General features: G+C 44.2%; 1 protein-coding gene across 1 annotated transcript; it reads right to left on the reverse strand.

Annotated features, from left to right (window-relative positions):
• Positions 1–1,590: 1,590 nt before the first annotated feature.
• NOTCH3 (notch receptor 3) lies at positions 1,591–116,003 on the reverse strand. The gene is made up of 34 exons (XM_040346266.1): positions 115,845–116,003; positions 61,924–62,005; positions 40,213–40,355; positions 39,603–39,938; positions 39,394–39,516; positions 37,573–37,806; positions 35,710–35,865; positions 34,235–34,420; positions 34,041–34,154; positions 32,679–32,792; positions 31,993–32,226; positions 30,166–30,276; positions 23,597–23,789; positions 23,197–23,345; positions 21,466–21,579; positions 19,953–20,072; positions 18,437–18,589; positions 18,081–18,309; positions 16,879–17,080; positions 15,675–15,828; positions 15,404–15,588; positions 14,379–14,511; positions 13,164–13,415; positions 12,642–12,754; positions 12,018–12,559; positions 10,655–10,987; positions 8,232–8,392; positions 7,938–8,145; positions 7,770–7,854; positions 7,167–7,329; positions 6,195–6,493; positions 5,962–6,109; positions 5,750–5,847; positions 1,591–3,004 (listed from the first exon to the last, which is right to left on the reverse strand). Exons 1-34 carry the CDS (start codon positions 115,912–115,914, stop codon positions 1,730–1,732), a joined length of 7,212 nt encoding a protein of 2,403 aa, XP_040202200.1. The 5' UTR covers positions 115,915–116,003; the 3' UTR covers positions 1,591–1,729.
• Positions 116,004–144,179: the final 28,176 nt, after the last annotated feature.

Here is a 144,179-nt window from a genome sequence, read left to right on the forward strand (position 1 = left end):
AATGGCACACGCCCATTTAAATTACGCGGGCTTACGCCAGAGGCCGCCGGCGTAGTTTTCATCGCAAGTGCTTTGTGAATCAGGCACTTGCGATGAAAACTTGTGGCGGTGTAACGTATCTACGATACGTTACGCCGCCGCACTTCTACCTGAATCTGGCCCATTACTCTTGTGCAAGATGAAGCCTGAGTGAACAAAACCCCACAAATTCAAAACAACGTGGCAGATCCAACTACCCTTAACCCTTGCTCCCATGTGTAACCAGAGAGTAGTAAATGCCCCCTCGACTGCCCGCCTCAACACTAACAGTTACTCACAGCTGTACACATTTTGAGTCCGCGACTGCTGCAAAACTTTAATAGCATGTTGCTTTCGGTAGAATGTGCCACCGTTCAATGCAATTCTATGCGGCTGCTCTGAAACTACGCGCAATGCACACGATTGCGGTGCAGAAGTACGACAACTGAATCAGGTGGTGAAGAGGAGACAAATCGCCTCTTCACCGCCTGTCAAACACCTTTGGAAAGTAATCCGAGCATGGATCGCTTTTTAAAAGGAGAGTCCCTGCTGCAGATGTGAGCAAGCCACGAATATATTCTTGCTTCATAAATCGGGGCCTCACAACATTGCGAAGCCACAGAAAACATTGCATCTTCACTAGTATTTTCAAAAATATCTCAGCAATGGCATCCTATATATTTCTTTTATCGTGTTTCCTTTAAAGGCTTTGTACCTTAAATTGTTTGAATCATAGCTGAATGGTCATGTAAAAAAAGTTTAAGTTATCCCTTGAAAACAAAATCCTTCTTTTCAAGTACAGAACAGAAGGACCTACCTTAGTGTTGTGGAACTGAATGGCATGTTAAAAGGAGCAACTGAGGTACACAGAGGAACAGCAGTGCCGTTTAATCCCACCATGAAAACCGCTATCAAGGAATGACCTAAACCTGTTTCAAGACACCATTTAACTATCACACATAAAAGGTCTACTTGTGTAGACAGATATTTTAAAAAGAGCTGCAAAAGGACCAAAATGTTAAATTACAATTTTAAAATACTGCAACAATTTTGTTCCAATAAGACAGGGCAGAAATTCATTTTTACGACCTTTTTTCCTCTACAAAGAAACCTTTCTTGCTAAATTCCGTACCATATTCTATGTGACAGTTCACACGGCAGTTTATGTATAATGGTTTAAAAGAGAAATTGGGGGAAAAATAAAAAATGAATAAACTCTTAACTTTATACACAAGTCCATCTAATGACATACGATTGCCCCAGAATAGGAGCAGTGCAGGGCAGTGAAATTAGCTTAAAAAAAACATATAACAGGGGGACACCCTCTTTAAAATTGTAACATTTCTTTTTTGTTGCAAATAATACGATTATAGCCTGAATTAAAAAAAAAAAAAAAAAAAAAAAAAAGACATCAAGCTGCAGTTTTCCTTCAAAACTAATAAGATCGCGTTAGAAAACGTCTATACAAAAAGTTTTTAAAATTGGTCCCGTTGTAGATAAAAGTTTTTTTTTTTTCTTCATGGTCCCGTCATAAAACATTCTTATAAAATCACTGGAGACTTCATATTCTGCTTTGTAGTGCTCCAAAACACTATACAATTTGAGGGTTAAAAAAAGAGAAAAGTAATGAAAAGGTAAACGAGAGAGTCAAAGAGGGGAAACAGGAAAAATGGGTGAAGGCACTACAAAGTGATGGCAGGTCTTATGTCGGTCAGGCAAACACTTGCATGTTGGTTTGCTCAGATAAGTGGGATGTCTGCCCGTGGGTCCCACCCACTACGACTGGGCTAGGGGTAGTGTCAGACCACTCTGACACAGAGTGAGGAGATGGGCTGGACCACTGCTCTGGAGACTCGGGAGAGGGGGTCAGGTAGGGGTGCTCAGTTGGCATGTGAAGATAGTGTTTTGGGGTTTCCTCTTGAGAAGGTGCGAAGGTTTGCTGAGGAGCGGTCATAGATGGTGGTGTCTGGATGCGGCCCTCGTTGGGTACACTCTGCTGTTTAAAGTAGTTTCCTTCCGAGGGGGTAACTGCTTGAATTGACCTCTCGGCTACATGTGGCATGCTCTGCTGTCGCAAGTGAGCGGTGTTTGGAGCAACTGGGCCCATCTGGCACTGTGGATCCATGTTGATCTTCACTGGACTCTGCATTGCCATCTGGTTCTGCAGCATCATAACTTGCTGGGCATGCAGCTGATGCAAGTTAGGCACTGAACCCGCAGGAGCTCCTGCCATGATGCGTGAGGGATGTGAAGAGGGCACCTGGGTCTGCCACGCAAAGGGAATGTTGCCTGCGCTCAGCATGCCAATATTTAAGCCATTCACCACACAGCTTGGTGCACGCTGCAGTGGCACTCTGCCTTGAAGGGCCATTAAGGCATTTCCTTGGGCTTCCCCGATCTCATTTAGACGAGCCAAAGACACAGCAAAAGGCCCCTCCATAAGGCCGTTCACAAGAGGGGTGGAGGGCACAGACAGGGAGCCAAGGTGATATGTGCCAGGGGCAGCCATTGCTGGGGAGCCAGGATTTCCATTGTAAGCACGCGGTGAATCAAGGGAGTCAACAGGTGAGAGTGTCACCGAGCTCTCCAGCAGACCGCTGCTGCCAGATGGGCAGTCAAGAGACAGCTTCTTGTTTCTGTTTTTCGCTTCCTTAGCTTCTCCACGACTCAGGCTTGCTCCGCCTGCTTTGTTGCTTGCCCGGCGGTTTTTCTTGCCTTGAGGGGTCTGCTTCATATTGCCCATGTAACCATTAGGAGGACAGAGTAGTGGTGACATGGTGTGCCCTCCCATTGTCCCTTGGGAACCCCTGACAGCATTATGTTCTTCTAGGAGCTGAACAATGTCGTGGTGTAGCCTCTCCTGAGCTATGTCTCGAGGAAGGCGGTCCATATGATCAGTAATCTCACGATTTGCATAGTGATCGAGCAGAACCTTTGCTGCTTCATAACTTCCTTCTCGGGCAGCTAGGAACAATGGGGTTTCCTCCTGAAGGGTAGAACAGCAATATAGGTTAGTACATATAGTTACTATTGAAAAACAATTCTCAAATTTACAACAGTGCAAAGATTAAAATTTCACAATCCAGTATAGTTAGGCTACAGAAAGTGGCTTGTGTCCATCAATGGACATACACACCTGACGGTAAGGCCTTCTTCACACATGCTTCAGTTTTTATAAAGCATTTGCAAGCTTTGTTGAAGCTTTTAAAAGTACCCCTCAGCTCTAGTGTGGGAATGTCAACCATAGATCTTAACAGGAGGCAGCCTGTCACTTTAAGCAAGCTGATGGCAGGCTAAGTAAACTTTAGCACTACTTGTTTAAAAGCCTAATGAAGCCTGCTAGCAGAAGATTTAAATTAAGTCAACACTCCCACAAGGATCTCTGTAAAGACATAAAACTAGAACTGAATAGTTCTTTAAAGGCTTCACAAAAGTTGCTTAATCACTTGCACTTTTACCCCCTTCCTGTCACACTGTGAATGATGATTGCGCAGTCATGCAATGCTGTACCTAAACAAAATGTGTATTTATTTTTTATTTTTTTTTAGACGGATAGAGCTTTCGTTTGGTGGTATTTAAATCACCAAGAGTTTTAATTATTGCAAAAAAAAATGAAACAAAAGCCCAAAAAAAAAGTTTCTGTAATAAAATGTAAGCAATTTTTCTCCTTCACCGATGGGCACTGACTGGCATCACTGCTGGGCTGCACCGATAATCAGTGCAGATCTTCCCTGTGAGGAAATGCCGCTGATCGGCTCTCCTTGACCCCTTACATGCCGTCAGTGTGAGGAAAGGAATGCAGATAACCGGCATTTCCTTGCTTATATGCAATCAGCTGTGATTGGACACAGCTGATCACATGGGTAAAGAGCCTCGTCTTCAGCTTTTTGCCAAGATTGGTGATGTGCCGTTTCCCAGGGACATTGTGGCGAGGGTGGGACGACATCACATGATGTTGTCCCAGAACAAGGGAGCTGCTGCCAGCCATTTGATATAACGGCGCACCGGAGGTGGTTAAAGCTTCTCAAATGCTTTGCAAAAGCTTCTTGTATACATAGGGCTTGATTCAGGTAGACTTACGACGGGCGTATCAGCAGATACGCCGTCTTAAGTCCGAATCCGCGCCGTCGTATATTTAAGCGTATGCTCAAATTGAGATACGCTTAAATGTTGCCAAGATATGACCGGCGTAAGTCTCCTACGCCGGTCGCATCTTAGTTGCATAGTTATGCTGGCCGCTAGGGGCGTGTACGTCGATTTACGATGAGAATATGTAAATGACGTAGATACGCCTATTCACGAACGTACGCTCACCCATCGCATGTAAGATACGCCATTTATGTAAGGCGTTTTTAGGCGCAAAGATAAACCACCAATAAGATGGCGCAGCCAATGTTAAGTATGGACGTCGGAACCGCCGTCGAATTTCACGTTGTTTGCGTAAGTCGATTCAGAATAGGGCTGGGCGTAGGTTACGTTCACGTCGAAAGCATTGACTATTTGCAACGTGATTTGGAGCATGCACACTGGGATACGTCCACGGACGGCGCATGCGCCGTTCGTTACGTCATTTACGTGGGGTCACGATTAATTTCCATAAAACACGCCCACCTCTTCCACATTTGAATTAGGCAGGCTTACGCCGGCCAATTTACGCTACGCCCCTGCAACTTACGGAGCAAATGCTTTGTGAATACTGCACTTGCCTCTCTAAATTGCGGCGGCGTAGCGTAAATAACATACGATACGCCCGCATAAAGTTACGTCGCCCTACCTGAATCTAGCCCATAGCTCTTAGACAAGCTGAAGCCTATGAGAACACAGCAATACTGGAACAATACACTGCCGGCTTGAAACAATACAACAGTCAATAACAAACCAGAAACAATTCAAGGTTTATAAAAAAGGTAGGTGGTTTGTAGGACATGGTCACTAAAAATTGCCCATCTTCCCCTGCCTCGGAGTTCCAGCTTATAATCCCCCCCCCCCATAAAATGTATTTTTTTTAAGTAAAATATGCGGTTAGCAATAAAAGTGGCCGTCATTTAGCCAAAAATGGAAGACAACGTTTGTGCAGTGCTGGGTCACGGTATATAGATTAAAGCGAGTTCCAGGCTATTTTTAGTTTATTAAAACAGACACTCACCTGTCCCACGGTCCAGTGATGCGGCCGCACGGAGGCCCGCTCATCGCCACGATGCCATCATTAGAAGTGTGGGCACCTGGCCATGACCGCTTGTGCCTTCACGGCCGGACGCGCGCTGCACTCTTTGAGTGGATAGGCAATCCTCTGGGACCTGTTACGTGTCCCAAAAGATGGCCTAGAGGGAGGGGCCGCCTAGGGGGGAGAGGAGTCGTCGTCTAGGTGGCCCGTAGGAAGTGGGATAGGAAGTCCCCTTCAAAAAACGAAGAATCCACTTCCCCCCCAAAAAATTACAAGGGGGCGGGGAGTACTTAAAGCGGAAGTTTCACTTTTGGGTGGAACTCCGCTTTAATAAGCACTTGAATAGAAAGCAGCCAGTCTAAAAAGTAGTGAGTAAAGGAGGCTTCAATCATTAGATGAGGAGGTGTAATTCAGTTTAAACAGAAGGTGAGGAATCAGTTTGGGGGTGGGGGGGATATCACTGGTTAAGAGTCTGAATTGATCCAGTTAATACTGTTGAACTTATATTGAAAAAAATTATACGACAAACAGCACACGTGATCCCTGTACATTCACCAATACACGCACCTTGCTGTCCTGCATGTCTTTGTTGGCTCCATTCTTCAGCAAAGCCAGAGCGGCTTCAATGTTATTCACAGCCGCAGCCCAATGCAGAGCAGACTTGCCTGGAGAGGAGGAACAAGAGAATATATTCAAACCTTTGTTTAGAATACACCTGCTGGAAAAGTCGGACGCTCTTAACTTTTAAAATAAAGGCAGACGATCAGCTCTATACTAACCGAGTTCATCCACAGCATTGACATCAGCATGGCAGGCAATAAGCTCCTCCACCATCCCCTCCACTGCCAGTCGGGCAGCCAAAATCAGTGCAGTAGAGCCATCACCCATTCGAGCATCCAGATCTGTGGAGCGGTTTCTGATGAGGATCTGTTGGTAGAAGTGTTATTAGAGAACGATGCATACTACTTACAGCTATCACAAAGAAAAAACCCACATCAAGGGAGCAACTTACCTGAAAAACGCCTTGAGCATCAGCAGCCACAGCAGCATGTAATGGGGTACGTCCTGTATTATCCTGAGCATTGGGATCAGCTCCAGCATCCAGAAGTCTCTTGGCTGCGTCTGCTCTGGCATACCTTGCTGCCAGATGTAGAGCCGTCTCACCGGTTCGATCTGTCTGTGCCCCAAGAGATGCCCCTTGGCAGATAAGGTCAGAAATGGCCGATGCTTCCCCTTCTTCCTCATCTTCCTGAGACTCTGGCTCCAACCCACCTCCCAGGAAGGATGCCAACATCAGTGGGGTGAATCCATCTACAAATGGAATCAGAGGAGAGAGATCAGATTTCCATCGCATTCCAGTACTAAATGAGTAAGAGTGAAATGAATAAGAGTGGCAAGAAAATATAAAGAAGCCCATGTGGTGCCCAAAACCGTTCAACAATTCTCCATAAAAATTTCCATTTTGGACAGTGGCCAGTAAAACCTGGACCCTAAAACCAAATTGGCCCAGGAAGTAAATTTATAGGGTTCTGAAAGTTTTTTTTTTTCTTTTAAACTTCTTTAGGGGCATATTTTCACAGCCCATCAGGAAAATTTAGTACACTGGGGATTTCTGCAAACTTTTTTTGTATTCCTGGCATAAGTGATTGACAACAGCGTTATGTACGTAACTTAGACCCCCCCGCCCCCCCTCTCCAGTAACTCCTAAATACCAAGTCCCAGAGACATCAAAAGTGTCTTGTATGTCCAGTTTTGTAGTTTTGACAACAGCGTTATGTACGTAACTTAGACCCCCCCGCCCCCCCTCTCCAGTAACTCCTAAATACCAAGTCCCAGAGACATCAAAAGTGTCTTGTATGTCCAGTTTTGTAGTTTTCACTTAACCAGATGTAGCATCATTCTAATTGCTGTGCCACTAAAAATACCATGTTGTATGCCTAAATGTGAACTCTGCTCTGTACTTAAAAGCAGTGTTGCTGCTCACCTGGGCCTCTCACGTTAACATCCATGCCATCTGTCTCATAGTCACCCTGTGGGGGAGTCAGCGCCGTAGCTGGTGGAAGTCTGATATCTGCAGCAGCTAAGTGGTGCTGTGTCCAAGGCCGTGGGTCCACCGGATCTTGGCGACAGGGGGAAAGCTCCTCAGTCTATAAGAAATGGAAGTGAGACTGTTGTAGTCAATTTACAAAAAAAAAAAGATATAATATATTATATGCACACACAATACTAATATATATTATATATTATATATATATATATATATATATATATATATATATATATATATATATATATCCCTGATGAACCGGCCAAGATTCGATCCATCTATGGCTGCCTTTAGCCTACCATATAGAATACTCTTCCATCCATGACTGCACCTTGATATTCTGTATATGAAAACCAGACATGTATACAGATGCTTCTCAATCAATGTATACAAGCCTCAAATTGGAAAAATTGCTACGAGGCAGTGACGCTAAAAAAAAGGTGGAGCGCAAATGTCACCGCCTTAGATTTAGCATGGAGCTTCCAACATGTATTTTTATAGCAACTGTATCAGTTACAATATCACTCCCCTAGCACTGACCTTTAGTCTTTTAGTCTCAGGACAGTCCGCCTCAGTCCAGTCTTCAGAAGGATCCTCCATGAGAAGTTCTGGTTTAGTGATATTCCTTAAAAGAGAATCACAGCATAAGCAAAGTTAAATAAAAAAAAGACCAATATGCAACATAGGAGGCACCGGTGCTTTTCTTACTTAAGTCCAAGAGCATCCTGCCCCACAGGCTCACGTCTGTCTCTATCCTTTTTCAATATGAATCCTTCTGGGAACCATAATGTGCTGTGTGCTCGCTTCCTGCGAGATACCAGGACGCCCAGCACTATCACAATCAAGATCAACAGCCCAACTACGCCCACTAGTGGAAGAAGATGCAATGACTGGGGTGGTTCTTCAATCTTATCACCTGGGAGGAGACATAAAATGATGAAGTCTTCCATTTCCTCTCTGATTCGTTACATTACTTTTAATAAGGACAAACATATGACTTACTGCGCACAGATTTAATTGGATAAGGAAAATGAAGTCTGTCCACGGCACTCAATGCAGCCAGGAAATCAGCAGCATTTTTCGTATCTGGGAAGCACTCGGATTGGTCTTTGTCGACGTGCTTTTTACACAGCTGATTGTCGATTTCCAACAACACCTCAGACCTGTCAAACAAAAACAGAAGTCAGAACATTGGGGGTCTATTTAACAAAGCCATACCATTGCTCTCCTGCTTTGTAACACATTTCCAGTATAATAAATGCTGAAACTTCGGGGCTGCTGCACAAGTCACAATCCTGGATTTATACATATGGCATTAATTTTTTAAATGGATTACCCTCCAGTTATACATCTATAGCCACAGTTTAAGATCCCACTCTGTTGGAACTGTTAAAGTGGAAGTCCATGCTAAAAACTAAAATCCCTGCATCTATAGACACCCAGAATCTAACACTAACCTATCTAGCCCTGTAAAGAAAAAGAAAATGAGTATACATACCTTTTCTGAAGTCGATCTGACCCGATCTCCAGCGGCGGAAGCTCTGCAGAGAACACGGCCGACAACGGCTGTGAAATGAATGGGAAGTGACGTCACCCATAGACTTACTATGGCGCTTCCGTTGCCAGATGTGTACTCTGCGCCCACCTCCACAGCAAAGCCATGGCTGACAGCTTAGCGTGGGATCCGGTCAGATCATCTTCAAAAAAAGGTGTATATACTAATTTTGTTCTTTACAGGGCTAGATAGGTTAGTTTTAGATTGGGGGTGTCTACAGATGCAGGGATTTTAGTTTTAGCATGGACTTCCACTTTAAGGATCAGCTTCGATCAAAACTGTATCAATTACTTATTTTCTAAAGTAACATTCCAAAGTAAAACAAAAATGTTAAATTGTCCATTACATTGAATTATAAGACACTAGAACACTGTCGCGCAATAAAGATTTTGATACACATTATCAAAAGCAAATCATGAATAATCATTCAACTACATTTACATTAACTTTTTTTTTTTCTTTGGTTGCAAGAGTAAGCATGTGCAGAACTTTTCGCTCGATCTAGCTGGGAGAATTTGATAGCCACAAGCTTTTGAAGATCTGTGGAACTATAAACTGTTCCAATACACTTTCAGAGATTTGTTTACTCTTGGCAAAATTTGCTTATCCATGAAGCCCACATCTAAGGAAAAGCATTGAGCCTGGATTATAATGTGTATGTTTATATGCTCTATACCAGTGATGGTGAACCTTGGCACCCAGATGTTTTGAAACTACAGTTCCCATGATACTCATGCACTTGGCAGTGAAGTTGAGCATCATGGGAAATGTAGTTCCAAAACATCTGGGTTGCTAAGGTTTGCCATCACTGTGCTATACTGTATATTCTTATTTTAGCAATGAGTAACTTGTTGGGAGTCTAAGGGCCTTTCTATGGTTTGGCTACTTTGTCTTTAGTGAGCAATTAGCTCAAGTTTTTAAGGTAGGAATGCATGATTTTTCTTTAATGGAAGCTAGGGTAAAGTTAAAGAGGAGCCAAATCTAAATTAAACCTAAAACAGAAAACTGAGCAGGCAGTTTTTTATTGCAGAATATATTGGGGTTGATTTACAAAAGCTAGAGTGTGGAAAATCTGGTGCAGCTCTGCATAGAAACCAATCAGCTCCCGGGTTTTTTTTTTCCCGTCAAAGCTTAATTGAACAAGCAAAATTTATAAGCCGATAGGCCTACCATGCACAGCTGCACCAGATTTTGCACTCTCCAGTTTTAGTAAATCAACCCCAACTATGTCTCTTCTGCAATAATACGCACTTACCTCCCTGCTTGCAGTTTTCCATCCAATGTACACTGAGCAACCCATGTGCAGCTCAGTGTACATTCCCGGCATACTTTAGCTATGCAGGAATGACCGACTCCCATACGAATTGCACAGGAGGACATCTCTCAAGAGGCCGATTAACTGGCACCCAGGGAGAAGACAACAGTGGCCGGCGAGGAATCTAACTGTTGCTGTCCCTGGAAGGTGGAGGCGAGTATATTGGAGAATTTAGTACCGCTTTAATGCTGGGGCTGGCCAAATTTTGAGACATCTATGGCTATTCCTGTTGGAGAGGAGTTGACCTAATGATCGACTCCTCTCAAACTGGAATGTTGAAAAACATTTGTTCTATCAGCACTGCAGCCAATCGACTGCAGTGCTGATCAGTGTATTCTGATCCAGCTGTCAGAATACAATAACACAGTGGGGAGGATTCCCCCATCCATCTAAAGTGTGTGCATAGCGAAATCCCTCTTTTTTTATAAGCCCTAGTGGAGGCAAAAAAAAAAAAAAAAAAAATACATGTATAGCCAGCTTTAAACATACAAACACCATCCACTAGAGCTGCAGGACAGATTACTTGAATGCTCTTCCCAACAAACATGTGCTCACCCTATGATGTCACTGTCCAGCTCTCGCTTCTCCCTCCGCTCCGCTGCCTGGCTTCTCCTGTATGGTTTAATCATGTACTGGCCATCTTTATCCACACGGAAGCGAAGAGAGGTACGCAGGATGACGCTGAGTCTCAGCAGGAATGATTTGCTTTCCTTTAGAAGCTGTTCAGGAGGGAGCAGAACCACAATTACCAGCACTCCCTCTGCCAGCTGCTCTCCATCCCGGCCTCCGGCACAGTCAAGACCATCCCAGCCACACTCCTCCGAGTTACATCCCTGGTCGCACCGACCATCTCCATAGTGGTCCATACAGTACTGTTCGTAGACGGGGCTGTCACAGAAGAAAATCAGTTTGACACTTTAGAAACGCTGTTCCTTATGATTAGAGACAACACATTCGCAACATATACCCCAACTTGTTTTGCTCCCCTGCTGCTCCTTTAAACACCTAGAGCCAAAAGGAAATCCTCTGTAATATTAGGTACACAGGAGTGCTGCGGGCCAAGCAAAGCTGCCATTCAGAGGATTTTAAACCCGAGTCCATAGTCCAAAAATTGTAACATACAAATCTATAGACTCAGTACTTTCCTCCATACCAAGCTCCTACATGGAGCAGCAGAGGAGTAAAAGGACGTGAAGCATATGCTGCTAAGAGAGCAAAAATAAGGCTGAACTCCAGGTTTTCAATTAAATATAGGACTAAAATGGGTAGAAAGGATTTAAATCTACTTTGTGTGCATGAAACCCAGATATTATAGACAAGCATTTACATCCTGACTGTTCTGTACATAATCTGTGAATAGACCAGAGCTGTGGGAGGGGCCCAGCAGGCGCCATCTACTACAAACTGCCTACAGAACTACAAGAGGGGGCGGAGACAAGACCAGTCATTCTGTACTAGGAGAGAGAGAGCAGCAGTGATTGGTCTTTATTACAAGAAGCTCCTGCACATAGGTCAAGTCTCACCCTGGATTACCCCACAGATCTGGAAGTAGTACACCAGGATTCAAGGAAGAATAAACATTGTAGCCAGACAACAGGAGCTTATTCTGGAGTTCAGCTTTAAAACAAAGCAGTTTTCCCCTTCACGGGCAAAGAACAGGTTCACTTTAGACAGCTAATATATCAACTAATTAAAAGAAAACCTGTGAATTCTAAAAAAGTATAAAAATCCCCAAATTTTACAGAAAAGGCTGCTTTTTTGAAACCAGTAGCATTGGGTTACAGTTTTATTTACAGCTTACTAAAGTAATAGAAGACACCCTGTGGTGCCTGCTTTTGGGACTTTAAAATGAATCTAATATAAAACAAAATGGCTGAAAGTCAACCCCAAATTCTCAACAGCATTTCAGGTCTCTTACTTGCAGCTATGTTCAGTCTTCTCCCGGCAGTCAAAGTTGTCATAGAGACACTCAGCCGACGCGCACTGCAAATCACATTTGGAATTATTGAACAGAAGCTGGCAGCTTTGTGAAGGACAATTCTTCCACGGGTCATCCACAGTCAGAGCGCAATCTCCACCATCCCAGTGACATTCTTTAGAATTGCACTCCCGGTCACAGCGGCCATCACCCATCTTGCTGGGGCAGGGTTGTGGGCCACATTCTGGGTCCTCAAATGGGGGGGCCCTTATATCACACCGTGGTCCAAGGAAGTCTGGCGGACAGTGGCAGGTAAAATAAGGGAACTTGTCAGTAGTGCCACACCGAGCTCCGTTTTGGCAAGGTGAAGGGGAGCAGGCTGATTGAGGGGGAGACCGCAGGATGGTGTCATTTCGGCAGACAACACCTGGAGGGCAGACACAACGAGGGCCCTGAGATGAAGGGACACAGGAGAAGCCAGTTGGACAATCAGAGTCTCGACAGGAATTTAGAGGCCGCTCACAGTGAAGTCCAGTGAAGCCCTATAATAAGACAACAATATATTATGAGTGAATAAGGATTATAGATTGGCGTAGCTTTCAAATGCAAAAGACAAGTACTTACTGTAGGACAGCGGCAGGTGTACCCCAGAGGGGTGTTTACTGTCACACGGCAGACACCTCCATTTTGACAAGGACGAGACTCACATGTGTTTACCACACTCTGGCAGCGGCGTCCTGAAACATCGTAATTATATTTAATATTACATTCCTACACTACCAAGATTGATAGACACACTAAATGGCTTCCTTGTTAGGGATTTCCTGAAGAAAATAATTTAAAAAATACAAGTCTCCTCTTAAAATGGAACTTCAGGCTACCAGGTGAATTTGCGCCCCCCCCCCCCCCCCCCCGGCACCACAATTGTGCTACATAGGGCCTGTTGGCAGATCTGTGCATATGCAGGTGATTTTTCATGCGTGCGTAAAGACAGCAAGATTTAATAAAGATTAATAATAAAGTAGAATAACGATTACATATCACCATTTAATAGTGCTTTCTTGATGAATGTATACACTGACTAGATGAGTTTTACCAGCTGCTCTCTAGCATTTATTTTCCCCCTCCATCACACAACCATCTTACCTGTATAGCCATTTTTGCATTTGCACTGATAATCATTGGCCATCTGAATGCAGTCACGAGTGTTGTGTGCCACACAAGGCCCAGACAGGCACTCGTTGATGTCACCCTCACATCTCTCGCCAGTGTAGCCTGGAGGGCAGTTGCAGCGGTAGCCCCCAACTTTATCCACACAGGTCCCATTGTTCAAACATTTGAACTGCCCAGAAGGGGTGAGAGTGGAACAGTCATCTTCATTAATCTCACACAGCACTCCTGTAAAATTATACATTAAATGCGGTTATGAGAATGCAAAATATTCTTACATAAACAGAAGCAGCTTACAGTGTATGGTCAGCTTATGTGGGGTCACAGAGGTGTTTGTGATGTGCCACCAAATGACAATTTACTAGACATAGCCTAGGTTTGTCCAAGTGCAAAATCTGTGATGAGCGATACAGTACACTTTTATCTAGGTTTCAAATCATATATTACTGCTCCGAGACTATAATGTGGTTAATTACTTGCAAAAAAGCATTCCCGAGATGAAAACATTACTTCCACCCATGCCAGCACCACCCTTACCCTGACCGTAAAGAAAACGGCAAAAAAATAAAATAACTGTATTTTGCAGAACTTTCCTCTATGCTTTACTAAAGCTTATAAAAAATAGTGCAGAGCATCTGCAACGTTTTATTCGGTCACCGTCAATGGTCTTTGCTGACATTTTGGTAAGCATTCTCTACTTGGGCCTTAGTATGATGACCATTTGGTCTATGGATTGAAAAGTTTAATAACCCTGGACCCTACTGTACCCATTTACTAGCTACAGGGTCTTAGATAAACCCTAAACTCCAATTTTCACAGCTGTTGGAATCATATTTTCACCACAATATAACTACAAACGCACAAAAGGTACTTCAGAGCTCACATATTTGCTATATTTGTTATCACTGCAAAAAACGTTTTCGTATTTATTGGTTTATTATCCCCGAATAAAACATCAAGCTTTCGTCATTTATTGTATTTAATTTGCAATTTTATGCAGCTAAAATGAATGTTCCACCAATCCTTTGATCTAAAGCAAGCAGCATATTCTAGATAAATGCTAGCCAATTAAAACGCTAGAATTAGAATGCCATTTGTTTAGAGAAAGCTGTAATACAAAACTAAGAATCTATTACATTTTTGGCACATTACTAATAAGGACATGTGGGATAATCCAGTCTACATGCTTACCGAGGGTTCCTGGAGGACAGGAGCAGATGTAACGACCAATCAGGTCAATACAGGACCCTCCATTCTGACATGGGTGAGACTGGCACTCATCTATGTTTATTTCACAGTTTGTTCCTTCAAATCCAGCCACGCACTAGGAAAACAGATAACATTATAAACAAAAAAATACAAGGTGTACCTCCTTTAAGAAAAGCTTGAGGTGACCATACCATCCAATGTCCCCAACATAACAGATGCTAGACCACAAACCCCATTACATGATATGTACTTGTATAACAAAACCTTAGAGGTTCTTCGTCCTGTATTAAACATTTTTTTTAATTTAGCAGCTACGCAATGAGGAAAGTCCTCAGAGGTCTACTTCACACTCTCCAGCTACCACAAAAGAAGTGATCTTAGGCCTTGGTTACCAACACCATGTTTATTAGGTTATAACTGAGCTTTTTTATTTTAATTGGTGTATTTTACCTTGTTAACAATTCCAAGCCTGGGTATGCCCAAGGCTGCATTCACACCTGAGCGTAGCGTTTTGCCGCGATTTTGCGGAATTTTTTACCGCCATTTGCTGCGATTTGTTGCACCCAAACTGCTTCTTTAATCGGTCTTCGGGTCATCAGCAGCGACAGGTTTACTATGGACAGCCGGATTGAGACTCCTTGTGGCTTCAAAGCCGGTCACCCGCCACTCTGCCCTTTGTGAATGGTTCCACAGCCTTCTGAGAACTGTTAAATTTGGGGGGGTGGGGAGGGGACACTTCTGGTGGATCGCCGCAGTAATCCAAACCAGAATAAAGTGCCAAAAACAGAAAAGCATAAAGCAGAACTCCCCCTTTAAGCCTGCTTTGCTCATCAATAACGCTAGATAAGACTACCTCATTTTCTACAACCTATATACGATTTTGTAGCGTAACGCTTCATGTTTTTTATCCTTTCTAGAAAACCTCTGACTTGGAATAACAAAGAAAAAAAAAAAAAAAACACAGAGCAGATATAATATCGCTCCATAGACTCCTTAGTCTTGCTCACCTCACACACAAAACCACCAAGGTAGCTGTGGCAAGACCCTCCATTAAGACAAGGATCTGGGTCACACTGGTTGATGGGCGTCTCACAGTAGCTCCCGGTGTAGCCCCCTCTGCAGAAACACTTGTGAGAGTTGCCGGTGTTCATACAGTTTCCCCCGGCATGGCAGAGCTGATCCACACGAACACCTAACACAAAAACAATATATGTAAAGAGCCAACCCATAAAAGTCTCATTGTGCTACATTGTACCGGCTTTTATCCCCTATACGCACCTTTCCTGCTCGCTGCTACGTCACAAGAGACACGTGGGATATCACAGTAACTTCCCGCCCATCCAGAAAGACATTCACAGCGGATAGATGGGCCTAATTGAGTGCAACGACCTCCATTCTGGCAAGGAGAACGACGGCAAAGATCCAGCAAATTCTGAAATAAAGGAGCAATTGTGTCAGAGGCAACCGTTACCGTTGGTAAATATAAACCACAAAAAGGGCAATATTCATCCAAATGCTGTGTGTTTGGTAGCCTAAGATCTGGGTAAAACGTATTCACCTCCATCAGCAAGGGACCTTAAACCCTTTCCTTTTCCTATTCAATTACCTTTAAGCCTTTCAATGTCATAACATTTTTACCTTTTTTGTTGCACACATTTAAAAAACAAAAAAATACTGTATTTATTAGTGTATAACACGCACCTTCATTTTAAGAGGGACGTTCCAGGAAAAAAAAACCTACAATTTTAAATAAAGAACTTTGAAGCAAATTAAGGGTCACAGTCCATCAATGCAGCCTGATCAGTGCCCTTCGGCAGCCTCCCCATTTCAAATTAATGCAACCTGCACAGTGCCCATCAGCACGCAGTAAAAAGCAATGGAGAGCACATGTCCTTATTGAGAGTTAAAGGTGTGTGTGTGTGTGTGTGTGTGTGGGGGGGGGGCAACACTGGACTGCTCCATAAATGCACCAAAAATACGTTAAAAATGCACATGCAGAAAAGCATCTGGAAAGCAGCCAGACTGCGTTTCTATGGTGTGAACTGGCCCCAAGTAACCCTTTTCGTTACACGGGAGGGAGTGATGGTCACTGATCCCTCTCCCGATTCTGGTCTTGCCGATGGGCATGCAGAGCCTGTGAAGCATGGTGGGGGTACGCGGGGTTAGCCCAAGTGTGTGCAAACTACCACCTCCTCCCTGAAGTCACCGCCGTAGTATCTACAGCGGTGGCAGTAACCGGGCTAAACTGCTCAAAATGTAAGAAAATGTTTGATACTTCATGGATTAATTTGACATATTTGTATGTATGTTTAATAAAACTAAATTTTTTGATTAAAAAAACAACAACTGCCAAATCACTTGAGGACAGTGAAGTTAGCACTCACAGGATAGAGAAGTGTTAAGAGTCGTACTTTGCAAGGAGGTCCATTTTAATGTTTTTTTTGGAAATCTGGTTTACAGCAATCTGGCCCATTTCACTCACCTGGCACTGTGTTCCTGTGTACCCATTGGGGCAGATACAGTGATATGACTCCACCCTGTCCACACACACAGCTCCATTCTGGCAGGGCCGGGAAGCGCACTCATCCACTTCGTGCTGGCAGTGAGATCCGGTGAAGCCAGGGCGGCAGATGCAGGTGTAGGAGTCCACGCCATCTTTGCAGGTCCCACCATTAAAACAAGAGCTGCAGATAAATGAGCACAGAATTACGTTAATTTACAAGAACAGCGACAGGACCCATTAAACAATTTATTCAACATTTGCTGAAATCTTTGTCATCAAGTCAATCATTCCAGCGGATTAGAATGCATTTACTGTCCAGTTTTATATGATGACTTTTGTGAGCAAACCTAAAACAAGACCCATGATTTTATTTCACCGCTTATCATCCTTTACCCCAGGGGCAGGCAACTCTTGGTATTCCAGTTGTGGTTGAACCAAAAATGCTATTATGCCTTTGGGAGTAATGCCTCTGGCTGTTAGTCGTATGGGACTTGTAGTTCCAGAATAGAGTTTAAACACTTCCAGCCTGTAGTTGGGGTGCAACATGTTCTTAGGCCTTCCTCTCCTACATCTAAAAATCTATTCTTTTTTTTCTAGAAAATTTACATAGAACCGTCCAAACATAATAAATATTTTGGCAGTCGTTGCAATTTTTTATGTCACAGGGAATTTGCGCAGCAATTTTTTAAACACAATTTGAAAAAAAAAACACTTTCAGGTTTAAAAGGAAAAAAAAAAAAAACACTAAAGTTAGCATTTTTTTTATATAATGTGAAAAAAAAAATTATAAATATATATATTTCATATCCATCTATATATTTTCCCCTTTATCCCTCTTTTTTTGATCACTTTTATTCCTATTAAAATGAATGTAAAAATATTCCTTGCAATATATATATATATATATATATATATATATATATATCTCCTCTATCTTACACTTTGGATCAATTATCCTCTATTAGTCAAAGATAGCACTGAAGTCTGACTTTGTTGCTTCAGTTGTAAGCTTTGAGGCGGATTGCTCCACAGCGTCTGTAGCTACAAAGCTCATTTACTGATTATTATTTTGTTTGTAAACACATGTAAATATTTTAAGTTTCTTAGTCCTAGCTTGGCTACTCATTTTGTAGGTAGATATCCTGCAAACTGGAACCAGTTTGCGATTCAGAGTCACCTACCTCTCAGTACAGTCCGGTATGTTGGTCTCGCAGATGGGCCCGGTGTATCCCGGAGCACAAGAACACACATAGCTGTTAACATAATCTAAGCAGGTGGCTCCGTTGAGGCATGGGTCACTAAGACATTCATTGATTTCATTCACACATCTTGATCCGGTGAAGCCAGGCAGACACGTGCAGGAGAAGGAATTTACCCCATCTTTGCAGGAACCGCCATTGAGACAGGGATCTAAGAGTGTAGAAAAATAAAGTAAAAAATAAATAAAAATTTAGGACTAGTCGCAATTAAAAATTTTGTTTCTTTTTTATTTTTAGCCCCCCCCACCCCATACAGCCAGATTGACATTACAACTTACTTGGTAAACAATCGTTGAAATCAGTCTCGCAGTTGTGACCCGTATATCCTGGTTTACAGAGACAGTTGTAGCCACCTGGAAGGTTGGTACATTGTCCACCATTTTGGCAAGGGCTCCTGTTGCACTCATTCACATCGATGTCACATGATTCACCTGCAACAGTAGGTGGCACTATTACCCAGCATTCTATGTTATTTCTGTCGTATGAAGGTTCTGATGTCAGATTTTTATGGAAAATGAACTCTAGCCATAAAGCACTTCCTAGGATTAGCAAATCTGTAGCAGCCATCGAGCTCTGACTATTTGTAGCTAGCTGTAAAATCTCAAGCACACCACAACTCTAACTGCCTTTCTCCTCGCAGGATAAAGCAGCGATGAGAGCCTGAGATAGCTGTTCCCACACCCTCCACAGCCCAGCGCTGAGAGCCTGAGTCAGCTACTCCCACCTCTTCCACAGCCCAGCACTGAGAGTCCGAGCCAGCCGATCCCGCCCTCTCCACGGCCCAGTGCTGAAAGCCTGAGTCAGCCGCTCCCACCCCTTCCACAGCCCAGCACTGAGAGTCCGAGCCAGCCGATCCCGCCCTCTCCACGGCCCAGTGCTGAAAGCCTGAGTCAGCCGCTCCCACCCCTTCCACAGCCCAGCACTGAGAGTCCGAGCCAGCCGATCCCGCCCTCTCCACGGCCCAGTGCTGAAAGCCTGAGTCAGCCGCTCCCACCCCTTCCACAGCCCAGCACTGAGAGTCCGAGCCAGCCGATCCCGCCCTCTCCACGGCCCAATGCTGAAAGCCTGAGTCAGCCGCTCCCACCCCCTTCCACAGCCCTGCGCTCCAGTGAGCTATGAGGGGGCATGTTTTTGAAGGCTGTGATTCTGTAACTATCTGCAAGCACCGTGAAAAGGCAATACAAATTGGTGGCCATATATGCTTTCATTATTTATTTTTTTCAAATGATTAAGTAAAAAAAAGCCATAATTTCCCTTTTGCTCAATTTAAACTCAATTTTTATCAGATTTGATCAAACCGAGTTGATTGGCCAGGGCGAAAAATTTATAGTTTGTTTTGCATCGATTAGCAGCACTGAGATACTTGTTCATACGATCGTATTTTGATTGATCAGATGAGATTGCATAATGGGAACAGAGATGCAATCAATGACTTACAATCATAAGTTACCATCATATCTTAACTATCAAGCAAAATCAACTTCCCTGTGATTGATCAAATGAGTTGTCCACTGTAGACTGGCAAATCTGATCGGAAGAGATCGATCACAAAATGATTAATGGAAGCGTGTACGGCCACCATAAGCACTAAACTACAAATTGCTACAATATTGACCCATCATTGCCTGTAAAGACCTTTTTTGTTACAAAAAAAAACAAAAAAATCCATAATTCGAGAATTTCTTTGGCCGATACATATATGCTCATTTGACGTGGCCATTGCTGCACAAAAGCCAAATTTCTACCATTCATTTCATTAATTATCCAAAGAAAATGTGTAAATTTGACCATTACCTTCCCAGCCAGTAAGACATTTGCAGGAGTAGCTTTCATAGTCTGCAGATGGAGTGCACACACCGCTATTATGACAAGGCTCAGAGCCACAGGGGGCGAGTAGAGTCTCGCATGTTTGGCCTGGAACACAAAATTAAACAACATTTTGTTATTTTACACTGCACCTTGTGCATAGTTTACATATCTTGTCACATTAGCACCCACCTATCCCTACATTGCTTCTGATCAACAAGTAATCTTCTATGATTGATTAAAGGAGTTGTAAAGGCAGGTGATTTTTTGATCTTAACGCATTCCATCCATTAACTTACAAAGCCTTTTGTGTGCAGCAGCCTCCACAATACTTACCTGAGCCCCATCTCTGTACAGCGATGTCCACAAGTCCCTCGGCCGTCTGGGACTCTCCCTTCTGATTGGCTATAACAGCAGTGGTGCCATTGGCTCGCACGGCTGTTAGTCAGTTAGCCAATTGGGGAAAAAGGGGACATGCGGAATTGACACACGGAGCTGGAGCTCAGCTCGGGTGCCCCCATGGCAAGCTGTTTGCTGTGGGGGCACTCAACAGAAGGGAGGGGCCAGGAGCAGCGAAGAGGGACCCAAGAAGAGGAGGATCCAGGCTGCCCTGTGCAAAACCACTGCACAGGGGAGGCAAGTATAACAACAGGTTTATTTTTTTTTATACAAGACTTTACAAGCACTTTAATTGCTACTCACACCATGTAGAAAGGTTAGAGTTTAGCCACATGTGCTGCCTTCTAGAGGCACCATGTAGCCAGTTCACCTGATGGACACTCAGCCACGTTCTGCTCTTATGGATGCTGGAATCAGTATAAATATGCAGTTTGCATCCCTGTGCTGTTCCTTTAGTTTGCATAGTGATAAGTATCACGAATGCCCAAGTGGGGATTTATTTGACATTTGTGGTGCATGTGCCTTAACACATGGGGCCGATTTACTAAAACTGGAGAGTGCAAAATCTGGTGCAGCTGTGCATGGTGGCCAATTGGCTGCAAACTTCAGCTTTGCTAATTCGACTGACAATAAAACTTGGAAGCCGATTGGTTTCTATGCAGAGCTGCACCAAATTTTGCACTCTCCAGTTTTAGTAAATCAACCCCATGCCGTCTGCCTTCAGGAACATGCACTCGCACAGATGTCAAATTGGGAGCAGGGGTTGTCTGTGCCGCTGCTCCATCCCAATTAACACGAATAGGCATGAACGCACACAGATGCAGAGAAAACCTGCGCATCCTCTGCAGGCAAACAAGGCTCTTCACACTGGTGTATATGCTTAAGTACGCCTATGTGAATGAGGCCTAACTGGAGTTCCACTTTAACTAAAAGCAGTTTTTTTTTTAAATATAGCATGAACCGATGTCAAAACTGCACACATTTGTAACAGAGTAAGCCATCTACTTCTATTACTGTTCCTCTGGGAAGCCTGAAAGAGCAGTAGGAAATGAATGCTCTGTGGGGTGTGTACAGTATTCAGATATCCTTATATCCAACTCACCTGTATATGGCAGAGTACACAGACAGCTGTATCCTGCAATACCATCCACACAGGTTCCTCCATTCAGACAAGGAGCTGGGGCACACTCATTAATATTCGTCTCACAAAAGTTTCCTGTATGAAAAGAAGAAATATGGCATTATGACAAATATACCAAAAAAGAAAGACAAACAACAAGAGGCACAAGGAGAATCCATCAAGAGTGGCCATTTGTAAATTGTGTGTGTCCCAATACCAAGTCATACTTCATCCTTCTTTGAGTAGAAGTACAACAGGCTAAGCCTTTAGTTTTCTTGTACTCCTGAGCTCATTTCCTATTTGTTTTAGGACAGTCATTTATCAATGAGCTAGGTTAAAGTTAAGGGGGAAAAAATAAAAATCAACCCCATCCTTTTTATTCCTCACCCCAGCAGGCTTCATGTTGCTCCCCTCTCTGATGCTCCAAGGATAAACACCAAACACCCATCCAGTTTACCCCCTAACCCCCCGGCCTTACCTCTGTGGGTGATAAGGGGTCAGTGCCCATGCAGCCATGATAGTGGTCCAGAGATTTGAAGTCCCCGCTTGTCTCCCCATTCTTTCTGCAGGTCTTCCAGGACAGATAAGAGTAATTCTAATTGGTCCGTGCCACACAGGGAATGGCTCTGATCCATCTCAGTAAGGATTTCAAATCCCTGTACTGCTACATTGGCTGCATGGACAGCTTAAGAGACTAGAGCAGTGCACCACTCATCAAATCCCCCACTGGTGCTCTAGACGCCTCCACTTTTTGGTGTGCCATCATAGGAAGCTGCCCCCAAGCCATGCTTGTGTATCTATAGACACACAGCGTGGCTTGGTCTCATCCCCACTCCCTCATCACAATATTCGACTGACAGCAGCAGGAGCCAATGGCTCCCGCTGCTGCCGAGACTCCTGTGAGAAGAGAGTGAAGAGTCAATGCAGATGGGCACAGCACTGGATTGAGACCAGGCACTGGCAAGAATAAAGGGGAGGAAAAGGGGCAATACAAACACTAGGACATATTTTACCTTAAAGCAGATGTGCCAGTATAAAAAAATATTAAAAGCCAGCAGCTACAAATACTGCAGCTGCTGACTTTTAATATTAGGACACTTACCTGTCCTGGAGTCCAGCGCCGTCAGCAGCAGGGGACGAACGATCGCTCGTCTCTCTGCTGCTCCCCCCGCCATCCTCAGTGAGGGAACCAGGAAGTGAAGCGCTCCGGCTTCACTACCCGGTTCCCTATGGCGCATGCGCGAGTCGCGCTGCCCCCGCCGATTGGCTCACACGCTGTGTGCTGGGAGCCGAGTGCTCCCAGCACACAACGGGCGACAGACGGGAAGTCAGAAAAACCCGTCTTTTGCCCGTAGCGTGTGGCCGGAAGTGGGTGCAAATACCTGTCTTTAGACAGGTATCTGCACCCCCCACCCCCCTCCCCCCTGAAAGGTGTCAAATGTGACACCGGAGGGGGGGCGGGTGCCGATCAGCGTGAGTTCCACTTTAGGGTGGAGCTCCACTTTAACGAATGCATTAAGGTTTAAATAAAAATATTATATGTCCAGGCTTTAGAACCAGTTTATGCAGGATGCTGTGTCAGCATATGTCACAAACAAGCACAAGTAAAATTTGAATAAAATAAAACAAAAATAAAATAAGACTATTAAGCATAATTCAACTTTAACTGGGTTTTTGAAAATATGCATACATTTATCCTTGTAAAAACGTTACCTCGGAAACCCTCTCGGCAGCGACAGACTGGTCGTCCAAGATGCTCCGTGCAAGTTCCTCCATTCTGACAGGTGCTGGCAGAACAAACATCATTGCTTCGCCGGTCACATGACCTGCCAGACCAGCCTTGATGACAGTCACATGCATACCTAGGGCAAGGACAAAACACAAAGTGCATATATTAAGGAATGCAAAACGCAATTAACCTAGAACCATGAAAAAGTATTCCAATGGACAAGAAGTGTTAGAAAAACAAAAGAAACCAAAAACATAAATCCCTACATCTCTTGGTATATAGTAAAGAAAACAAGGCTTTACATAACTTTCCTTTAACTGTAAAAATAATACATTTATAAGCTTTCCAAAAAATGCTCCTGAATTATATATTGGCAGTACTTACATCTCATTGACTTTGCGGCAAACACCATGGACACATGAAGGAGTGCATAGCTGGGTGGGATTACACAGAGAGTCACGAGGACCACCACCTTCAGGACAAGCACAACGGAAACCATTCTGTGTAACTTGGCAGGTTCCTCCAGCTCGGCATGGGTTGGATGCACACGGAGACACCTCTATGTTACAGAGAGGACCTAGAAAACATTAACACATGATCAGCGCTCAAACAAATAGAAAAAACAAACATTCTGCTGGATGCTTTCAGAGAGGTTGCATTCACTTTGCAGGAGGATCCACGCAAACTCAAACCAAAGGATACAAGGGACTCCAATTATAATGGACTTAAACCAAAGAACGCAAGAGCGTGAAGAAAGCAAGAGTGTAAAAGAGAAACTAAAGAGGGGGGAGGGGCTAAGCAGGGGCACAAGAGGGTGGGGGACGAGCAGGAGGGGTGCGAGCGCAAAAGAGCTAGGGCGTACAAGAGAGAAAGCAAGAGCGCGAGAGAGAACAAGAGAAAGAGAGCGAAAGACGGAAAGAAAGACTAAAAGATAGACAGATGGCTAGAGCAAAATATATATATATATATATATATATATATATATATATATATATATATATATAAAAAAAAAAGAAGAAGATAGAATTAAGAGAAAAATGGACCAAAAAAAAAAGAAAAGATAGAAAACGTTTTAAATTGCAAAGACTACTTAAAAAAAAAAAAAAAAAAAAAAAAAAAAAAAAAGGCAGGGTAGGGCAAGGACAAAACACAAAGTGCATATATCAGCTGATGTACAAGAAAGAAACCATGAACTCAGAGCACAAGGTCAGCCAAAGCTCCTATGGTCACTCTGGAACTTCTAGTTCCTCAAGTCCATAGATCTTCTAGTTGCCCATGTATGGCTTTAGACCCCTCTTTCACCATCTATCCTTTTCACTTTCTTTAATTTCCTACTATGTTTTTTTCCCCCCCAAACACCATCTGCTGTTTATTAAAAAGATATTCCATCTACCACTAGCTGACCATGTATGGTTCTCAAATTGAAGAGAGATATGTTGTTGTAAGAAGTAAAAAAATAGATCTTCCTCCATTAGTACAGAAATAGATTTAAGAAAACATAGTTTAGTCCAGGAAAAGTGCCCAGAGCATGAACTAGCAAGTCTGTCCCCGACACTGAAATAGCCAGCAGAGGGGTCAACCAGCATCAGCTGTGTACACATCACACCAGTGCAGCTGGGAGCTATAAGGGTACATCTACTCTCCTGCAAATCCAAGTGACCTGGAATTCCATAGGTGCAATGCTGGCATTTTCAGACCAAAACCTAAAAAGATGATTGGTCGATTTTCACAAGCTATAAAAGAGTTGATTGATGGTCTACTGTGAAAGTGGTCTCTCAGACTGATCATGCCTTTCGCCATGCATGCACATGTTGAGATTTCATGGAAGTTTAGCCATTTAGTAAGACAGTATAGCGTAGACAAATTTTCCCATGCATAATCTGCTTAAGTTTGATATACATTAGTAGAACTTTGTTTGGCATTTTTTGCTGTAAAAAATGTAAGAACATTTGTTTTGTAATCATGAATTGGGTCCAACTGACATTCACTTTCGAACGCAGTGACGAGAAAATTCTGAGGAGCAGAACGGAAAATTTCTCTCAAAACGTACAACTTTCTATCAGTGAAAGTCATTCTGTTAAGTCCATCCATCCCAAAATGTTTTGAATGTTATAAGCTACCGGTAATTAACTTGTGAACTACTTTCAAACGACACTTAAAATGTGCCGAGAGTTTTTGTACAAATTTTGCCAAGAATGTTCAAACGTATTTTTTGTTGAAAATTCTACTAGAATGCATATCCCGCTTTAGTTCGGTTGTAGATGAATGCTACTGTAGGACATCAGATTCCTCACAATAGAATTTGCCCAAGTAATCTTCCCAGTTTATCGATTGTCGCTCTGATTTAATTTACTCCGAAATGGAATTTTAAAGTGGAGCTCCACCAAAAAGGGGAAGTTGCGCTTTAAAGGGGCTGTAAAGGTTCGTGTTTTTCCACCTTAATGCATCCTATGCATTAGGTAAAAAAAAAAAAAAACCTGGCAACGACAGCCCCCCAGCCCCCCGTTTACTTACCTGAGCCCGTTCACCTGCTGTGCGGGTCCCCCGGTGTCCTCTTCTCCACGGAGTCTGGCTGTTGATTGGCTAGATTGATAGCAGCGCAGCCATTGGCTCACTCTGCTGTCAATCACATCCAATGATGCAGCCGCCGTGGGGCGGGGTCGAGTCATACACTCCATGTCTATGGAAGCAGCCTGTATGACAGGGAGCGCGCCCTCGGGATTGAGCTTCACAGATGGGGGTTAGCTATTGCTTAGAGCTGCCGAGACAGCAGGCAGGATCAGGGCCACTCTGCGCAAACGAACTGCAGTGGAGGCAAGTATAACATGTCATTTCTAAAGAAAAAAAAAAAAAAAAACTAACCCATACAACCCCTTTAAGGCCTCCTTACCCCTCCTCTTTATTTAGTAGCATTTTTTTTTGCGGGGGGGGGGGGGGGGGGGGGCGGGATAGGTTGTCCCACTACTGCTCGAACCACCTAGAGGATCCGGGTGGAAGTTCTTCTGCTCCCCCCTGCAGTCTACTGGAACACTTCACAGGTCCCAAAAGACAGTGGGCTAGATTCAGGTACAATTGCGCTTTTTTTACAGAGGCGCAGGGCAACGTTTTTGCCCTGCGCCCCCGCAAATTTACTGCGCTGCCCTTGATTCACGGAGCAGTAGCTCTGTAAATTGCGTGGGCACGCCGGCAAAATGCCCGGCGTAAGCGCGCGCAATTTAAATGATCCCATAGGGGGCGGGAATCATTTAAATTAGGCGCGTTCCCGCGCCGATCGTAGAGCGCATGCTCCGTCGGGAAACTTTCCCGATGTGCATTGCGGCAAATGACGTTGCAAGGACGTCATTTGCTTCAAAGTGAACGTGAATGGCGTCCAGCGCCATTCACGAATCACTTACGCAAACTAATAGCAGGGGCAGCCTTACGCGAAAAACGCTGTACGGAAACGACGTAAACTGCGTATGCAGGGCTCGCGTAACGTTGTGAATCGGCGTTAGTATGCAATTTGCATACTATACGCTGAGCACAACGGGAACGCCACCTAGCGCCCATCGCAAGAATGCAGCCCAAGATATGCGGGCATAAAAGCCTTATGCCGCGCATATTTTAGGCTGCAGTTGGCGTAACGAGGTTCCTGAATCAGGAGCATTCGTTACGCCGGGGCAAGTAAGCAATTGCGCTGTGTAACTATGGTTACACAGGCGCAATTGGTTCTTGAATCCAGGCCAGTGTGACCATTCACAAAGGGCAGCGGGCACCTGGCTATGAAGCCCACAGTTGAGATGCCGGGGACAGAACACCGATGGAAAGAACGGTTTGGGTGAGCACATCGTTGGATCCTGGGACAGGCTTGTATGTTTATTAAGTCAGCAGCTACAGTAGTTTTTGAAGGTGCTGACTTAAAAACATAAAATTTGACTAGAGCTCGTTTTTAAAGTTTCCATATTACTAGCAAAATGTTCCCACATTTATTCATTTTCAGTGAACAAAATTGGATCCATAGCGGTTATGCCTGTGAAAGCCGAAATGAACAGGATAAATAATTTATCCGTTTCATTGATGTGTAGGAGAAATGCCAATCCCAATACATGAATACATGAAATCAAGACCATGTAAAGTTTACAATATTAAGGTTTAATACATGAATGCAACGCATCAATTTGAATTCACTGCTCGTTTAGTAATAAAAGACAATTGCTTGAGATGTATGTGACGTTTTGCACCATAAAATAAAGCCTGATGTTTGCAAATGTCCTAGGATAACAGAAAAACAAAACCAGCTTAAAACACTTATCAAAATCCCTACACAGTCACTGTAAATAATAAGGCAGAGGTAAAGTTGAAGAGGTAAATTCAGCTTCACGTTTAAAAAAAAATTACAAAAATTATAAAAGTAAAAAAAAAAAAAAAGTAATAAAAAAATGTTCAAGTTCAAAGTACTTGCTCTTGCAGCAGACATAACCATCTGCATTTCAGTTCATAATTGAGAAAAAACAGCTTGGAAAATGAGTGCGCCAATTATTAGTATGTCACCATCTGTTTCCAGCTGGACAGTGCTGTCCGATCCCCACCTCTACAAGGCCCTTATTGTGTACCAAGAGCTGTAAAAAATCTAATTACACACCACTCTGAGCATTCCTAAAATGTCTCACCCAACTTCAAAGTGCCCTCCTAGCTATTCCTACACTCAGCCAGCACTAATGAGATGATAGGTTCTCTTTCCCAGGAGGATCTACATTTGTCAATATACACATATGAATCGTATACTGTAAGAAAATCCTTCTCATTAATTATAATTTGCCTTTTCTGCTAGGAGGTCAGACACCCAGATGTTGGTCTTTATATGTAAACATACTGATCATTTCCGCCTTTGTAATAATAATGACAAAGTATAAAGCTATCCATTACAAGCTTACCCACTGTGTGCTGTCCTTTATTCTGTTTATTAGGTTTTTACTATACGAGATGTACACACTTTCCATTGGCAAATTGTATTTATATTATCTTTATTGCCCACATTTGCTACCATCAACTAAAGTTAAACTATGAGAATTAAAAAATATATTCCCTTGCAGTGTCACCCCCACAAGGGTTAAATGCTTGTTTAGCCTATGAGCAATCTGGATGTAGTATAAGGTGTATCAAGTACCCTATTCCTGGCTGCAGCAATCAGGCCGGGTTCACACTGGTCCGACAAACGCTCCGACATTGGGAACTCATGTAGCACGACGTGTGAAAATCAATGTTACCCTATGAGAGCTGTCTTAACTGGTCTGACACAAGTCGGTCCAACTTTGGATCTGCTCCCTGTACTACTTTGGTTCGGCTTTGATCCTACTTCAGCCCACTGAAGAGCATTGAAGTCGGATCAAAGTAGGAGCCTTGTCCATATCATCGGACTTTTGACATCCGACATGTGATTACAGCAGCAGTAAGGCCCCTTTCACACGAACACGTTTTTCAGGTGGTTTAGCGCTAAAAATAGCGCCGCTATACCGCCTGAAAAAAAATCGTGCCCTGCAGTCTTCAATGTGAAAGCCCGAAGGCTTTCACACTGAAGTGGTGCGCTAGCAGGACCGCTCCAAAAGTCCTGCTATCCGCATCTTTGGAGCAGTATAGGAGTGGGGTGTTTACCGCTCCTTCCCTTTAAAATCAATGGGACACCACGGTGATACCGCCCGCAAACCGCAGCTGTATTAACCCTTTTTCGGCCGCTAGTGGGGGTTAAAACCACACCGCTAGCGGACGAATATCGCAGTAAATATGATGGTATAGTGGCGCTAAAAATCGCACCGCTATACTGTACACGGCAGCTCCATCGCTCCCCTGGCCACTCATGTAGCCAGAGGCCCAGAATCCAGGAGGAAGACCGGGGGAGGATGTTGGCTTAATCAGCAGTGACAGCACAGCACTGGAGGGTTTCATTTTACGGTAGGTCTCTCATAATGTGCTAGTATGTGATGCATACTAGCACATTGCCTTGAGGGGATTTTTTTCTCTAACTGAGGTTTACTCCTGCTTTAAGCACCCAATTCTCGGTTTCCTTCCCCCGTAGCTGCTGTCACATTTTAAATCTTAGATCTCTGCCCACACAACCATGTCATGTATTCACAGAGATCAGTCAATAAACAAACCACAAGTCCCATCTGTCACCGTGGCAGTCATGACACTTCCTGCAGCTCTAACAGAAAGCCCATACAGAGGTACGGGCAGAGAGTTGGAGGAAGTGTCTGCAGGAACCTGACATTATACCTGCGATCCGCTGATCGAAAGTGCAATACTTTGCAGACACCTCCATAAATGTGAACCTAGCCTTTAAAGCAGGGATAGGCAACCTGGGGTCCCCCAGCTGTTTTGGAACTACATTTCCCATGAGGCATTAAAAGGCTGGCAGTTACAATTACTCCCAGAGGCATGATGGGACTTTTAGTACTGCAACTGCTGGGGGACCCCAGGTTGCCCTTTTCTTGCTTTAAAGCGGAGTTCCACCCAAAAATGGAACTTCCACTTTTTGGAACCCTCCCACCCTCCGGTGTCACATTTGGCACCTTTCAGGGGAGAGGGGGGTGCAGATACCTTTAAGGCATTTGCACCCACTTCCGGGCATAGACTCCTTTGGGAGTCACACCACTTCCCGTCAAATCCTACATTTTTGATTGCCCCCAGAACAGTAAAAAGGGGAAATCTTTCACACCACAGCCAGTGTTTATGTAAGGGACCTTGCTGAATTAGCCAAATACTGTGTTAAATATAAGGATATTGTCACAATCTGTTTGGGAATAGAAGGCCAAATTGTCTGCATTTAGGTACGTTCTCCAAAGGCCAGAAATAGGCTCAGGCAGTCTATACAGTGGCATATAATACCACCCTCCAACACCACCATGAGTTCAGGTCCATTACTGGGACTATATAGGGACTGCACCTCATAAGCAAAGTAAAACATTGATATTTAATACCTGTGAAACCTGGTTTGCAGACACACTCATATTTGTTAATTCCATCTTTACATTCTCCATAGTCACATGGGTTGCTGGCACAGTCATCATAATTATACTCGCAATTCACACCTAAAAATAAAAACAAAAACATTTATTTATTGTTAAATTGCAGCATGATCATTCCCACTGATTTAGGATTATTTCAGATCATCAATGCAGAACCAACTAAACCACTGATCTTGTCAACCAAACAGCAATGTCCTGGTAGAAGATCCCCCTTGACCAAAATCAATGTGTAAATGCCCCTCCTGTGAGTACAGTCTTGATGTTAACTTGTCCGTTAACATTTAAAAGCTATGCCTAAGAGCGGGCATCACATAATTCTCATGAACAGTTAGCAAAGAAAAGCCTCCTCTGCGTAGCCTTCTGAAATTCCCCTGGCTTCTTACTAGGGGCCGACTTCAAGAATAAGCCATGCCAATACTGGTCTTCGGGGAACTTTTATTGAATGCAAGTTGTAGTGCTTAAACGCTAAAGTCAAGAAAAGATGGGACCAAAAGGACAGGTAAAAATTGGATTTTTGTACTTCACTATAAAATCCTTTTTCTGGGACTCCATTGAGGGACAAAAAAACAACAACTTGGGGTTATACTGCTGCCTACAAGAGGAATGGACACTGACAAACTAAACACTGTAGGCCAGGCCAGGATAAACCCTCACACTACCAACATGTTTTTTTTTTTTTGCAAATGTTGCCAAAGTCTTTTTGTACCTAGGTGGCAGTATAATCCAAAGGTTAAATACATCCCATCTCCCTCAATGGATGAGAAACAAAGCTGGGAAAAGGTGAGGTACACACAGGGCGCTTTTATAGCCAACAATGACAGCAGGCATCTTGTGGTGTATGCTATGAGGCAAGACATTTACATTCAAAAGCTTAATGTAGTTGACTGCATACCTTCAAGATGACCGCAGACATCAGATAGCTGAGATATAAATGTCAAACGATCTTACCTTCAAATGTGGATCATTCCTGTAAAGCAGGGATATGCAATTAGCGGGCCTCCAGCTGTTGCAGAACTACAAGTCCCATGAGGAATAGAAGGACTGACAGCCACAAGCATGACTCCCAGTGGCAGAGGAATGATGGGACTTGTAGTTTTGAAACAGCTGGAGGTCCGCTAATTGCATATCCCTGCTGTAAAGCAAACCCAACCTAGTGTAAAAAATACCCAAGTTAACAAGAACCTGTGTGTCAATCTTCAAATTGATCTCGGTGTCCCTATGCAGCTTCTTGGATCTTGGGCTCAGACTGTGCAGAGGGCCTAGGCGCCCCTTCAAGTTCTGCAATTTGTCAAATGACAGCCTTCACAGCTGACCATTACACATTTGAATGAAAGGGGGTAGGGGCTTAATCTCAAGGAGAGAAGCAGTGGCCCTATGGATATCCTCTAAGGGGCTCTACAGGGACAAAGGGATCAACTTCAAGACCAGACAGGTACCCGCAGGCACTTCATCGATTCTGCCTGTTTATTTGTTCTACCAGGTCAGGGTCGCATTAACAAGCAAGCTCCAATTGTGCATGCCAAGGCCTATAAAGTTGTCAGAAATCCAGCCAGACATCTGGCAATAGCTTATCGAAAAAGGGCCAGCGGTTGGCCAAAAAAGTCCCCACAAGTGTGCAGGCTGGCCCTACCATTCCCATTTAAACAGAAGGGGAAAGACATAGACCTGGACTATCTGTCCTTAAATGGCAATCAAATATCCTTTAATAAAGCAGTGCAATTCATACCTCTAAAAACTTGTCAGGTGAGCTACACAGAATTTAAAATATTTTAGGCTCACCTGAGGTTCCTGGCTGACAGTAGCACAAGAATTTGTTGACCAGGTCAATACATTTTCCTCCATGAAGACAAGGGTTACTGTGGCATTCGTTTATCTGGTTCTCACAGCGATAGCCAGTATATCCAGGGTCACATGTGCAGGTAAAGCTGGCAATACCATCCCGGCACTTCCCATGGTGGCACGGATCAGGGGAACATTCATTTATGTTACGCTCACAAAGAGTACCCTCAAAGCCTGTAAGAGAAATGCAAGAACAATTAATAACAGGTGATGGAAGAAAAGATGGCAGCTATATGGTAGAAGTAAGCCAAAACAAGCAAAAACATGCCAAATAAAAGAGCCAAAACAGCAGATGTTTTTGGATGAGCCAATAGAAGGCCACGGAGGAGCTGAAAACCAAACATGGCGCTAAAAGCCGAGCATAGCCACTGAGGAACCCTAGCCTGGCAAAGCAGAAGATGAAGGAGCATGAAGCACACACACAGCACCAGCTAGGCCGGAGGGAGGGCTTGGGAGGAAGCGAGCTGCAGGCAGATGGAGCGGGTGGAAATCTACAGACAAGACTTACCTCCCTGAACATATAAAGAGACATCCAGAGAGCGTGAGAGAGAACAGGATACAGCATCAGAGACAGACCCCAGGAGTAAGGCTACCCTCAGTCAGACAACCTGCAGCGAAGAACTCACCCTCCGCACAACGACACTCGTAACCGTTGGGTCTATCCACACACTTGGCTCCGTTCTTACAGGGAGTGCTGGCACACTCATCAATATCTATCTGGCACATGGAGCCCGAGAAACCTAAAGAAAATGTATGGTTAAATACACTTCTACCAAAGGCCTTCGCCAAATTATGCAAAGCTTTTCACACAGGAAAATCATTCTTAACACATATTAAAGGATAGTAAATTTTTTAACTTCATAAAAGTCATTTAATTCTGTTATTCTATTCAGCTAAAGAGAAACGTAGATGGAGAAAATAAAAGCGCAAAACAGACCTAAAGAACAATACCAAAAAAAATAAAAAATTAAGAGGAAAGAAGACCCTTGATAATTTAAATTTTAAGCATAACAAGAAGGCGGAATTTTTTTTATTGAACCCCTTTGAATTTATGTTATGTTCACAAGGAAAAATAAAGTGGGTGAATTTCCCTATCTGAGATACAGAAAATAAAAATCTGACTTGTTACTTAAATCTGACAGGTTACTTAAAAACACTTTAAAGCAAACAACTGACTTAAAAAAAAAAAAACGCTTATTTTCATTGCAACAAGAAAATACTCCAGTACAATTACAATAAAGCCTTCTTATCCAGAGTCTATGTCTTGTCTCATGTATATTGCATAGTCATTACAAACTGAAACCTTCTTACAGAGTACATAGTCGGACAACATCCAAATTAAATATAAAGCATAAAGCTGTGATCTAGCGGGAACCCAGGTAGGTCAAACAGTAATGAGTGAATTACTTCAGGGACCCCACATTTTATCAAATCATTTAGGAGAGCCCCTAATAATATAGAGAAGTTGGTATAGTACGAGGGCCGCATTGATCAGATTCCTCCATTCTGAGAGGGTTAATGGGATGGATTTCTTCCCGTTGACCAGATCATCTTTGCAGAAAAATACATTATGCAGATCAGGTTTTTTTTTGGCATGGGAACTCACTGGTAGATCCTCCACCAACCCTAAAAAGCAAATCTTTTGACATTGAACATTGAGAGACCCAAGCCCATTTCAAGAAATCCACATACTTGTGACCAAAACAACCATATCCAAGGACATGGTAGAAGTTTGCCACTGGGCCACAAGTCATAAACAGAGTGGAGTCTGTCTGAGGTTAGGTTTATACAGGCGTTGGGGTGTAGATTAGGTTTGATGGTACAACCGTTTGGCTTTCTGACATGCTCTGGTAACAAGCCATTTTTAACAGAAATTATGGTATCAGAATATGGCAGAAAGTAAATCCCCAGAACACTGCCACAGGCTAGACGTATTATAATGTACGTAACCCTAAGTGTGAGCATAACTTATAGAACAAAATGCTTACCAGCAGGACAGCTGCAGGTGAATCCATTTACCATATCCTTACAAAGTCCCCCATTAACACATGGACTGCTGTCACATTCATTAATGTTGAGCTCACAGAATGTACCAGTAAAGCCTGAGGAGAACAAGAAAATTAAAGAACTTTAATCCTGCAAAAAATATACTGGCAACAGACATCCACTTGTCTAATCTTACCTGCCATACAAATACAGGTGAATTCCCCTATGCGGTCCAGGCATGTAGCATCATTCTGGCAGGGGGTGGACAAGCATTCATTGACATCAGTTTCACATCGAGGACCAGTGTAACCCCGACCGCATTGGCACTGGAAAGAACCCTGAGTGTTCACACAACGACCAAAGTGCTCACAGGGGTTGGCACCTGCAGAAAAGAACATAAATCTTAATTTCACTATATTTAAATCACAACTGCAGTTAAATAAAAAAATAAAGATAAAAAATAAAAATAAAAAATAAACTTTTGATTGCCTTTTTTTTGGAACAGTAGTTTATTTCCACCAATAGATGTCCTCAGTCTTTAACAGCCAGTGTTATTCAACCCACTTTAACTGAGCCCAGGCTGGCCTGGTACCACCCCCTGGGTCCATGTATATCTGATAGATAAAATATTCTAGATTGTAAGCTCTAACGAGCAGGGCCCTCTGATCCCTTCTGTATTGATTTGTATTGTGACTGTACTGTCTTCCCTGATGTAAAGTGCTGCGCAAACTGTTGGCGCTATATAAATCCCGTATAATAATAATAATAAATAATAATAATCTAAGTCTGGACAGGTGTTTTTTTACAACTTAACTCCAGACACAAAGACACCTCTACAATAGATACATACAGTATATATGATCTGTTCCAAAGTATTTGGGGGTCAATGAGGAAAGTAGAACTAAAATGTCTCCCCTAAACCAGGCTGTGTCTATGTTATAAACCAGAGGTTCTTAATGTGCAGTTGGCCAAGGGGCATGAATGAATTGCAAGGCATTACCCATTAATCTAAAATAAGGAATAAAACCCTTGTTTGCAAATTTGTGATTGACATCCGACTTGAAGAAGCTTTTTGTTTCAAGAAGAGACAGCATTTCACTCTCAATTGTGTTCCTGGCCAACGCTCTATATGAGCGTATTTTATTTTGCAAGGGTTGTTTTATTTTTTATGTGATGCTGGCACTCCTGGGGAAGCCCTGCTTTTGTGTTTTTTTTCTTCAGTTTTAAAAGAAGGCTCTATTGCACTTCAGCAAATATGTAAATTATCCTCATCCAGTCTTATAATTTGTATGTAGGTGAAGAGCACAGCCAGATACTGGGCCTCCGCTACGGTGGAGAACACAATATTGTTCTGGGTTAGTCATTGACAAAGCTGTGAAGCAAAGCCAGAGTTTGCCCCTTCAAAACCAAACAAGCAATGATATCTTGCTTTCTTTCTGCATAGGTTTTCCCCAAGAGAGCTCAAGCTGTAATCTGCAAAAATCCGAATTTTTTTGGGTGAACCCAAACAACTTTATGATGACTTGGCTACAGCAAGGGGTGTATTCCTATTTTCAGTCCAGCCCATACAAACTTTGTGTGTAAACGTTCTTAATATTCTATCTAACCCCCATCCATGGTCAATCGCTGTACTCCACAACATTCTTCGACGGGGATGCAAAAAATACATACCTATCGAGCATTCATCCACATCTTGGTCGCAAGCTCCTCCTGTAAAACCAGGCGGACATGTGCAGATTGCTCGCCCGTTCACTGGGTTAGTGTCACACATGGCATCCTTGTGGCACGGATTACTAACACATGCATCCTCTAAATGACACAGGAGACCTGGCAAAAAGAAGACAAGTAGGTTAAAAAAAAATAAAAAAAAAATTCTGCAACATGCCGTTATACTGGATTAACATTTAAATTGAAATTCTTATGCAAATAGAATATTTCAAAGTGTATGTCACACCTTCTATTGTTCTAGGTTAGCAGCCAAGCTAGGTCAAAGACGACTTAATATATATCTGTTAATCTCCTATAGGTTAAAAAGTCAGGGAGACAGCTAGGAGTTGGAAAATATCTCCCCCCACCATACCGCCATCATTTCCATGATCCATTTTTTTCCTTTAATAACTGTGCTCATCTTTATACAGTTTACATTTGGTTGAAAATGCTAAAATACTGTTTATCCTGCCAGTGAGGCACTCTTCCTGTTTGCAGTGTCACCGATATACGGGCTCATCTTGCCTCCACCGCAATGCACAGGTTTTTGAGTCTTCTTGTATAAAAAGGTTGTATTTATGGTGTTACACTACCCTCCAAGATGCTTACGTCACAGGTAGCACCACCGAAGCAGGAGGGGGTAATGACACTTAATCGACACAGCCTTCTTCATTTTATCATCCCCTTAACTGGGCAATTATGGGAAGGCAAGGCAGTAGGAGGTCTGCCTGATCATGTGACCATTGTGATCGCCTGGACCAGCTCTTAATCACTACTAGTGACCAGGAGCTGTCCGACAGCTCGGTCTCTGTTGTTGGTGCTCAGTGAGCGAGTTCTCTGTACAGAAACGTCTGCATGCCCATGGGCGCACATGGGCGATGTGTAAATGCTAAAGCCTACTCTCTTTGCCACAATACATATGCATTAAAGAAAAAAAAAAAAGTTATTTAGCAAAACCGTCATAATTAGACTTAGTGGACACTGCCAGGCAAAATAATGTTTTCATTTTGGATGGGGGGGGGGGGGGGGTTAGAGCCTCCATTACGCTTTTACGGTTTGCTCACAGCATTTCTGGAAGCAAGAGGAAACCTCTCAAACACAAACCGCAACACCTTTTTTTTTCCTTCTGCAGTTATCAAATTTTAACCTTTCGCATGGGGGATAAAGATTTTTCGTAGGAAGTGTAAGTTTTCAGATTAAAAGATAAGCAAGTAGTTTATGTCAGCTAAATCGAACTTACAACCTCACCTCTTACCGACAGGGCTTTGACGTGACAATTGTTCTCAAAATATCCTAAATCTGCTGAAGACAGGGAAAATGCTACCACGGATGTCACACATACAGGTCTACCACCAAGGCAGACTGATGCTAACGAGATAAAGGACGCACTGCACTCTATTTCCACTTACATTTTGTTAAATGGTGTTTGATTAAAGTATGTCAAGGCAATTTTTTTCATTATTTTTGGTGGGGAAGAAACTCCACTCAAGTTTTTATGGCTATTGGGCTCCTGTACAGGGATTTCCACTCACTTCCTGTCCTAGTGACAATGGTTTTATTACACAGGAAATGAAGGAAAATCTCCAGGGACAGACAAATCTGTGTGCAAGGGTTTTAGGCTTCCCCTGCTTAAAAAAGTAAAAAAAAAAAAAAAAAAGGAGGAGTTTTGCTTAACATTTTCACACCGTCTTTGCACACAATATACTGTATATAGGATAAGATTCATTAACCAACTTTAGTGCCACAATGATAACATTTCATACATTTTCTTCCTTACAGAAAACGGTATATTATGGGTATATAATGAGAAGACTATCCCACACTCACCAGTCTTGCCCATAGGACACTCGCAGTAAAATGAGGCTACGCGGTCATGGCAGGTGGCACCATTGAAGCAAACGGCGGTGGCGCAGTCATCTATGTTCTCGCTGCAGCTCTCGCCCGTCCAGCCATTGACACAGACACATGTGTGACCACCCTGAGTGTTAAAGCAGGTCCCGCCGTTGTGACAGGCGTTGGGCTGGAGCTGGCACTCATCCACATCTTCTGTACAGAACTGACCTGTGGCAATACAAATATATGGATTTTTTCCTTTTAAACACCCAAATCTTAAAGCGTTGTTAAAAGGCATTTTTTTATTATTATAAAAAACAAACACAATATACTCACCTGCTCTGTACAATGGTATTGCAAAGAGCAGCCCCAAACCTCTTTTTGGGTCCCCTGCTGGTGCTCCGGGGTCCTCCTTTTCTTTGTCTGCCCCCATAACACCCCAAACACTTGCTATGGGGGCAGACAAGTGGGGTTGCTCCCGAGCTGGGGTCTGTGTGTCCATAGACACACACAGCGCAGTTTGGCCCCACCCTCTACTCAAAGTATCTGATTGACAGCAGTAGAAGCCAATGACTGTCACTGCTGCCTCTATGTCCTGTGAGGTTGATCCTGTACAGCCCTGGATCAACAAAGGACTCGGGCAAGTATATTTTGGGGGGGGGGGGGGGATGTCAAGCTGATACAGGAAGGTTTTTTACTTTAATCCAAAGAATGCCTAAAACTGAGCAGTATGGTTCCTTGCTCTTGAATGCCACCCCCTAGTGACATTTAAACACTACCTCTGTTGGACAGGAGCACATGGTAGGGGATGATCACTAATGAATCCAAGCACATCTCTCTCTTCCACCCTGTGCTCAGATTTCTCCAGCCCTAGCACTGGCGGTCGGTGACTGCTCCAGGTACTCCTGTGATTGGTTAGTGAAGCCAACAATCACAGTGAACAGCCAACAGTGCGGCAAAGCAGGAAGAAAGGAGCAAGACAAAGCCAAGATCATAGCAAGCTAGTCCCTAATTATAAACAGTCCTGCCAGCTTCAGAGACAAAAAATATATTGGTTACAGTAAAGATTGTAACAGCTTTTGTTTAGTTTGGAGTTCTACATATATATTTATTCTAAACCACTTTCCACTGGTAGGCCGCCACATGGTGTCCTGGGCTTTCAGTGGAGATATCGGAATGCCTGCAGCTGCAGGCATCATTCAGATATCATTCTTTTCTGCCGGCGATTCCCTGCACAGTAAAAACAATCAAAGCAGCTGTTTAGTCGCTTGATCGTTTTTACAGGCGGTGTGAGAAGACGTGCCCCCACCCCACCCGCTGCCCTCTGGTACTTCTCCCGGCTCACCCGTACGTTCAGCGAGCCAGAAGTTTACCATCGAGAATACTGCGGACCAGATGGTCCCCGGCTATCTCTATGACTTTCGGAGGCCGGGCCCGACGTTATGACGTCACCGGCAGATGTAAACACTGCCGTGTTTTAGCTGGAAAGGCTAAGGTGTTTATATATATATATATATATATATATATATATATATATATATATATATATATATATATATATATATATATATATATATTATATATATATTATATATATATTATATATATGTGTGTCTTTGCTAAAGAAAAATAAAGAAATAAATAATACTAAAACAAAAAGGATATATAATGTTTGGGAGTTCGAGTAATTTTCGAACAAAAAAAACAAATGGTTTTTACATGTAGGAGCCAAGTATTAGAATTGGCCCATATGCAAAGTGGTCAATATAAAGTGGAGCAGAAAAAAAGTAAAGCAAATAGGTGGCTGTGACTTACCTGTCCACTCAGGAGGACACTGACAATTGTAAGTGTTGACTCCATCCACACATGTGGCACCATTCATGCATTTATGGTCAGGACAATCATCCACATTGATCTCACAGTTTGGTCCTTCAAAGCCTATGAACACAGAAGTTTAAGAGTAACATATCACAAAGTCACACATTTTAAAAAGAAGGGACAAATAAGGGGTGACATTTCCTTACCTGGCAGGCAGACACACTGGTAGGAGAGTTCTCCAGTTGGGCGGCAGGTGCCTCCATTCTGGCACTGGGAAGGTGCGCATGGCACATAGTTGGCCTCACAGAACTGGCCAGTAAAACTACTTGGGCAGCGACAGCGGAAAGAGCCAGGGGTGTTAATGCACTGTCCTCCATTTTGGCAGAGCCCAGATGTTCGGCATTCGTCAATATCCAGACGGCAGCTGCGGCCCTGGTATCCTGGTGGGCAGGTACAGTTGTAGCGGCCATTCCAATTGGTGCATCGGGCACCATTCTCGCATGGGTTAGTGGCACAGGCATCGATGAGCGAACAATCCTGACCTAAAAAAAAAAAAAAAGAGAACCACCAACCAATGAGGCAGCACAGTCGACAAGGCGGTAATACTCTTCCCTAGTTGAGATTTTGGGTAGGATTCCTGCCAAGCACATTATCTATGCAAGTTTATAAATGCTTTAGGTACATTAGATTGCAAATTAGAGGGACCAACGTGCATGGTTCTTTGCGTGCTGCTCTGCAGAATATATTGGATCATAAGAGGGTAAAAATTAATACTCTCTTCCCTTTCACAATTCCAGGTCCACAAGAAGCACCTACCTCTAAAACCCTTGGGACAGCTACATTCATACTGGACAGTTCCTCCTCGGATAGAGTTCCGGCAGACTCCGCCATTAACACAAGGTGTTGGCACACATGGATCTTTAAACTGGCAATAGTCTCCAATCCAACCAGTGGGACATCTGAAAAGGAAATCGGAATTCAGATTACAAATCACAGATATACATTAATCCCAACTACAGGCCATCACTAATACATGGTTATAGCAACACCAGGCTCTGCATTGTTAACAACACTTCAAAACTACAAAAAGGCAAGTGTCCCACTAAAGCGGCTATTTTAATTTTGGGAGGGCCCCAATGGAGCTGATCCTCCTCCTGGCTTTATACATCTTAAAGACTCAAGGGTTGAGATTTTGGCAGTTGGTTTCTCCGAGTCCTCCATATGAACATAATTATGCCTTTGAACTGTTATTTCTGAACAAGATCCCCCAATTATTTCCTTATTCTTAATTACAGTAAACTCATTAAGAGGAGCAGGACACCATTATTTGGTGCTATAACGGTTGCAGTAGTTGGGCGGAGCTGGGCATTCTTGTGTCATTATCCCACCAAGTAATTCCAAAGTTTTTAAAATGAATGAACTTTCTAGCATACTTACAAAACTAAGTATAACGGTAAAAATATAGACAATACACTGACACTGCAAAATAAATAAACTAAGGAACTGTTCACACAAAATGCAGTGCGGGAAAGCTGCGTTCCCGTGCGGCTTCACGGACAGCATTCCAATCGCACTGCCCTTGCGATCTGCTGAGGGAGTCAGTGCAAAGAAAATGCCCCCCCACACGCAGGGCATTTGTACACACTGGATCACAGGGTACAAAAAGTACCATGCAATGCCATTGACCTGCATTTCAAAAAAAGCAGCGCATGCACTACTTTTAGTGGGGTGCGATTTCAGCCCATTCAAAATGAATAGGGCTGAAATTGCACTTCACAGAACTGCACGCAAATTGCAGGAACTGCAATCTTGTTCCTGTGCGATTCACATGCCGTTCCTAGTATGAATGGACCCCCTTAAACTATATTAGAGATTAAAGCGGGGGTTCACCCTAAAATACAACTTTCTACCATGCCATTCAGCATACTAGCGTGAGCTACAGTATGCCTTTATTTTATTTTTTTGGGCTGTACTCACAGTTTAATCCGTTAGTTACGTTTCAGAGGCGTTCCTATGAAGAGGGGAACATGATTGACGGCCGGCTATGGTGCGTCACGCTTCCCGAAAATAGCCGGAGTAGGTCTCGGCTCTTCACGGCGCTATACGGCACCTGCGCACAGACTAGGAGCTGACTGCGCAGGCGCCGTGAAGAGCCAAGTCCTATTTCGGCTATTTTCAGGAAGCGTGACGCGCCATAGCCGGCCGTCAATCATGTTCCCCTTTCCATAGGAACACCTACTCCCCGCGGGGAGTCTGAAACTTAACTAACGGATTAAACTGAGTACAGCCCAAAAAATAAAGGCATACTGTAGCTCACGCTAGTATGCTCGATGCCATGGTAGACAAAATTTTTTTTATTTTTTTTTGGGTGAACCCCCGCTTTAATTTAGATTAAATATACAGTGCTTCCGTAATAAATTAATCCAATCTAAACCTCAAAATCATATCAACAGCCCACTGATAGAAGTCATTATGTGATTAAAGATGAAGTCACAAGGGTCGATTTACAAAAACTGGGAGAGTGCAAAAACTGGTTTAGCTCTGCATAGAAGCCAATCCACTTCCAGGTTTTAGCCCAAGTTCACAATGTAGGCCGGTTTGAAATCGTGCAAGTTCAGCTTAACTTACACAATTTCAAACCAGCATTTCAGTGAGAGTTTGGGGGCGATTTGAAAGACATCTGTGCAAATTCATGCACAGATGTCCATTGAAATCGCCCCTGAAGTCACCAAAAGTAGTGCAGGAACTGCTTTTGGAAATCGCTGTGGTGCCGCAAAGTCAGCGTTGCACCGTTTGGGACAGTGCTGTTACCGGCAATAGGCTGTGACTTGGCATGCGATTTAACATGTCAAATGGCTACGGTGTGAACGGGGGCTTATTGTCAAAGCTTAATTGAACAAGTTGAAAGTACCCCGATGACGTCACATATGATGAAACGCGTAGGAAAGCCATGTGAACACGCTACTGCGTGATCGAAGTTCGGCCATTTAACATAAGGGAAATTGATCAGATTTGGATATGATGTGTATACATCTATGCAGTTTTCATGCAAGTTCACTACAATTTTAATAAATGTGAAACTTGTACAGTATAGCACTATGTGGATCTTTATATTTTTCATGCACTACGGTTATTGAGCATTAATGAGTGTTTCTGGATGTTGCCTCCTGGCTTGTTTGGAAGTCCTCCATTGTACATCATTCATGGCCATCTGAGAGGACATCCAGGCTACTAGTGAGTGCTCAATCGAATCTCAGACCCACTTTCTGAGCCCCCGAGTAAGGGTGGTCGCTGGTTTTCTGGTAAGCTTTCAATGGTTTATCTGTGAAGGGTGACACGCTGGTGATTCTTCCGTTTTAAGCCTCGTACACACGGGCCAGAATCTCGTCAGGAAAAACTTTTTTTTTCCTGACGAGATTCTGGCCCGTGTGTACGAGGCTTAAAACAGAAGAATCACCAGCGTGTCGACCTTCAAAGATAAACAATTGAAAGCTTACCAGAAAACCAAGAATCTCTTGCCGCCCGAGTGTACACACACTCCTTTCAAAAGAACCGCAGTTCTTTTGAAAGGCAAGAACGCGGTGACGTCATCGCGTACGACGAGCATGCGCTTGTCACATTCGATGCCGTCGCCACCATCTTGCTTCACCCTACCTATGCCGTGGAAGCTACCGCGCATGCGCCAAAGTCATTTCAAGCATGCACGGGTTTCCACGGCGACAGGCAAGTATACAGACGTTTGGGTTTCTCGTCTGGAAACAGGCCGACAAGAATCTCGAGGAGAAAATAGAGAGCAAGATCTCCATTTTTCTCGTCGCGATTCTGGGCAGATTTCCAGACGAGAAACCTAAAAAAGACTTGTACACACGCTCGGTTTACTCGGCAAGATAGCTCTGCCAGAAGTTTTCTTGCTGGTTCTTGTCGAGAAAACCGAGCGTGTGTACGAGGCTTCACACTTACCACATGGACTTTTCATCCTCAGCCACGGCTTTTGGATTTATTTATTTCTATGGACTTTAGTTTGACCACTTCCCATTTGAACACACTGACTTATGCACTTTATTGTATAGCACTTTTCACTTTATTTATATGTAATAATACGCTTAGCAATGCACTTGTAATATAAGTTGAAATTAGAAGCTGATTGGCTACCAGTTGCCTGCACCCAATTTTGCACTCTGGTTTTAGTAAATCAACCCCTAAGGCTATGTTTACACTTGCGGCAGACCTTGACTCCTCTGAAAAATGATCTGAGGCAGATTGCTTTCTGGACATAGGAGGTGAGGAGGCGATAGGTTAACTCCTCAATCTATTTTAACCCTGTAAAGCCTGCACAACCACATGCATTACACAAAGTTGCAGGGCGATTATGACGAGGCCCTATTTACTTGAATGGGACGCATTTAGCAGTGGTACTGCCTGCCAAATGCAACAGGGGGTATAACCTGCCATGGCACGTGTACAACCTTGTCCCGCTGCCTGTACGGCTAAGAGGGGCAGTCAGAAGGATGTAAAAGCACAGCTCACTCACTGATCTTGACCATTTCTAGCTCACTGAGTTTTTGGCAGGATCAACATATTTTTAGCTTACAGAGCAGATCTAACAAATCACTTTCAATGGTATATTTAACAGTCCAAAAAAGAACAAGCAAGATGAGATTATTGTTAGAGTCTGCATTTACTTTAACCAATGTAAATAATTCTGCATATAAAGAACTTTACATCGCAGTATGCCTTAGAAATGGTTGACTCGCATGCCAACGCAGGGCACATACCACAATATGACAAGTTATGGAAAGTGTGACACCCTGCACACCTCAACCACAGTTTCAACTGAGGCAAAACATTAGCAAGATGAAAAGGCAGAACCTTTTTACACACCGGAGGAACACGTTTTGATCTGGTTTGATCAAACTTAAATATTAAGATCTGTTCAGTAGGCTGCAACGAGCAGCAGGCTGAATTTCAGAGCTGCTGTGGCTGAGTGGGTGGGTACCCATGAAGGCTCTTGCTCACGCTGTGGTTCTTGGCTCTCGCCCATGATCTTTAGAACTCTGCATTTTTCTCAGCTGAAGAACTCAGAATTCCAAGCGAATAGTAAAGAAACAAGAGTGGAGGAACAATGAGAAGCTCAGTAACAACCAAAGCGGACTTTTTTCTCTTTCGGACAAAGCCTGGTCTATCGAATCACCTTGAAACCATCTTAGTTACCGCAAGGTTCACTCACCAGTGGTAAAGCAATGGTCAGTTTTTTGGCCCTGTGAAGGCAATGAGAGGGTTAAAACAGCCAGCCCACCCAAAGCGATAGTCAAGTTAGAGATGGAGCCTGGTGGGCTGAGTCAGTTCCTGGCTTCCTATGTGACTTGGATATGCCAGCAGCGAGATCTACTCATCACAATTCCAGACCCTGACTCTAGTTTTGGAAATCGGACTTCCAGGATTTCTAGTTAAAATTCTCCAAGATTTAAAATATATGAAAGAATCCAGATGGACAAGTGGAACCCCTTATGGTGTCCATAGTTGGCCCTGTCAACTGAAAAAAATAGGCGTGCTGACCCTTAATATCAGCAAGTAGAACTAGTGTGTTTTTTGGGCCAATTTGTATGTCTTGGCTGTGGCCCATACGGCTTTAGGAATATCATTTCTGTACTCCAGTTGATAAATGGTGCACTTCCTAATGAAATATTCCAGTTTAATTAAATATTTCGGGGAAGGTTTAAGACCCCTTTCTCTGGTCCAAAATGCCAAGCTGAAGTTGTTACTATGACAAGTAAAATGCTGTGATTGTTTACTGAAAAATTAAGTTAGAGGGGTTGTAAAGTTAAAAATATATATATATTTTTTTTTGCACAAAGTGTCCCCGAACCTGGTCTTCTGGGGTCCCTCGGCGGCTGTCTCGGCTCCTCTCCGCAAGAACTCAACACCTTCATGGGAGCTTGCATGGTGTTGAGTTCCTGCAGGCGCACTCCCGTGATACAGCCCTTTAATGCATCCAAAAAATTCATGCCAAATGTTTATTGGCTCAGAGCACTGGCTTCCAAAGCGGGCCAAACATGTTACAATTTGGTTGCACAATGACCTTTAGATTTATCAACAATGTGGCCAGCTCAAACCTCTAAAGGCTTATTGCTGGAAAGCCTGCAAACCAAGAGAAGTTGAACAGCAGGTTAGATGAGGAGGTACAAACGAAATTTAGAAATATTGAGTAAGCAAGCAAAAGGAGGGCAAAGGGTCAAAGAGCGAAGGTGGGCAAGTTTTAGCTTCACAGGGTCAAGTGAGTCTTCTTTGGTCAGCAGAGCAAACAGACTGTCACGAAGGGGGAATGGAGACAAAAAGCAGCGAGAAACTTACAATAACCTCACCCGTATAGTAAAGGGGAAAGAATAAGTGAAAAACGTGTGAAAAAAGACAAAATTGAGTAAACAGGAAAGAAGGAGACGAAGGGCGGGGGCTGAGAGAGCCAGACAAGAAACATCTGGGATGCGTTAAGAGTGCTCGCTCTGTAACCCTTTCCTCGTCAAGAAATGAGCCTTGTAAAGCCGAATTATGGATGAAACTCAGAAAAAACTATTAAAGATTGATTCCAAAAGGTGTGCTGTGCCAACAATCTAACTGAAAGCCAAAAGAGTTTAATCTTCTGTATGGTGCCAATTATTTCATGGGAATTCAGTTGAGTGCCCTCGAGGTAGAGACATGGCATAACGCGAGGACAGGGGCTAGAAAGAATTTACTTAAATCCTTCTTATAATATTTGCAGATGTGTAAAACCCCATCCCATTAATAAAAGTGCAGGAAAGCCTTGTGTCTGTATTCATCCTAGCAACCAATAACAACTTGGCGACATTTTCACAATTCAGTTTGATTGGATGCCATAAGCAAAACGTACATTCTCATCACCTTTGCTCCAGTTTTTAATGTGGGGCACACATGAGGATAGAACCAGGGCTGCAGTTAGAAATCATGGGGTCCCGAAACCGATCCCCCTTATTGAAGAAACCAATAATTGGTTCTAATATTTTGACCCCCTATGTGTGCCCCCCTCTCAACTATAGCTCTGCCAGCTTTCCTCCTCTCCTCCCGGAAGCGCTGCAGGTGAGGGGGCACTCAAAGCGGCCCGGGGGCACAAATATTAGAACCAAGGATTGGTTTCTTCAATAAGGCAGTACCAGCCTGACCTCCTGCTTGGGAGCTGCCTGGGCCCCCCCTTGTGAACTGTTGAGACCCGGGCCCAGTACAGGAGGGCCAGTTGTACTGCCTTATCAGCAGCCTGGAAAGAACTATGAACATGAGGCGTTTAGAAGATCCTGTGTGCTGGAGTGCAAAATTCCTTGGGCTTTCTGCCACCGCAAGAATTGCATACACTGCATATAGCTGCCAATACAAATGAATGGCTGTATGAGACCATACATGCGTGTACGGCACTTCTCCAATGTAAAATGGAGCGTTTGGCTTCAGTCACATATTTTAATGCACGGAACGTAGGTTCTTGAGCCCTTAGAGGAAAAACGCTGCACGCTCGCTGTATCACGGGAGCAGGCCCACAATTACTCCTCACCATACAAGCTCTCACATGACTGTCATCAGTACTTTCGGGGAGGACCAGAGACAGCCGCCGTGGAACCCCAGAAGACGGGGATCGGGGCCACTCTGTGCAAAACAAACTGCACAGTGGAGGTAAGACCCCATTCACATCTAGGCAGACAAATTCGCGGTGTTTTGTCCCACGAATTGCGGCGGCAAATAGCGGCGTTTTGCGGCGACAAAACACCGCGATTGTCCGCCTAGATGTGCCCCTCTATGGAGATGGTTCCCAAACGCCGAAAGCCGCCTGAAAAAAATGTCCGGGACCTTTTTTCAGGCGGCAGGCGTTCAGCGTGGAGATGTGAACCATCTCCATAGAGGGCAATGTCTTTTCATCCCTCTGGTGGCAGCGGCGTCGCACTACAGGCGACAAAACGCCTAGATGTGAATGGGGACTAAGTATAACATGTTTGTTATTTCAAAAGGAAAACATTTTTTTCCTTTACAACCGCTTTAATGCTTTATTTTGTTGAGAAATCACTTTGAAAGACAGCCCTATAGCACAGGGATATGCAATTAGCGGACCTCCAGCTGTTGCCAAACTACAAGTCCCATGAGGCATAGCGAGACTGACAGCATCAAGCATGACACCCAGAGGCAGAGGCATGATGGAACTTGTAGTTTGGAAACAGCTGGAGGTCCGCTAATTGCTTATCCCTGCTATAGCATCTCTGGCCGAGGCCATCTTGAGTAAGGGCAGAGTATTCATGTAGCATTTACTTCCTGGAATCCATTTGCCCTTAGCTCAGGCATGAAAGCCCCTCCTGAAGACTCCTGGGATACACAACATTTGCCTAGGCCCGGAAACCTGGAAGTAACTGAAGAAATGTAAATCTAGCTGCATTAACAACAGTCAAAGTTGATGGAGAAAGTGAAGTTCCACTTTAAGTATGACGACCGATGAAAACTCTAAACTCCTTACAGGATTTACATCTTTAAAAAATGTGTTTTTCTGAAAGGTTGTTGGACAACTCTACTTTTGCTCCAAGTTTCAAAACATCATATAAAAGTAATATTGCCAATGTATGCATTCAATCAAAACTGAAGTAAAAGAGTTAAAATACATAATGACCAAAGAATGCATGCTAGAATAGACTTCTAATTTAAAACTGGAGCCAAAGGGACGGTTGCCAAAACACAAAAAGCGGAGAAAAGTGTGTGTGGGATAGAGACAAAGGCTTTCCCAGAATGCACTGCGAGACTAGAACCTGAAAGACGGTTCTGCAGACCCCGACTAGAAGGCAGAACGTACGCCAAGCGTAAAAGCCAGACTGGCAAGGACAGGTGGATATATCAGGCCAGATGAAAACCAGATGTTCCTACTAAAGTCCCAATTTCCCACGATCCCCTCTTTGGCCCCCCTTCGTGAGACAGCTGGACTTGAACTTAATCACACAAGAGAGGGATAAATATTTTACTTTTCACCCCGCTCTTCCCTCTTTTCCAAGGGAACACAGACATCCGGAAAGAATAAAAAAAAAAAAAAAATACACAAATTCTAATAAATCATAAGCTGCCTAGAAGTGGCCCTGTCACTGGGATATCAGCCTGGGGCCGAGTGATGGCATCATTGCAGAACGGTGTGGGCTGGTGTAACATGACACATTCAAGAGTCAACCAAAAGACATCCAAACAAACTACATCTTACCCAATAAAGACATAGGAGTGTACAGCAACCAAGAACATGACTGTATCAGATAATAATCTGCCTGGCTTGATTAATAAAGAGCTTCAAAAACATAAACGAGTAATAATGCGCTGGAAACCTAACTTTATTGCATGCCAATCAGGGAAGGGGGATGGCCTAAGGCAGCGCGCTATCAACTGCCAAAAAAGAAAATGAACCGCCAGGTCCCTGCAAAAAAGGTAATATACCAGGGTTTGACAAATTTGCTTGGAATCTAGGAGCCAGCTAAAAAAAGTTAGGAGCCAGAAAACGCGCCCCGTCCCGCTAAGCTCACACGCAGAAGTGAACACATACGTGAGTAGCGGCCGCATATGTAAACGGTATTCAAACCACACATGTGAGGTATCGCCGCAATCGTTAAAGCGAGAGCAATAATTCTATCCCTAGACCTCCTCTGTAACTCAAAACATGCAACTTGTAGATTTTTTTTAAACGTCGCCTTTGGAGATTTTAAAAGGTAAAAGTTTGTCAGCATTCCACAAGCGGACGCAATTTTGAAGCGTGACATGTTGGGTATCAATTTACTCGGCATAACATTATCTTTCACAATATAAAAAAAAATTGGGATAACTTTACTGTTGTCTTATTTTTTTAATTAAAAAAAGTGTATTTTTTCCCAAAAAAAAGTGCGCTTGTAAGACCGCTGCGCAAATACGGTGTGACAGAAAGTATTGCAACGATCGCCATTTTATTCTCTAGGGTGTTGGAATAAAAAAATATACATCATATTTGGGGGTTCCAATTAGAGGGAAGGAGATGGCAGTGAAAACAGTAAACAGCAAAAAAAAAAAAAAAACACACATTAGAACTGCTGTTTTCCTTTTAATGCCAACGGCCACCACCAGATGGCGCCAGGTCACAGAAGGCAGCTTTGGCATTCACAAGGCTGCAAAGCCGCGGCCTAAATTACCAGCCGTCGCGATCGCGCGGCGGTGGAGGCGCACGGAGACACAGGATCGTGTGCCCCCGACCTCCCCTGCAGCGCGATCGCGGCGGGCCCGCGACGGCCGGTAATTGAGGCCGCGGCTTTGCGACCTTCTAGCCTGCAAAGCCGCGGCCTCAATTACCGACGGGCGTGGGCGCCAGGTCACAATTGTTGCAATTGCGACCTGGCGCCCGGATTTTGTTGCGGCCTGTAATATACTTACCTCCATGGGAGGCTGTGTGATCCATCCTCCCTCCGGTCAGAGCCTCCTGAAGACTCTTCAGCATTTGACACTTCTGGGAGTGTCGGATACAGCTATCCCCTGACCTACACTGCTGTTCTATCTGCCGCTCCCCCCCCCCCACGTCGTACCGGGCCATGACCGTGTTGCAGGAGTGAACCACCACATGGGGGACACAGGATTCTGACACTTCAGAAAGTAGCACTTTCACACGCGGTCGAAAAAGGGTTAAGCGTGCCCACAAAGCACCGCTGCCGAGGCGCTTTGGCGGCGCTGCCCATTGATTTCAATGGGCAGGGGCACTTTAGGAGCGCTGCTAAAGAGCTGCAAAGATGCTGCTTGTGGGATTGTTTTTTTTTTTAACGTTCCGAAAGCGCACCGCTCCAGTGTGAGCTTTAGAAAAGGATTTAGATCAATTTTAAACTCTGCCTCCTGTAATGAATAAATCGTGCCCATCCAAACTGGATGAAAAACCCCTCCCCACAAGATTAGGCTGTAGCCATTTAACTGCTGTGAAGAGAGTTAGGCCCCTTTCACACGGGGCGGGTCAGTAATGATCCTGCTCCGTAAGCTCAGCGGGGATCGCTCCGTAGATCCCCGCTGAGCCGGCGGATGACAGGGCGGTCCCCCCACACTGTGCGAGGACCGCCGTCTTTTCTCCGCTCTCCCCTATGGGGGGGATCGGATGAACACGGACCGTCTGTCCGCGTTCATCAACTCTCCTTTTGCGAGGAGGAACCGAGACAGCCGCCGAGGGACCCCAGAAGACAGGATTCTGGGCCACTCTGTGCAAAACGAGCTGCACAGTGGAGGTAAGTATAACATGTTATTTTAAAAAAATAAAAAATGTTTGCCTTTAGTGTTCCTTTAAATTTAGAATGGTTTTCTGTTGTGCCTACAGCCTTACAACTTATCAGGTACTTCTTTTCATATTGGTGCGTTTGAAGATTCCCCAAAAATTTCTTATGAGAAACAACAAGCAGCAGCGGGACATTAAGTACTGGCAGCTTCCCTAATTTTTAGGTTGCCAGTTCCCTGGACTGAGAGCCCAAAAAAAAGGTCAGGTCAAAGTTTTATATGAGTTTTGTGACTGTATAGGGGAGAGGCAGCATCCCGAGACGAGCTGCCCTAATTAGTAAGGATATACGATGTGTTTGTCTGAGCTGGCTGATGTACAGCTCTCCACCCCGATCTACCTCCCGCACCCTCAGCCACTAACCAGACCCGTTCAACCAGTTGTGGCCGACGCTCATTCCCACGCCTGGCTGTTTTTAACCTGTCTTTAAAAAGCTTTAAACTCGAAGATTTGTCTATAAGCGGTTTGCAAACATTGACTGTGCTCTCAGATCATAGGGTGCTTCATTCATACATATACATACACACAAAAGGGACTTTTACTCCACAATGTATAGACATTAATAGGTCTGCTCCCACGCTCTCTCTCGTGCACTGCATGGAAAAAATAATGTTCACAAGCAAAGGCATAGAAGGAAAACATAAAAAAAGATAAAACCAATGATAAAACTGCAAACAACTGAAAAATGTGCAAAGTTGTCAGATGAGGATAAATAAGAAGCTCTTAAGCATCCATTGCAAGGAACGACATGGCAAACATGGTGAGCACTCACAAATATTTGCAGCACACACACATTTTTAAAAACGCCCCTGAGCAACACGTACGTGTTGACTCCACAGACTTCCAAGCATTTGGCCGGAGTCCTGAGGGTCACCTGCAGCCTAGGTAGGTATTCAATTACAGGAAATGCACTGACCCATCCATTTTGAAAACCTAGAGGTCAAAGACGACCCGTGGTTCGAGTGCTGCTTGCGTGCAAAGAAAAAGGTATCCTACAGCTGGCCATTGATTGATCGAAATGCATGGACCAGACAAATTTCGATCAGTGTGTGGCCCTCCTTGTTCCACAGAAGACGGTCGTTTGACCAACCTCTGTTGAAGGAACATGCATGAAACATGGAAAACTTGTCGAAAGACAGCTGCAGCAAACTGGCGAGTCCTGAGGTAAAAAAAAATTACAAAGTCCCAGCAGGGGGAGATTCCTCCATCCATCTTTTTATTTTGTTTACTACTAACTACCTATGGCCAGTTGATGGAGTAGACATGGGTTATATACATTACCACAGGATAAAGCTTACTAGTACTTACTACTGGCAATTTATCTTTTGGTGGGTACATTTGATTTTACAGTCTGTACTCTGTTGGTATTGCTTCTACATCCACCTGTGAGCGTTGTTTGGGGCCCCCGCTCTGTTTCCTCAGTTTGCTTAGCCGTCTGGCATTCTTGGGTAAGATTGGTGCCCCCTAGCTTGGCATTTCAAATAACAGTACAATGGCATGGCTTTACAATTTTGTATTGTAGGTTTTTTTTTTGGATATCTTAACAGGATGATGTTTATTCATTTTTTTTGTACGCTTTTAACCCAATTGTTGTATGAGAAGTCTATGGCAGTACCATGAAAATCCATACTCCCCAGTGCTGTTCTTTTCTTGATAGATTTTAGTACCAGGTACACGAGTTGGAATTAACTTCATGATTTGTTATGGCCACTTGAAGACCTTTTCCTACTATGCCTATAGGAAAAGAACGTTAAAAAATATTGCCCATGAGACTTTTTTGGAGGCAAGGCACCACAGAAATGTAAAAGTCCTTAACTTTATTAGAACTTAAAGTTCTAATAAAGTTAAGGACTTCCACATTTTAGTGGTCGATTGCCTCAAAAAAAAAAAAAAAAAAGAGTCCCACGTGTTTTAAAGGTTTTGACTTTCCTGGAAGTATGTAGGGATAGATGTAAACCTGTCTTTGTTCTAGATCCAGTGACTTTTAATGGAATTAATAAACTGCAGCATGCAACCAGGCAGTTGTCCACCCAGGAGCTAATGCCGTTTTTATTGCTGAACCATGCAAGTGCAATATTTTATAATAAAAACATAACTCTTAAGGAGGTTTTACACTATGAGTGTTTTTTTCTCTTCATTGGGGATGGTTACCACGGATACATGTGGTTCTGAGGATTGGCGTTATCCAATGGTCTGTTTTCCATTTGGCTTCCATATGAGACCGATGCATGAGGAGACATCTGAGCTTATGTTACCTTCCGCAAGAGGAGGTGCATATATCGTGGTAAGAGGAGGTGCATATATCGTGGTAAGAGGAGGTGCATATTTCGTGGTAAGAGGAGGTGCATATTTCGTGGTAAGAGGAGGTGCATATTTCGTGGTAAGAGGAGGTGCATATTTCGTGGTAAGAGGAGGTGCATATTTCGTGGTAAGAGGAGGTGCATATTTCGTGGTAAGAGGAGGTGCATATTTCGTGGTAAGAGGAGGTGCATATTTCGTGGTAAGAGGAGGTGCATATTTCGTGGTAAGAGGAGGTGCATATTTCGTGGTAAGAGGAGGTGCATATTTCGTGGTAAGAGGAGGTGCATATTTCGTGGTAAGAGGAGGTGCATATTTCGTGGTAAGAGGAGGTGCATATTTCGTGGTAAGAGGAGGTGCATATTTCGTGGTAAGAGGAGGTCCATATTTCGTGGTAAGAGTACATCCTGATCTATGGTGGCTGTGAACTCACGTGGTGAAGAGATTCATCTAGTTTTCGGAACACAGGATTCACTTTTTTCCACTTTTTATAAAAAAAATTAGCTTTCACTGAATTTTTACTTGGGACTTTAGCGCAACACATATATGCACGGTTTATTACTGGGAAAAATATCTCGCGTTAGTGGTGCCGCTTTATTCAGTTTATATTTTTTTTGTGCGATTCATCACGAGCGAATTATTTATTGTGGTTTAGTTGTCCATCGGACCATCACCCAAATAATTCAGATGGTCTTTTCCAATATAAAAACTTCTACATATCAAGGAGCCCCAGTTTGCAGAAAAGCAAAAATGTTGGTGTCGGAGCACATGGCTGTTGGTGATCTGAGGCCTTCCAGCAGTCTACTTATTGGTGGCCTAGAATCCATGCCTCAAATTTTAAAGGATAAATTAATTTCGGTAGCTCAGTAAGAGTACTTGACACATTTTCTGGTAAGATGAGAAGGACATGCTAACCAGGCCCGGTGTCCCGGATCAATTAAACCTACATGCAAAGCTGCTCCAGAAAAGGTTAATCTCTCAAACCACAGAGTGATTCATTGTTTAAAAAAAAAAAAATCTTGCAGGTTTTTTTTCCCTTTCAAAACACATGCCAGAAATTGTTTAATGCAGCTAGTGTTACAGAGGTGGAGTTCTATGGTCAGATAATCACTGTATTCATGGGACATTGTGCCCTACTCCTCTCCTTCAGAATGGCATTGTACTTTGGCTTTTGTGAGCCATCTTGTGACACGCTGCCCAGACGTACTGACACCATCTTGATTTCCAACGTTCTAGCTAATTAAAGCTTCTTTAAAAAGGAATGATGCAATGAAAAGGGTTTGTATTGCCCAAACAAAATGCTTTTCTAGTGTAGCTTAGAGAATAAAAAACATAAGATGGAACCAACTGCCAAGAGTAACTAACTTTGTAATAAATCTTGAACGTAAATACGAGGCTCCTAAAGAGAACCTTTTACGGAGTGTTAAGCCGACATAATAATGTAGCCTGATCGCCCCAGGATCTCTCCCTGGCAGAACAGAAATGCCAACCCAATGCCAGGACAGAAGGTCTTCATGGTGGCTGGCTGGTTGATCCCCGAGCCAAAAATGTACACACACAAAAATGTATAATATTATATATATTACACATATACACACACACACACACAATGAAAATGCATGATACATACGGACACAAACGTGTTCTAATTTGACACACCTGCAAGGGTGGGTGTCCACATTACCTCTGCATTCCCATAAAAGCAACATTGTTTACCTGCATGCAGCTCCAGCCGCATACGCAAATGGCTCATTCGCACTGTGCTGGGCCTCAGCAGCCATGGAAATCCCTAAAAGTGGCATTAAAGGGGTTGTAAAGGTTCGTTTTTTATTTTCTAAATAGGTTCCTTTAAGCTAGTGCATTGTTGGTTCACTTACCTTTTCCTTCGATTTCCCCTCCGTGACCTCGGCCGCGGGACTCGCGGACCCGATCGCCGCTACAGTCCCGCAATCGGTCCCCGGAGCTGAAGAACGGGGAGAGCCGCGTGTAAACACGGCTTCCCCGTTCTTCACTGTGGCGCTGTCATCGATTGTGTGTTCCCTAATATAGGGACGCACAATCAATGGACGTCAGACCTACAGCCACACCCCCCTACAGTTGTAGACACACTTTAGGGAACACATAACCCCTTCAGCGCCCCCCTTGTGGTTAACTCCCAAACTGCAACTGACATTTTCACAATAAACAACGCATTTCAAATGCATTTTTTGCTGTGAAAATGACAATGGTCCCAAAAATGTGTCAAAATTGTCCGAAGTGTCCGCCATAATGTCGAAGTCATGAAAAAGAAAAAAAAAAAAAAAAAAACGCTGATCGCCGCTATTAGTAGTAAAAAAAAAAAATAAAAAAATACAAAAAATGCAATAAAACTATCCCCTATTTTGTAAACGCTATAAATTTTGCACAAACCAATCGATAAACGCTTATTGCGATTTTTTTTACCAAAACATAGGTAGAAGAATACGTATCGGCCTAAACTGAGGAAAAAAAAAAATAGTTTTTATATGTTTTTGGGGGATATTTATTATAGCAAAAAGTAAAAAATATTGCATTTTTTTCAAAATTGTCGCTCTATTTTTGTTTATAGCGCAAAAAATAAAAACCGCAGAGGTGATCAAATACCACCAAAAGAAAGCTCTATTTGTGGGAAAAAAAGGACGCCAATTTTGTTTGGGAGCCACATCGCACGACCGCGCAATCGTCAGTTAAGGCAACGCAGTGCCGAATCGCAAAAAGGGGCCTGGTCTTTTACCTGCATTTTGGTCCGGGTCTTAAGTGGTTAAACTCTCCCTTGTTTTTGCCTGGTGATTGGGCCAGTAAGTCGGTTTTTAAAAAGCAGCAGTTCTGTTGCAGATGTAGCAGATACAGTGATGAGCCACTCACTGACGGGGTTGCCCTAAATAATGATTTATGTTTACATTACCATCTATATCAGAATCTGCATATATAATGTTTGGGGATCAAGAGCTAATAAATCAGCATCCAATGAAATGCCAGATGCCTGCACAGCTGCAGAACCTAGGGGGCGCACACAACACTGAAAGCTGAGCGCACGCACTGAATATCTGAACACACAACTCCAGCGTCTGCTTTTGTCCCATACACCTGTCAGGCACTCCCTGGTACTTAATTCTCCTCGCCGCACAAACACACCCTGAGAATACAACCTGTTCTACTCCCTCTGCTGAGTTTTGCCCTGCGGTGTGAGAAAGACCCATCAAGCTAAAAATGAAGAAAAATAAATTAAAAATACTATGCGCACCTGACCTGTGCCAGCTACCTTCTCCTCTCACAGACGCACACAATCTATAGAACAGGAGACACACAATATGACCCCCTATGACAGCTGTAGACTAGAGAACCAGTACAAGTACATCAACCTCCTCCTCGCTCACACTATCCTACTTGGATCTCAAATCCAGTCTGAGCAAATATCTTCTGATTAACAGAGTCATGACTATTGACTATTCCTACCCAATTCCAAATGTTCGAGTATTCCTACCAGATCTGATCAGGAAATCAACCTCTGCATGGGAGCTTTGTGTAATAGAGACCAGTTATTACTGCCCTCTCCCGTGTGCAGGGTGCCCGGTCTTGTATCCGCCCCCTACAGAGGTTCTCAGCAGGGAGTCTGTAGTGGGTGGATTTGCTGAGACGGGAAGCAAAGGTAAAAAAATCTACCCAATGGAAAGCCATGGAGCCTCCAAGATTCTCCTTTGGTAATCAACAAGTCCTTCTTGTGTGGTATATGGTGGTAGATGCACATCCCACAGTACAATGCTTGGTGTCTGGGTGACCTATTGCCAGGCTAAAGCAAAATCGCAGGGGCTGCCTACATAGCTTTCAATTAACTCTATTGTTCATGTACTGGCTTGACCAGGAGTGGCACAGCCAACATACTGACTGGCATTCCCAGTGTTCTCCAAAGCCAGCCATGGATGAATTGAATCTTGGCCGTTGAAACAGGACCCGGTCGAGATTCGATCCATCTATGGGCAGGCTGGTTGTACCAAAGTAGATCCATTGATAGACTTGGGTACAGCCAGCTTGATGGATATTTGACATGATTGCTGCTGGCGGCTATAGAGGGCTCCCTGCCGGAAAAAAACACAACACTGCAGGAGGCATTCCCCATCAACATTCAATTTGTAGATGGGGGAATTAAGGGTCCTTTCACACTAGCAGACTGTTCGTCCACTCATTACAAGTCCGTTAACGGCCTTGTAATGAATCCCTATGGGATTGCGTCCATTAGCGGATGGAGCATCCGCTAGCGTCCGCGTCAGTCGGGTTCCACTTTTCCGAACGGAAGAAACCCTATTTTTCTTCCGTTCGGCGGAACGGATGCAGATGGACAGACGGTCCGTCTGCATCCGATCCCCCATAGGGGAGAGCGGAGCAGAGACAGGGCGGTCTCTGCACTGTGTGCGGGGACCGCCCTATCCGCCGACAGCTCAGCGGGGATCCCCGCTGAGCTTTGGCGGACACACGGAGCGGACCCAGAAACGGTCTGCTCCGTGTGAAAGAGCCCTAAGTGATTTTCTTTCCTTCCACACATGGTTGTAGAAGAAAAACAAATCATCTCCGGCTTGCCTTAGGGTGTGCATGCAATGGTCCCATCTATATTGAATTGTAGCCTTCACCTTTCAAAAAAAAAAAAATGTTTAACTCTGTACCAAAAGCAGGGGCCGGGCACAGGGAATTGGGACTACCTTATATTCACATGCGAGTAGGAGAGCATGGTTTTAATTTTTCCCATGAAAGTAAAAGGTCACCAGCATGAACACACAAACCCTAGCCCGAGATCCACCATGACCAGTTCCAAGAATGTTCTAATAAAGGAGATCAAAAGCAAAAAACAACACAACTATAGCTACAGAAACCGCAAAAATTCTGTTGCAGATGGAGAAGCCTAAAAAAGGCAGCTATATGGTTCCTACAATCTTGGCAGATCATGCATGCGGCAAAGTATCAGTCCACTCAAACCATACAATACAATACAAGCGCACCGTAGAGTCTGCCAATCCTTCACACAAGGCTATACAATGTACAGCACAATGCACGGCTTAACCTCTCATGTAGTAGTATAAAACAACATGTTTCACAATCTAAATACAATACAAAGGCAAATGCATCCTCAAACATACGCACAATATTTCCAGAATGCCAAGAAATTCAGAGCACTGAAGGAAAGGAAGGCTGGACATACCAGGCAACCGCAAACATTGACCACGTTTCTTCAAGCCAAAAAGACCGTGACTTCGCCTTTGCACTTAAAGTGCAGGCATAGCCAAGACGTATTTTTTCTTTTTCTTTAACCTGTTGGGTAGATTGATCCCCTACCGATTTTTCCTGGGGAACATGGTCACCAAGGGAAATAATTGAAAATCCAAAATTTTACAGGTATCACGTGGCAGGAATTTAAGCCTTAACCGCCACAGCTCCCCACAGCTCCCATCAGCCCTTTAAGGGGGTTTAAATGTCACAGGCTAGCGCCCCATCATGTGATTGGCTGTCAAAGTGGTCACATGAATGGAAGCCCATATTACCGGCTTCCAATCAAACGGACTGTTGCAGTGCTGGGAATGCCAAGTAAACACTGAGGACATAACAGTGCTACATATGTGGCAGCACAGCATTTAAGCACACCACTTTTCTGCCTCATATATGTGATTTCTGATACTGTAAAAGTGACACCAACAGTCGATGGGGGAGATCTTCCAATGGACACACCTGTTCTGGTGACAACTAAGAGGGAAATTCACCCCCTTTTTTTAAAAAAAAGATTCTCACTTCCTGTTGTGTCTCTGAGATAGAAGTAAAAGCAAATTTTTCCCAAACGGGACATGGACAGCAAAAACAAAAAAACACTCAAACATTTGGCTACATATACGCTCACAAATTTGCACAAAATTGAGATCCTGAAGCATTAAACACTGACCCCCTATTCTTTTGGATTGTGAATATCATATCAGATGCACAGACTGAACTTATCCAAGTTTTATAATATCGCGCTGAGTGATTGGCAATCACTGACATCACTCTCAGGTGTAGTCATTAGCAGTCAAAGGCCACGATGTTCCAGTTCTAATGCCTAAAGGCAGCAACCGAAAACAGATCCCTACTTAATTCTAGCATTAAATTTGCATTACAGAAGTGTACACATTGTAAAAAGTAAACAATCCACATCTACTTATTAATGGGTAACCTAACACAGAACAAGTCACTCAATTTTAATTATAAAAGCAGCTAATAAATATGTCCACCATGGGTCTTGGGTGGAGGATGGCATGCTGGCTTAGGCAGGTCATAGATTACCCAAAAATGTAAATAAAAAAAAAAAATAAAAAAAAAAAATCGCTCGTTCCCCCATCAACACATTCAGTGATGCCTACTACAGATCTATTGTACTCTGCCAGTGGGGGGCGCAGCGAGCCTTCCCAACTGGCAGAATACAATAGCTACTGCTAGCTGCTGGCATTAATTATATGTAAAATAATCAGACAAGCTGGTTGTACCCAAGTCAAATCGATGGATCGATTTCAATACAATCAGCCTACCCATACATGGATCGAAATTCAGCTAATCCCTGCTGAACCGGCCGAATTTCAAATTCACGTATGGCTGGCTTTACTCCAAGGCTAGTTTAAAATTTTCCTGGATCCCAGAAACAGTGTTATCTCTGCAACTTCCCAAACAGATAGCTGGTGGGCGATTCACCCCAAGCCTATATCAGAATTGTGAAAACATGGCCTTCAACTCCATACCCAACACTTCTGAAATCTAACAAATGGGGGAATGCACACATCCTGTATAAACTGAAATGCTGGAATGTACCGTATGCTGGGAAAGAGAACAGTGCAAATCTCACTGAAATCACAAACTGACATGAACATAAAGTCAAAGGACTAAAGGATCAGATGAGATTGTACAGACACCTCCAACCCAATTCCCCACCGCACAGGTCAAAGACATATTCATTATATTGATACATGAATTCCTTTTTTGCCTTTTTAAATGCCGTTAATCAATTTTACATTGGCATGGAAGCCAACCAATGGAAAAATGTAATATTTTCACAAGTACTCAATCATGTACAGCAGCCTTTGTTAACCTTTTTACCAGGGGAACACGTAAAATATTTCCAGGTCTAGGGGAACCCTTACTAAAACAAATTCACAGGGGTAAACAAATAAAAATATGTCCCATACATTGGTTGTTAGTGGAAAGAACCAAGCCTATAGTGGTGGTCAGAATGTCACCCTCATGGCAGCTATAATCATTGCCGCCATACTGGGGGGCTTTGGTTCTGGAACTATGCAGGCACCGTCATATGGAGAGGCCAGCCCTCAGACACCTCTGAAGGAACCTTAAGTGGGGTACACACACTATAGGAAAATCGGGTGAACGATCATCCAATTTTCCTCGTTGTTTCACAGAAAATCGGAACTGATGAACAATTGGCGTGAAAATTGCTTTTTTTTTTTTTTTACAGATTATGGTTTCTGATTATACACAGTTTTTCGGTCTTTCCTTGTATGAAAATGGTACACATGAAAACAAAACCGGATCACAAAAGCACAGGTAAGAAATAGGTCAGATAGAAGCAACATTATTGCTTAATATCGGTTTGATATCCCATTAGATCCATCAGACTCCGAATATACCAGAGAATGTAACAATCCAGCCACTGATCTAAAAGTATACCTCACAAGGGGTAACTTATTTATTTACATGCTGAGCAAGCGTGATGAAACCCTGTGTGTGCGCACGTTGGGTGTTGTATTTTTAGGGTTCACTCACAAGGCCATTTAAGGCCAAACACCACCCAGATCAGAGTGGGCATGGCCAGGTGTGTACAATAAAGTGGAATTCCAGGCATAACCTAACTAATGTTAAAAACACTCCCCACCATCACCTATGCCCACTAACCTGTGTAAGAAAGCTCTGTATACTCAACCATTTTCAGGCCCCTCTGGTACAGTCCCATAATCTCTCCTATACCAGCCAGCATGGCTGCATGGGAAAGGAGAGAGCGCTCCAACAATGGCTAGTAAAGCCTGAAGTGGTGACATCACCCATAGGCTTACTATAGCCCATCTATTGTTGGCACTCTATGCTATTCCCTGCAGCTGCTCTGGCTGACACAGGGGAACCGGATAATGTAACCAAACCAGATCAGCCTGAAAATAGGTAAATATACAGATCTCTCTTACTCCTGTTAGTCACCATAGGTGGTAGGAGGGGGTAAGGAGCATTTTCAAGGTGAGTTAGGTGGTTCCTGGAATTCCAGTCAAATCCCAACTATATTTAAAGCTGCTCCCAGCTCCATTCTAGGCCTATTCTTACCATCGTGTGAAAGGAAAGATGTGTACACTTAGCTATGTCGAGGACGCTCCTGTCCAGTCACATGATCGGCTTCAGTGTAGAGACGTGACAGATGGAAAGGGATGCCCCATAGTATGCCTATGGGTGACGTGTCAACTCATAGGCTCTATAGCTGCTGTTGGCAATCTCTCCACTTCACCAAAGCCAGCTGCTGAGGAGATCATGTGATCAAACCAGAGTGCCCTCAGCATTGGCAAGTAAAAAACACCATTCATTTCACAGGGTAGTAAGAATAGGCTTAGAATGGGGGGGGGGGGGGTAGGTTAAGCCTAGGTAGGATTTGACTCTACTTTAAAACTGTAGCTCCCCCATCTCCTTTGAGGTCCTTAGAGACCATTCCTCCTGGAGTTATCCATTTGCACACCAACTTTAATGGGTCATACTGGCACTGCAGGAGAATAACAATACATTCAACCCTATAGGGGGTTATTGGGCTGACAGCTCAGCACTTTTTTTTTTATCAAATACAGGAATATAGAATACATTGCAGGAAAAAGTGGGAATGGTACAGAGCCATCTGCAAGCTTTCATATATAGATGCAATTACTTACAGACAAGCAGCTTCTCCATTTGAATACATTGTACATCTTGCTCCATTCTGACATGGTCTGTAGGTATCTAAACACTGGAAGCCTGTGGATGACAAAAAAGTATTGGATTTAGATCAAGGCCATACTGCCATTAAACCAGATAATCCATAAAGAAATAATCGTAAAAAACAACAAATAATAATAATTCTCAGTATTAACTGTGCATTTCTTTTCTTTTTGCATTCTGTCTGGATATGCCAAACCAGCAACTGATTCACCCTATGTGTCCCGTTTACGGGTTAACGTTGAAAGTGAAAAAAAAAAAAAAAAATTGGGTTGTCCCCAGAAATGTCGGGGGAATGCTTCCAATGGGGACACCAATTCTGGTGACCTGGGGGTCCCCAAGGAATGCCCTTAATTTGCAGGGGTTTCCTCACTTCCTGTTTTGGTTATGGGACAGGAAGTAAAGGAAAAAATCCCTAATAACACATAGATGGCAAAACAAAATTAATACGTTCTGCCTATATAGTTCTACTTTCAGCCCCTATTCTCTACATTGCTACAGGTATGCAGGGAACACACTAGGATAACAATGTACATCCTGTTATCACTAATTTGACCTCCGGTCCTGATGATGCATGTATGTGTGCAAAACACACTGGCCATCTGTATAGGGTAAATTACCAACGCAGTTAATCTTTGAAGTGCTGTTGTGGTAGGCGCACCGATCTGATAAATGTACGGTATTCTAATTCACCTAGCAGTTTTTTTTTTTTCATTCAAGCCAATCAACCCGCTCTATGGATCAGCCAGGTGAGGTTCCCTCCTCTTCTTGCAAAGGTATGTTACACCAGACAAATCGTGACTCAATTCAGGTGGTACGACTATCACATAGAACTATACAGAGAGACACACACACACACACACACACACACACACTAGAGGTGTACAGTGATTGTGCCATATACTGCTCTTCATTCTTAATGAAACCCTACACACGATCCGAATATCGGACAAAAACGGTCGTCCGAGGAAGAATCGTACGATTCGGACTGCGTGTACACTACTTTCGAGAGCCCATCACAACAGTTCATCCGAAATTATTCGATCGGACCAGCACAAAATTTTCCTCGTACGATAGCAGATCATTTAGTCAGTATAGTTGCCGTCCAAAAATACAATACAAATACATTACAACACATGACATCACTTCCGATTTTTTATTTTCTGTCGTACGAGAAGTTTCATGACTTTATTACCCTATTCAATTTCTACTTGTGACTAATAAGCAAAAAAAGTTCTACGATCGGTCGTACGACATTCGGATCGTGTGTACGGGCCATAAGGCCGTGGTTCTCAACCCTGGTGCACAGGTGCTTAAAATCAGAGTCAATGGCTTGGTATTTTGGACAGCTATTTTATCTAAGAGAAATTCCATGGCCTGTTGGGGGTACTTGAGGACAGGGTTGAGAACCACTGCCCTAAGGCATAAGAGGACAGTTTGGCTAGATTGCGTAACCCCAAATCGCAAACAAAAACCACTGACCGAGGCTCGTCAGGGGGAAGAAGCAATTTAAAAAAAAGGAGTTGAGAAACACGATTTATTCCCCTCCATACGCTAGCACCAGAGGGATTTGCTGTGCATCTTCTCTGCTTCATTCCATGGGTTCAACACAAACAGTTGCTCCAAAGCAACCATTCACGTTAAGGAGAGCACCAGAAAAATTAAGATGCCCAACTGGAGTCAGATTGTGCCCCCTTATGCCTATGGCTGCCCTTACACAAGACGCCAGCAGGTGATTTTATAAACATTTTTGGAGGACTGACCGAAGAAAATCCAATTATAGACACCTGGCAGAGGGCATACCTACATTAAAGAGTTACTACATCCCACTAATTATCATGTTAAAAAAAAAAAAAAAAATGACAGCAGAAGCAACAGCTAATAAAAGCACGCTTAAGGTAACCGGTTTCCAGTGAACACGTGATAACCTGTGTTGGGACAGGGTTAATGGGACATTAATATAATAGACTTTTTTTTTTCTTCATGTTGTGTTTTAGGGTGGGGAACCGTGGGAATGTTACACCTCCTCGGATTATTTACGGGGATACAAAAATTACGGGTGGGGTTTTGTTTTGTGGTTTGTGTTAACCTGAAATCCTAGACACATACCTGCTATTGAAACGGGACAAAGGCTGCGTCAAGCCTATTGTAGTCCTATTAGAGAGGGGTGGTGTTACTCTATCCATAGGGTTCTGACACAGGCTGTGCTTTTCGGACCGGCCTCTACAATGTACACAACCAAATCTTATCATAGAGGACATTCTACACGGCCTGCTCAATAGCAACCCGCCAGAAATACATTCCTCTATTACAATAGAACATTTTAAACAACACGGCAAAGAAGTGCAATAAAAAAAAAAACTTTACGGAAAGGAAAATAAAGAGTCTGCCTTGCGTTGCATGCACATTACAACGCAAGGCATCAGGACTTCAGAAGTTAGCTAGGTGACCAGTCTAGCTGGGAAGGACAAGATAAACGCGGGAGTTCACCCAATTCCTTTTTTTTTTTTCCTTAGATTCCTGCTCGTTTTGTCTAGGGGAATCGGCTATTTGTTTTAAAATATGATCCGTACTTACCCGTTTTCGAGATGCATCTTCTTCCGTCGCTTCCGAGTATGGGTCTTCGGGAGCGGGCGTTCCTTCTTGATTGACAGTCTTCCGAGAGGCTTCCGACGGTCGCATCCATCGCGTCACTCGTAGCCAAAAGAAGCCCAACGTCGGTGCGGCTCTATACTGCGCCTGCGCACCGACGTTCGGCTTTTTTCGGAAAATCGTGACGCGATGGATGCGACCGTCGGAAGCCTCTCGGAAGACTGTCAATCAAGAAGGAACGCCCAGTCCCGCAGCCCATACCCGGAAGCGGCGGAGAAGATGCATCTCGTAAACGGGTAAGTATGGATCATATTTTAAAACAAATAGCCGATTCCCCTAGACAAAACGAGCATGAATCTAAGGGGAAAATGTGTAAGGTATGGGTGAACCTCCGCTTTAAGAGGAATGGAAAAGGGTGAAATACCTGGTGCTGGAGAAAATACAGCTCTGAGCTCCCTCCAGTGCTGATGACTAGAAGGCGAAGCCTAGGCATTTGGTTATGTGAGCTTAAGGGCCCTTTCACACGGGGCGGATCAGTAATGATCCGCCTCCGTGTGTCCGTACAGCTCAGCGGGCATGCTCCGTAAAATCCCAGCTGAGCTGGCAGCTGACAGGGCGGTCCCCGCACTCTGTGCAGGGACCGCCCTGTCTTTCCTCCGCTCTCCCCTATGGGGAATCGGATGAACACGGACCGTATGTCCGTGTTCATCCCATCCGATCCGGCAGACGGAAGAAAAATAGGGTTTTCTTCCGTCCGAAAATGCGGATCTTTGCGAAGGCGGACAAATTACGGGTGTCAGCGGATGGTTATCCGCTGACACCCGTAATCACATAGGGACCCATGTATGTCCCGTTTTCATCCGCAACGGACAGATGAAAATGCGGACATACGGTCCGTACGCGTGAAAGGGCCCTTACTGAAAATGGATCAGTAATACACAGAGCACATTTCTTTCTTGCAACAACAGACCGCGTTGATGCAGGAATCCCTCTTGCCAGGCCATTGTCTTCCCGCTAGCAATAATCGGAAGAGAATCGAGCAGGTTGGCTGTACCTGAATTGAGCGATCAACTTGATACATTCAGCCTGTCCATTAACGCTTTGAAACTCAGATATTTCCTGCTGAACCGGCTGAGATTCGAACCGTGTATGGCCTGACTAAGTGGCCAGGGCCATCTTAATGCATAGGCACCCCTGGGCAGTGCCCAGGGGCCCCAGGTGCACAGGGGGCCCTATGATAATCTTGCACTACATCATATTTGCCAACTGTCCCAGATTTGGTGGGACAGTCATGCTTTTTACCAAGCTATCCCCCCGGATGGCTGTGTCCTGGGCAGCATCCCGAAACCTGTACCGTGCTCTCCTGATCCCAGTATTGTGCCCTCCTGTCCCCCTCCCCCTGTACTGTGCATTTCTGCTTCCCCCCCCTTCCTGTACTGTGCCCATTGTGTTGATAAGTCTTTGATTTATGGCATTTTTATTATTGTTTAAAATCTATTTTAATGAAATATATATAACACACACGCTTATACACATACACACACACACACACACACACACACACACACACACACACACACACACACACACACACACACACATACATACATACATACATACGATAGTTGATAGAATTAAAATTTCTATCTATTTATACATTAATCCTTGAGAGCAGGTGTGTAAGTGTGGGCTGGCTGGTAGATGCCCCAGTGCCTTACTTGCCCAGGGGCCCATGATGCCATCAAGATGGCCCTGCCTAAGCCTGATGCTCCTCCTCAGCAGACATAAGTAAAAAGCCCCTGGTCACCTGGTCAGGATTAAAAGGGAGCCCGGCGAAGCATTCTACTAAACAAAATTACGAATTACCATAGCTGTAAGTAAACCTGTGCTTTGGAATAGGCTCACTTAGAAAAAGTCATTTTGTTGAGGGCTCCATCTTAAACTGATCCTGGATATTACAAGTCATGGCGTGCACAAATTTTACTGTCCTCTGTTCCTTGGTACGGATATACGGCTATACCATGGCTGCTCCATTTATTCATGAGAATCAATGCCATTTTTTGGGTTGGCTAACATTTGAAGCTGTGGCTCCATGATAATCACTACATCTTACGTAGACCAACAATTACAAGTAACGTTCTAATAACAAAATTTGAGGCAGTTGTATCAAAGTTGGTTACGTGTGTATGAGGGCACCTACAAGATCACCCCTTGCCAATGCCAAAACGTAGAACACAAAAAGAGGGAATGAGTTAACAATGCATGCCAAGAATGTATGAGAGAAGGAATCCAAAAAGGACCAACAGGTATTTAAAAGCATCCACTTGATCAGACTCGTTGAGCGATGTCATGCCTGTAGACCTTCTCCTTCTGAACTCAGGAGTCAATTGACTGTCCAAACAGATGGGTCTCTCTCAAAATGAACAAGCATGCATCCTTGCCAGATGTCTACACACATGTACTACACTCGTTGGACCGAGCTGAACTCCAGGTATGGATCTTTTTGTATAGTTACATTGGTCCAGCTTGGAAAAACTTCATTAAATGACATACTCAGCCGATCCCTCTGAAAGCAAAGAATCACTGCAGTAGCTGTCACTACTACAATGATCCTCATTGTCTTCTGGGTCCTGCGTGTTCTCTTATTAATGAGGTGGAGATTTGATGTCACCATCGTCCTCTCCAACTCAGCCAATTGGAGAACGCCGTGCATTAGTCGACTGGAGACCATGCCGAGCAGGCACAGGACCCCCCAAAAAAAAGTGAGCGTCACCGTTATAGCGGCAGCTACTATATCGATTCTCCACTTCCACAGTGAAAACCATGGCTCACCTGACAGTTTTTTTCCGCCTCCTATGGCTGCCAGTGTGAAAAAGCCCTCATATTAAAAAGTCAATATTTGCATATATCAAATTGCTATACCTATGGATCTAAAAAAAAAAAAGTTTTTACATGGGATACTCACTGCAGTTAACCTCATCTATTTTTCATCAAGTATTCAGTCTGCGTTGTACAAGTTTAGGAGAGATTTACATACACAAAATTCATAAAAGGAGAAAAATAAAAAAGTACTTATTTTGCCCATCTTCAGTGTATTTAAAGCAGCGCTTTACCTAACCAATATTGACCATTTTTATCCTTATGCTGCTAGCATTAGTAAATAGAGAGGGAATTAGATTATTTGTACTTGTTCTAAATCTTAAGTTACTTCCTGGTTTCTGCAAATAGTATCCCACACTTCAGGGGTCTGCGTGAGGGGTTTTCTCAGCAAAGCACACCCTCCTGTCTGCATGCCTTGGCTAAAGGCAGATGGATTCCAGGATATAAATGCTACACAAATATTCTGCCCTTACTCAAGATGGCTACAAATGCTATGGGGCGTTTTTTTTAATTGATTTCTCAGCTAAATAAAGCATGGAGAGATGGATGGATGGAGTTTGTTTTGAATAAGGCCCCTTTCACACGGGGTGGATCAGTAATGATCCGCCCCGTGAACCTCCGCTTGCTCAGCGGGGAATCGCTCTGTTGATCCCCGCTGAGCCGGCGGATGACAGGGCGGTCCCCGCACACTGTGCAGGGACCACCCTGTCTTTCCTCCGCTCTCCCCTATGGGGGGGGGGGGGATCGGATGAACACGGACCGTCTGTCCGTGTTCATCCGATCCGCCAGATGGATGGAAAAGCAGGTTTTTTCTCCTTCACACTTTGGCGGATCGGAGCGGGTCGGATGTCAGCTGGCATGTCACTGGAGCGCCCATCAGAGGAGCACGGAGCGCCCGTTCAAAAAACTGGCAGGCGGACCTGAACGGGCCGCCAGTGTGAAAGAGCCCTAAGGCTTTTGGTGCTCAGATGCAGTGTAGTTCCACTTTAACATATGTGATATTACATGTTTGGCAGCCCTGCAGGAAAACAAAATACTGCTCAAAGAGTTCTCAGTCTGGACTGTGGAGTGGTAGGATCAAGATGGAGGGATGGAATTTGTAATAAGGAAAGCTGAGAGGAGCTGGCCTTTTAAGCATGTTCAGGGACAAAAGAGCGCACACAACCCAAATTAAAACGTGCAAGGAGAAAACAAGCGATTACACCAGAAGCAGAGAGATTAAGTAGTCTGAAAGGACAAAAAAAAATGTAGTATGTACTTCATCAACACAGCCTTGAAAAAGCTTGCCGTTGTGAGAGCGTATGGAAAACAATGCACAATAAAGTCATTCTAATAAAATGAAAGGCACCAAGGCAAAAATCCTATCCTTTTTCATTTTTTTATGGACATTAAAAACTAGAAAAACCTAGGCTTCTTTGAAGGGAGAACAAGGTTTTATGAAATGACAAAAAAGAGATGCAAATGAAAAAAAAAAAAAAAAAAAACGGTTTTAATACAATTAAATGAATTTGTTATTTAACCATATATATATTTAAATATAATTTTATCTTCACCTTAAAAAGCTTAATTTTTGCACTTTTCTGAGCTTCTCACAGTGTGCATTAGTTTCCTCCCTAGCCTAGCGGTCACTGGCCCACCCCTTTTATTCATTGGATTTCAGTTCTCTCAATCATGGAAGCTCAGCATCTCATTTTGATGTTACTAAAGGGGCTGTAAACCTCGACGCAAACCCTGAATATCAGGGTGCGCTCTGATGGCAATGGCCAGCGGCTCAGCGGCCAGAGCATATAGCAGTGGTGATAGGGGTCATCCCTGACGGGTACCCCTTTCCAGAGGAAACCGTCCTGACAGCCAACCGTCAAAGATCCTTGCCTTGGGAGTCTGATACAGGAGTTGCACCCATTTTATAAAATGCGGTCCAAAGTCATAATTATGTAGACATTCCCACAAATAGGGCCATTCCACTGAATCAAAGGCTTTGGCCGTGTCAAGCGCCACCACCACCCAGGTCCCTGAGTTATCGTGCCGTGCCTGAAAGGGGTTGTAAACCCTCAAGCTTTTTCACCTTAATGCAGCTGCCCCCCAGAGCCCCCCCCCTTTTACTTACCTGGGCACCATAATTAGGACGTCTCATGTCCTGATTGGATAGATTGATAGCAGCGCAGTCATTGGCTCCCGCTGCTGTCAATCATATCCAATGACACAGGGGGCGGGGGCCCGAGTCCTGCTATCTGTCAATAGACGCAGCAGCACTCTGGAGTGCGCTTCTCCGAAGGGGCACTCGAGAACAGGGGGAGCCACCAGCACCGCTGAGGGACCCCAGAAGAGGAGGATTGGGGCCACTCTGTGCAAAACCAACTGCACAGACGAGGCAAGTATGATTATTTTAACAAACATGAGGGTTTAGTAACCCTTTAAAGTGTTACTAAACCCACAACAGTAAATCAGTCTGTATATGCAGTAAAGCATGCTTGTTATACTCACTATGGAACCTAAGGAAGGTCAATCCTGCACATTGTGTAAAAAAAGGCTGTTTGATTCTGTCTTCTCTGATCCTCCAGGCGGATGACAGGTCCGTGTCTGCTCCGCTATGTAGAGTAGACACAGACAGTCCGCACTCGTCTATGGGGCAGATGTAAATAAACCCGCCTGTCCACTTCAATCTGTTGCCATCCAATCTGCCAGACAGATGGGGAATAGGCCCCCCAATTGTCCTTTTTAGGTGGACGGGATCGGATGGCACTTTTGGGAGATTGCACCGGAGGTCAGATGTTTGGCCGCCTCCTTCTCCTCCTTCCCTCCCCCCACCAAATTTTTTTAAGTCAGCAGCTACAGTATGTGTAGCTGCTGACTTTACATTTTTTGCTGGGAGGGGGACTTTAACCAGTTCCCGACCCCCGCATGTACATATACGTCCACAATATGGCACGTACAGGCACATGGGCGTACACGTACGTCCTCGCCTATTAGCGGGTGGGGGGTCCGATCGGGACCCCCCCCGCTACATGCGGAGGTCGGGTCCGCTCGGGGAGCGATCCGGGACCACGGCGCGGCTATTTGTTTATAGCCGCTCCGTCGCGATCGCTCCCCGGAGCTGAAGAACGAGGAGAGCCGTGTGTAAACACGGCTTCCCCGTCCTTCACTATGGCGGCGCATCGATCGCGTCATTCCCTTTATAGGGAAGACACGATCGATGACGTCATTCCTACAGCCACACCCCCAAACAGTTGTAAACACATACTAGGTGCACCCTAACTCCTACAGCGCCACATGTGGTTAACTCCCAAACTGCAACTGTCATTTTCACAATAAAGAATGCAATTTAAATGCATTTTTTGCTGTGAAAATGACAATGGTCCCAAAAATGTGTCAAAATTGTCCGAAGTGTCCGCCATAATGTCGCAGTCACGAAAAAAATTGCTGATCGCCGCCATTAGTAGTAAAAAAATAAAAAAAAATAAAAATGCAATAAAACTATCCCCTATTTTGTAAACACTATAAATTTTGCGCAAACCAATCGATAAACGCTTATTGCGATTTTTTTTACTAAAAATAGGTAGAAGAATACGTATCGGCCTAAACTGAGGAAAAAAAATGTTTTTATATATGTTTTTGGGGGATATTTATTACAGCAAAAAGTAAAAAATATTGCTTTTTTTTCAAAATTGTCGCTCTATTTTTGTTTATAGCGCAAAAACTAAAAACCACAGATGTGATCAAATACCACCAAAAGAAAGCTCTATTTGTGGGGAAAAAAGGACGCCAATTTTGTTTGGGAGCCACGTCGCACGACCGCGCAATTGTCTGTTAAAGCGACGCAGTCCCGAACTGTAAAAACACCTTGGGTCTTTAGGCTGCATATTGGTCCGGGGCTTAAGTGGTTATAAACGAATCATTAGCTTGTTGATGGGCCTGAAAGCAGGAACCAGGGGAAGCAAAATTTAAACTTGAGCTTTAAGGCCTGTTTCATACTAGCGTGATCACATACAATTCGCGCCACATTGCTGTGAAGATCACATGCGATGCGATTTCAGCCATACATATTGCATGGCTGAAATTGCATCGCATTCGCACCAATGCAGGTCCCTTTTTTTGGTCCGCACTGGAATCCAATCACATGGGTGTTCACACCCATTCGATCCGATTGCTGCACCACTTCACAGTTTGCGCGGCAAACCAATTTGGGGGGTGTCAACTTTACATTGACATCCACAGCGAATCGCAGATCTGTGTGAACTACAGTGCGATTCAGGGGTCATGTGGGAACCCACACTGGGATTCACAGGGTTCTCGCATCGCACCAGTTTGAATTGAGCCTTAAAAAAAAGCATACCCCACATGGTGATTAAACAGACGCATGCTGTAAAAATTTCTTGCATTACAAATAGTCCTGAAATGTCAGAAATGAGAACAGCAACACTGTTGTTGATCCCCAACTTATTCAACTCACATATTCAGCAATTTGCGGCCCATGTAAGCCATTGCTGGACGCATTTTTTTTTAATCAAATAGTCAGATTTATACCGGTGTTGAAAATGTTTTTTATAATGAAAAGAACAAAAAAAACAAAAAAAATATTTTTTGAATCAAAAAGACAAAACTGGATTGCGGGAAAAAAATATAATGCAACAGAATGACATAACCAGTGCTGGGAAAATAATTAGCACTGGGGGAAGAAAAAAAAAACACTGAGGAAAAGAATAAAAGAGGCAAACACGAAAAAAAAAAAAGAGAGAAAAGCAATTGAGCCAAAGGAAGGAGCATGATCTGCATTGTGAATTTAAGGGGACGATATGAAAGAAAAAAAAAAGTGAATAAGACAATTCATGGCTTTTTGTGTGGAGCCCGTTCTTCGCTTGCTCCCAGTGAGCTCTGACCTCTGACCTCGGCCTTCATACAAGAGACTGTCTGTGATGGCAGCTTGAGACAGCAGTCTCCTCTTCCGCATGCCTCCACAGCTACTGGCTCTGCATGCCTGGCAGGTATCGGCGCTCTACATACATTCTAGGTAGACATACCAGGAGTAACAACAAAAAAGGTGAAGAGAAAGCATAAAGCATATACAAAAAAAGAAAGAAAGAAAGAAAGAAAGAAAGAAAGAAACTAGCGCAAGCATGGCCGAGCCCAGACAAAAGAAGAGTGTTCTGAGAGTACCAAGAGCAGAAGGCTGAGGAGAGGGGGGGGGGATAAAAAAAAAAAAATGTAAAGAGGCAGTCTGGTGACTGAGTACAAAGAAACAAGTGAGCGCCAGAGGCCAAGAAAACTGAGGGGGAGAGAAGGACAGAATGCAAAAATGCAGGTGGAGGAGTGAGCGCGAGGGGAGCGCAGAGGGGAAGTGAGGAAAAGAAAACAAACATTTACTACAGAAAAACAAGGCAAAAAATATATATAAGGTTTGCTACAGAAAAACAAAACCCTTCACTAGATACAAAGGATACTTCAGGAAGTAAGAGGGGGATCTCTCAAAAGAAAGGGAAATTTCTTTGTGGTCACCAAAAAGTATTCTCATTGAGGGCTAGTTCACACCACATGCGTTCCTCCAGTGCAAAGAACTGTACTGGAACGCAGTAAAAAAAATGAACCAGAACAGAACGCATTAAAAGTGCACCGGATTCCAGTACAGTGGAAAAAAAACAAACAGATGAAAAGCATAAAAAAAAAACAAAAAAAAAACACACATATACAAAAATGTATACACAACGGATCTGGAGGACTTTTTAGTGGCGTTTACCAGCCCTGAAAGATTTATTCTCTAGTCCAGAAGCTAGGTTCACACACGCGGCCGCAGTTTGATGTGGTTCTGTTTACAGTTTCAGGTGCAAATTTTTACCTGAAACAAAATCAAAAAACGCACAGCCCCCCCTTTTTTTCCCAAACTGCACTATGACCGCCCCGCACACGTGTGAATCGGCTCCATCGAATGCATCCAATGCACATATGTGAACCAAGCCTTACGCCGCATACACACGATCATTTTTCAGCATGAAAAAAAACATTGTTTTTCAAAAACGTCATTTAAAATGATCGTGTGTGGGCTTCATATAATTTTTCAGGTTCTGAAAAAACGACAATTTTTTTTTCGAACATGCTGCATTTTTTTAACGTCGTTTTAAACAATCTCGTTTTTCGGGTTGTAAAAAATGATCGTGTGGGGACTAAAACGGCGTAAAAAAAAAAACCTGCATGCTTAGAAGCAAGTTATGAGACGGGAGCGCTCTTTCTGGTAAAACTACCGTTCATAATGGCGTAAGCACGTTCATCACGCTGTAACAGACAAAAAAACGTGAATCGTCTTTTACTAACACAGAATCAGCTAAAGCAGCCCAAAGGCGAATGGAACTTCCCCTTTAGAGTGCCGTCGCACGTGTTGTACGTCACCGCGCTTTGCTAGATCATTTTTTTAAAACAATGGTGTATAGGCAACATCGTTTTAATGATGAAGTTGGGAAAACAAAGTTTTTTCGACATGCTGAAAAACTTTTTTTTTCATGCTGAAAAATGATCGCGTGTACGCGGCATTACATTTTTCCCTTCATTTAGTTCAGATGACCATGGTCACCAGTAGAAAGAGTGAATCGCCTCAGCAGGGATGCAAATTGTAGAAAAACACATGAAAGGAGCACAAATACCTCACAGCACTACGTCCGTGGGTACGCCTGAGCATCAAAGACCATTCCTAGCAAAGTTCTCAACAAGGTAGTTCTTCTTGAAAGTAGTTTTTTTTTTCGCCAGTTATTACCCCTTCATCAAACATAACCCAGTAATATTTACACCTCCCACGTTTGGCCTATCTGAGCGTGCACATTTATGGGAAAAAATACTCAATTCTCAGTGGTCAAATAATGTCTGCACGACTGTCTACAATCTGCTGTGGGACTAAATGGTGACTTATTAGCTGCCGTTTACAGCACACCCTTGTCATCCTTGCAGTAATCCAAGATAATAGATGGGTAGTAAGTAGTAAAATACTACCTCTCACAAAAGGGAAGGGATATTTTCACACGTAGGTTTCCATCAAAATGCACCGTCTTTAGGGATGAACGGCACTGAAAAAACACTGCATATAAAACACAAGAGGCTCGAACACAAACGTAAAACTGCTCAACGATGAAAACCTGAAGTAGCTCATGAACAACCGCCAAAGTACACAGATTAGCCATAACTTTACCAAAAAGTTGGTGGGGATATATTCAGCAGAAAATAAACATGTTGTCCTTAAATTTGATGTGATGCAAGCAGAACAAAAAAGAAAAAAAAAGAAGGGCATTGCAGTTTGATGTTTATGAAGTTGCATAGTCACAGATCGGTCAGGATACCAGGGCCTAAAGTGCCTACAATGGGCATGTGAGCATCAGAACTGGACCACAGAGTAATTAATAGAAGAAGGTGGCCTGGTCCAACGAATCACACATTCTCTTTTAAGTCCTGTGTGTATCGCTTACATGGCAAAGAGATAGTACCAGAATGGAAAGCGGGCAAACCGTTGGAGACGATGCGTTGGTCGACGTTCTTTTCGAAAACGTTGGGTCCTTCCATTTATGTAGATGTTACTTTACACATAACCACCTACCTAAACATTGTTTCTGACCTTTCAGCACGACAATGCACCGTCACTACAAAAATGGTTCAAGAATAGTTTGAGGAACACAACGATGAGTTTTGAGGTACCAGTTTCCCCGATTTACAATCCATGTTCAGGTGCTAGCCCAACAACAAGTAAGCCCAATGTGTTTGAAACATGTCAGAGGGGAAAAACAAGTCTGTTCTATGGAGGCCCCACTTTACATAATACAGGTCTTAAAGGATCCGCTACATACGTCTTGGTGCCAGATAACACATCATACCTTCAGAGGTCTCGGGGCTTCCAAGCCTCGATGGGTCTGGGCTGTTTTGGCGGCAAAAGTGGACCAACTCAATAATAGGTGGGTGGTCATAAATTTATAACCCATCAATGTATATTAAAATCACTTAAGGGCCCATTCCCACCAGCAGATGCACGCTATGCTTGATGTAACAGGTGGTCACTGGTGGGCGCTTTGTAGGAGTGATGCTATGTGTTACAAGACATTGCGCTATTTACTTTCTTAAACTTTTCTATAAAAATGTCACAAAATAACAGTGCATTGCGATGTTCTGTAAGGTATCAGAACGCGCTGCACTAAAATGCAAAATGTTCTATTTTTTCCCCCCATGACGTGCCACTGCCACCTTTTTTGTGAACCAAAGCAAATAGCACACAAGGCAAATTGCCTTGTTTATGCGTTGAAATGGTGTTGTGCAACAATGTAGCCCAATGGGGCTGGTGTGAATTAAACAAATATGACACCCCAAGGAAAAAAATAAAAAAATAAACCTGGATTGTGACAGGTCCTCTTTCTAAACAAAAGCTTCCACTAAAATGTTACAGCCTGCAGCCCCACATCCTAACCCTCCACCTCCGGTCCTTGCTCTCCATGAAATATGCTCCCTCCTGGATCACATTACACACATCCAGAAACTGTGCTTTCAGCACTTTCTTATAATTGTTTTTTAAGCACAGAAACGTGCGAGTAATAAAGATGCATATGTACAGGATGGAGAACGAAGGGTGGTGCCTCCACAGAAGGGGAAGTAAAGCTTGTGCAAGCAGACGAGGGTGGCAAAAACAAAACGTGATAAAAAATAAATAGTGATGAAAAAGCAAAACTGAAACAAAATTTTGTAAAATAAATAAATAAAATCTGAGGAGAAATGGAGGTCTTATTCTATCCGAGGAAACAAAGGAGCTCTGTTTTACCTAAACTGACTCAACAGTTACAGCAGCACATGTCACCACAGATCCCATATTAGACCGTGCCACAAATTAGATCTACTTTTAGAGTTTTGGCTGTGGAGCCACAATTTGGAATCGTTCTTTGTGCTTGGTGGAGAAGTGGGAAAAGGATCTCGCATTTTAAGTTGTCCACAGCAACAATCAGCTGTGTCATCTTGAGGCTGGGTTCACACACTATTGCCAATTGGATACGGGTTTCCCTCCAATTCGCATGACAGGAGATTGTGACCGGCTTTTAATGGAGCCGTTTCACACATCTCCGGAGCGAGTCCTGTGCATCTTCTGGTCAGTTTCATGTCCAAAATTAACCAAGAAATTGAGACTGAAATCAGACCTGAAATGGTGAACAAGGACGCACCAGACCCCTGCTGTAATCCGCTCTGCACTGAAGTGTGTGAACCCAGGCGGAAGTCACTATGACAAGGACAGGAGTGGTGCGAGAAACAGCTTGTGATACAGACTCACGGCATTCCTGTTCAACAATTTGATTCCTTGCAGTACATTCATTTTTTATGGGCTTAAATCGCACTGCAAAGATGTGGGTTTCAGGTCCTGGAGCATTTGCACCAAGTGCTTGTGCAAATGCTTAGTATCGGCACCGATATCCGTGCAACCCTAGATGAAACCATTGTACTATTGTGTCAGGGATTTCTCCACCCTATCAGTGTCCTGTTGGAAGGACTTCCCTTGAGTTCTCAACTGCTGGACTATAGAACATGCCCTTTACATAAGGGGTGGGGGGTGGGTAACTGGTTTCTGGCAGGATGCACAGATAGTTTTCCAAGAAAAAGTTTGTGTATTAGAAATGTTAAGAATATTTTTTTCCCCCAGACTACACTTTATAATCTGACAGAGGTTCCAACTCTTCCTCAGTGGATCCAGGAGTAGAAAAATGCTTTGTAGGTAGATACACTTTTTGAAAGGAGGAATCATCATAAATAATATTTATTCTGAACAAGGTTTGTGGATAACCAGCAATAATAATCTAGTCCGGTAGTCTCCAAACTGTGGCCTTTTGCTTGCCTTTAGCTGGCCCTTACACATCAACAATGGGGCACCATTCCTTCCACTGACACCAATGATGGAGCACTAGTCCTTTCCTCGATATCAAGGATTGGCACTATTCCTCCGCTTAATACAAGAGACTATATTTCCCATACAGAACCCAAACAATGGGACACGATTCCTCCCACTGACACCAAATGATAGGGCACTATTTCTCCCACTAATACAAAATGACGTTAAACAATTTCTACTCACACTGGACACATTCCAGGACAGTAACCCGGCCCTTTGTTTAGAAAGTTTGGAGACGCCTTATCTAGTCCAGCTATTCTAAGCCTTCATAGCCTGGAAAAATCCCCAAAAATAATAATTATGTCTCTGGGAAACTGCTCAGGGTATATCAAATCAATATTTATCTGTCCCCCCAAACTATGAAAAAATTATTTTAAGTATTAATCATTAGGGCTCTTTCACATGGGCGGACTCCGCCAGCGGATCTGTCTGCTAATCCCTGCTGAGCAGGAAGATGACAGATCCATGCCAGCTCCGCTTTAGCAGAACAGACACATACACAGCCCACTTTCGTCTAAAGATGTCAAATGTAAACGGTCAGCCTGTCAGTTTACATATGACTGTCATCTGATCCAATAGATGGGGGAACGGTTTCCCATCCGCTTGTTTTTGGCGGAAAGGATCAGATGTCGACGGGTGTAAACCGACACATGTCCGTTTTAATCTGCCTCGCCATAGAGGGCAATGGATGGTCCAATCAAAACCACCTAAAAAACGGACAGGCGAACCTGATCCATCTGCCCGTGAGAATGGGGCCTTAATTTAATACTGGCCTAAAAGAAATGGACGTTAAACTGTAGTCTTTACATTGGTCAACAGTGGACAAACTGCCCTCCCCCTCTCTCCTTAGGACTACTACTGCCCAATACTCAAGGAACCCCAACCTCTGGAGTAACCCTGATTGACAAAGGCTGTTCTAGTCAAGAATTACCCCCGATTCATAGCAATTATTTACTCCAGTATTAGTATGTAAAAGTCAATTCAACACAATTACAGGAGCGATTTCACAGTCTGCCTTTCGATATTGTCAGGTTCTGTGAAATATCAATTGAAAAGATCAGGAAAAAAAAAAACATTTCATGGAAATGCAGAGTTAAAAATATAAAAAAAAAAAAAAAATGAATTTGTGGGAAAAAAAGATAAATAAAACAGGCTATAAATAGGTTAAACAAAAAAAAAAAAAAAGGGACCACCAGAGCAATAATTGCTTGGCAAATGAGAAGATCATCAAAAAGATAAAGTAAAAGAACTCCGGTCTTCATAAACTGATCCGATATTTTGTAAACACCCAGATGGTCGATTGCGAGAACTGAAATGATGCTAAACTAGCTGTGTAGCGTGAAAGGATATGGTTTCACAAATGACATATCTGTTGTATGATCTTGTGGGTTAAAAACCAGAATGAGAAACACAAAAGGCTTTTTCTTTTAAGAATTGACCATAGGAAGCATATTACATTCTGGCATGGGACTTGCAAGTGATGGGATGAAGGGAACAGTCGCCAAGTCCTTTGGAGGATTACACTATAAAGTTCGTCTTTTACTGGTCCTCTCTCCCTGCTCGACCTTTGCCGCCTCAGCTTGTAAATGCAACAGCGTTAAAAAGTGTCGGCTCCATCTTGAGGAGAATTTTCTCCCTTCACTCCCACATCCCTTTCAAACGTTTCTTTTCTTTTCCCCCCTATACCCAAGGTCCTCATTAAAATGCCAGAATGGGGGAGGACGAGAGAAAAAAAAAAAAGCAGCCATATATAAAACCCATCCCCTACTCCCTGAGAAATTGGAGTCTCTCGCTCCCCCTCCTCCTGCTTTCCCAGACAGGCTTTTATAGGGGAGGGGTACATTCCCATAGAAGAGGGACATGTGTATTGTTCCCCATCAGACTATGGAGGGGGGTTGGAATTAATAAATTAATAAGGCAATAGGCCTCAGAATCAGTTTAACTCAATGTCTGCCAGACATATCCTGTCAGGAATGTGTGACGTGGGAGGGGAATATAAAAAATTGACTTTGTGAAGGCTTACAATCTTTTTTTCCCCCCAAAAAAACAGCAAATGGGCAATTTTATATCTTCATAAAACATTAAGTGGTGTTATTACCCCATGGGGAAAGGTTGTGCTGAGGCAGTCGGAGTAAAAGAAAAGATTTTAAAAAGGATTTAGCTGCTCAGAACAAGTTTTTAAAGACATTTGCAGTTGATTTGGTGACTATATTGGGCATCTAGATAAGGCAATTATGGCTTGGTCCGGCCAGCTAACCTTTCCATAGATGAGGAAATGTGTGATTGCACGTGGGACAATCATTGCAGCGCCATTCGTAAAACATATCTTTTGTAGACAACTACACATAAAATCTATCTATGGAATGTGATATATTTTTCCTTTTTTGGTCAGGCATTCCCCCCATTTATCAGCAAAATAAAGTTTGTATCCAGTTTTTTTTTTGGGATACTAGCAAATAGATAAGTGCCATCTTAAAGCGAAGTTCCACCCAAAAGTGGAACTTCCGCTCATTTCTCCCCCCCCCGGTGCCACATTTGGCACCTTTTGAGGGGGAAGCGGATAACCATCTCCTCTCCCCACTTACGGGAGACTGGACCGTGGCGCATTACGTCAGCAGCTCTGCTCCTTCCCCCCGCCGCAGGGCCAGTTGGAGAGCGCAGTGGTGCCTCACACATGCATAGTAGTGACCCGTCGTGAAGCCGTAATGCTTCACAACAGGTTCCCATACAGCAATGGCGATGGCAGCACCCAAGAGCTGATGGAACCATCAGCTGTAGTGTCGACATCGCTGGACTCCAGGACAGGTAAGTGTCCTATTACTAATAGCAGCTGTAGTATGTGTAGCTGCGGTCTTAATCTTCAGAGGGGTCGGGACCTCCGCTTAAAATTTTAGTTTCAGATGATGTAACAATTGCATAGTTGTATGTACAACCAAACCGATGCAGGAAACTACTGGCCAAGACTTATCACGTGGTGAAGCAATTGGCCGAGAAAGAAAAAATAAATAAATGGAAGAAAAATTCTGTACAAGGAACGGTCATTCAATTTTTGTATAGTGTGTACACAACTTTCGATTCAGACTGATGAATACCAAAAATGTTCAATGTGAACAGAGCCAACGCGTTTCACTTAATATTGTATTTAAAAAAATTGGATACGAAAGACGAGAGGGAGAGGCGGAGAAGTAGCTGTCAGAAATGCTATACAGGGAGATCGGTGATTGTTACTGCCCCCACCGCCGCAATGATCATCCCTGAGGCTGCCCAAGTATTGGGCCAAGCATCGAAGAATTTGCAAAAAATTTCATGCAGATGTTCTGTATCGGTGCAACCCTACTGTATGTTCTGCAATCTTTTAATTTTTGGTAAATTCATTCAATGAATCCAAGCTCTGCAGGCAGAGATAACACACACTGATGCATTCCCACGATAACCATGAGATAAAACAAAGTTCAGGAATATTCCATTATCCCATTGTTTTGCAAATCTATGTACACTACAAACTGTATGATTGTTCAAATAGAAATGCATCTGTAAATAGGCTCCAAGGGTGAGGAGGAAGGACAAGCAGTAAAAATGAAAGTGAAACCTTCTAAGCAGCTTATAAACCTTGTAATCTTTCTGCACAGAGCTTGAAGCGCTTTATTCCTCCCTTGAGGAGCAAAATGGCAGCAGGCCGTAAAAGAGACCCAGTTTGGGAATATTTACCGACCTGACAGCTAATTATTCTAAAGAGGAAACCTTAATTTTGTTTACAAATATTAAATATTCCAACTACCAGCAAGAATGAGTCATTACATTTAAAGAGTGCCTATCATTTCAGATCCATCCTGGTAGAGCCATTTTTATTTGCACATCAACATAAATTACTTTTGCGTTTTTTTCTAATTATGTGGGTACATACCTAAATAGAGCCAATATGGCCTCGAAGAGTTGATTTACTCATCATGGGCCTTTATAATCTAAGGCCCAGATTCTCAGAGGACTTATGACGGCGCAGCGCCATGTCGCAAGTCCGAATCCGGCCCGTCGTATCTATGCGCCCGATTCTTAGAATCAGTTACGCATAGTTCCGCCGTTCCGCAAAAACGTCAATCACGTCGGGTCACAGTAGTTTGACATAAAACACGCCCCCCTGATCCAAATTTGAATTAGGCGGGCTTACGCCGGCCGATTTACGCTACGCCGCTGCAACTTACGGAGCAAGTGCTTTGAGAATACAGCACTTGCCCGTCTAAGTTGCGGCGGCGTAACGCAAATCGGATACGTTACGTCGCCGCAGAGATACGCCGCTGGACGTGAATCTGGGCCCAAGTTTGACAGGAATGAATTAGAGAACTAGTTTTGCCTATAGTAGAGACAGATGGGATCGTTCAATAGTCAGTAAAAGTACTAGAATACATACTGACGGTTTCTAAAATTGGTAAAAGTAGCACGTGTTTTCGCAAGGGGACAAAATACTATATAGAGGACCACAAGAGAAACCAGATATGAAAAGTCCTAGGGTGGTGGCAGTTTAAAACCTGGGGTAAAAGCTAGGGCAAAACTGAATGGGTGATAAAACTAGCCCTAGACAAGTTCTCTAATGCCTAGTGCAAACACGATCAGGAAAACTGCCATGAGAGCTTTGGTCGGGAAACCCAGCCGTGTGTATGCTTCACCGCAGTCTTCTCCCATAGGAAAAATGCCGGTTTAAAAAACGGCGGGAAAAAATTAGCTGGTTCTTTTTTTTTTTTTCAGCAGTTTTCCTGTCGGGAAAACTGTGATGGAGCATACACACGGCCGGGTTTCCCGACCAACAGCTCTCATGGCAGTTTTCCCCGACAGGAAAACCAGTCGTGTGTACGAGGCATAAGACAGTCCTGTCAAACATAGATTATAGAGGCCCATGATGAGTAGATCAACTCTTCAAGAGGCAACATTGGCTCTACTTAGGTTGGCTTTCTACCTGTCAACTCCTGCCACAGATTAGCAGACTACTACAAAGGTTTTTTTGTTTTTTTCTTAAGATACTTGTCCTGTACACCAAACCCATCTAGGAGGATGCATAAGGCCTGGTTCACACCAGTGAATTTTTTTTTGCATGACAATGGAAAGAACATGGTTTTCAATGCTGCTGCCTGTTCACATGAACTCAGCACAGAGTGTTTTTGAAAAAGGTTCCTGCACTACTTGGTGCGATATTGGACCCATAGACCTCAATGAAATTGCATGTACATGTGATTCTGATGCAAATCTTTGGTCCCTCAAAAGAAGTAGTAGTGTTATGCCATGACTACTAGCCATAAAATCACACTCAAAAATGCACAGGAGTAAAATTGTGTCAATCGCATACAAGTTGCACTACATAATTGCACCTGAAATTGGATTAAATTGTGTGAGCCAGGCCTAAAACTTTAAAGGACAACACAAGAAATACACATTGCTTATGAGTAGGTAATCAGGTGCAGAGACTTGACAAAACGGGTACACATTGAAGATCTATGAACACAGGAAACCATTGTGGATGTTGAGATGAAACTGATTGCCTGAGAAGATGAGCCGATTGTGGTCTAGGAACAGAAAGAAGAAGACTGATTGAAATACAAGGGGACATCAAGGAGCAAAAGGTCATTTCGGGACAGAAACAAGGTGCTAAAAAAAAGGCACAAAAAGAAAGATCTGAGGTAGAAAAGGTCAGCGGCAGGATTAAACAAGGACAGGATAAAGCAAGATGCAAAGAGCTTCCCCAAACAAAAATATAAAAAGGGTAAAATAAGAATGGCCAGCTAAATTAGGTTTTTACGAAAACCCCACAAAAGACAATCAGGCCATAAAAGTTGATCGTGAGTGGTGTTAAAAGTTGACTCCTTTCACTGAGAGTAGTAGTAACCATTGCGACAAACACTGTAAAATGCAGTAAATTGTTTTACTTTCTTTATCAAAACTCGAAAAATGAACACTCAACTATATTTGTAACAATAAAATAGACGTATAAGTGGAATTCTGTCCACAGGATTGATTTTGCATTTCAGTAAATGAAAGATGATAATTTGTTTGCTAAAAGAAGACTGACTGCATTCTCAAGAAGCATGGAACAAAAAGTTTACTGAGTCAGCCACCTTGTTTCACAAATATTTTACAGAAAAACCCATCAATTCCCACATGATCTGACAACATACGCAAGGTATTTAGGCTTTTTTGTGCTGTGATGAAGTCTCGGAAAAATGAGCTGGAACGCAAAACATGGAAGACTTCAGCTGTCTCTTGTCAGCAGGTGCACCCATAAATTGAGTGGATATTTTTCTCGCTCATTACGAAATTTCTGCTCTAATAAAAAACAATTCAGGGCGGGTAGTTTACTAATGAGCTTCTATCTCAGAGGAGTAAGAGTGACTCACTGCTCCATACAAGCATAAATCAGAAACATGGTGGGGCACTGAAGAGATAAAAAATAAAAATAATAATGAAAAATCACAAGCCGTGAAACAGATAATATAACCAGGTGCTCACCAAATGCCTCAACATCTACTGGGCACCGCTGAGCGGTGTTACACCTGGCCAAGTTCAGATGCTGCTTGAAGTGTTCTGTAGTTAACAACTCAAACATTAAAAGGACACTTAAAAAAAAATTTCGGGTGAACTCCCGCTTTAACAGTAGATTGGGCCTAATTACGTGAAGCAGAATCGGGTGTTTTTATTAAAATCAATGCAGTACTTACCTTTTTTGAGATAGATGTTCTCCCGCCGCTTCCGGGTATGGTCTTTGGGACTGGGCGTTCCTATTTGATTGACAGCCTTCCGATGGTTGCAAACAGCGAGTCACGAGTTGCCGAACGTCCGTGCGGCGCTATGCGGCGCCTGCGTATCGACGTTCGGCTACTTTTGGAAACTGGTGACACGCTGTATGCGACGGTCGGAAGGCTGTCAATCAAATAGGAAAGCCCAGTCCCGCAGCCCATACCCAGAAGCGGCGGGAGAACATCAATCTCAAAAAAGGTAAGTACTGCATTGATTTTAATCAAAACACCCGATTCTGCTTCACGTAATTAGGCCCAATCTACTGTTAAAAATAAATTTTTGGGGTGAACCTCCACTTTAATCTTCAACTGTCATGTGCTGCATATGTGATCAGTTATGACAGACACTAGCCATTGGATGGTTTAACAGTTTGGTTGAGGGCACACCCAGTATGACAGTTACATTCCCAGCACGTGCCAGGAGTGTAACTTTTTTTTACATCAATGGGTTTACTTCTGCTTTAACCAATTTAGATGCCAATGATCATGGCACAACAACCATTTGGAACAGTCGACCAAAAATGTAACCAAGCATTTGCAGCAGATCCGGTGACTTAAAATGAATTAGTGAAGGATCTGGAAAAGGCAAGGAAATGCTTTACCATTGCATTAAATGTTTGACATATTTATTGTTTAAGTCCATGATTAGCCTGCTGCAATATAAAAATCGAGAATGCAAAAAAATATCAAACTAAAATAAATCGAACTCAGGTCTTTTCAAGGCCATCAGACATCGGAGGGCAGTTGAGCCAACCCGCTCTAACGCATCTATGCCAGCCATTGTCCCCTAAAACGTGAACAGTTGCATTATGCAAACAGTTTTGCTTTACAAAGACTTATGGTATCCGCGTATAGGCTAGGAAAAATAACAATCAGACATGTTTTTCTAATCAATCCTAAAAGGTTCTACCACCAACAAGCCCTGGCTGTTGGTGTCCGTTAGTGACCCATAGACAATAAACCTTTCCAAATTTGAATACAGGCAGATCAGGATACAGTCTACTACTTTATATGGAACACAGTAACTTGTTACATACAAATGTGTTCCTGTTACCTATAGCAACCAAATTCGGCCATATATATGGAAGATTCGGAAGAAACTTTCTCAATCCCCATTGCATTTCTGTCCTCTATTGTATGCATCCAGAAAATGGTTAAAAAGGAAAGATTCCAATTTCCTGCCACACCCACGTTTTGGCAAAAGCTAAAATGTCTACAATGTTCTATGGTGGCAATACAGTGTAACGAATAAGAGACAGAAGTCCAGCCCCCCTCAAATTGTTTAACCTGGGTATTGGAGGTGGCTATGAGTTTACAGCCTGCATATGAAACTTTAATTATTGCAGACATCTCAATTAGTTTTATCCTTTTATAGGACTATGTTCCAATGGACTTTATACCTTCTGCCTTTGAAAAAAAAAAAAAAAAAAAGTCTTATTCATAATTTGAACCATTTATTGAATGGGTAATTCAGATAAAAACCAAAGACATTTTGGAGCCATGGTGTTTAATTTAAAGCAATTAGAAAGGATCCACTGACCCAGGTAGCAGATGCAATTTATTATTGGATAGCTGGCTCATGGATTATGTCTAATGCTCCCTAATAGTAAAAAGGTCATCAATTTTCATTTCCTGTCCCCGAGATGGAAAAAGAAACCCTCGGCGACTCCTCTTCTACAGTTGTTACCAAACAGGTGCCCCAAACAGAAGACTTAGACCCTGGTCACACAGGTGCGGCACGACTTTGGGGGCGACTCGGCAAGGCGATCTCAAGACAACTTCAGAGGCGACTTGCAAAATGACTTCTGTATTGAAGTCAATGCAAGTCACCCCCAAAGTCGTACAAGAACTTGAGTCGCTCCTGTTAGAATGGTTCCATTGAACAGAACGGAGTGCGACTTGTCAGGCGGCTGAGTCACCGGACGAATCGCCCCTGTGTGAACCGGCTCTTAACCTCACATGTTGTTCTAATGAAAACTCTAAAATTTCACATTTTCCTGTAGCGTTTGTTTTAGTGATAATGGTCACCAGAACAAATGTAAGGGTGAAGCTTCCAAGTAGGGGATATGAACAGCAATAAAAACCATGAAAACAGGTCTAGATCTTCTATACTAAATCCCCCAAAAAAAAATTGCGTTTATATACACACACACCAACATTTTATACCAAACCGAGATATAGGAAAAAAAATAGGTTCATTTATGTAGGGTTCCAAAAAAAAAAAAAAAAAGTCCCACTGGCTACATTTCTCATAAAATACATTCTTATATTAACAGATCAATGATGAAGCACCCAAAACCCATATAAAAACGTACAAAAAAAAATAAATAAAAACGCAGGGCATGAATGAGGTCCTAAAAATAAAAAAACACATTTCTTAAAATAGAATTACAGGCTCAAACTGATCTGAACGTACAAGTCATATGGAAACAAGATGTTATCAATATCTTGAGGACTTATGGTCTTCATTTAAGCTGGCCATACATGGATAGAAATTCAGATGGTTTAGCGGGAACCGGACAAATTTCACTCCATGTATGGGTAGACTGGTTGCGCAGAAATCTCTTAATTGACTTTTGTTAAGCCAGCCTGGATTTTTCTCAAATGGCATATTTGGATGGCTGGGAAGTCTCCCCATGGTCAGAATACAAACGCTTAGGGAGGAGAGGATTCTTCCATCCACATCGAGTGTGTATATGTGGATGGGGGAAATTAAAGTCTTTTGTTCGAACCACTGGTTGAAAAAATAAAATTAAATTAAAAAATACACCACAACATCTATGGACTGCTTATGACTGTTATAAGTAGAGATCCATGTAAACCAGTCAGAAAAATTATTTGACATCTCAAAAAAATGTAAGAACTTTAATCGAAGATTAAAGTCTAAAAAAAGTGCATCTTCAATCAGTTTTGGATCACTGATAAAAATTGCAATGGCTGATGGTTATGCTACTGTGAAGATTTCCAGAATGTACACACACTAGTTCCCTTGCATTTTTTGCATATATAGGTCATAATGGTACTTAAGGAAACATCTAGAAGTTGTGCAACTCTGGTCACTGGAACCCGTTTGATGACCTCGAAATGCAATAGACGCATTTTTTCACTCCTACTTATTTTGTTGGTACTGGAACAATTGGCTTTTATTTTTCAGAGCAATGGCAGACAGGAGGGGCTATGTGTCCCAACCGAAACTGAAAAAATACGTTCAAGTACTGTACACTGGCACTTCGAACTCAGCCTGCAGCAACGTTACAATTTTATCAAAATTTATTTAGGCAAAGATTACTTTTTAGCTGCGAGGTGCACAAGCCACATTATGGCAGACCAGAACGAATACTTGGTTTGAATTCACGTGGTGTGCTCTGCTTGCAAAATAGGTCTGTCTCTCTAACTCAATGTGAATTGTTCTTAGCTGCTCAGCTGTAAAACACCAGCCTGGCACCATCCTTTCTTCTCAATCCTGCCCCCACCTCACTCAATCTCAATCTGCTCTCCTAAATGGTGCCCTCACCCAACAAAAAGCAAGAAGCTAGAGTACTGGCAACAGCTGCCGAGGAACAGCAACTTATAGTATGCCCTAACAAAGCCTTAGGCGCCTTTCACACGAGCGGACAGATCAGGTCCGCCTACCAGTTTTTTTTCTATGGAATGGTGGGTGTCAACGGATACATGTCCGTTGACACCCGCCATTCCATAGAAAAAAAAAACATCCAACATCCGATCCTATCGGCAAAAAAATAGTCGGATGGGGTTCGGTTCTCCGTCCATCTGGCTGATTGGATGGCAGTCAGGTATAAATGGATAAGCATTCTGTTTACATCCAACTGGCCATAGGGAAGAGCAGGCTGCATAAGAGTAGGGGACACGGATGACCCTTCTGCCTGCTCAGCGGGTATCAGACAGATACCCCACTGAGCAGGTGGATTCCCTTGTGGAAGGGGACTTGCAGACATTTGGCAGCATCCAAAACACCCTGATAACACTGTCCTTGCTTAAGGCCAGACATAGACCGTTCAAATCTGCTAAGCCAGCAGAGATTTGAAGCATTAATGGGCAGGTTGAATGTACCAATCGATCAACTTGGGTACAACCACCCAGCTAGATCAACTTGCAATTATCGCAAGCGGTTGCTATAGCCTCACACGTATTTTGTACATTCACATCATTCCCTGCCCTAGAGGAGCTTACATCCAAGTTCCCAAACACACAGTGGAAGGAAACCATTTTAAACTAAATTGTTTTTTACAACATAAAAGGGTTTACATATAGTTAAAGCTGGCTATACCGCCATAAATTTTGGTCAATTACTATGAATTAACCACAATTTGAGCCGTTTATGGCCCTGCCAATGCCCCAAAAAAAAAAACACTTCAATTGAAGGCGCTGGGTAGAAAACGATGGCCAAACGGCTTCTTTTTCGGTATTCGGACAGTAGTCAGAACAATAGCCAGCAGCGGCCAATTCGTTCATCCATGCCATTTTGCTTAGAGGAATCTATGAACTTCTCTCCTTCAGTCCAGCACTCCGAGGGCCAAATTTGGTCATCTACAACAACCAGGTCATGCAGGTTTTTCACCAAGGTCAATAATATTCTTACACTGCTTACTACATACAGAGTTTTATTAGTTGGGAACTAAAAGGTTGCAGATAATTCTATTTTCTGCACAGAAATAGGAAGGCAGCATTACCTAAATCAGTGACAACACAGAGGCTCATGATGGATGGTTATTGCTCCATCCATCATTTTTAGCAAGACATTGGCCTTTGACAAGAACCTAAGGGACCCATGTTATAACTGAACCACAACTAAACAAGTAATAATTGATATATAAAAAAAAAAAAAAATGGCAGATAACCTTGGCACTTTTGTATTCTTTAAAAATATAACCATTTCTCCACACCAGGTGCTCCCTTCAGTCCACACACGGACAGTGCCACTCCTGGCTTGCCTTGCTCCCTTCCTGCAAATTTGCACATGATGCTCCGTTTGGCTTCCTTGCACTATGACATCACACAACACAGAGCCAAGGAAGGTTGTTGCCTTGAGCTTCCCAAGTGTTTATGCATAATAGAGAGTCCAGGGTTTTGGAGGTATATAAACAAGTATGCATATAGCTTGAAGATTCCGTTTTCAATTGCTGCCTCTCCATCACGTTTAAAGTAACCACAGGCTCATTTTATTTGTGTCTACAGCTTGGAGGATTCTAAACTCTGCACACAATTCAGAAATTACTGCTTGAAACTTCTCTGTTCTTTCTATTTCCACATTTCACATACCACACAGCCACAATGACAGTCAAAGTAAGTTCACTCAGTCACACTCACTGCGGACTGCCCAGCTACTTTACCCTCATTTCCTGTATAGTAAAACCACTGCCAACAAGACAAACAAAAAGAAAAAGGGGGAAAACCCCCTCAAACAGAGCCTTGGACAGCAGTAAAAACAGCAACAGGAGTTCTAACCCTTCTCTACTATATTCAAAACTTTACACTGTCTTCTGGTGCAAAACCACTTTCCCACATTTTATCAACCAATATAAAAAGGCCTAAATAATGATAAAATGTATATATATGTGTGTATATATATATATATATATATATATATATATATATATATATATACACACACACACACACACACACACACACATATACATATATACATATATATATATATTTATTTTTTTATTAAGGGGGGAAAAATTCAGGTGACAAAAATATTCTTAGAATAGATGACCTAGCATCATCTTTTCAAAAGTTAGGCCATATATTCAAAATTAATGGGCTCAAATCGCACGTGAATTGTACAGGAATGCGGTGCGGTTCATTAGTGTGAACTTAGGCCAAATAAAGTTTACAAAAATTTAGGCACATAAACCTCAACCTAAAAACTACTTGCATGGTAAATATACAGTTAAAGCCAATGGATCCATGCTTTGTATGCTGGAAGAAACCTACAAACGTCATGCAGATAGCATGGTGGAAACTGAATCCACTGCTGCAAGGCAAGAAAGCAATTCCTTTTGCCATTGCACAAGGAGATTGTAGCCATGTTTGTGCACCGACAATATGGCTGAGTACAGTTTGTGATCCTTTTTTTATTTGTACAAACACTTAAAGTTCTGGCTGTAACCCCTTTTAAAAGGTCCAACCTAGAAATGCAACTTGGTTGAGTACTGTCAAGTAACTTTTATTTATTATTTTGTGAACACAATGTTACAAGCGCACCAATACGACTACAGCCACCTTGTCATCCATGAGCAGAGTGACCTTATTCCTCGTCTTGAAGCAGAGGGACTTCTGGGTTTGCCTGTGTAGCATTTTCTGTCCAGCTGGTTGCAGATGTGCATTTTTCTTGAGCAAAACCCAGCCCATAAGAAGCAACAGTCTTTATTTCACAGCAGGAAATCATTTCAATACTTGCTCAATTTTTATAGTTCCTCCATTTCCGAGCACGCGACATCTTAATGCATTGACGGAGAGGGAGGTGGAGTGTTGATTATAAAAAAAAAAAAAAAAATCTAATTTATTTCAGCTGCCCCAGCACATTGACTCTTTCAGGCTTGCAGCATTTGATACTTTCGATTGAACATTTCCTCTGAACACAGCAAGCAGAATGCAAGTTTTATAGGAAGCGGTGATAAGCTGCATAAAGGCCCCAAGCGTGTCACACTCCTGATCGCTGATAAGATTTCACCTAAGGACACGCAGACTGAATGCGATAGTTTTACACAGGAGAATTGCCTGAGAATCGCAAGGGGTCCCTGCTTTTAGCTCAATGAAAAGGCTCATGTTACTTCCAGTCACCAGTAACATCACAATGTAAAATGCAAACACAGAGAGAATGTCAGAATTAAAGGGTATTTCCACCTTTTCAGCCAAATTTGAGAACACTATGTTTGTTGTGTGTCCCCATTCACACAACAACATGCCTAAAAATTAAAAAAAAAAAAAAAAAAAAACACAACATTTAACATTTTCCAGTGTTTTTCTATGGAATGGGATTAATATACATAGGATGACACAGGCTGCTTTTTTTCAGACTTAACTTGCTTAACATTACACTATGGGGACATTTTTTAGGTGCATCAATATACAATGTACTTACACAAGCCTTGAGATCTTTAACCCTTTGGGCTTGTTAGCACTTGCACTGGCCCTCAGTGAAGAATGATCCTCAGTGGATTGTTTTTTCAGAGGATATTTGACAGAAAGTGAGGAGGTACTATGCTACCTCCTCACCAACTGTTTTAACTCTTAGAAGTCTGCACTACCAAGCCCCCAAATGCATGCATTTAATGCGATTGCAGTGCAGCCCCATTTAGTCAAATGGGTTACGTATTAAACGCTGAACGAGACAGCAGGTAGCATTTTTGCAGTGCCCCGATGCAAAGCATCACTGCAATGGCATGTGTATGCCCAAGGACAGCTTCCTTTGCAGCTTAGAGGGAGTTGTTGGGGGCAGTAAACATGTGTCTCAACTATGCTTTTACTGTATTGTACTGTAACCGTGTTTTTCCTACACTGTGGAATAGGCTGTAGTAAAGTCATCTTGTTTCTGTGATTTTTTTTTTTTTTTTTTTATTCTTAGGTTTTAAAAAGAGGGAGAGCAAAAAAAAGTTGAAAGGAGACACAAACACTTTAAGTGGAGTTCCACCCAAAAGCAGAAGCTTAGCTCATATGGTATCCTACCTGGTATGAGGCATCTGTCCCAACTTCCAAGTGATCTCACAGCGAGATAACGCAAAAGTTTGGCCCCTCTCCTCGTTCCCCTGCCGCCAGGCCATTTAGAAAGGGCAGCATGCTTCACGCAAGCGCAGTAGTGAAAAGGCTGTGAAGGTTTCCCTTACAGGCAATGGCGGTGGCAGCACTCGAAAGCGGATAGAAACATCGGCTGGGGTGCAGACATCGCTGGATTCCATGACAGGAAAGTGTCCCAGTCTTTTAAAAATGGTCAGCAGCTACAGTACTCCGCTTTAAGCTCAGTACTCCGCTTTAAGCCCTTTACCCATGGCACACGCTGCACGCCACATACACAAACCCATATCAGATTGAAACAACCTATTCTGCACCACATAAAACATTTTCTCCAAAGTTTAGTTTATTCTATGTTATCCTTCAATTGATTCCCTACGACCTCAATAACCCCTTTATTCAACCACAATTTCAGCCTTATGATTAAGACTATCAGGGCGAAACACGTTGACTGGGACACTTCGTATGCAGTTTGTGGCTGAATAAAGGTGTTCAGATAAGTTGACCTCATTGGTTTGCGGCTTGAGTTGTACGGTTTCCTTGGGATTAGGAGCATGGACAAGCGGCAGAGGCGAGGCATCAGGATTACTCAATTGTCCATTTAATTCTATAGCAGGCTTTCCAGACACTGCTTTGAATAGCTATATTTCTGAACAACAAGTTTGCTATGTACTAGAAAAGGTTTATGACGTTACCCAAAATTTTGTTAACCATAGTTATGTTTGACAAGTTTAAACTGTTACATGTGTACAACACTCTAAAATACATTTTAACTAACAAGAAAGGAATTTTAGATGAAAAAAATTATAGGTGTGCTGGTAAAGTGAACCAGAGCACAAAATGGCCATAAAACTTCACGCTTGAAAGAGATTTACAGCAAAGCCAACCGTGAACAATCAAAATGTGACACATTTAGGTAAATAGGGGATTGTGTATTAATAGATTTCTCTCCATCATTCCAGTGGGGCATGAAGACTGACAGAGACCTTAACTGGGGCCTTGAAGAGTTGCCAGGACAACCCCTGCAGGAGTGAGCTGTGACTGGACTAAACAAAACCCTATGCCGGGCGGCCATGCTGCATCCGATGAGCTGGCACTGGGAAACAAGATGGATTCTGGCCAAAGTGCTTGAATACATCAACTTTCATTTTTCTTTGCTGAAAAACAAGAGGGGGGGAAACTGCACCACAAATTTCACATAAAACACACTCCTTTTCATGAAGCATATTGTGATCAGTGACAGAGGCAACAGCCCACAGGGGGCTTTTTTTGGGGGGGCCCACTTTCTGAGAGGAAGCAGAAACTGAACGATAGAAAGAAATCCTCCATTCCCGCCATTAGTCAGCTTACGATACGAGCCAGCTGCTCTATGGCATAATTAAGACCCGGTTTACACAAAAACGTGCTTATAAAATCGTTATTTAACTTCAAATATACATTTAATGCCATTTAATTGCCACTAAAATTATAATAATCATTAAACATGATAAACCCCAAGCAGAAAATGCTTCATAGGTTTGACTTATTTCTCCTTCTCCATAAGCCTCAGGACACTTCGCAAACGTCTCTCTTTTCAGACCTTCTTAGTAAACAAATGAAGACTTGAAGCGGTCTTATCTACATACTTAGGAATGCATACGTATAGCCAAAAACCTATTTTCGTTTACGGTAAAGCTCTAAGGGTCAGAGCCACCATCCAGTTTTCATTGTTGCATGTGCCTCCAGTAGGTCCTGGTGACCACGGTTACTGAGACAAAGAATGATGAGAAATCCAAATATTTATTTTCGTTCTCACAAAAAAAAAAAGAAGAAGAAAAACTTTGAATTTAGATGCACCAATATATATCAGTCTCTGAAAACTATGACCCGAAAAAGAGGGTCATCGGTGCCGAAAATAGCCTGAAAAAAAAGTCATCGGTAGTGTTGCCAACAGTCAGTGTTTTTACTGGCAGCCAGCAAATAATGGGCACTTTTCTTCTGCCAGTAAAAAATATGTCTGCGACACTCGAGACCGGCCTTCTACACAGTGTGTTCAGTCAGTGCCGGCAGGGGGCGGAGGTGGTGCCTGAGAGCGTCGTGTGATGTCATGGTGCAAGGGAGAAAAGTGGACTGGCCGGAGCCAAGTGTGCGGATCTGAGGGACATGATCAAGGCAAGTCAGGAGCAGTACTGTCAATGCTGTTTGGAGGGACCACCTGGTGTGGAGAGAGACTGTCACTGTGACTCTGGAGGGGACGTGTTGTGTTGGGGATCTTTGCTGCTGCACACTGCTGTCAGCGTCATTGTGAGAGTCAATTTCATGTTTGTGTGCTGCCCATTCTAATTTGTTGCCCTACAGAGTCCTGTCCCTGAACTACCTACTTACTAGATCAAAAAAAAAAGAAGAAATATGTTTTTTGCCTTAATATCTACCTTAACTCACGTCTAATTGCACATTGTACTTATGTGTAGCCTAAATATTGAAATTTGTACTTAAAACTGTAATTTTGTAACTTTTGGAAATGCCTGTAAAAACTTGGCTGCGCCAGTAAATTCTGGATGTCGTGTGAGTAAATTTCAATCTGGTAGGTTGGCAACACTGGTCATCCGTGCCGACAATGGCTCAAAAAAAGAGGGTCATCGGTGCTGACAATGGCCCGAAAAAGAGGGTCATCGGTGCAGAGAAAACATTCATGATTATATTACGTACAATAGAATACAAATTATATATTTTTTTAAACTGTTTATTTCAGTTTTGGTTTTTAGCAAAGTACATCCTGAATTTTTGGTACCAGAATTATTCTTTTTAGGTCACCACTACTTTGAATCTAAAAATCTGTTCTGGTGACGACTTTTTAAGAGGAGTCCATTACTTTGCAGAGATTTCTTTACATAACCCATTGAATCTCTACTTCAGGGGAGTCCCCTCTCTTCAAGTCTGTTTTGTACAATATAAAGTACCGTATTTTCCGGCGTATAAGACGACCTTTTACACCTTAATTACACTGCCAGAGAGCGGGGGTCGTCTTATAAGCCGTGTACAGATGGATTTCGGGTGCAGATACTGCTGCCAGATGGATCTGAAGCCCGCCGGGTGCTCAGTAATACTGTTGTATACAGTATGCGCCGCTCAGCCAATCCCGGCGGGCGATGCACTCTGCTGAAAACAGAGCTTGTTAAGCCTGCTCGGATTGGAGCGGCGCAGGCTGATGTCACAGCCTCTGCCAATCTGAGCAGGCTTTGCATTTAATAACACAGATTAATAAAATGCATCGCCTGCCGTGATTGGCTCAGCGGTGCACACTGTATTCTGCAGTGTTACTATTGCCTGGCACTACTGTACTGTACCAGTAATGTACTTGTGATAAGACTGCAACCCATTTAAAGCAGATTTAAGAAGGTGATAAAGACCTGGAGTGGGTTTCTTGGAACAGTAACAAAAACATCTTTGTACTGTAATAACAAAAGGTAATTTATTTAAAAGCCCCATCAAAAGTTTACCAGTAAGTAACAAATTACAGTGTTTTAATCAAATCTGATTAGTCTGATGTCTTTTTTTTTTTTTATGTTTGATGGGTTTTTTTTTATGGTTTGATGTTGCCTCATAAGGGGGTAGTCTTATACCGCAAATATAGCCCAAAACCGAAGTTTTCACTGGAAAAATAGGGGGTCGTCTTTTACACCCAGTCGTCTTATACGCCGGCAAATACGGGTATGTTCTGGGCTAGTTTTTTTTTGCTCCTAACACAGTTGGAAGCCCACAGGAGAGAACTGACATCAGTTTTTGTGCAATTTAGCCCTCATTAAAAACATTTTTGGGAACCATTTAAGCCAGCCATAGATTGTTCAACTCTCAGCTGGTTCAGCAGGAACCAGACAAAATTCAAACCATGTACAAGCAGGCTGAAAGTACCCCAATGTTGATAGATCAACCAGCCTCTCCGTTTTTACATTGCTAGCGGCTGTTCTAACAATAATCACAGTGTTCTCCAGGCAGGGATGGCTCCCCCGCCAGAACACAATGGCTCTGTGGGAGGTATTCCCCCTATCAACACAGTTGATGGGGGAATCTATCGATATTTTTTCTGCAACTCAAAGTTGCAGGAAAGAAATATTACTCAGTCTATGGCCAGGCCTTAGTATTGCTCATTACCATCTATTGCATCTGAATATGGTTACAAGCTGACAAAGGTTGCGGGCCTTTAATCTCCTTGATGGATTGATTTAGGATAGTTCTGCTTTTTTTAATGTGCATATTATATACCTGTCAATTAAAGACTGGTTTACCATATGTACAAAAAGAGCAAATAAAAAAATATTACTCTTTTATTGTATTTGCTCATTGAAAGGGGAAGTACCACTGCTGAACCCTGTTTACTTTTTTTTCCCCTTCTAGGTTACATTCCTCTCCTTTAAAATGGTCTCTGTAAATCACAACTTTGGCAATTGCTGTATCATTTCTTGTATCCCATTAGCCACTGTCAGGTAAGACCATTTAAAAAAAAAATAAAAAAAATAATAATAGAGCAATCCTAAAAACAGTCTGATGTGGTAAAAAAAAAAAAGGGGGGGGGGGACGGACATATTTTTTCCTGTAGAAAATATTAATTTGGGGTTCCTCCACTGCTGTTCATGCAATCAACAGGCATGGTTACATGATCCAAGTCAGGGGTGCCCAACCTTTTGAAGGCCGAGGGCCACAATGAGCGGAGTGGGCAGATGATAGGTCTGTGTCCAGTTGGCATATGCAAAGCACACAGACAGCCAAATCTACTCTTTGGGCCCTCTGATCCAATTAGATGGAAGGGGACAGATCCACTTCTGTTTTTTTTAGCAGATCAGATTGGAGGTAGGCAGGTGTAAAGGGACAAAAATCTGTTTACATCTGTCGCTCCATAGGAGGTGAATTGAGAGTCTGATTGGGTTGGACCGATCGTGTGAAACGGGCCTAAGGCTGCATTTACACTGATGGTCGGCAGTCTACCCACACCATGGGTGAGGTGCAGTGTACCTGTGGTTTTACCGCCGGTTAGCTGCACTTTGCCATAAACGTCCATTATATCCTGCAGGTGTGGTGCACTTTCTGAAAAGCCACTTGCTTCCTCTACCGCCGGCTTTATTCACAACACTGATGCTCTGGGATGGCAGATCGGCAAAACCTGCAATCTGGGCTTGCCAACCAGCCATCCCAGAGCAGAGGGCTTCACGGGCCACATGTGGCCCCCGATTGGGCACCCCTGATCTAAGTAGAGCAAAATTCTTATTGGCAAATAATCCTTCTCTTTAGCAGATTATGTTGGCAAAACTAATAGAAAGCTAAAATAAAGAAGCAATGAGCAAATAAAGCACACATGTATTTTTATTAACATTTCTTGTAACTAGGGCAAGAAATTGAATCAGCTTTTGGTTCCAATGATGGTAATACGTATGGTTCTGACACAATGTTTATTGGTATGAAAAAGGGTAAACATAACAAATTCCCATGCAGGGGTAATGGACATGAAACAAAGAAGTACACGTAAAAGTACATGATAAAATATAAGGGTATAGATTATAAACTGACACCGATAAACCAGCCAGGGCCGGGGGTCAGTGCGTTATGCCTGAGCCAAAAGACCCAGGGGCCAAGGCAGATAAGGGGAGCGGAGTTGTCCGCAGAACGGGGGGGGGGGGTAATACGGATGGTTCAAAGAGCAGAAATTATACACAATGTTAGGTAATACGGACAAAAACCCATCTTTCTTACATCAACTTATAATAAAAAAAAAAAAAAACACACACACACACACACACACACACACACACACACACACTCTTCTACTTTTAGACACCTGCTTTTGTTAAGAGATTACTCTCTCCATAACTCGATGGGCAATCTACCCTGGGACCAAATACTGATCAATCTCTAGGAAAACTGATCGCTCTAAAGATAAAAATTACTAAATCACATTTTATTTATTCCATCCTGATCTTTCAATATTCTTGTCTCTGCGGTCGAAGGCGATTTGAACCCGAAAATAGAATGAAGGCGCTTGAACCCCAAATTCTTCTAGTATGTGGCCAGCTTTTGGGGTAGTTGACAATGCCACTGCAGTGAAATTTATGTTCATAAAAAGAGAGATTATATAGAACCATTTATAATAATCTAGAGGCTGGGGCCTCACATATGAAAAGCCTACAGTAGGAGATTTTCAGCGAACAGCTTTCTTGATTTACTTTCAAACCCCAACTGTCAAATAACAGCTGGAAGCTGATTGGTGACTATAGGCAAGAAGAAGAACTTTTTCCACGGTTCATGCCTCGAGCCAAAAGTCATTATTTAATGCCAAGGATTCAGCCCCGTGGTAACAAATACTAGGAAACAAAGATCTATGCCAGGAGACCTTCCAATAGTGAACATAGGAATTCCAAATCAAATTGACATCATTCCTTTCTCATGTCTTATATTAAAAAGCAAATAGCTTGCCCTTTCTGTGTAGACGTGCAGCAGTGTAATGTGTATCAAAAAGTGCAATATATGGACAGTACAAGTACCAGATTACACAGCTTTCTCCTTCACAAACACCTTCAAAAAGCATCAAGACTAAAGGTTTGCTTGCAAGAGTTAAGCTGATCATAAGCTAGTAGATTTTTCAACAAACATTCGTACAAAAATTATGAGTAACTCAATGACTAGCCTTCAAAAATACTTAAAGTGGAGGTTCACCCGAAAAGTAAATTTTTAACATTAGATTGATGCTCATTTTGTCAAGGGGAATCGGGTAGTTTTTTTTAAATCGAAGCAGTACTTACCGTTTTAGAGAGCGATCTTCTCCGCCGCTTCCGGGTATAGGCTGCGGGACTGGGCGTTCCTATTTGATTGACAGGCTTCCGACGGTCGCATACATCGCGTCACGATTTTCTGAAAGTAGCCGAACGTCGGTGCGCAGGCGCCGTATAGAGCCACACCGACGTTCAGCTTCTCGTGACGCGATGTATGCGACCATCGGAAGCCTGTCAATCAAATAGGAACGCCCAGTCCCGAAGACTATACCCGGAAGCGGCGGAGAAGATCGCTCTCTAAAACGGTAAGTACTGCTTCGATTTTAAAAAAACTACCCGATTCCCCTAGACAAAATGAGCATCAATCTAATGTTAAAAAAAAAAAATTCGGGTGAACTCCCGCTTTAAACGCTTGCTTAACATTCACCTCTGGAGCAAATAGATGTTCCTGAAAAATCACATTCACTATTAGAAATTTGATCATTCTAAAAAAAGCTTTCCATCCCATGCCTTGGAATTCGATCCCATCATCCCACTAACCATTAGCCATAAAATCAAATGAACGTTCTAAGAACAAAATCTTACCAGTGTATGGATAGCTTTAAAGGCACCCTGTGAGGATTGTAATATGGAAGCTTCCCTGCAGACTTGTTTTTAGACATCTATGTTCAGGAACAAGGACAGAAATGAAGACTTTACTAGCCGCATGCCTGTTCCAGACAATTCCAGGTAGTAAACTCTACTTTGACTTGAGTAGCTCCTAAACGTGCACCGTTTAGGAGCAATTTGCTTGTTTGGCATCCGGTGAGGTCCCCGACACATGCGCTCTGAAGGAACGGCATACTAAATACCCTTCCTTCAGAGCTTCGTGGCCGTGACTCCTACACACATGCGTGGAAGTGACATCATTGTAGGTCGAACGTCTGGAGTGTGCAAACCTGAAAGGAAGACCAGGTGAAGATGGAAGACCTGTTAGCGGTGATAGCACACTACTGGATGACTTTTTTCTTTTTTGTAATAACTTTACGACAACTCAGAACAATTAACACAAGATTGGTATAAAAGCCCCAATGTCTACATGTTTTAAATGAATGCACAATACAGTACATGTTCAATTAAAGTTTGATTGCAATTTATAGTAAACATATATAGGTACCAGAGGTTGGTCAGCCTTGTGAAATATCTTTCCATAAGCAAATATGCTAGGATGAGGGAGAGGCGAGAGCAGATCAGCAGTTTATCTTGGGTAAAACGTCCAATCCAAATTTCCATCAGGCTCAATTAATATTTCACAGGGCATACAAGGATTGGAATGACCCTATTACCTGACCAGAACTTAAAGTGGTTCTAAACGCTCAAGGTTTTTTACATTAAAAGGATAACTAAAAGGTTCAGTTTAAAAAACAAAAAATGACATATCGTACTTCCCCTCCTTTTTGCAGTTGGTTTTGCACAGAGCAGCCCAAGTCCTCCTTTCCTGAGGTCTCCCGCTGCGCTCCTGGCTCCTCCTCTTCTCAAGTGCCCCATTGGAGAAGTGATCTCCTATGAGGCACCCATGCTGGCGCGCCTGTGTCTTGCTGCTGCGTCTATTGATACAAACAGCAGAACTCGGCTCCCGCATCATTGGATTTGATTGACAGCTGCAGGAGGCAATGGCTGGGCTGCTATCAGTCTATCCAGTCAGGACCCGAGACACCGGCTGGAGCGAGTGTGCTTGTCCCCGATGCAACCCGGAGCCAAGCTGTGGCACTATGGAAGCACACAACCCAGTTTAGGAGGGTACCCGCACATGTGCCCCCTCAGCACATGGCTTGCTGAGGGGGCACTCAGGGATATAGAAAGGGAGCAATATCTGTCAGTTTTTTTATTTTTGCCATCTGTGTCTCTTCACTTCCTGTCCCATAACCAAAAACAGGGAAACCCCTCCAAAGTGAGGGGCTTCAGAACTGGCAATAGGCAGATTTCCCCTATATTCGTGTTCTGGCGACAAATCAAAAATGTGGAATTTTCTTTTCAAATTTTAACCTAAGTGATAACAAAAAAAGATAAGAAACCAAAAAAAGAGAAGGGTCAGCTAGAGAAGGCAAACCTCCTCAACAACAATGCACAGACAGCAAAAAAAAAAAAAAAAAAAAAAAAAAGGGCGTTATAGTCTAGTTACACCAAGGGGGGGGGGGGGTGCAGTTAAACCACAGACCACATTACAGTAATCATGAGTTAATTTGAGCTTTAAAGTGGAGTTCCACCCTGAAAAATTAATTTACACCAAAAATCTAAAAAAATATATATTTTTTTTTACTTGCACAAAATAGCTGTTGCTATGCGGAAGTCCCTAATCTGCCTCTTCATCCTCCGCGGTTTCTTCTTGTGAATGGGGCGCTCTGCCTTCTGGGAACTATGTGTATCCCAGAGAGCAGCCAGCCCATTCACAAACCGCCGCGTCGCTCGCGCATGCGCAGTAGGAAACGACCAGTGAAGCCGCATGGCTTTACTACCTGTTGCCCTTACTGTGGATGGCGGCGCCTGGAGCTGCCAGGATCGAGGGAACGGCCTCGGCGGGGGTCGACATCGCTGGCAACTAGGACAGGTAAGTGTTATTACAAGTCAGCAGCTACAGTGTTAGCAGCTGCTGACTTTAAAAAAAATTTAACCAGACCCCCGGTTTAACTAACTTACAATATGCAACCCACGCTGTGCTTAAAATTGCATCATAGATGCAACAGGTAGGGTTGTGCCAAGTCTTATGCTCGGTTCACACTGCTGCAACTTGCGATTTCGACATGTGAGACCCCCCAAGTCGCGCGACATGAGATCCTGTGTTAATTAAGACAGCTATCATTGACCAACACAACTGAAGTCACTCCAACTTTAGAAAAAGGTTCCTGTACTACTTCAAGGCGACTTTTATCCGACTTGCGCCCATACTTTAATGGAAGTCGCCTCCAAGTCAGATCCTTAACTAGATTGATGCGATTTGGATTCAACATTACCCAGACATTCCCTGAAAGTTGCTTCAAAGACACGTCAAAGTCTCACCAAGTACTACTCAAGTTTCCAGAAACTCGCCAGGTAAAGTCGCACGATTTTAGTGTGAACCAAGCCTAACTGTCAAAATGTATTTATATCTCAATATCTTCAGATAAACAAGCATAAGAGCCTTTATTACCTGACGTGAAATGGACAGATAAGAGTGTCATCCAGTCAATGCACTGGAACAAAACTGTCTACTCTAATATATCCAGGAAATGAAATATGGCTTATTACTGTGGGAAACAGATTTTACACGTAAATCTTAACATTAACATGACTTGGCTGAAAATCAAATATTTGAAATTGGATGCACTGATGTCAGTCCTCTGGGAGCTGCAATTCTCCTTGAAAGGCCCACTTCCTGTGCATGTTCCCAAAGAAAGAAAAATTGGGGCTACCTGAACAGTCGTGAAAATTAAAAACTGGTGTGATCACATGAGGTTCAACTTAAAAAAAAGTTTTCACACAAGACTTCCCCAGCTTTCTCCCAAGACTCACAAAATGTTTCAATTAGATTCAAATAGGAAAAAACCGTGAGAATCCTGAAAGTTATGAAACCATTGATGAAAAGACCCCTTACTCCGGTCATCGAGGGTTCAAATCTCAGCTGGTTCAGCAGGGACTGGCCGAGATTCAAACCATGTATGGGCAGGCTGATTGTACCCAAGTCAATCAACTTGGGTACAACCAGCATGTCGGATTTTTAGGATGAGATTATTGCCAGCAGCTACAGCCGCTAGCAATAATCACTGTGTTCTCCCTGCACCTCACCCGCCGGGAGAGCACAATAGCCCCACAGGAGAGATTCATCCACCAACCTGTGGTTGCAGGAAAGAAGATCATATCATCTATGGCCTGCCTTAGGCCTTAAGCCCCATACACACGGGCCAAAATGTCACGAGGCAATCGGCCGGTTCAATAAAAACCATCTGACTTTCGGCCCATGTGTAGGGCAGCAAGCCTGGCAGAGGGGGGGTGCCCCCTGTCAGAACACAATAGGACAGCAGAGTAGCGTTGGATCGGTGGTACAGCAGCTCTGACCGAAGTTGTCTTTTTTTTGGGGGGGATGAACGAAAAAAACGATCAATAAAACACTATTGCTATAGCTGCCGCCTGCCGGTAGTGTTTAAACAAAATAAACCCAACAGGCTGGTTAAACTTCTGGACAACTAGCCTGCCCATAGATGGGTCGAAATTTGGTTGGTTCCTGGTGAAAGGAAAGGTTTCTGGACAGCCATTTACGACCAGGCCCATTAAGAGGCTTTACTGATCCTGGGCCAATCATAGTTTATGATGTTTCTGCATTACATTAACCGATTTGAACATTGAGTGTAAAAAGGGTGGCACTCAGTACAACTCCACACACTGAGTTTTTTCCAGAACTTATTAACACAACCCTGTAGGGATTTTATTTTGGTGTGCAATAGGAGAGGATTCCCTTTGGTCCTATCCTGGAGACACAACCAGAAAAACAACAAATTGGAAGAAGTACCCGTACCTCCTTTTTTTTTGTGGTAGTTCTAAAGCATGCCATACATGGCTCAAATTCTGACCCAATTTTTTTGGAGCAACATGGGGTGAAATTGAAGACTTGGTTAAAAACTTCTAAATCAATGGTGGCACCATCGGATCACGAAAACGCACAAAATGTCTGCTTTGCAAAAGAAAAATCATTCAGAATTCAAACCATTTAAGCCCGGCTTAAGATGTTGCTTTCCTTAAGCCTCGTACACACGACTGGTTTTCCCGGCAGGAAAACTGCCAGGAGAGCATTTGGCCGGCAATCCCGGCCATGTGTATGCTCCCTAGCAGTTTTCCCCAACAGGAAAACTGCCCGGGAAAAATAGAGAACCTGCTCTCTATTTTCCCGTCGGGACTCCCGGCAGAGTTTTTCCCGACGAGAGAACCGGTCGCCTGTATGCTTACCTGTTCCATGCTAAACTGGCGCATGCTCGATAAGTTTGACGCATGCGCATTAGCATACAAGTTTAGTGTGGGGTGTAGCACGTCGTAGTCGATGAAGTCACTGTGTTCTTTAAATTCAAAATACTAACTACGACCTACAAAGCCATCCACAACTCTGCCCCCAGCTACATCACTGACCTAGTCTCTAAATAGCAACCTAATCGTTCTCTTCATTCTTCTCAAGACCTCCAGCTCTCTCATCACCTCCTCCCATGCTCGTCTACAGGACTTTTCCAGAGCCTCTTCAAGCCTATGGAACTCCTTACCCCAAACTATCCATCTATCTCCTTCTCTATTAGCTTTTAGAGGTTTCCTGAAAACCCTCCTCTTCAGAGAAGCCTATCCTACCCACTTCTAACAACTGTATTTTAATTTTGTCTGATAACCCCCCACATCTACTACCCTTTGTTCCACTTGACCCTCCCTTCTAGATTGTAAGCTCTAACGAGCAGGGCCCTCTGATCCTTCCTGTATTGAATTGTATTGTAACTGTACTGTCTTCCCTGATGTTGTAAAGCGCTGTGCAAACTGTTGGCGCCATATAAATCCTGTATAATAATAATAATAAAATTGCTTCTGAAATATGAATTAAAATACCGATTGGTTGTATCGGGTTACCATAAAGATGCCGTGGTTCCCACAGACCTAGTTAATATGAGTAAGATAAGAGATATCATTTGTAACTTTCAGAGTTTAGAGTGTGTTTACACCAAACAGCAATAAAGAAAGTAGACAGGATTCAAACATTTTCTTCCAGGATTACAAGTGACCATTTCAGATTTGTCAACTTAGGTAAACTGGCGAGTGATAAGTTTAATGTATGTAAACAGCAGAGCAAGAGATAAGAAAAAAGCCACAGCAGTAAAATGAGTATCTGGATCTTTGATTTATCATCTGCTGACTAAAGGTGGAATGAAAAACAGGGATAGAGTAAAAAGCCTATAATAAAGGGTCAAGATGGGGATAAAAAACAAAAAAAAACAAAGAGCCAACGTGTCAAGTTTCATCCGCTGACTAAAAGTGGAATGAGTTTGACACGATAGCTCTTAGGTCTTTTTCTCATCTTGACCTTTCCTATAATTCTTTTGAGCCATCCCCGATATTTGTTCCACCTTTTAGTCATCAGATGATACTCGACATGTTGGCTCATTCCACCTTTAGTCAGACATAAATTAGGACAAAATGGTATGCGGTTGTCAATTAACTATTTATAAACTGTCTCCCTAAAAGTGACTGGCAGAAGATCAAAGTCATATGATCACTTCCCAAATCAGATCAATAACAAGGCAGACTTTCTTAACCAGTTCCAACACAGAGGAATTAAAAATAACATTACATTTTTTTTTTTTAGGGAAGAAGACTATCTACAACTCATGATACATTAGTGCGATGGTCAGTGGTAAGAGTACTCCTTTCACGGCCACGCCCTTAAGACGTTAGTGATGACAAAACTAGTAGGGAGGAGCCTGTAACAACGCTTGTACTGGGACACGGCGGCTATCTTTATGGTTAGAAGCGCTGGACATTTCTTCCGTTTTTTTATCCGCTTTATATTTACTTCATAAATGTGAGTGTATTAACTTCTTTAACCTTTATTAAACCACTTCTTGGGATGTCTGCACTATGAAGTGTTTTCTTTGCTGGGTTCTCCGCTAACGAGGTCGATTAAGGGCCCGATTATGCTCATGCTGCTGAGGATCCAATCATGGGAGGCAGCCAGGATTGCCGACTTGTACTAAAAAGGAGCTGCTTCCTTTTCTCTATACTCTTTGCTGTTGAAGAGCCGCTACCGATATATTGTCTTGCGAGTTTTCATCTTCTTTTTGATAAGAAGCAGTGTGTTTGGGTGTTGGTGACGGTGTCCGAACCAGTGATCTCCACAAGAATTTTTATATGGACTTTATTATTGTTCAATTACATTTAATGTTTTCATATAAACGCTGCACCATTTTCTACATAATCCTTACATGTAGGGTTGTCCCGATACATGCGTCCCCAGATGCAGCCATGTCCCCCCCATACCTAGATGCCGCCGCCTAGTTAATCAGCGTGCGGGGAACATTACAGCTTTCATTTGAATAGCTGTCTGTTTCCCGCCGCGCCGTGTATAGACACTCCCCCTTGCTCGGTATTGGACGGGTGATCTGCACTTTGATAGACAGATCACCCGTCCAATCCCGAGCAAGGGGGAGTGTCTATACGCGGAACAGACAGCTATTCAAATAAAAGCTGTAATGTTCCCCGCACGCCGATTAACTAGGCGGCGGGGGCATTGCGGTATGCGGCGGGGGGGGGGGGGGGGAGGGGGGTAGTATCGGATCTGGCATCGGGGGCATTTGCGGGAGTACAAGTACTCCCGCAAATGCTCAGTATCGGTCCCAATACTGGTATCGGGACAACCCTACTTACATGTTTGGTCATTGGGAAGAATTTCCCCCCTACATTAGCTAAAAAGATCATTAGTGTCACTGGGAACTTATCCGAGAGGCAAAAATTGGTCATTGCTCAAGGAACCCATAGTAACCATTGAAGGAACCCTAGGGCTCCACACATCCCAGGTTGAGAAACCCTGATCCAAGGTCTGATGGTAATTTTGGGATGCCCATGACGGACCAATGTATCTCTCAGAGAAGAATTGGGCTACAGGCTAAGGGGGCAACAAAGAGCACTTCATATTACCAAAAACCCTGTCACCATAAAGAGTTTACAACTTGCTCAAAGGTGTGAAGAACCGTGCCAGTCCCATATTCACCATTAACTTACAACATTAGTTCACCATGTATGCTCGATTTCTGTCTGTGAGCCATGTTAAAGGATACAGAATACAGTACACCGGGTCCCAAAAACAGGTAATGTCTGACTGTACGTTGCATTTTGTGATACCCTTTACTATCCTGTAGCCATCTTGTGACATATGAATGATATTTTTAATGCTCAATTTGATGAGCATCATAGATCAGTATCTACTATTGGGGCAAATGATACAAAAATCGGTTGCTGAAAAAAAAAAAAAAAAGGGGGAAAACCTAAAGCCCGATGACCTTATATTATCAGGCAAAGAGCTACGTGCAGCAACTCATAAGCACCATCAGTAATAGACTAAACTAAACTGGTTAAATATGTGAAAAGATAGGCAAGGGCCGTGCAAGAATGTGAGAGAAGACCGCACTGTAAAGAGTAGAGATGGCCCAAGAAAAAAAAAAAAAATGTATAGGAATTAAAAGAAGAAAAGTGAGAAAGGAAAGTGACAAAAGGCAAGAAAAGAGGCCAGAGAGACAAAGGGAGAGCTGAGGGATGCATACTGATTGACGTAGACTTTGGATAGAGGGGGGGTGTATGGAAAAACATTAAGGGACACAGCAGGATCAGCTTGTAAGGGGTCAGAGGGTGAGAAGACCAGACTGGACATTGGAGAGAAGGTTTATTAGACAGCCAGAACATGCCAACAGCAAGGAAAGAGATATCAGTCACCACACATAGCTAGACCAAGACCAACACAATTGGCGAGATAGATTACTTGACTGTCTGACATTAAGGAATAATCCGATCTTAGAAAGACTTTGACACCCACATACACTGTCTTTACTAAACCGATTAAGAACCATGACACTTTTCCCATCTTAGTAGTGACAAGAGACCACTGAATATTCCCAACCTTTTCATCGGACATTGATGTTCCATGGTTGCCTCCAAGAACACTCATACCCCTTCAAGTTATAAGACTCCCAGTACAAATGCTAACCAAGGACCCATTGCTCTACCGTCAGCGAGAAAGTGAACAGCCGCTACAAATTTCCCCATGGAACTGCAACCCATCAACGGTTTTGAGAAAACCACAAAACAGCTTCAAGGCTATAACTGCTCAAAGTTGGCTGAACTTTGTGGGTTGATCTTTAAAACTCATTGATTTTCAACTGGTTTTTGAGGTTAGCATGCACCTGCATAACAAAGCCTGCAACGGAACGTATTGGGATCCCCAGATTGTAACTTCTAAAGAAACTCAAACAATTGCATGCGGCACCCAATCAGTAATGATAATAAGTGTAAAGAAAACCTCTTCAGATAATAACTACATCTAAATGCCTCACAGAAAATAAAAGATATCAAAGAGAGAAAAAAAAAAAAAAAAAAAAACACCTGTGGGCGTACAACTGTCTACTTATAAGCATGCTATGGTGCTTCCAGTAGTGCGATGAGGGGGAAACAAACATTCTTCAACTGGAAAAGTCTCAGCTAGGCCTCCAGCAATGTGCCAAGTACGAATGAGACGCGATAGCAAAACCATTATAGTGCTCCTTGGCTTTTTCTAAAAGACATTCTCAACACAATGGTAAACAATGTACAGCAGCCTCTCAGCCAGGGTTCAGTGGAACCCCACAGACTCTCCAGAGGTTCCTTGAGTGAAAAGCAATGTCTCCCTCACCTAAGTTTTCACTGATATAACTTTTTCTTTAAAAAAAAAATTGCCATGCAATGCTTTTGCAAAGTGGCCCTGAAATTCCTCTTCTCTGGGTTTCCCGCCGATGCAATCCCATAGGAATCAGCTTCTTATGGGATCCACCTGCACACCCCATCCTGAGCAGCGCTGCCTGCATTCACAGACACAAAACACAGCTCGTTCATAAACCCCCCACAGAATTTGACTGACAGCAAGCATGAGCCAATTGCTCCTGTCTCTGTGAGATAAGAGCTGGTGCAGACTGACGGTTCTGAGACAGTGGCTGAAAAAGTCCTGCCGTGTGTATGCATACCAAGTTCAAGGCAAACGCCCTTCGGAGCAAAATCCACCGAAAAGTCAGTTGGAAGTCCGATCGTGTGTATGAGGCTCAAGAGGGGCGAGAGGGTGATAAAGATACAAAGACATTTTCTAGACTAGCCTTTCGCATCCTCCTTACCATGGAGGAACCCAGTGAAATAGATCCTTGGTCTTAGAGGACCCATTAATGATTACTATAGTTACAGATACCCAGCGTGCTGAATGACAAAAAACTGACAAAGAGCAGTACCAACACAAAAGTGATGTTGGTGTGGCGATCTCCCCCACTGTGCTTTTGTGTTTCGACGGGTTCTGCTCCCCCCACTTCCCAAAAACATACTGATCAGATGCTGGTTTTCCAGCATGTCCCTTCGACAAAAGCCAGCTTCTGTCAAAAAGATAGTTGTACACACTGACCAAATGTCAGGCTGGTTCCTGTTGAACTAGCTGATGTTCGGCCCGCATGTACCCAGCCTAATCCTACAATGCTGTATTATACACGATGGTAGGCAATCATGAGCAACTTTGGTGCCCTTGTGATAGCCCATGACCTGTTTATAAGCAATTTTTCATATCAGTTTGCAAGACGTTGGGGGACTTTTGAAAATATTACTACAGGGCTCGACAACGCCCAGACACCAGGTCACCACTGTGACCAGAAAATGGGTGCCCGCAACAGGACTCCTGCCAGCCCATTCACTGCTGGCAGTGCCACCAGACACGAGCGCCTCCTAGGGCTCCTCACCTTCTCTACGCCAATGCCCGCATATCACATGCCTACGTTGCATGTGGGAGCTATGATTGGGCAGTCAGTCAGCCTCTCCATTGGCTGGAGCTTCCTGCCTTTTTTGACCCTACCCAAATCGAGAGGCGAGCAGGGGATGGTGGCATCTCCGATTGGCTGGGGGGGGACATCACACAGGAAGAGCCGATAGAGAGCCCTAGCTCTGCCTGATGGTCAAGAGTGACCTGCCTGAGCCCTGCAGGTAGGGCAGCCCGAGGTGGGCTCGGGAGCTGGCTGAACTCTACATCCCAGGTGAGAGGAGATACCCCAGGGGCCCCACCAAGAGGAACAGAGGAGGAAAGAAAGTGTATAAGGGAAGACACTGTGTGAGAAAAATCAATGGTTGGCCACCTCTGTCACCAAAAACTAAGCCCTACCAGTAGAATAACTGGCTAACTTTTTAATCTGGCTCCTAAATTTAAAGCAAATTTGTCAAGCCCTGTATTACTAGACATGCAAACAGATAATTGAATCATTTATATTACAGTGTCTGGTTGATAAGACAAGTCTAATGAGATTGGGCGCACACAAAAGACAGGACACTCCAATCAGTGGTTAGGCGGTCACTACTCATTTTGGCATGTTGGTTCCTGGGTTCAATTCCAACAAAGGACCCTGTATAACATGTCTATGCTTTTTGCCGTTTGTATGGGTTTCCATATCCACCAAAATGTTCTCTGGCTGCCACACAATTGTTGCTCGTCCGTAGGACATAATAAGGTAGGTTCTTTTTGAGCCAGGACAGAAAACTCGTATCGGAACTTAATGCAAATATTCAACAGTGAGGCTACAAAGTCATAAAATGAACAGTGTTTTCAGTTCTTTAACATAGGACAGAGTGCATCAAAAATACAGTGGAAATAAAACTATGAAGTCGGAGGTGGGCAAAAACGTGAGGGCAACCGAGAAAAAAAGAAATCCAACTTGGCATCGGAGAGAAAAGCCTGTACAAGTGCAGCCAGGAGCAGCTGGACAGCGGGGAAAGTGGGGGTGCAAGTGCAACGTGGCACAGGCAGAACTGGGAGGAACTCCGAAGAAAAGAAATGGAGGGCCCGGCACAAAAAATAGGGTCAAAAACACACAAAGTCCCAGCAAGATAGACAGGCGGGCAGACAAGGATGGAGCAGCTGAGAGAGAACAGAAAGGGGGAGAACAGAGCTGCAGGAGGTAGCAGACAGATTTGTGGGGGCAGTTTGGGAAGCGTCTAACCCCCCCTCCCCCCAATCCCTTTTTCCAATTGTTATCACACAAGAAAGGTTTCTCTCTCTCTCACTACACAGTGCCCTCCTCCCCCTCGCCTTCCCTGTGCCCTGAGGGAGGGAGACAGAGAGGCAGAGGAGGGGGGAGAGCGAGAGGAGGAGAGGGGGATGGGTGGGAAAATTTGGAAAAAGGGATTATTAGAGAGGGAAAAAAAAAAAAACTAACAGCTCCAACTGAGGAGAAACCTCATGTATACTGACACAAAGCAGACCGCGCACATCTAGTAACGGGTCTCTGGTACTGCGTCCCGAACACACACACACACACACACACACACACATTTAAAAAGCCGAAACTTAAAAATCTCATCATGGTAACTGGAAAGTCCAGCTGAATCTGCTAAAACAAACTGACAAAAGGGAGCAAGTTTAGCATGCTAATTTGTGGATTGCTGTGATTTGTCCTACAATGCCGCCAATTCTTGACACTACAAAAGGCAATAAACATCCGCTAGAATAAACATTAGAACTGTAACACCCTACAATAGAGTTTACCCAATCCATGAATACGTTAAAACTAAATTAATTTATACCCAAGTAACCAAATTTACGAGTTACACAAGGCAACCAGATACTGGAGATCATTTTTCAGCACTAGTTCCATCACACTTATGCCTCCTACACACGGCCGGATTATCCGAGAAAAGGAGTCCGACGGGCTTTTTTTCTAGGAAAGTCCGGCCATGTGTAGCCTCCATCAGACTTATTTTTTCGGAAGTCCAACAGACCTTAGGGCAACTTTTAGCACGGTCAAAAGTCTGACCGTGTGTACAAGGCTTAAGACCCCTTTCACGCTACTGCAACTTTAAGGTCGTGCGATTTTGCGGCCGCAATTTCAGGAAATGCCTGTGTAAGTGGCATCAAAAGTAGCGCAGGGACTACTTTGAAGAAGTCGTACTAATATGAATGGCTGTCATTGGAAATCATGGGAAACGACTTGTCATGCTACTTTGCCATCACAAATCATGGGACAAGTCCTATAAGCGTGAAAAGGGGCCTTAAGGGTTGTGATTGGTTAATGCATATTAGGCAACATAAGAGATAAGTAACTTGCGTGGTTGTATTGCAGCACTGGGTTCAGTTCCTACCAGGAACTTCACCTAAATGAAATGTAGGCATGTTTCCTCGTGAACCAAGACTTATCTAATCCCACCATGTTTGTACATATACGACTGTGGTGGTGACTTCATATCAAAAGTTCCTTCAAAGCCAGGATTATTCTACATAAATATATAGAGGTCACTAAACACTATTCAGGGAGCATCTGCTTGTAGATAAAGTGGAGGTTCACCCGGAAATAAAAAATGTTAACCTTAGATTGATGCTCATTTTGTCTAGGGGAATCGGCTAGTTTTTTTTAAATCGAAGCTGTACTTACCGTTTTAGAGAGCGATCTTCTCCGCCGCTTCCGGGTATGGGCTGCGGGACTGGGCGTTCCTATTTTGTTTGACAGTCTTCCGACAGGCATCCGACGGTCGCATCTATCGCGTCACGATTTTCCGAAAGTAGCCGAACGTCGGTGCGCAGGCAACTCGTGACGCGATGGATACGACCGTCGGAAGCCTGTCAATCAAAATAGGAACGCCCAGTCCCGAAGACCATACCCGGAAGCGGCAGAGAAGATCGCTCATTAAAACGGTAAGTACTGCTTCGATTTTAAAACAAACTAGCCGATTCCCCTAGACCAGTGATGGCAAACCTTGGCACCCCAGATGTTTCGGAACTACATTTCCCATGATGCTCAGGCACTCTGCAGTGTAGTTGAGCATCATGGGAAATGTAGTTCCAAAACATCTGGGGTGCCAAGGTTCGCCATCACTGCCCTAGACCATGGGTGCTCAACCTGTGGCTCTCCAGCTGTTGCGGAACTACAAGTCCCATCATGCCTCTGCCTTCGAGAGTCATGCTTGTAACTGTCAGCGGCTTCCAATGCCTCATGGGAATTGTAGTTCTGCAACAGCTGGAGAGCCACAGGTTGAGCACCCATGCCCTAGACAAAATGAGCATCAATCTAAGGGTAAAACATTTTTTATGGGTGAACTTCCGCTTTAAGTACGATCAGTAGATATAGAGATACCCAAGAGTCTTGTGTACGAGAACGTGTCCAACAAAGGCAGTTTATACTGGCCAACATTTCGACAGATCATAGTCCATCTTTGTGAAGGCCTTGAGAAAGATGGGCCCATCGTAACCTTAGACAAAATAGGATAAACTCCTCTTGTTTGGACACCCAAGACCCGAAAGTGGTCTACGCTAATCTCCATACTAAAAATATTTCCCAAATCCCGAACAGTTACTGGAAGCAACTTGGCACATTTACGTCCATATTACAACATTCCTAAAGACAACTACATATCCTCGATCGTTCCCGAGCCATCGAAAAAAAAAAAAAAAAAAAAAAAAGAGCTTTCAGTACCCACAAGTTGGCATGAGAACTCCCAGCACAAAGCTGTTCCCGGCACAGCCATAAATTCTAAACAGCAGAGGACCCTGAGAATCCCATCAAGGCAGACATTCATAAAAATCGGTTAAACTCCATTTAACGCTGAATAAACAAAAGCCAGACAGCCAACTTTCATCTCCCGGCCAAGTTTACAAATAAAGGTGACATGAAACACTGATCCAGTGTATAGAGCGAAATCATTTAAGAGTGAATAATCACAGCGGGCGAGGAAACGCTGACGAGACAGTGAGGAAATGGAAGACTTCACCGAGAGACATTAGAACTTTACACAACGTATGTATGGCTCAATTCCCTAAGCCTGACTTACTTCCCAATCAGGGGATTTTTTTTTAATTTTCAACACTCACTGCTGAAAAATAATCAACTAATAGTGCTTTAGGAGACCACAAATGGCACTTTCTGCTTGCTGTCCTGGATGACGTGGTGGCTGAAATCTGATTAACTCTCTAATCTCCTATGGCATGTACACTATAGCCACCCAAGCCGTCTTTTCACCCCTAGGGAGGAGGAAGCTGCCTGAGATCACTGGAAAGTTTCTCTGCTATGGACAGAATGCCCTGAGGGTGGGATTATATGGATGGCCTCTCAGGGCATAGACTTCCCTCCATCAATATTGGCAAGGACCTTTCTTAGGTGTACCAAATGGCTAGTCCCTTGTCCTACAGGTCTGTCTATGCCAGAATATATATATATATATATATATATATATATATATATATATATATATATACATACATACATACATACATACATATACACACACACACACACACACACACACACACATCCCTTTTGGTTGTTCTAGTCCGTATTTCCTCACTCATTAAAGCGGGAGTTCACCCGAAAAAATAAATTTAACATTAGATTGGGCCTAATTACGGGAAGCAGAATCGGGTGTTTCGATTAAAATCAATGCAGTACTTACCTTTTTTGAGATAGATGTTCTCCCGCCGCTTCCGGGTATGGTTTTTCGGGACTGGGCGTTCCTATTTGATTGACAGCCTTCCGACGGTCGCATACAGCGCGTCACGAGTTGCGGAATGTTGGTGCGGCGCTATACGGCGCCTGCGCACCGACGTTCGGCTACTTTCGGAAACTGGTGACGCGCTGTATGCGCCGGTCGGAAGCCTGTCAATCAAATAGGAACGCCCAGTCCCGCAGCCCATACCCGGAAGCGGCGGGAGAACATCTATCTCAAAAAAGAACTGCATTGATTTGAATCAAAACACCCGATTCTGCTTCCCGTAATTAGGCCCAATCTAATGTTAAAAATAGATTTTTTTTGGGTGAACCTCCACTTTAAGCACAGCATGGCCTTGCTGCTGTAATACTTCACTCAAAATTATTTTGCTTTACACCATGTATGTATGTCTGCATGCGTATAATGTGTGTGTGTGTGTATATGTATATATATATATATATATATATATATATATATATATATATATATATATATATATAATGGATCTACAGGACGTGGTCCTAATAAACACTGCATCTGATCGAAACATTGTTATACTAATTTTTTTGGCTACATTCTTTGCTTCCAAAACTTTTTTTTTTTTCCCAAAAAAGAAAGTATGTATGTATGTATGTATGTATGTATGTATGTAAATATCCCATAAGCCGGGCAACCAATCGTTTTTAGCCCCTGTCCTCATTGAAGTGACTTGTCATGCGTTTTGACAGGTCAAATCGCACGCTATTGCCGGCAATCACACTGTTTGCGGTGCCGCACTGATTAAAAAAATAAAAAGAAAAGCAATACATGCACGACTTTTGGTGATTTTGGGTGCAATTTGAATTTTTTTTCCTGCATACAAGACTTCAAAACCCATGCTATATATATATATATATATATATATATATATATATATATATATATATATATATATATATATATATACACACACACACACACACACACATATACACATATACACACACTACACTTAAAAACCAGTGAGTACCTCCACCCAACCAATTCATTTATTGCTTTGCCTTCGCCAAATTCCAGGAAGCCAACGGTCCCCCAAATCCACAACTGTGACCCAACTTTTGAGGTTTTCTTTAGTCTTTGCCAATGGAGACAACTCCTGGATTGGACAGTGTGGCTCCCAAAATTATATAATATATATATATATATATATATATATATATATATATATATATATATATATATATTTTTTTTTATTTTTTTTGGGTGCTACTGTCCACAGTGTGTGTGTGTATATATATAATATATTTCCCTCTTTCTACAATCCTTTAGCCGCGCTGTCTGAGGTGAGAAAGATAAAGGGGGCACTCCGCCCTGGTGATCCTCTTGTAGGAGATGGGGGAAGATTATGGTGGATGATCCCATTAGAACCAGGCAGAAAATCCTGTGTGACACATGGAGTATATCTGGGAGGGGGGGACAGACATCTCTACAATCCCTAATAACTTCCCGCCCTACTAAAGCTGGCCATACACCATACAATTTTCTGATTCAATTTTCTTTGGATTTACCTTCAACTATGTAGTGCAAGATCCTGCCTGAAATAAATTGTAAGGCTCCCAATGTGTGTCATGCATGGGGAGATCACAGAACCAATGGGGGAGGTCAGCACTGACAATCACAGCTTCGCACACAGGCCACTCAACAATACAATAGGAAGTAATAGAACACTATGACATGATCCATAGAAGACAATAACAAATAAATAACAATAATAACAAATAATAATAAATAATAATATACAATCCCATGTCACATGGACCCCCCAGGTGTCAATCATGTGATCTGCAACAAAGTAACGTTTTCTGTATTTATGAAAGGAAGGCTGTGATTGGAGGAGAGATCACGTGCCTGGCAGGTAGAGGGATTGCGGGCTCAGGTCTGGAATGTCTATAGACTTTGGATAGTAGAGATCACACACGGCGGAGCTCTATAGCACTACATGGTGATCCCATCCCCCACACACACACACACACCGATCTTACCGTAGATTCCTCCGGCATGGCTCAGCACTGCAGTGACCCAGACGAGTCCGTACATCCCGGGCCGCCCCATGTTCTTTCCTCCCCGGGGAGCCCTCCAAAAAGACCGGAGCACTTCTCTATCCGGCTGACTGAGCCACACTGATCTGTAGGAGGATCTCCAGAGGCGAGCGCAGATTTCGTCACGCCCAGGCGAGGAGGCACCAAAAAGATTCCGGCCAATAGGCGGACCGACCACGCCCTTCGCTGAAAAAAATAAAATATAAAACAGCCCTCCCCCTTCCCTTGTTATAATTCTGTAATGAAAAGTGCAGGAGGCTCCGCCCACCCTTCTTGAAACCTTTTCTGCTGCATATTTCCCAGTAACTATGGGCGATGGGCGGGATTTATTGGTCACGCCCCGTCCAAAGGAGTCGGCCAACCGCGCTCGTCGGCGATACTTGGGGAATGCGCCGGAGAGTGGGCGGGGGGTTGGCATCGCTTAGCAACGTGGGCGGAGTGTGCGAGAGATTCCATCACAGGGACCACGTGGGGTGTGCGGTCCGCAGAAGGGAGCTGGGTAGTACGGTCCATTGTCCTCCCAGGCTGGTGACCTGTCAGGGGGGGAGGGATGATTAATATTTAAACCCCCTTCAAGGGTTCCTCCTCCCTCCCCCTCATGTCTATGGATTCCTAACCATAGATCAGCCATCTGCTTAATGATCAATGTGAGTGTGGAGCTGGGACTGGAGTCCTGATCACATGTCCCCCCCCCCCACTGATCATGATGTGAGCGATGGGGGACGTGGGGTCCTCACACTCATAGATGTCTATGGACGCACACTCCTTGGTTAGGGAGTGAGCCCCTGTGCGCATCCTCATTGGATACGGCTTCTTATGGTGGCACATGAAGGAGGGGCCAGGGGACCCCAGAGGAGAATCCGAGAGTGTCAGGGGGACCCTAGAAGAGGAGTAGCTGAGAATGCCAGGGGGGACCCCAGAGGAGAAGCCGAGAGTGTCAGGGGGACCCTAGAAGAGGAGTAGCTGAGAATGCCAGGGGGGACCCCGAAAAGGAGGAGTGCCCGGGGGGCAACCCCAGAAGAGGAGGAGCTGGGAGTGCCAGGGGGACCCCAGAAGAGGAGTAGCTGAGAATGCCAGGAGGGACCCCGAAAAGGAGGAGTGCTAGGGGGCAACCCCAGAAGAGGAGGAGCTGGGAGTGCCAGGGGGACCCCAGAAGAGGAGCCGAGAGTGGCAGGGTGGACTGCAGAAGTGGAGGAGCCAAGAGTGCCAGGGGGACCCCAGAAGAAGAGGAGCCGAGAGTGTAAGGGGGACCCCAGAAGAAGAGGAGCCGAGAGTGCCAACCCCAGAAGAGGAGGAGACGAGAGTGTCAGGGGGGAACCCAGAAGAGGAGGAGCTGGGAGTGCCAGGGGGACCCCAGAAGAAGAGGAGCCGAGAGTGCCGACCCCAGAAGAGGAGGAAACGAGAGTGTCAGGGGGGACCCCAGAAGAGGAGGAGCTGGGAGTGCCAGGGGGACCCCAGAAGAGGAGCCGAGAGTGGCAGGGTGGACCCCAGAAGAGGAGCCGATAGTGGCATGGTGGACCCCAGAAGAGGAGGAGCCAATAGTGCCAGGGGGACCCCAGAAGAAGAGGAGCCGAGAGTGTAAGGGGGACCCCAGAAGAAGAGGAGCCGAGAGTGCCGACCCCAGAAGAGGAGGAGACGAGAGTGTCAGGGGGGACCCCAGAAGAGGAGGAGCTGGGAGTGCCAGGGGGACCCCAGAAGAGGAGGAGCCAGGGGACCCCAGAAGATAAACCAAGAGTGGCAGGGTGGACTGCAGAAGAGGAGGAGCTGAGAGTGTAAGGGGGACCCCAGAAGAAGAGGAGCCGAGAGTGCCGACCCCAGAAGAGGAGGAGACGAGAGTGTTAGGGGGGGACCCCAGAAGAGGAGGAGCTGGGAGTGCCAGGGGGACCCCAGAAGAGGAGCCGAGAGTGGCAGGGTGGACCCCAGAAGAGGAGGAGCCAAGAGTGCCAGGGGGACCCCAGAAGAGGAGGAGCCAAGAGTGTAAGGGGGACCCCAGAAGAGGAGGAGCCAAGTGTGTCAGGGTGGACCCCAGAAGAGGAGGAGCCAAGAGTGCCAGGGGGACCCCAGAAGAGGAGGAGCTGAGAGTGTAAGGGGGACCCCAGAAGAGGAGGAGCTGAGAGTGTAAGGGGGACCCCAGAAGAAGAGGAGCCGAGAGTGCCGACCCCAGAAGAGGAGGAGACGAGAGTGTTAGGGGGGGACCCCAGAAGAGGAGGAGCTGGGAGTGCCAGGGGGACCCCAGAAGAGGAGCCGAGAGTGGCAGGGTGGACCCCAGAAGAGGAGGAGCCAAGAGTGCCAGGGGGACCCCAGAAGAGGAGGAGCCAAGAGTGTAAGGGGGACCCCAGAAGAGGAGGAGCCAAGTGTGTCAGGGTGGACCCCAGAAGAGGAGGAGCCAAGAGTGCCAGGGGGACCCCAGAAGAGGAGGAGCTGAGAGTGTAAGGGGGACCCCAGAAGAGGAGGAGCTGAGAGTGTAAGGGGGACCCCAGAAGAAGAGGAGCCGAGAGTGCCGACCCCAGAAGAGGAGGAGACGAGAGTGTTAGGGGGGACCCCAGAAGAGGAGGAGCTGGGAGTACCAGGGGGACCCCAGAAGAGGAGGAGCCAGGGGACCCCAGAAGATAAACCAAGAGTGGCAGGGTGGACTGCAGAAGAGGAGGAGCCAAGAGTGCCAGGGGGACCCCAGAAGAGGAGGAGCTGAGAGTGTAAGGGGGACCCCAGAAGAAGAGGAGCCGAGAGTGCCGACCCCAGAAGAGGAGGAGACGAGAGTGTAAGGGGGGGACCCCTAAAGAGGAGGAGCTGGGAGTGCCAGGGGGACCCCAGAAGAGGAGCCGAGAGTGGCAGGGTGGACCCCAGAAGAGGAGGAGCCAAGAGTGCCAGGGGGACCCCAGAAGAGGAGGAGCCGAGAGTGTAAGGGGGACCCCAGAAGAGGAGGAGCCGAGAGTGTCAGGGGGACCCTAGAAGAGGAGTAGCTGAGAATGCCAGGGGGGACCCCGAAAAGGAGGAGTGCTAGGGGGCAACCCCAGAAGAGGAGGAGCTGGGAGTGCCATGGGGACCCCAGAAGAGGAGCCGAGAGTGGCAGGGTGGACTGCAGAAGAGGAGGAGCCAAGAGTGTCAGGGGGACCCCAGAAGAAGAGGAGCCGAGAGTGCCAACCCCAGAAGAGGAGGAGACGAGAGTGTCAGGGGGAACCCCAGAAGAGGAGGAGCTGGGAGTGCCAGGGGGACCCCAGAAGAGGAGCCGAGAGTGGCAGGGTGGACCCCAGAAGAGGAGCCGATAGTGGCATGGTGGACCCCAGAAGAGGAGGAGCCAAGAGTGCCAGGGGGACCCCGTAAGAAAAGGAGCCGAGAGTGTAAGGGGGACCCCAGAAGAAGAGGAGCCAAGAGTGCCGACCCCAGAAGAGGAGGAGACGAGAGTGTCAGGGGGGACCCCAGAAGAGGAGGAGCTGGGAGTGCCAGGGGGACCCCAGAAGATAAACCAAGAGTGGCAGGGTGGACTGCAGAAGAGGAGGAGCCAAGAGTGCCAGGGGGACCCCAGAAGAGGAGGAGCTGAGAGTGTAAGGGGGACCCCAGAAGAAGAGGAGCCGAGAGTGCCAACCCCAGAAGAGGAGGAGACGAGAGTGTCAGGGGGGAACCCAGAAGAGGAGGAGCTGGGAGTGCCAGGGGGACCCCAGAAGAAGAGGAGCCGAGAGTGCCGACCCCAGAAGAGGAGGAGACGAGAGTGTCAGGGGGAACCCCAGAAGAGGAGGAGCTGGGAGTGCCAGGGGGACCCCAGAAGAGGAGCCGAGAGTGGCAGGGTGGACCCCAGAAGAGGAGCCGATAGTGGCATGGTGGACCCCAGAAGAGGAGGAGCCAAGAGTGCCAGGGGGACCCCGGAAGAAGAGGAGCCGAGAGTGTAAGGGGGACCCCAGAAGAAGAGGAGCCAAGAGTGCCGACCCCAGAAGAGGAGGAGACGAGAGTGTCAGGGGGGACCCCAGAAGAGGAGGAGCTGGGAGTGCCAGGGGGACCCCAGAAGAGGAGCCGAGAGTGGCAGGGTGGACCCCAGAAGAGGAGGAGCCAAGAGTGCCAGGGGGACCCCAGAAGAGGAGGACCTGAGAGTGTAAGGGGGACCCCAGAAGAGGAGGAGCCGAGTGTGTCAGGGTGGACCCCAGAAGAGGAGGAGCCGAGAGTGCCAGGGGGGGACCCCAGAAGAGGAGGGGCCGAGAGTGCCAGGGGGGGACCCCAGAAGAGGAGGGGCCGAGAGTGCCAGGGGGGACCCCAGAAGAGGAGGGGCCGAGAGTGCCAGGGGGGACCCCAGAAGAGGAGGGGCCAAGAGTGCAATACTGTGCAAAATTTTCAGGATAACAGAATAGAAGAGAGCAAACAAGAGAAATGTATTATTAAGACAAATTTCCATGTGTGGTGCTTGCTGAAGAGTGATCCACATTCAGATTGCTCTTCAGAGGGCATTTATGCAGACCGTGAGGAGGCAAGGTATCAGCTCCCCCCCCCCCCCCCACCACCTGTATTAACCCCCCTACATGCCATGGCTGTGGGTCTGTAGGGTAGTGTCTGTAATTATTAGTGATCTAGTGGAGGTTCTGTACTGTTATCTGTCCTGACCAGGGTTGGATTGGTGGCTATGAATCTCTGCTGGAGTGATGGGGGCTTGGAAGGTCAGTAGCGGCTGGAACAGAAACTGGGGCGCCCACAGGGAGTGGCAAAGCTAGAAGAGCCCATTACCTCCTGGTTTGAAGGTTCTCCCTTGTCTGGGATGGGAAGGCAGAAGGTCCGCAGTGTCTGTGCCCCCTGGGAGTGGTCACTCTAGGGGTGCTCTTAGCAGCACTTGGACCCCACTATGTGAACAGAATCACTAAGTACAGGGGCAATTGTTATCTCCCAGGCCTCAGGGCCTCGCAGGTACACAATCTGCAGGGCCACTTTTTGTTTTCTATTTATTTTTCTCCCATGTTTGTTACCTTTCACTTTTGTGTGTGTTTTTCTCACGAATGAAGGGTGTGAGTCCTCAGTTTTGCCCTGACGTCTAGGAGCCGACTTATGTGTGGCCCTTAGGTTCCTTCCCCCCCTGCCCCTGGGGGTCTCCCTTCAGGAGAGCTCCTCAACCAAGTATTTGATGGTCGGCTTTGGCTGACCTAGAAGAACAGGGTCGGACCTTTAGTCATTTATATAATTTCCCAACCATTATATCGAATGCCCTGGCTGTGTAAGGCTTCATTTCCACTGGCGTTTTTACAGCCACTGTTGTTAGGCTTTTTTACAGCTTAAAAACGCCTGTCCATGTTTATTTTGTAAAAAAAAAAAAAAAAAAATTTTTTGTGAGCTGCAGCTTTAAAAATGCAGCGGTCGCGTTTTTGCCCGTTTTTCGAGCGTTTTCGCGCGGTTTTGAACGTGTTTGAGCGATTTTTAACGTCTGGCGTTTTTACAGCTCTACTCTGGAGCTTCAGAACGCCCTGGTCCTGCGTTTTTTTTACAGCTCAAAAACGCCTATGCCATTTGCAGCTCAAAAACGTCTATGTGGGCATGATGCCATAGAATAACATGGAGAGCTGTTTTTAAGCTGTAAAAAACGCTCAGAAAAGTGGCTGTAAAAACGCCAGTGGAAATGAAGCCTTAAAGTGACTGAACAAGTCTTGTTATACAGTACTTACCTCCTATGTGCAGTTGGTTTTGCATAAAGCAGCCTGAATCCTCCTCTTCTGTGGTCCCTCTCCTGTGCTCCTGCCTCCTGTGGAGTGCCTTCAAAGCCAGAATCTTGCTATGAGGGCCCCCGAGCCGAGTCACAGCTCCGTGTGTCCATTCAGACATGGAGCCCCGAGCCTCGCTTCCCTGATTGGCTAACTGACTTTGATTCCGCTAATGCTGCAGCTGCTGTGTCTCAGCCAATCAGGAGCCGAGTCCCGGACAGCTAAGACACTTGTAAGGTTGCGTTAACCACTTGCCGGCCGCATACTGTAAATATACAGCGGCAAAGTGGTTCTCCTGCACTGGATCACGTACCTAGATAGTAATCCGGAACTTGCGTGTTTGGGGCGTGGGCGCACGCCACCAACGGCCTGTTCCACTGTGATTAGATACAGCAGGTGAAGCAGACTCAATGTCCACCGGCACCTGCCGATAGTTCGGTACAGTGACAGAACGGTGGTCTGCTTATGTAAACAAGGCAGATCGCCGCTCTGTCACTACAGAAGACATGGATCCTGTGCCTCTGCTAATCAGAGGCAGGGCCGCCATCAGGAATTATGGGGCCCCTTACACAGCTTCAGGCATAAGCGGGGGGTGCTGTCGCCTAAAATTGAGAAGCGGGGGGGCTGCCGCGAATTGAGAAGCGGGGGGGGGGGCCCTTTACAAAAAAATAGAGGAAATAAAGAAAAATATATATAAAAAAAGGGGGGGTAACCATCCGGGGCCTTGGGGACCTCTGGGCCCTTTAATAAAAAGAAAAAATATATATATTTTCTTTTTTTTTTTAAAAAGGGTTGTTGCCATCTGTGGGCCCTGGAGACCTCTGGGCCCTATATATATATATATACAAATTAATATTATTTTTTATAAAAAGGAATTACAAAACAAGTGGGGTTGCCATCCAGGACCACTGGGCCCTTTAATAATAAAAAAAGAAACCTCTGGGCCCTTTAATAAAAAATAAATAAAAACAAATATATAAAAAAAAAAAATAAACATTTATAAAGAAAAAAAAGGGGGAGTTTCCAACCAGGGCCCTGAGGACCTCTGGGCCCTTTAAAAAAAAATATACATATATATATAAACAAAAATAAAAAAATAAACATTTATATAAAAAAAAGGGGGTTTGCCACATGGGGCCCTGGGGACCTCTGAGCCCTTTAATAATATATATATATATTGGGGACCTCCGGACCCCTAAAAAAAAAAGGGGGTTGCCATCCGGGCCCCTGGGGACCTCCGGACCCTTACAGGTGTAATGCCTGTACCCCCCTGATGGCGGCTCTGATCAGAGGCATCGATCCATGCCTTCTCCTAGTACAAACACCTCCCCCACAGTAGTAAAGCACATCTTAGGCACACAGTTAACCCTTTGATCGCCCCTGATGTTAACCTCTTCCCTGCCAGTGTCAGTACAGTGACAGTGCATATTTTTTAGCATTGATCACTGTATTGGTGTCACTGGTCCCCGAAAAGTGTCAGTATCCCAACTGTCCGCCGCAATATTGCAGGCCCGCTATAAGACGCTGATCGCCGGCATTACTAGTAAAAAAAATAACATTTATAAAAATATCCCATAGTTTGTAGACACCATAACTTATGCACAAACCAATCAATATACACTTATTTCGATTTTTTTTAAATAGGCAGCAGTTTTTGGGTTTTTGTTTTTTTATGGCAGACTTACATAGCAGTCCTCTCTGCTGAATGCTACTCTGCTGTTGATTTTTTTCTTTCCTTTTTTTCTCTTCTTTTCCTTCTTTCTTTTTTTCCCTTTTCTGTCTTTTGATTTATCCCGATTTAGTTTTTCTCTGAAAAAGTTAGCATTGATAGTACATTTTTCTTTACTGCATATTACTTTACAGTGCCCTGAAAAAGTATTCATACCCCTTGAAATCTTCCACATTTTGTCATGTTACAACCAAAAACATAAATGTATTTTATTGGGATTTTATGTGATGGACCAACACAAAGTGGCACAAAATTGTGAAGTGGAAGGAAAATTATCAATGTTTTTCAACTATTTTTTCAAAAAAATATGTGAAAAGCGTGGCGTGTATTTGTATTCAGCCCCCCTGAGTCATTACTTTGTAGAACCACCTTTCACTGCAATTACAGATGCAAGTCTTTTTGGGGATGACTCTACCAGCTTTGCACATCTAGAGAGTGACATTTTTGCCCATTCTTCTTTGCAAAATAGCTCAAGATCTGTCAGATTGGATGGAGAGCATCTGTGAACAGCAATTTTCAAGTCTTGCCACAGATTCTCAATTGGATTTAGGTCTGGAATTTGACTTGGCCATTCTAACACATGAATATGCTTTGATCTAAACCATTCCATTGTAGCTCTGGCTGTATGTTTAGGGTGGTTGTTCTGCTGCAAGGTGAACCTCCCCCCCAGGCTCACGTCTTTTATAGACTCAAACAGGTTTGCTTTAAAGATTGCCCTGTATTTGGCTCCATCCATCTTCCCATCAACTCTGACCAGCTTCCCTGTCCCTGCAAAAGAAAAGCATCCCCACAACATGATGCTGCCACCACCATGTTTCTCGGTGGGGATGGTGTATTCAGGGTGATGTGCAGTGTTAGTTTTCCTGTGTCAGTGCCGTTCCTGGGGACCTGCGGGCAGGAGTTTTTAGGCAAGTCCGCGGCATCTGGCCTCGTGGACTAGGCCGAAGCCGCGGCCTCACCTAAAAACTCCCGCCCGCAGCTCCCCAGGACCGGCGCGGTATCAGCACTAGTGTTGCTCACGAATATTCGCATTGCGAATATTCGACTCGAATATAGCATATTCGAGAAATCGCGCTATATTTCGAATTTCGCGGTGAATATTCGCAATTCCGAATATTCGATTTTTTACAATTTTTTTTTTAAAACAGATCACATCCTAGATATCTCCATCGACGTCTAAAAGCATTGCTGGTATGATTAGAGACCCTGGGCCGAGTAGCTGAAGCGTTCATTGAATTTTCCCGAAAAATCGCAATGCGATTATTCGGCAAACGCAATATCGCGCGATTATTTTCTTCGCCCCTATCTTCCGCATCAGAGCGATTTTTACAGTTTCATTTTTAAAACAGATCACATCCTAGTGATCTCCATAGACGTCTAAAAGCATTGCTGGTATGATTAGAGACCTTGGGCCGAGTAGCTGAAGCGATCATTTTATATTGCCGAATATTCGCAATGCGAATATTCGGCAATAGGAATATTGCGCGATTATTTTCTCCGCCCTTTTGCATCAGAGCCAATCAGAGTTCTCCTTCCACACTCGTCAGAGGTTAGCAACCAATAGGAACCTGCCTGCACGGACATTATATAAGCTCACTCCCAGCACCATTTCATTGCAGATTAAGAAGCTGGCTAGAGAGTGTGGAGGCTGTTTCTGTGTTCCTGTGTCTTTGTTCCTGATTGATTTATATCATCACCAGCATAGTGCTGCATTGCTATTTAGTGATTCCAGTGCATCTTTTCCAGTATATCAACTGCTTTTTTCAAAGCAATAGACCCAAGAGCTTTTTTCAAAGCTACGTTTTGTGCTGTTTTGTGCTGTTTTGTTCATCTTGTGTTACTGTTTGATCTTGCATCTTCGCTGTTCAGTGATATTTGCTAGTGATTTCAGTGCACATTTTGCTTAGTTTTTCCTAAAGAGCTTTTCTAAAAGCTAAGTTTTGTGTTGTTCAGTTTAGTTAAATTTTGTGTAGTAAGTGTACACACTGTTAGTGTACATTTATTTCATCTAGCTTAGCTTAGTGTGTATTTAGTGTCTGTGTTTTGTGTTAAAAAAAAAAAAAAAAAAAAAAGTTAGTGTTTGTTTAGTGCTTTTTTTTTTTTTTTTAATTTTGTAGTCCTTGTCTTTGGTGTACTACTTTTATTATAGTTTAGTAGCTGTCTGTGTACGTCTTTGTCTGCGTGCCTGTCTTGTAAAAAAAACACAAAACACATTTCCCCCCCCAATAAAGTTTACCCCCCCCCACACACATCAGCAATAATGAGCGGCATCCGTGGCAGCAGGGGTAGGGGAGTTACTCCCAGTGCTGGGTCGCTGCCAGCACGGGGTACCTCTCGTGCCCCTACTAGTGGTAGAGGATCGGGTGCAAGGGGAGTCCGCCTGATCCGGGAGTTCTTCCCATCGGGCAGCCGCCCGATATTGCCATCTCAGGCTGAAGTAGTGGTGGACTACATGGGGCACAGCAGTGCCACTGAGTCGTCGGTCCCGACTCACAGTAGTACCACCATTACACCGGTGCCTATAGTACCCCCCCCCAGCCCCCAAGAGTCCAGCATCTTACTGTTCGACAGCGACAGTGAGAGGGATATCTTGGGGGAGGCCATGCATCAGGCAGACCTTCAGCTCTGTCCTGATGGTCAGGACCTTTTTGAAGGGATGGATGAGGAGGATGGGATACCTGCTGGCAGTATCCCAGAGACATCCCTTCAAACTGGTGCTGCTGTTTTGGTGCAGGAAACAGCAGCACCTAGTCAGACCCAGGCTTGGGTGAGGGGACAGCGGAGCCAGGCTAGAGGCTCCATGTCAGTTGGTTCCCTCAGACCAACACATCTCAGCCCTTGGTCTGACATCTCTGGGGGCGAAGAGGGTGACCCATCATGGTTGCCATCTGACGCGTCGGCTCACTACGTCAGTGACGACGGGGAAGGTAGGCACCCTGGTGAAACGGTGCGCCAGGTCACCACCAGGGAGACCATCGTCAGGGTCTCCACTGGTGATGGCAGCAGGAGGTGTCAGGAGGAGCAGCAGGCAGCTCCACCTGTGCGCACCGAGTCCCAGCAGGTGCAAGTAAGCGTCACCCCATCTGACAGGAGGGCGGTGCTGAAGTCACCTGTCTGGAACTACTTTACCCTGGTGGCAGACAACCCTACCGTGGCCATCTGCCGGATTTGTAAAGTGAGGGTGAAGAGAGGGAAGTGTTTGGCTCGGGTGGGTACCACAGCCCTGAACCAGCACCTGAGGATAAACCACTGGGCGGTGTTTGACGAGATGAAGCGTGGTGGTGGTAGCAGCGCCACCACCACAAGTGAGCAGGGTACAGCAGCCCCTGCCACATCTTCATCTCTTTCCAGCAGGTCATGCCCCCCCGCTCCCTCTAGTAGAGGTACTGGTACCGGCAGCCAGACCTCTACTTCCACAGCACCCTCCGCGTCTGTGTCCCGCACTGCCGTCCGGCGCCAGGCGTCAATTTCAGACGCCTTTGACCGCACCACTCCCTTCCCCCCTGGAGACCGACGTGTGCGTTCCCTCAATGGGCTCCTGGCAAGGGTTATTGCCCAACATCTGCTGCCCTTCAACATAGTTGACAGCAACCCCTTCAGGCAGATGTTGGAGCAGGCCCAACCCCAATGGCGTGTCCCCAGCCGCCATTTCTTTGCCAGGACTGGTGTCCCTGCCCTACACCAGCACATTGTGCAGAATGTAACCCTGTCGCTGGATCACGCTGTCAGCGACAGGGTTCATCTGACAATGGATGGCTGGACCAGCAGGCATGGGCAGGGGCGCTACATCAGCTTCACGGCCCATTGGGTTTCCCTCCGAGGCGTCGGTGAGGGATCGGCGGCAACCGATCTTGTGGTGCCGCCCCGGGGTGTCCAGGGGAGAACTGCTGGTCTCCCTCAAGCCACTGTCTCCGCAGCTGCTGAGCCTCCCAGCAAGCGCCCCCGTAGCTACTCAAGTGTGGGGCACGTGCGCTGTCAGGCCGTGCTCCAGCTTGTTAGTTTAGGGGACCGGAGACACACTGGAGAAGAAGTGCTGAAAGCACTTCAGGCTCAGGTCCAGAAGTGGCTGACACCCCGAAGGCTCCAGGCAGGTATGGTTGTCTGCGATAACGGCAGCAACCTACTCGCTGCCCTCAGTGCTGGCAGTCTGACCCACGTGCCCTGTCTGGCACATGTCCTCAACCTGGTGGTGCAGAAGTTCCTGCGCACTTATCCCGGGTTGAGTGACATTGTGGCAAAGGCGCGTAGGATTGCCAGCCACTTCAGGCGCTCCCCAACCGCTACCGCGTCCCTGTCCGAGTTGCAGCGGAAGTACAGTCTGCCCCTTCACAGGCTGATTGTGGACAGTGTGACGCGGTGGAACTCCACCCTCCACATGCTGAAGAGGTTGTGGGAGCAGCAAAGGGCGGTGAGGGAGTACCTGATGGAACTACGCACTGAGAGGGCTTCACCACAACTCCCTTTCATCGCCTGTGCGGAGTGGGGGCAGATAAAGCAGGTCTGCCAAGTGTTGTCCTCCTTCGAGCAGGCGACCAAGATGGTCAGCAGTGAGCACGTCGGCCTCAATAGCGTGCTGCCAATAGTGTTACTACACTAGATCGCCTGCTCGAAGCTGGGGAGAGTGCCTTGGTGGAGCAGGAGGAGTCAGCAATGCTCCACCGAGACCAGGGCCAGGACGAGGAGGAGGAGGAGGATGATGATGATGAGGAGGAGGTGGTTGCTGGTGTCGTCCCGGAGTCAGGGCCTGGTCAGGAGGGAGAGCCGGTGTTGGGGGCACCGATAGTCCGGGGGTTGGGCATCTCTGAGCGTGACCAGCAGCGCCTCAGGGATGAAGAGTCGGACCTCATTCACCTGGCCAGCAGTGAGGAGTCACAGCGGGCTGTGCTCTTCCCCATGGCTGCCCACATGCTGAGATGCCTCAGGAGGGACCCCCGGGTTAAGACCATCAAGGCGAGGGATGATTTCTGGATGGCCACCCTTTTGGATCCCAGGTGCAAGGGGAACTGGAGCAGTTCATCCCAGCCAGCCGGAGGCAGCACCGGATGGAGGAACTGCAGGCAGGCATTGTCAGCCGGTTGGAGCAGGCAACTCCCCGGCCTCCAGTTGTCCCCCCTCATCTCACCCAGCAGGTGGCTGCACCCAGCAGCAGCCGAGCAGGGGACCTAATGGATGAGATGAGGATGTTCTTCCAAACCGAGCGACCCAGTACCAGCACCAGCAGCAGCAGCAGTCACCACCAGCGGCTGGCCCACATGGTGGCAGACTACATGGCGTCCGTCGGTGCTTCTGACAGTATGAGCACCGACGACCCCATGGAGTACTGGGTTGCCAGATTGGACACGTGCCGCGAGCTCGCTCAGTATGCGCTGGAGTTATTGTCTTGCCCCCCCTCCAGCGTACTATCTGAGCGGACATTCAGCGCGGCAGGTGGGGTGGTCACGGACAAGAGGACCCGTCTGTCCACAGACTCACATTCATAAAGATGAATGAGTCCTGGATCGGCGGTGACTTTCTGGCACCCGTCGTCGGTTCAGGGCGCTGAAGGGTCCCTTGTCATGCATTCCCTGATGGAGCCTCGGACCTGATGTATTTACAGTGCTGAATATAACTATTTTAACATCTGAGAAAATCAATGTTAATATTTGGTACAGTAGGCTTTCTTTGCAATTACAGCGGTCAAACCTTTCTTGTAGTTTTACACCAGCTTTGCACACACTGGAGGAGGGATTTTGGCCCACTCCTCCACACAGATCTTCTCTACATCAGTCAGGTTTCTGGGCTCTCGCTGAGAAACACGGAGTTTGAGCTCCCTCCAAAGATTCTCTATTGGGTTTAGGTCTGGAGACTGGCTAGGCCACGCCAGAACCTTGATATGCTCCTTACAGAGCCAATCCTTGGTTATCCTGGCTGTGTGCTTTGGGTCATTGTCATGTTGGAAGACCCAGCCTCGACCCATCTTCAAAGCTCTAACTCAGGGAAGGAGGTTGTTGCCCAAAATCTCGCAATACATGGCCACGGTCATCCTCTCCTTAATACAGTGCAGTCACCCTGTCCCATGTGCAGAAAAACACCACCAAAAAAAAAGATGATACCACCCCATGCTTCACATTAGGGATGGCGTTCTTGGCATGGTACTCATCATTATTCTTCCTCCGAACACGGTTAGTGAAATTATGATCAAAAAGTTATATTATGGTCTCATCTGACCACATGATTTTCTCCCATGACTCCTCTGGATCAGTCAAGACACCTATGTCAGCAGTTATTTCACACCCTATATACTCTTATTAACACTGCTGTTCATCATGGCACCTCCTGCCCAAGTGATATGACTCTGTATCAACTACTACTGCTAATACTACTACTGCTGCTTCTGCTGCCCAGTCAAGACACCTATGTCAGCAGTTATTTCACACTCTATATACTCTTATTAACACTGCTGTTCATCATGGCACCTCCTGCCCAAGTGATATGACTCTGTATCAACTACTACTGCTAATACTACTACTGCTGCTTCTGCTGCTGCTGCTGCTGCCCAGTCAAGACACCTATGTCAGCAGTTATTTCACACCCTATATACTCTTATTAACACTGCTGTTCATCATGGCACCTCCTGCCCAAGTGATATGACTCTGTATCAACTACTACTGATAATACTACTGCTGCTTCTGCTGCCCAGTCAAGACACATATGTCAGCAGTTATTTCACACTCTATATACTCTTATTAACACTGCTGTTCATCATGGCACCTCCTGCCCAAGTGATATGACTCTGTATCAACTACTACTGCTAATACTACTACTGCTGCTTCTGCTGCCCAGTCAAGACACCTATGTCAGCAGTTATTTCACACTCTATATACTCTTATTAACACTGCTGTTCATCATGGCACCTCCTGCCCAAGTGATATGACTCTGTATCAACTACTACTGCTAATACTACTACTGCTGCTTCTGCTGCCCAGTCAAGACACCTATGTCAGCAGTTATTTCACACTCTATATACTCTTATTAACACTGCTGTTCATCATGGCACCTCCTGCCCAAGTGATATGACTCTGTATCAACTACTACTGCTAATACTACTACTGCTGCTTCTGCTGCTGCTGCTGCTGCCCAGTTAAGACACCTATGTCAGCAGTTATTTCACACCCTATATACTCTTATTAACACTGCTGTTCATCATGGCACCTCCTGCCCAAGTGATATGACTCTGTATCAACTACTACTGATAATACTACTGCTGCTGCTGCCCAGTCAAGACACCTATGTCAGCAGTTATTTCACACTCTATATACTCCTATTACCACTGCTGTTCATCATGGCACCTCCTGCCCAAGTGATATGACTCTGTATCAACTACTACTGCTAATACTACTACTGTTGCTTCTGCTGCTGCTGCTGCCCAGTCAAGAAACCTATGTCAGCAGTTATTTCACACCCTATATACTCTTATTAACACTGCTGTTCATCATGGCACCTCCTGCCCAAGTGATATGACTCTGTATCAACTACTACTGCTAATACTACTACTGCTGCTTCTGCTGCCCAGTCAAGACACCTATGTCAGCAGTTATTTCACACTCTATATACTCTTATTAACACTGCTGTTCATCATGGCACCTCCTGCCCAAGTGATATGACTCTGTATCAACTACTACTGCTAACACTACTACTGCTGCTTCTGCTGCTGCTGCTGCTGCCCAGTCAAGACACCTATGTCAGCAGTTATTTCACACCCTATATACTCTTATTAACACTGCTGTTCATCATGGCACCTCCTGCCCAAGTGATATGACTCTGTATCAACTACTACTGCTAATACTACTACTGCTGCTTCTGCTGCCCAGTCAAGACACCTATGTCAGCAGTTATTTCACACTCTATATACTCTTATTAACACTGCTGTTCATCATGGCACCTCCTGCCCAAGTGATATGACTCTGTATCAACTACTACTGCTAATACTACTACTGCTGCTTCTGCTGCTGCTGCTGCTGCCCAGTCAAGACACCTATGTCAGCAGTTATTTCACACCCTATATACTCTTATTAACACTGCTGTTCATCATGGCACCTCCTGCCCAAGTGATATGACTCTGTATCAACTACTACTGATAATACTACTGCTGCTTCTGCTGCCCAGTCAAGACACATATGTCAGCAGTTATTTCACACTCTATATACTCTTATTAACACTGCTGTTCATCATGGCACCTCCTGCCCAAGTGATATGACTCTGTATCAACTACTACTGCTAATACTACTACTGCTGCTTCTGCTGCCCAGTCAAGACACCTATGTCAGCAGTTATTTCACACTCTATATACTCTTATTAACACTGCTGTTCATCATGGCACCTCCTGCCCAAGTGATATGACTCTGTATCAACTACTACTGCTAATACTACTACTGCTGCTTCTGCTGCCCAGTCAAGACACCTATGTCAGCAGTTATTTCACACTCTATATACTCTTATTAACACTGCTGTTCATCATGGCACCTCCTGCCCAAGTGATATGACTCTGTATCAACTACTACTGCTAATACTACTACTGCTGCTTCTGCTGCTGCTGCTGCTGCTGCCCAGTTAAGACACCTATGTCAGCAGTTATTTCACACCCTATATACTCTTATTAACACTGCTGTTCATCATGGCACCTCCTGCCCAAGTGATATGACTCTGTATCAACTACTACTGATAATACTACTGCTGCTGCTGCCCAGTCAAGACACCTATGTCAGCAGTTATTTCACACTCTATATACTCCTATTACCACTGCTGTTCATCATGGCACCTCCTGCCCAAGTGATATGACTCTGTATCAACTACTACTGCTAATACTACTACTGTTGCTTCTGCTGCTGCTGCTGCCCAGTCAAGAAACCTATGTCAGCAGTTATTTCACACCCTATATACTCTTATTAACACTGCTGTTCATCATGGCACCTCCTGCCCAAGTGATATGACTCTGTATCAACTACTACTGCTAATACTACTACTGCTGCTTCTGCTGCCCAGTCAAGACACCTATGTCAGCAGTTATTTCACACTCTATATACTCTTATTAACACTGCTGTTCATCATGGCACCTCCTGCCCAAGTGATATGACTCTGTATCAACTACTACTGCTAACACTACTACTGCTGCTTCTGCTGCTGCTGCTGCTGCCCAGTCAAGACACCTATGTCAGCAGTTATTTCACACCCTATATACTCTTATTAACACTGCTGTTCATCATGGCACCTCCTGCCCAAGTGATATGACTCTGTATCAACTACTACTGATAATACTACTGCTGCTGCTGCCCAGTCAAGACACCTATGTCAGCAGTTATTTCACACTCTATATACTCCTATTACCACTGCTGTTCATCATGGCACCTCCTGCCCAAGTGATATGACTCTGTATCAACTACTACTGCTAATACTACTACTGCTGCTTCTGCTGCTGCTGCTGCTGCCCAGTCAAGACACCTATGTCAGCAGTTATTTCACACCCTATATACTCTTATTAACACTGCTGTTCATCATGGCACCTCCTGCCCAAGTGATATGACTCTGTATCAACTACTACTGCTAATACTACTACTGCTGCTGCTGCCCAGTCAAGAAACCTATGTCAGCAGTTATTTCACACCCTATATACTCTTATTAACACGGCTGTTCATCATGGCACCTCCTGCCCAAGTGATATGACTCTGTATCAACTACTACTGATAATACTACTGCTGCTGCTGCCCAGTCAAGACACCTATGTCAGCAGTTATTTCACACTCTATATACTCCTATTACCACTGCTGTTCATCATGGCACCTCCTGCCCAAGTGATATGACTCTGTATCAACTACTACTGCTAATACTACTACTGCTGCTTCTGCTGCCCAGTCAAGACACCTATGTCAGCAGTTATTTCACACTCTATATACTCTTATTAACACTGCTGTTCATCATGGCACCTCCTGCCCAAGTGATATGACTCTGTATCAACTACTACTGCTAATACTACTACTGCTGCTTCTGCTGCTGCTGCTGCTGCCCAGTTAAGACACCTATGTCAGCAGTTATTTCACACCCTATATACTCTTATTAACACTGCTGTTCATCATGGCACCTCCTGCCCAAGTGATATGACTCTGTATCAACTACTACTGATAATACTACTGCTGCTGCTGCCCAGTCAAGACACCTATGTCAGCAGTTATTTCACACTCTATATACTCCTATTACCACTGCTGTTCATCATGGCACCTCCTGCCCAAGTGATATGACTCGGTATCAACTACTACTGCTAATACTACTACTGCTGCTTCTGCTGCTGCTGCTGCTGCCCAGTCAAGACACCTATGTCAGCAGTTATTTCACACCCTATATACTCTTATTAACACTGCTGTTCATCATGGCACCTCCTGCCCAAGTGATATGACTCTGTATCAACTACTACTGATAATACTACTGCTGCTGCTGCCCAGTCAAGACACCTATGTCAGCAGTTATTTCACACTCTATATCAGGGGTGTCCAAAGTTTTTTCAAAGAGGGCCAGATTTGATGAAGTGAACATGCGCGAAGGCCGACCATTTTGCTGACATTCTTTGAATCATTAAAATTTGGTCTAAGTGTGTTTGCCCGAGCACTAATACACTGCCCAACAAGAATTCTCCTGCCTTTGTGGCTGTGTGTGGTGAAGAGATGAGCTTCGGAGTGTTGTTTGGATATACCGTATTTATTGGCGTATAACACGTACCTTCACTTTAGAGGGGAAAAAAAGTAAATAAAGAACTGTGAAGCAAAATAAGGGTCATTGCCCATCAATGCAGCCCAATCAGTGCCCATCTGTAGCCTCGCCATTGCTATGAATGCAGCCTTATCGATGCCCATCTGCAGCCTCGGAGGGGGAGGGGACGACGAGCGTCAACAGATTACATACAGGAGAATCTCCTGTTTATATGGCAGCCTCTTTAATACAATGTCCCGCCTCTTATGATAGACAGAGGAGTCGTCCAATGGCAGCCCAGGAGACAAGACATCCTATTATAGATGCCGCCGGGTAAACAGGACATTCTCCTGTATGTAATTTGACAGCACTCGTTCCCTGCACCTCCCTGTCCCCTCCGAGACAGCACCGATAAATACAGTATATATCCAAATTACCAGGGGGGCCACATTAAACTGGAACGGGGGCCGCAATTGGCCCCCGGGCCTGACTTTGGACATGCCTGCTCTATATACTCCTATTACCACTGCTGTTCATCATGGCACCTCCTGCCCAAGTGATATGACTCTGTATCAACTACTACTGCTAATACTACTACTGCTGCTTCTGCTGCCCAGTCAAGACACCTATGTCAGCAGTTATTTCACACTCTATATACTCTTATTAACACTGCTGTTCATCATGGCACCTCCTGCCCAAGTGATATGACTCTGTATCAACTACTACTGCTAATACTACTACTGCTGCTTCTGCTGCCCAGTTAAGACACCTATGTCAGCAGTTATTTCACACCCTATATACTCTTATTAACACTGCTGTTCATCATGGCACCTCCTGCCCAAGTGATATGACTCTGTATCAACTACTACTGATAATACTACTGCTGCTGCTGCCCAGTCAAGACACCTATGTCAGCAGTTATTTCACACTCTATATACTCCTATTACCACTGCTGTTCATCATGGCACCTCCTGCCCAAGTGATATGACTCGGTATCAACTACTACTGCTAATACTACTACTGCTGCTTCTGCTGCTGCTGCTGCTGCCCAGTCAAGACACCTATGTCAGCAGTTATTTCACACCCTATATACTCTTATTAACACTGCTGTTCATCATGGCACCTCCTGCCCAAGTGATATGACTCTGTATCAACTACTACTGATAATACTACTGCTGCTGCTGCCCAGTCAAGACACCTATGTCAGCAGTTATTTCACACTCTATATCAGGGGTGTCCAAAGTTTTTTCAAAGAGGGCCAGATTTGATGAAGTGAACATGCGCGAAGGCCGACCATTTTGCTGACATTCTTTGAATCATTAAAATTTGGTCTAAGTGTGTTTGCCCGAGCACTAATACACTGCCCAACAAGAATTCTCCTGCCTTTGTGGCTGTGTGTGGTGAAGAGATGAGCTTCGGAGTGTTGTTTGGATATACCGTATTTATTGGCGTATAACACGTACCTTCACTTTAGAGGGGAAAAAAAGTAAATAAAGAACTGTGAAGCAAAATAAGGGTCATTGCCCATCAATGCAGCCCAATCAGTGCCCATCTGTAGCCTCGCCATTGCTATGAATGCAGCCTTATCGATGCCCATCTGCAGCCTCGGAGGGGGAGGGGACGACGAGCGTCAACAGATTACATACAGGAGAATCTCCTGTTTATATGGCAGCCTCTTTAATACAATGTCCCGCCTCTTATGATAGACAGAGGAGTCGTCCAATGGCAGCCCAGGAGACAAGACATCCTATTATAGATGCCGCCGGGTAAACAGGACATTCTCCTGTATGTAATTTGACAGCACTCGTTCCCTGCACCTCCCTGTCCCCTCCGAGACAGCACCGATAAATACAGTATATATCCAAATTACCAGGGGGGCCACATTAAACTGGAACGGGGGCCGCAATTGGCCCCCGGGCCTGACTTTGGACATGCCTGCTCTATATACTCCTATTACCACTGCTGTTCATCATGGCACCTCCTGCCCAAGTGATATGACTCTGTATCAACTACTACTGCTAATACTACTACTGCTGCTTCTGCTGCCCAGTCAAGACACCTATGTCAGCAGTTATTTCACACTCTATATACTCTTATTAACACTGCTGTTCATCATGGCACCTCCTGCCCAAGTGATATGACTCTGTATCAACTACTACTGCTAATACTACTACTGCTGCTTCTGCTGCCCAGTCAAGACACCTATGTCAGCAGTTATTTCACACTCTATATACTCTTATTAACACTGCTGTTCATCATGGCACCTCCTGCCCAAGTGATATGACTCTGTATCAACTACTACTGCTAACACTACTACTGCTGCTTCTGCTGCTGCTGCTGCCCAGTCAAGACACCTATGTCAGCAGTTATTTCACACCCTATATACTCTTATTAACACTGCTGTTCATCATGGCACCTCCTGCCCAAGTGATATGACTCTGTATCAACTACTACTGATAATACTACTGCTGCTGCTGCCCAGTCAAGACACCTATGTCAGCAGTTATTTCACACTCTATATACTCCTATTACCACTGCTGTTCATCATGGCACCTCCTGCCCAAGTGATATGACTCTGTATCAACTACTACTGCTAATACTACTACTGCTGCTTCTGCTGCCCAGTCAAGACACCTATGTCAGCAGTTATTTCACACCCTATATACTCTAATTAACACTGCTGTTCATCATGGCACCTCCTGCCCAAGTGATATGACTCTGTATCAACTACTACTGCTAATACTACTACTGCTGCTTCTGCTGCTGCTGCTGCTGCTGCCCAGTCAAGACACCTATGTCAGCAGTTATTTCACACCCTATATACTCTTATTAACACTGCTGTTCATCATGGCACCTCCTGCCCAAGTGATATGACTCTGTATCAACTACTACTGATAATACTACTGCTGCTGCTTCTGCTGCTGCTGCTGCTGCCCAGTCAAGACACCTATGTCAGCAGTTATTTCACACTCTATATACTCCTATTACCACTGCTGTTCATCATGGCACCTCCTGCCCAAGTGATATGACTCTGTATTGTCAATGTCTACTACTACTACTACTGCTCAATCAAGACACCTATGTCACTAGTTATTTGCCACTCTATACTACTATTACCACTACTGATGCTGCTGCTGCTGTTCATCATGGCACCTCTTGCCCGAGTGATTTGACACTGTATTGTCAATGTCTACTACTACTATTACAGCTCTGTCAAGACACCTGTGTCCCAATTTTTTGGTAAACTATTGACTACTATGACCACTACTGATGCTGTAAAGTATTCCCCAAGTGTTTTTATGCTATCTAGTACTATTACCACTACTGCTTGTAAATCCTGCCTGTGTGATACTTAGTGGGAATGCTTTAATAAGCATTCCCAGTATGGATACCCGTAAATGTATTAATCTTAATTAGTGTGAATGCTTTAATAAACATTTCCAGTATTGATATCCGTAAATTTAGTAATCTTATTATTCCTTACGTTTTTTGGTTCTGCGTAACTTCGGCATACTTTCAGCTATTGAGACCATTCAACTGTAAAAATGTTCGTCTCGTTCAGCTAATGATGGGACTTCTTCAAGTTTTTTTCGACTATTTACACTTTTATAAATTTTAAGCTTTTAGACCCTTTTTTTTAACATTGAAGTCAATGAGAACATCCTTTTCCCCTTTGAATTCACATGCCCTGCCAAAAGTTTCAGCTACTTCATACTTTCACTTACAGACACTAAACAAACTTTAAAGCGGTCACAAAATATTTAGCTATCCAGCTATGACTTTTCAGATCGTTATCGTTTCCAATTTTTTGGTGAAAACGCAATTTACATTTGGCGAATTTTTCACAAAAATGCAATCGGTTATAATGTAATCCTATGGAGGGGATTTAGAGTCTGTCATGTGACCTTAACATTGGAGATCTTTGTAATTAAAAATATCTTTAGAAAAAGGGGAAACAAATTGCTCTCACGCCCACAAGATCTACTTTTCATACACAATTTTTATATCAAAACGTAGCTATGCTTGTCTGGTTTCTGGCAATGTGATCAATTCTGCGATACGTATTTTAGTTTTAGTTATTGGAGCAACAGCCAGAAATTATGTCTCATAGACTCTCATGTTAAATTATCTAAAAAATGTTGCTGCAGAACTCACAAAGACGCTCTTTTCTAAATCGCAGACATGGCCACATTTTTAAGTTTATCAACATAAATTTCATATCGATGCGTTTACAAGGGCCGTGTATTTCAAACGGTGTAGTCGTTGTATCGATCGCATGTACGGTTGAGGATTTATTAAGCTTTGTTTGGAGGCTTAAATCATGTATTAGATCTGTGAATTAAAAGCGTTTGTAATGTTATTTCTTTCCATAAATAACTTTCCTGACCTCAGTGCAATATTCCTCCTCACTGACCTGGGGGGGAGGGGAAACCTATTGAGGGGGGAGGGGCGACCAGGAAGTCAGCATACTCTATACTTTGCAGATAGAGAAAGAAGCTGTGTGTCCTAAAGATAGTGTAGTGGTTATGGTGAATGTGTTTGGCAAGGGGCTCACCAATTAAGCTATTCAGCATTCCCACTCGCATTTTCCTCAGGAAATGCATTGTCTAGTTATATTATATTTTAATACTACTGCTGCTGCCTCCATGCTGAGTAAAGCTTCATGACCTCTCTGGCACAGCGGATCCACCAACAGCCTCCGCTACAAGCTACCAGACCGGATCTAAACAGCAAGTGTAACTATAACAATGAACCTTATGTTAAACCCTGTTTTGCGGCATTTATACTGCAACCATTGGGCTGTCTGCAAGAGCTCATCTGCATTCTCTCTCTCTTTCTTGCTCTCCCTCTCTCTCTCTTTGTATATATATATATATTGTTGCTTTTGTTATGTTCATTTTTCAACAGTTTATTTTGTGTTCGTCGTGTCTGTGTCGTGTGCTTTAGTTTGTCCTAGGTTACTGTTAAATAAAATAATAGTATAAAATGTTTTTGCTTATTATGAAGTTAAATGTGTTGATGTTGATTTGTTTGATGTGAAGTTAGATGTGTTGAAAAACCTACAAATCTATCTCAAAAAGAAATGAAACATTTCCAAAAAATAAGATTTTTTAATAAAAAAATAAATTCAGATATAACTATCAATGCGTTTCTGAATCCGTTCCATTTCCACAATATGTTCGGATTGCTGCTGCTCTAGCAGAGCATTTTGTTGCGTCAGGTAGCGGATCTTGCGTTGGTTTTGCAGGATCCTCTGGTGGTTTTTTTTGATGAGTCTGTTCTGCCTTCTCATATCTCTTGATGCTGTTAGGATATAATAAAAAAACATTTGGATTTCAAAGAACGTTACCAAATAAATAAAAATTTTTTTTTGCTTATTAATCAATCATTATCATGTGTATACACTTGTTATGTGTCTAACACATCCCGGGAGTGCAGAATTATTAGGCAAATGAGTATTTGGACCACATCATCCTCTTTATGCATGTTGTCTTACTCCAAGCTGTATAGGCTCGAAAGCCTACTACCGATTAGGCATATTAGGTAATGTACATCTCTGTAATGAGAAGGTGTGTGGTCTAATGACATCAACACTCTATATCAGGTGTGCATAATTATTAGTCAATTTCCTTTTCTTTGGCAAAATGGGCCAAAAGAAGGACTTGACAGACTCTGAAAAGTCCAAAAATAGAGAGATATCTAGCAGAGGGATGCAGCACTCTTAAAATTGCAAAGCTTCTGAAGCGTGATCATCAAACAAAAGAAGCGTGTGGAAAAACAAAGGTGCAAAATAACTGCCCATGAACTGCGAAAAGTTAAGCGTGCAGCTGCCAAGATGCCACTTGCCACCAGATTGGCCATATTTCAGAGCTGCAACATCACTGGGGTGCCCAAAAGCACAAGGTGTGCAATACCCAGAGACATGGCCAAGGTAAGAAAGGCTGAAAGACGACGACCACTGAACAAGACACACAAGCTGCAACGTCAAGACTGTGCCAATAAATATCTCAAGAAAGATTTTTCTAAGGTTTTATGGACTGCTGAAATGAGAGTGAGTCTTGATGGGCCAGATGGAAGAGCCCGTGGCTGGATTGGTAAAGGGCAGGGAGCTCCAGTCCGACTCAGACGCCAGCAAGGTGGTGGTGGAGTACTGGTTTGGGCTGGTATCATCAAAGATGAGCTTGTGGGGCCTTTTCGGATTGAGGATGGAGTCAAGCTCAACTCCCAGTCCTACTGCCAGATTATGGAAGAGACCTTCTTCAAGCAGTGGTACAGGAAGAAGTCACCATCCTTCAAGAAAAACATGATTTTCATGCAGGACAATGCTCCATCACACGTGTCAAAGTACTCCACAGCGTGGCTGGCAAGAAAGGGTATTAAATAAAAAAAAGTAATGACATGGCCTCCTTGTTCACCTGATCTGAACCCCATTGAGAACCTGTGGTCCATCATCAAATGTGAGATTTACAAGGAGGGAAAACAGTACACCTCTCTGAACAGTGTCTGGGAGGCTGTGGTTGCTGCTGCACGCAATGTTGATGGTGAACAGATCAAAACACTGACAGAATCCATGGATGTCAGGCTTTTGAGTGTCCTTGCAAAGAAAGGTGGCTATATTGGTCACTGATTTGTTTTTGTTTTGTTTTTAAATGTCAGAAATGTGTATTTGTGAATGTTGAGATGTTATATTGGTTTCACTGTTAAAAATAAATCATTGAAATGGGTATCTATTTATTTTTTTGTTAAGTTGCCTAATAATTCTGCACAGTAATAGTAGTCACCTGCACACACAGATATCCCCCGAAAATAACTAACATTAAAAACAAACTAAAAACTACTTCCAAAAATATTCAGCTTTGATATTAATGAGTTTTTGGGGTTCATTGAGAACATGGTTGTTGTTCAATAATAAAATGAATCCTCAAAAATACAACTTGCCTAATAATTATGCACTACCTGTATACTTCTAGCATAAATACCATATTATGGTTCTACAATCTGACAGGTGCGCTTTATATGTTGTCCATTTTTATATCTACATTTTATTGTTGAAATGTTATTAATCATTGTGCACATATTTACCTTCCTGAACGAGGCTCACAGGACCGCTGTCTTCCTCCTGCTCGTCTGCTTGAGAAGTTGGGGTGGGGGGGGGAGGTTCTCAGCTTGCTCCTCAACAGGAGCTGGGGTTGGGGAGTGGGAGGGCCCTGGCTGCTCCTCCTCATCCATCTCCTCCTCTGCCGCATCCTCCTCTGCCGCATCCTCCTCCTCCTCCTCATCGGCCTGGCGCCTTCTGCGCTTGGCGCGCACAACTGGTATTGGAGCACCTATAATAACACAATGTTCATATATTATAAAAATGTTTTCTAATGACGTATGCAAATTTTGTGTACTCTGCTGTATTGTATATGAATACAAATTGATTTATATAGACAGTTAACCAATGGGACAATGTTATATTAAAGGGTCTTGTGGGCACTACAGGGGACTGAGCGTGAGCTGGGATGCCACCATGTTAAAATGAGCTGTTTTTGTCTCCTTTGTTTTGTTCAGACGATCTCATGTTAAAAAAAGGGCCTGATGGAGCACACGGGATTACTATAACAACCCCACGCCTAACACAGGAATTTAGTGGGAATCTATATATATAAAACTCAACGTGTGTGTGCATGTATGTATGTATGTATGTATGTTCCAGCATCACGTACAAACGGCTAAATATATTTACATGAAACTTGGCACACAGGTTACTTATATGTCAGCCACAAACATAGGATAGGTGGTTTAACCCTTACCCACCCCCATTTGCCATGGTCGGGGTTTTTCTTTAAAGTCCCATGCAAAGCAATGGGAAAAGTATGTTCCCACATAACTTCTGTGTTCCTGTCTGCTGTCCCATGTCTTTTTTCAACAGTACTATGAATACCTTGGCTGGTGGTGATATATGTTAGCACAACATTGCATCTTGGTTAACAACATCTGACCTTACATGAATTACATATGACCTTACATAACTGTCACCAAAGGAGCTGCGGTGGCTCTACGCGATTGCCACTGCGCTGACAAGTGATTCACCTCTGCAGCTAGGGGTTCGGATCCCGCTCTCGGCTACATGTGAATTGAGTTTGGTGGTCTCAGCCCCGCCCCCGGTGGGTGTGCTATGCGAGGTTGGGTTGGGAGGACCCCCTCACACCCGCCATTGCCACCCGGGGCATGGAGAAAGGTGGCAGATTGCCTCTGGGGGAGGCCTCCCAACTCCTGCAGGCCGGCTCCTCTCTCTTTCGAGTTCACGCACAAAATACACTTTTGAAAAAAAAAACATAACTGTCAACAATAACTTACCTGGATGATATCTATTCCGAAGACGTGTGACCTGATCCATGTGGCGCCTCTTCAGGTCAGACCACTTCTTGACTATTGCCTTGTGGTCGTGTTGGCCGCCGAAGTCAGTGATTAGGGCGCTGACCACAGCCCTTTTGTCTGGCTGCCTGCGGAGCAGGTCGTACCCTGTTTCCAGGAACTTCTGCAAGATGAAGAACAAAGTATATTGTTATACTTCTGTTGACAGCCTTATGGATATATGACGTAAATGTATGCTATTCAACAATTGGAAGCATTCTCGCCTTATTAATCAATGACAGGGGTAACATGACAGATTTTATATCCTGCCATTTCGGTCGCCACCTTTTTTGCATAAATATAGCAGCCATTATCATTTGCATAATTATGAATATATTATTAACAACACAGGATACACGTATAGGGGAGATATGCGTTGCTAACTCTTTTCCCTGTCAGGAGCCTAACGCCCCGGGGGGTCAGAGACGGGACCTTTTCGGAGGACCACTGACGTATGTACCCGTCGCAGTTTTTTGTGATGTCACTCTTTAGGTGTGTGCACATTTTTCACTGCACCGGGTGGAGTTTTTGGGTTGTGTTTTGCACGCCACAGGCTTTTCAACAGAAAAAAACCAGCTGGAGGCAGAATGGTTGCAAAACACTACGGGTTTGTTACCTAACTCTGGGTTTCAAGACCAGTCCACCTCCAGCTGTTGCAAAACTACTACTCCCATCAGCCACGGTCTGTCAGTGCATGCTAAGAATTTTACTTTTGCTGCATCTAGGGTGCCACAGTTTAGAGACCCGTGCATAAAGGCCTGAAAAATGTGGGCCTGCAGAACTTACAATACTAGAAGTGCCAGCATTCCCAGGCATGCTGGAAGTTGTAGTTCTGCAACATCTAAAGGGCAATATGTATTCGAACGTCCTTGGGCCTTGAGGACACTGAAGTCAGGACGTTCGCATACGTCCTATGTCCAAAAATTTTTTAAATTCATTATGCTAAATAACAAGGAAAAGTGCCTAAATACACATTTGCCAACCAGGGTGTCTGCAGCTGTCCAGGCATGCTGGGACTTGTAGTTTTGTAAAAGCAGGAGACACATTTTTTGTGAAATACTAATATCTGATCATATATACTAACTTTTAAACTAGACTAAAATGCAGTTGAAGATAATTAAATAACAGTGGTCGAAATACTTACACAAATCAGCAAATTTTCCTCAGATACAGTGAAATTACTTCCAACCATCTTGCTCTGCGATTGCGTTGCGATCATAAAGTTGGAAACTGGCAAGGGTACAGGAAATGGTCGCGTGTTGTTCGCGTGTTGATTGCGCTGCTTGGACCGAGATGGGTCCATATGGCTTCGGCTGTATGGACCACAGTAACTCTTTTCCCTGTCAGGAGCCTAACGCCCCGGGGGGTCAGAGACGGGACCTTTTCGGAGGACCACTGACGTATGCAACCGTCGCAGTTTTTTGTGATGTCACTCTTTAGGTGTGTGCAAATTTTTCCTTGCACCGGGTGGAGTTTTTGGGTTGTGTTTTGCACGCCACAGGCTTTTCAATAGAAAAAAACCAGCTGGAGGCAGAATGGTTGCAAAACACTACGGGTTTGTTACCTAACTCTGGGTTTCAAGACCAGTCCACCTCCAGCTGTTGCAAAACTACTACTCCCATCAGCCACGGTCTGTCAGTGCATGCTAAGAATTTTACTTTTGCTGCATCTAGGGTGCCACAGTTTAGAGACCCGTGCATAAAGGCCTGAAAAATGTGGGCCTGCAGAACTTACAATACTAGAAGTGCCAGCATTCCCAGGCAT

This window comes from Rana temporaria, chromosome 3 (genome assembly GCF_905171775.1).
Source record: "Rana temporaria chromosome 3, aRanTem1.1, whole genome shotgun sequence".
Lineage (NCBI taxonomy): Eukaryota > Metazoa > Chordata > Amphibia > Anura > Ranidae > Rana > Rana temporaria.

Excerpts from the sequence above, each read along its gene's own strand:
- NOTCH3 (XM_040346266.1), bottom strand. The coding sequence starts at position 115,914 with ATGGGGCGGCCCGGGATGTACGGACTCGTCTGGGTCACTGCAGTGCTG. Across the intron at positions 37,807-39,393 it reads GTGTCCTCCTGAGTGGACAG|GTCAGTTCTGTACAGAAGAT; the intron begins GTAAGTCACAGC and ends GTATTGCCACAG. Across the intron at positions 23,346-23,596 it reads TGCCGCAAAGTCAATGAGAT|GTATGCATGTGACTGTCATC; the intron begins GTAAGTACTGCC and ends TCCTTGCCCTAG.